This window comes from Mercenaria mercenaria, chromosome 10 (assembly GCF_021730395.1).
Source record: "Mercenaria mercenaria strain notata chromosome 10, MADL_Memer_1, whole genome shotgun sequence".
In the NCBI taxonomy this organism is placed as follows: domain Eukaryota; kingdom Metazoa; phylum Mollusca; class Bivalvia; order Venerida; family Veneridae; genus Mercenaria; species Mercenaria mercenaria.
The window spans coordinates 52,394,647-52,538,825 of NC_069370.1; the positions used below are offsets into that span (position 1 = coordinate 52,394,647).

At 36.3% G+C, this 144,179-nt stretch overlaps 3 protein-coding genes across 5 annotated transcripts; 1 reads left to right on the forward strand and 2 right to left on the reverse strand.

Moving 5' to 3' along the window:
• Positions 1 to 3,277: 3,277 nt before the first annotated feature.
• Positions 3,278 to 43,832, reverse strand: LOC123561562 (persulfide dioxygenase ETHE1, mitochondrial-like). Its single transcript, XM_045354026.2, has 7 exons — positions 43,536 to 43,832; positions 38,541 to 38,685; positions 27,863 to 28,048; positions 19,066 to 19,158; positions 18,449 to 18,538; positions 9,905 to 10,021; positions 3,278 to 6,698 (listed from the first exon to the last, which is right to left on the reverse strand). Exons 1-7 carry the CDS (start codon positions 43,767 to 43,769, stop codon positions 6,652 to 6,654), a joined length of 912 nt encoding a protein of 303 aa, XP_045209961.2. The 5' UTR covers positions 43,770 to 43,832; the 3' UTR covers positions 3,278 to 6,651.
• A 6,144-nt stretch (positions 43,833 to 49,976) lies between these two features.
• LOC123561563 (anaphase-promoting complex subunit 13-like) lies at positions 49,977 to 53,435 on the forward strand. Of its 3 annotated transcripts, none has more exons than XM_053553090.1 (2): positions 49,977 to 50,117; positions 52,830 to 53,435. In XM_053553090.1, the coding sequence occupies exon 2, from the start codon at positions 52,843 to 52,845 to the stop codon at positions 53,071 to 53,073; it is 231 nt and encodes a 76-aa protein (XP_053409065.1). In that variant the 5' UTR covers positions 49,977 to 50,117; positions 52,830 to 52,842; the 3' UTR covers positions 53,074 to 53,435. The 3 variants fall into 3 exon arrangements, with proteins under 3 accessions (XP_053409065.1, XP_053409066.1, XP_053409064.1); XM_053553091.1 differs by having other exon boundaries at positions 50,021 to 50,105; XM_053553089.1 differs by lacking the exon at positions 49,977 to 50,117 and adding an exon at positions 50,192 to 50,298.
• A 17,534-nt stretch (positions 53,436 to 70,969) lies between these two features.
• On the reverse strand, positions 70,970 to 106,446 carry LOC123560301 (uncharacterized). The gene is made up of 5 exons (XM_045352517.2): positions 106,214 to 106,446; positions 104,918 to 105,028; positions 100,654 to 100,747; positions 93,592 to 93,934; positions 70,970 to 72,157 (listed from the first exon to the last, which is right to left on the reverse strand). The coding sequence occupies exons 2-5, from the start codon at positions 105,004 to 105,006 to the stop codon at positions 72,054 to 72,056; spliced, it is 630 nt and encodes a 209-aa protein (XP_045208452.2). The 5' UTR covers positions 105,007 to 105,028; positions 106,214 to 106,446; the 3' UTR covers positions 70,970 to 72,053.
• Between the last annotated feature and the right edge of the window lie 37,733 nt (positions 106,447 to 144,179).

Genomic DNA, 144,179 nt, shown 5'->3' on the forward strand with positions numbered 1-144,179 from the left:
TTTGACTTAGAATAAATGTTAAAGTTTGCGTACCACCCCAGATATTTTCAAAGTCCATTGAGTTACTGCTTTCATATTTTGCATACTTGTTTACCATCATGACCCCAGTCTGTAAACAGGAGGAGGCAACTCTATCAAGCATTTTGACTGAATTATGGCCCCTTTTCGACTTAGAATATGCTTATTGTAATGTTATAGTTTTACTCATAGCTTATATTATACTATCAAGCACTGAGAATAGTCGAGCGTGCTGTCGACTGACAGCTCTTGTAATATTACTTGGCACAAATGTTCCTTAAAGGTCAAGGTCACAATTGGAGGTCACAGGTCAACAGGGTTTTTTTCCTGTCTGGTCCATAACTATGCCATCCATGAAGGGATTTTAATATTACTTGGCATAAATTATAATAAGACTATGTGAAATGCACAACTTTCAGACCCCTAGCTCAAAGTTCAAGGTCACACTTGGCAGTTAAATGTTAACATAGCATGAACAGGGTCTGTTTTGTGTCTGGTCCATAACTCCGCCATTCATTAAGGGTTTTAATATCACTTGGCACAAATATAAGCCATGATGTGTCTTGCGCAAATCCCGGACCCCTAGCTTAAAGGTCAAGATCACAATTGAAGGTCAAAAGTCAAGAGGGCCTTTTTCCTGTCGGGTCCAAAATCTGCCATCCATAAAGGGATTTTAATATTACTTGGCACAAATGTTCCCCATGATCAAATGACGTGTTACGCGCAAAACCCGGATCCCTAGCTCTAAGGCCAATTGGAGGTCAAAGGTTAATAGGTTTTTTTTCCTGTCCAGTTCAGAACTCTGTCATACATCAAGGGATTTTAATATAACTTGGCATAAATGTTCCCAATGATGAGATGACATGTCATGTGCAACACACAGAGCCCGAGCTTAAAAGACAAGGTTACACTTTGAGATCAAAGGTCAATGGGACTTCTCCTGTCCGGTCTATAACTTTATCATGCAAAACAGAATTTAAATATCAGTTTGCACAAACATTCCCCTGGATGAGACAATGTGTTGTGCGCTACACCCGAGCCCTTAGCTGGAAGGTCAAGGTCACACTTGGAAGTCAAAGGCCAAAAGGTCTTTTTTCCTGTCCAGTCTGCAACTCAACAATCCTTAAGGGGATTTTAATATTACTTGGCACAAATGTTCACCACCATGTGACGGAGTATCATGCGCAAGAACCTGATCCCTAGGTCTAAGGTCAAGGTCACACATAGAGGCCACAGGTCAAATACAAGAATGACTGTTCAGAGCAGCTCTTTTTCATGCACAGGATTTTGATGTAACTTGGCAAAAATGTGCACCACCATGAGGCACCCTCGTTAGCAATGCTCAGGTGAGTTATTGTGATCGCTCGATGTCCGATGTCTGTCTGTCGTATGTCAACATTTAGCTTGTGTATGCGTTAGAGGCTGTATTTTTCAACTGACCTTCATGGAATTTTGTCAGAATGATAACCTTGATAAAATCTAGGCCAAGTTCGAAAATGGGTCATCTGGGGTCAAAAACTAGGTCAAATCAAAGAAAAACCTTGTGTATGCGATAGAGGCTGTATTTTTCAATTGATCTTCATGAATTTTGGTCAGAATGATAATCTTGATGACATCTAGGCCAATTTCGAAAATAGGTCATCTGGGGTCAAAAACTAGGTCACTAGGTCAAATCAAAGAAAAACCTTGTGTATGTGATAGAGGCTGTATTTTTCAATTAATCTTCATGAATTTTGGTCAGAATGATTGCCTTGATGAAATCTAGGTCAAATTCCAATATGGGTCATCTGGGTTCAAAAACTAGGTCACTAAGTCAAATCAAAGAAAAACCTTGTGTGTGCAACAGGGGCTGTATTTTTCACCGGATCTTCATGAAACTTGATCAGAATGTTTTTCTGGATGAAATCTAGGTCAAGTTTGAATATGGGTCAACTAGGGTCAAAACTAGGTAACCCAGTCAAATTAAAGAAAAACCTTGTGTATGCAATAGGGGCTACATTTTACGCTGGATCTTCATGAAATTTAATCAGAATGATTGCCTTGATGAAATCTAGGTCAAGTTAGAATATTGGTCATCTGTGTCAAAAACTAGGTCACTAGGTCAAACCAAAGAACATTGTGTATGCAATAGAGACTGTATTTTTCAATTGATCTTCATGAAATTTGGTCAGAATGATAGCCTTGATGAAATTACGGTCATTTTTTGAATATGGGTCATCTGGGGTCGAAAACTAGGTCGCTAGGACAAATCAAAGAGAAGAACGTTTTGCATGTGATAGAGGCTGTATTTTTCAATTGAGGTTCATGAAATTTGGTCAGAATGATTGCCTTGATCAAATCTAGGTCAAGTTTGAATGTAGGTCATCTTGGTTAAAAAACTAGGTCACTATGTCAAATTGAAGAAAATACTTGTTTACACTTGAGACCATATTTTTGGTCCATTCTTAATGAAAATTGGTCAGAATATTTGTTTCCATGAAATCACTAGGTCAAATATGTTTACACTGTTATGGTGTGTTTCTCAGGTGAGCGACCTAGGACCATCTTGGCCCTCTTGTATTTAGAATTACGTCTCTTTGTTTTTACTATAAATACATTTTATATTGTAATTAATTTATTACTGGCCATAGGAAAAAAATCAAGACCAGTTTTCTGTGGTACAACATGCATGTTACATCCAATTTTTAGAAACATTTTGACCCGTCTCTACCTGGTAAAGTGTTACTATAAATAACCTATGACCCCTTTTTGATAATAGGCCAAAAAATGCAATATGAAAACAACTGTAGGTTTTTATATATATAAATTTTTATCCAAGTGTTTTGTTATAACATTTTGTATATAAAGTTGACTATTGTTATATATCATTGACAGATATGTCCATTATGTTTAATACTGGAGTAGAGAAAATTAGTTGCCTTCCAGTAGGGGACTTTGTATTGCATGGCAATACTTCATTCACTTGTTAAGTCTGTGATATGAGTGTGGCACTATTTAAACTGTATGTAATGTAAAGGCTGCCATTCCACCTAAGTTCCTTGAGGCTATACCATTACAGACTTGTTCTCTGCAAGAAACTGACACCTTCCATACATGAATCCAAGATTACGGACATTGGGCTTCAGACATACCATCTGTTATTACATCACAGTATACGCATCTCTGTAAAGTATGGCATGTAAAAGGGTAAGACCTTGGTTTTACTAAAGCTATGTCTGCAAAGTGGCTTGTAAAAGAATAAAGGATAAAAAAACAAAAATATGGGTAAGTGTACTTTAATAACACATTAATCAAAATATAGCATCATGAGGTGCAACAACAATGTAGAAAATGTTCATAAACTTTTGATCATTCATATATATGTAAAAAATGTAAAAAAAATAATTATATGTATAGCTCGGCTGTACCGTGACTACAGCGTCGAGGTGCAATACAAACCTGTAAAATTTAACCTGACCTCCCGGTCTTTCAATACTGGTACTAATGATAAACCCGAACAGAAAATGAGGTTTTTTACCTGTAACTTTTTTATTTCTGCAATTTGTAATCAATGGTCGGTATCAATATAAAGCCTAACATTTGCTGAAAACTTTACATAATTCAAATTTATATTTAGTTAGCAAACTCACACGAAGTGAGGCCCTGAAAGGGGTTTGTAAAATGGGGACTGTACGAAGGTTGACTGATGATAAATTCGACCACTTTGTCATTTACATACTTTTCTTCGTAGTATTGTATTGAAACTTTCCCCAAAAAGCTGCAACAGTCATTCCTGATCAAGTAATGAAAAGTGACCCCATGTCAGGCCATCATGTGGCGACAGTGAGCATGTGCAATAAAACACCCTCTTCCCCAGTAATTTTGGATAAATATTTTTTATACAGATAAATGTAAGTCATTTATTTATACAGAATATTTACCAATTTTGTTTTTATTTACACCAGTTGGTGTTGTAAGTGGAAACTATTAGATGGTGTGTTCAATTTTATAAATAACCGATTGCAATCGAATATTTCCAAGGTGGTCGACTTTATCATCTGTTCGGGTTTATCATCAGTACCAGTAGTGTAAACTCTATTCATCTAAAAGTAGCAGCTATTTGTAGCCGAGTAGAAAGCTACTCTGCTTAAATATACTTTGAAGGACATCATTTCATTGTATGATTTTGTTGCATTATTGGTAACTATAATAAAACCATTTCACTAAACAGAACAGAAAAAGTGGCTTTTATCTGTAATTAACAAAAATGTAATAGGATTTAGTGCTCCACTGAGAAGTTTGTTCAAGATGATCCTTTTTGGGCAAATATGGTACAGCTACTGGGGTCAAAGTTTTACACAAAACAGACTGTTATCAAAGAATAATATGTTTTATTTCCCTCTTGAGGTAAGCAACTTAGGCCCACTTACACTGATATATGAACAGATTTGTAACTTACAAAAAGCTTCCAGATACCAAGAGCAAAAGTGATGCTTTTAGGAACCATTTGGCATGCGTAAAAAAAGTTGTTTTTTAATTAAATTATACTTAACTTCAATAAAATAGCTTGTCTGATAACTTGGTATGTCAACTATCGACCAATCAACTGCTGAGTACAGAAAACATAAATATACGGCTTGACCTAATATGAACCAAACAACATTAAGATTTTTTCATATACTGACCACAAGCGAAAAATCAAGGTACTGATAGTACAGTACTGATGGAAGGTGATTTATGTTAGTACGTGTATGAAAAGAATTCATTCCAAATATGGCACAAGCGCTAACAGCACTTTAATAGTTAGAAACAATACATACAGGATTTACTTCAGCTAACCATAGCATCAATATGATACTGCGATTTTGTGATACAATGTATAAACAGTTACGCATTCAAACCCCCTGTAAAGTAAAAAGATGTTAAGTAAAGATATTAAGTTTCAACAGTATGTTTAGACATTAACGCCAGAAAATAAAACACCAAAATATATCTTAAATTACATGTATTGCATATTTGTCGACATGGAAGTATTACTCCTGTTACAAAGACTTAATTACATTGTTTTAAATACTAGTACATATTATTGCTTCTTTTGTCATGCGATCAAAATATCGTGTAATATGGCTTTTGAAATATTTAACAAATCCATTACTCAATCAAAGTCAAAATAGACCTTTGTAAATACAAGATACAAATACTTGCAATTCCGTGGAATGTAAATTTTAGAAACACATAATGTTTAACCATTAAAAACCAATTTGCAATTGCTCCACAGATTGGCAGTAAGTGAAACTGACAAATGTAGCTTTTAAGTGTTTCAGAAGGAAACATTTCAGCTCACATCCACAAATGATTTTGTTTCTTAGAAGATATTTTAATCACTACTAGTCCCAAGATGCAAATAAAATATTACATGTATTCAGTAGAAAATTGCTTATTCTTCCACCCAAATTATTTTTCCAAAATGTAACCACTAGAATGTACAGTATAAAACACCTTTTCACAATCACTAACAAAAACTTATCGGATATTTTGAAAATTTTAAAAAGTTTAGAATGAGATATATTATTAATGGTATTGCCTTATATTTGAAGAGAATCATAGAATAGGTAAATTAAAAGTTTGGTCACATTCTACAAGGTTATGTTCAAAATTGGAATGCCTTTAAATTGGATTCTGTTTTTGCTAAAACTATTGGCAATGAGAAAATGAATAAATGTGATGTTCTCTTTGCAGTAACTGGAAAATAATAAAAAAAGGAAAAACAAATTTGTAAGGCCATTTTCATTTTTGTTCAGTGTATGTTTTCACATTCTGTAAGACAAGACCTCTGTACAAGCATGTCCTTCCATACTGCTTTAAGCACAGTTTAAAAATTTCTATATACATTTTCAGTCCAACTGCATTCACTCGAACTTAAAACTGCTTTAAGCACAGGTTAAAATCTTCTATATACATTGTACAGTCCAACTGCATTCACTCAAACTCACACGACCTGCAGAGATTTGTTTGAACTATTGACATTTTGAGCTAACTGAGATTTCTATACTGGCATACATATTTAAGTCAAACTATTTAACGATACTTGATTCTATTATAAAATTTTAAGCTTATTCAAAATAACCATAAATATACCATCAATATAAAATCAATATTAAAATGCGTTAAGTCAGAAAGTACATTGAGTGAATATAACAAAATTTTAGGCAGTTAAACTTTCTATTGGCAATTACCTTTACTTTTGTGTAAAGTTTTCACTCAAGAAATGTGTGAACTATTTGTCATATTTTGTTGTTGGATCCAAAAGGTATCATCTACACTATAAGTAATCATCATAACTAGATGTACTGTTGGAGAGTTTGAGCCATCAGGATTCCAGTAATTCAAGGTAGAATAGTAACTTAAACAAAGCGATTTTGCCAGGACCTGAGTTTGAGTGAAGGGAGATATCAAATGATCCAAATGCGAGTGAATAAAATAGGACTATATATATTTACAGTAACAACTTCCATGTAAATATAGTTCACCACCTTCTGAGCATAATTATGTATAGTATAGCACATGTGTAAAAATTTTCATGTCTTTCTTGTGTATTGTTAAGGAAAGACTAATGTCACATTAAATTTATCACAGGAAGCCTGTACTCCCAACTCATGAAGGCTGGATTCCACACAGAAGATTGGCTGGCAATGCTTTATCTGAAAGAAAAAAAACCCACAAAGTTACAGCCCTTATCAAATATAATGAAAAGTCAGGGAAAAGCAAAGCCTTAATCATTGTGCTTATGTGTCTAAATCACTTTCCAAAGCTTCCACTGTGAAAGGCCTTTTGTGATATCTCATCACAACTATCTAAACTATTCAATCATGAAAGCAAATTTCATCTTTAAACTTATGCCTTCCCACAGACACTATTCAGAAGATTAAAAAAGTAAACTGTTAGCAGGGCTTTGGATTAATACTAGCCAACATGTATAGGTGGGACCCACCACTCTAAGGCAGAAGGGCTCGAAATATGAAGTCTGGCTCACCCTTAAAGTTTTGAAAAACTTTAAGTCAAACATACATTTGTACTATTATTTTGTACTATTATTTGGGTGTAACTGACATCCTAATTATCCTGTTACTAGATATACTGTAATACTGATTTTCATTTTTTTCCCATGCAAATTTCAGATAGATTTTGCAGTGATACAAATTTACACTGAATTAACAGTGAAAAGCTGCTTGGCTGAGTATCAATGGCTTGGACAATTCATGTGGTCCAAAGCTGTTTTTCCTACATTTTCTATATCAGAATTGTTCAAAACCCTGTTTTAATCAAGCAATATGTTATCACCTTGCAACCTTGAGCAAATGGTGTTTTACTGTGTATCATACTACAGTCTATATGCCTCCAATTCTAGATTGGAATTTTAATTATTCACTGGGTACAATTTCAGGGAATGACTTAACCACTGAATGCTTGAAAACTAGTCTCCAAGACAATTAATGAAAATTTGATTACAGTGAAACACAGCTCGCTCGAGGTCGCATGGGGATGAGCAAAATGCTCGAGTTATCTATGGTTTAGAGCGACCCGAACATTGACCAACATACGAAGAAAATAGAAGTTTGTTCGGGACCATTTCAGAGGAAACGGTAATGCGTAATAATGACACACACATGACATTTTCAAACAACGTATTACAAACGTTAACTATGATAGACGTTTCAATATGTAATTTGTAAATGGCACATGTGAAGAAACAACTAAGACTTTTTTCTGTATTTATCAACAAGTGCAGATAGAAATTAGATTCTCATTCAGCGTATACTAGTATATAATAGGACATGCAAAAAAACCCCACAATATTAAAATCTCATGAATAATTATCTTCTCAATCCCGCAGAAAACATGTAATAAGTAAGAACATACTTGCTTTAATCTAAACCAAACAGTAATCGATCAATTAAATTAAAACAAGGCAGTCTGAAAGACAGCTAAATCCCCCGCCACTGCTATGGATAGTGAAAGGGTACACCTTCGATTTTAGCTGTGACCTTGACCTTGAACTGACATGGCTGACTCATGAATTCTGCACAGCGTCTTGATGAGGTGATCATTTGACCAAAGTTTCATGAAAATCCTTCAAGGGGTTTAGGAGATACAGAGCTGAAACCTTTGACCTTCAGTTGTGACCTTGACCTTGAGTTGACATGGCTGACTCATGAGTTCTTGATGAGGTGATCATTTGACCCAAGTTTGATGAAAATCCTTCAAGGGGTTAAGGAGATGCAGAGTGGACACCAAATGGAAGGCTCAAACCTTCGACCCTTAGTTGTGACCTTGACCTTGAGCTGGCATGGTTGACTCATAATTTCTGCACATCGTTCTGATGAGGTAATCATTTGACCCAAGTTTTATAAAATTCCTTCAAGGGGTTTAGGAGATACAGAGCGGACATGAAATGGAAGGGTCAAACCTTTGACCTTCAGTTGTGACCTTGACCTTGAGCCGACATGGCTGACTCATAAGTTCTGCACATCGCCTTGATGAGGTGATCGTTTGACCCAAGTTTGATGAAAATCCTTTAAGGGGTTTAGGAGATATACAGCGGACACAAAATGGAAGGCTCAAACCTTTGACCCTTAGTTGTGACCTTGACCTTGAGCCGGCATGGCTGAGTCATGGGTTCTGCACATCGTCTTGATGAGGTGATCATTTGACCCAAGTTTTATAAAATTCCTTCAAGGGGTTTAAGAGATATAGAGCGGACACAAAATGGAAGGCTCAAACCTTTGACCTTGAGTTGTGACCTTGACCTTGAGCCGGCATGGCTGACTCATGAATTCTGCACATCGTCTTGATGAGGTGATCATTTGACAAAAGTTTTATAAAATTCCTTCCAGGGGTTTAGGAGATATAGAGCGGACACAAAATGGCAGGCTCAAACCTTTGACCTTGAGTTGTGACCTTGACCTTGAACAGACAAGGCTGACTCATGGGTTCTGCACATCGTCTTGATGAGGTGATCATTTGACCCAAGTTTCATGAAAATCCTTCAAGGGGTTTAGGAGATATGGACCGGACACGATTTTGTTACGGACGGAAGGACGGAAAGACGGACGGAAGGACGGACGAATGGACGCAGACCATTCCTATAATCCTTCCGCCACGGCTGGGGATTGATAAAAACAAGAGCACTGCAATGCAGAGCAATATACACAAAGCAAAGTCATATATGACCTTTGACCCTTAAGTGTGACCTTGACCTTGAAGCGAGTCACCCGAAACATGCGCTCTGCACATCGTTACAATTTGGTGAACATTTCTGCCAAGTTTCTTTGAAATCCTTCCAGCAGTTCAAGAGTTACAGAGCGGACATGAAACAAACTGATATGACTTTTGAACTCTAAGTGTGACCTTGACCTTGAAGCAAGTCATCCGGAACATGCGCTCTGCAAGTTGTCTTGGTGTGGTGAAGATTTGTGTCAAGTTTCTTTGAAATCCTTCAAGGGGTTCAAGAGTTACAGAGCGGACACAAAACAAACTGATATGACCTTTGACTCCTAAGTGTGACCTTGACCTTGAAGAGAGACATCCAAAACATGCGCTCTGCACATCGTCTCGGTGTGGTGAACATTTGTGTCAAGTTCCTTGAAATCCTTCAAGTGGTTCAAGAGTTACAGAGCGGACACAAAATTGCTAATGGACAGACGGACGGACAGACGGACACCAGCGTCATAACATAATACGTCCCTTCCGGCGTATAAAAAGAAAGAGATCGGCTGGGACCACATGAATTGCTCAAGCGAGCCCGGGTGCTTGAGTCATCAATGCTCGAGCAAGCGGTGTTTCACTGTATATCAAACAGTGGAATATATTCTTTTTATCCTCAGTTGAAAGGATAAGTCATACTTACCTATCTGTTTCGGATATGGCAAGTTGAGCTCTTGCATAATTTTCACAAAAGCTTCCTTACTCTTTGTAAGACGTGGGTTGAATTGTTTTTCTTCCCCTACTGTTGAAACGGTTTGTCCTGTTAACACAAATGTTATAATCATTATGATAACAGAAATTAACAAGAGGGCCATGATGGCCCTATATCGCTCACCTGTTATCATTGCACTTGAGGACAAGAAGGTCCTCAGAAAAAATATCTAAGCCCAAAGGACAGGAACAACAAAGGGAAGAAATTTAACCAAAAAGAAAAAAAAATCTTACAAGGTATAGATATCTTAAAATACACCTAAAAATTGGGGGTACCATCCATGTTGTACCACAGAAAACTGGTCTCGTGTTTTCCCTACGGCCAATAATAAAAAAGTTACTAAAAATAAGCTATTTATAGTAAAGTAAAAGGGAAGTAATTAAAAAAAATATTGTAAGTGGACAAAAGAAGGATCTGCCAAATAAATCTGTTGACATAAATGAAATTTCAGATTAGTATCTTCAGTAGTTATGGAGATATAACAATTTTAATTTGAAATAAAGGAAGGTAATTTGACATAAAATCAGTCCATAGTTATCTACCCTGATTGTCTCAGTCCAACTAATAACAATAATGAAATTTCAAATAAGTCCTGTAAGTACTTACTGATATAAATCCATTTTGATTCCAATCAGGGGAGGTAATCAGATATAAAATAACTCTGAAACTCACGATTGGATCTGATTTGTCATGGAATCCAAGATTTATTGTTGTTGAAGATATTTTGGAAGTTTGTATCAAATAAAACCATAAATGAAGTCTCCATATGGCTGCAAAAGCCAAAATAGCCAATTTTGGACCTTTAAGGGGCCATAACTCTGGAACCCATGATGGAATCTGGCCAGTTGAAGAAAGGAAGCAAGATCTTGTGGTGATACAAGTTGTGTGCAAGTTTGGTTAAAAACAAATCATAAATTATGCTGCTATTGTGCAGACAAGGTCAAAATAGCTAATTTTGGCCCTTTCAGGGGCCATAATTCTGGAACCCATTATGGGATCTGGCCGGTTCAAGAAAGGAACCGAGATCTTATGGTGACACAAGTTCTGTGCAAATTTGATTAAATTCAAATCATAAATGAAGCTGCTATTGTGCAGACAAGGTCAAAATAGCTAATTCTGGCCCTTTCAGGGGCCATCACTCTGGTACCCATAATGGAATCTCGCCAGTTCAAGAAAGGAACCGAGATCTTATGGTGATACAAGTTGTGTGCCAGTTTGGTTAAATTCAAATCATAAATGAAGCTGCTATTGTGCAGACAAGGTCAAAATAGCTAATTCTGGCCCTTTCAGGGGCCATAACTCTGGAACCCATAATGGGACCTGGCCATCTATATAATATAAGTCCACAATAAACTCTTTACCAGGTAGAGATAGGTCAAAATACACCTAAAAATTGGATGTAACATGCATGCTGTACCACAGAAAAGTGGTCTCCATTTTTCTCTACTGCCAGTAATAAAAAAGTTACAATAAAATCTATTTATAGTAACAACAAAGGGACGTAATTCTAAAAACAAGGGTGCCTCATGGTGGTGAACATTTGTTCCAAGTTACATCAAAATCCCTCCATGCATGAAGAAGAAATGTTCCGTAAAAAGTCATTCTTGAATTTGACCTTTGACCTCTAAATATGACCTTGACTTTAGATCTAGGGACCTGGTTCTTGCGCATGACATGTTGTCTCATCCAGGGGAATATTTGTGCCAACTGATATCTAAATCCTGCTTTGCATGACAAAGTTATAGACCGGACAGGAAAAAAATCCTCTTGACCTTTGATCTCAAAGTGTGACCTTGACCTTTAAGCTAGGGTACCGGGTGTTGCGCATGACACGTCGTCTCATCATGGGAAACATTTGTGCCAAGTAATATTAAAATCCCTTCATGGATGGCACAGTTATGGAAGGGACAGGAAAAAAACTCTGTTGACCTCTGACCCCCAATTGTGACCTTGACCTTTGAGCTAGGGGTCCGGGATTTGCGCATGACACGTCGTCTCATCATGGGGAACACTTGTGCTAAGTGATATTAAAATCCCTTAATGAATGTCAGAGTTATGGACCGGACACGAAACAGACCCTGTTCATGCTATGTTAACATTTGACTGCTTAGTGTGACCTTGACCTTTGAGCTAGGGGTCTGAAAGTTGTGCATGACACATCGTCTTATTATGAGGTACATTTCTGCCAAGTAATATTAAAATCCCTTCATAGATGGGAGAGTTATGGACCGGACAGGAAAAAAGCCTTGTTGACCTTTGACCTCCAATTGTGACCTTGACCTTTAAGCTAGGGGTCCGGGTTTTGCGCATGACACGTCGTCTCATCATGGGGAACATTTGTGCCAAGTAATATTAAAATCCCTTCATGGATGGGAGAGTTATGGACCGGACAGGAAAAAAGCCCTGTTGACCTTTGACCTCCAATTGTGACCTTGACCTTTGAGCTAGGGGTCCGGGATTTGCGCATGACACATCATCTCATCATGGGGAACATTTGTGCCAAGTAATACTAAAATCCCTTCAAGGATGGGAGAGTTGTGGACCGGACAGGAAAAAAGCCCTGTTGACCTTTGACCTCCAATTGTGACCTTGACCTTTGAGCTAGGGGTCCGGGTTTTGCGCATGACACGTCGTCTCATCATGGGGAACATTTGTGCCAAGTAATATGAAAATCCCTTCATGGATGACAGAGTTATGGACCGGACACGAAATTGCGGACGGACGGACGGACAGACGGACGGACGGAATGACGGAAAAGTGCATTCCTATAGTCCCCGAAACTGGTTTTCAGCCAGTAGGGGACTAATAAAATCATAAATGAAACCACTATCGTGCAGACGGACGGACGCACGGACGGACGGACGACGGACAACGGACGAAGGGTGATCACAAAAGCTCACCTTGTCACTATGTGACAGGTCTATGTGACAGGTAAGCTAAAAATAACAATCTTCATACTTAATCCCCATATCTCAGTACTTTGTTTTTGATTATTTAGATATAAAGAACCAAGTGTTTGGTTTTTAGGCTTATTAACAAAACCTTCATGCTTGGTGTCATGACTTTGGGATAAAAAGATGTTTATAAATTATGTGGACTGTATATATATAGACTCTATGTATATAGAATAGTAACAAACAAGAGCTGTCACTAATGGTGACAAATGCCCCCACAGCGCCTTGACCTTTGACCTGGTGACCTTGACCTTTGACCTTGTGACCCCAAAATCAATAGGGGTCGTGTACTCAGTAAGTACTATCAGCAAGTGAAGTTTGAACTTCCTGCGTGCAGTGGTTTGCGAGAAAGTGCCTTCATGCAAAAAGTTAACATTGGCCCCTGTGACCTTGACCTTTGACCTGGAGACCCCAAAGTCAGTAGGGGTTGTGTACTCAATAAGTACTATCAGCATGTGAAGTTTGAAGGTCCTTGGTGCAGTGGTTCGCAGGTAAAGTGCCTTCATGCAAAAAGTTAACATTGGCCCCTATGACCTTGACCTTTGACCTGGTGACCCCAATGTCAATAGTGGTCGTGTACTCAACAAGTACTATCAACATGTGAAGTTTGAAGGTCCTGTGTGCAGTGGTTCGCGAGTAAAGTGCCTTCATGCAAAAAGTTAACACTGGCCACTGTGGCCTTGACCTTTGACCTGGCCCCGTGTTCACAAAACATTTTTCGATCTCAGCTGAGTTTGAGATTGAAATTTTATAATTAGTTTTACTAAAACTTCAAGACTTAATTCCAATTGAAACTGCCCATCAATAATGAAAGGTCATTTGAAAATAGTTATTAACTTAAAATTTAGTTTTAAACAGGCTATTTAGATATAAATGACAAATAAAGTTTCATTATCAAACTCAGCTGAGACTGAAAATGTTTTGTGAACACGGGGCCTGGTGACCCCAATGTCAGTAGGGATTGTGAACTCAATAAGTACTATCAGCATGTGAAGCTTGAAGGTCCTGGGTGCAGTCGTTCGCGAGTAAAGTGCCTTCATGCAAAAGTTAACGTTGGCCTTCATGCAAAAAGTTTACATTGTGACGAACGAACGGACAGATAGTGGAAAACTAATATGCCCCCCTCCCTTCAGGGGCATAAAAAACAACGACACATAACTGCTAAGAATATTTTTCTGAACATTTTTTCCTAACATGCACCACGCACAAATAATGTTGGCACTTATCACTCATGTGAAGTTCCAATACATTTTGTGCAAGGGATCGGGGAAATTAGGAGCGCACAAGATTGCATATAGACTCTATGTATATAGCATAGTAACACTAACAAGAAACAAAGTCCCATAACTCTGCAGAATATTTATCTAAAAGAACATAACATGCACCGTGCACAACTAGGATTGGTACTGATCATTTGTGCAAAGTTTCATTTAATTGTGTGCAAGGATTCGGGAGATTGAGCATGCACAAGATTGCATATACAGACTCTATTTATATAGTACAGTAACAAAAAACAAAGTCCCATAACTCTACAGAATATTTATCTAAAAGAGTGTAACATGCACCATGCACAACTTGGATTGATATTGATCACCTGTGCGAAGTTTTCTTTGATTGTGTGCAAGGGTCAGGAGATTTGGCATGCACAAGATTGCATATGCAGACTGTATAGTACAGTAACAAAAAACGAAGTCCCATAATTCTACAGAATATTTATTTAAAAGAACGTAACATGCACCATGATCAGTTCTGTGAAGTTTCATTTAATTGTGTGCAAGGGTTCGGGAGATTAGGTGCGCATAAAGGGCCATAATTCTGATACAAGAGGGCCATGATGGCCCTATATCGCTCACCTGTTATCATTGCACTTAAAGACAAGTCTTCAAGGTCAAAAGATCATAATAAAAATCAATCAAAAGAATTATGAGAAAATATAGTTGAAATTTTCTTAAAGTAACTATAAAAACAAGATTTGAAAACTTTTTGTAGAGGTCCACCAGGCAATGCTTCATGTCAAATATCTAAGATCTAGGCCTTCTGGTTTATTTTTAGAATTTTTAAAAAAAAATTCTTATGTAAAATCAAGTGACCCCTAGGGCAGAGTCAATTTTGACCCCGGGGGACATGATTTGAACAAATTTTGTAGAGGTCCACTAGGCAATGCTACAAGTGAAATATCTAGGCTCTAGGCATTCTGGTTTATTTTTAGAAATTTTTTGAAGATTTTCCTATGTAAAATCATGTGACCCCTGGGGCTGGGTCAATTTTGATCCAGGGGGTCATGATATGAACAAATTTGTAGAGGTCCACTAGGTAATGCTACACGTGAAATATCTAAGCTCTAGGCCTTCTGGTTTATTTTTAGAAAATTTTTGAAGATTTTCCTATGTAAAATCAAGTGACCCCTAGGGTGGGGTCAATTTTGACCCCCAGGTCATAATTTGAACAATTTTAGTGGAGGTCCACTAGTCAATGCTACATGTCAAATATCTAAGCTCTAGGGCTACTGGTTTTTGAGAAGAAGATTTTTTAATATTTTCCTATGTAAAATCAAGTGACCCCTGGGGTGGGGTCAATTTTGACCCCGGGGGTCATGATTTGAACAAATTTTGTAGAAGTCCACTTGGCAATGCTACATATCAAATATCTAAGCTCTAGGGCTTCTGGTTTTTGAGAAGATTTTTTAAGATTTTCTTATGTAAAATCAAGTGAACCCTGGGGCGGGGTCAATTTTGACCCCGGGGTCATGATTTGAACAAAATTGGTAGAAGTCCACTAGGCAATGCTTCACACCAAATATCTAAGCTCTAGGGCTTCTGGTTTATGAGAAGAAGATTTTTAAAAATTTTCCTTTCGGTTGTCATGGCAACCAGAGTTCTGCATGGAATTCAATTCTTTGAATAATTTTGAAAGGAGGCTACCCAAGTATCATTCTTGTGAAGTTTGGTGTAATTCTGCCCAGTGGTTTTCAAGAAGAAGATTTTTTTTACAAATTGTTGACGGACGACGGACAACGCACGACGGACATCAAGTGGACACAATAGCTCACCTTGTTACTTCGTGACAGGTGAGCTAAAAATGCAGGTTAGAGTTATGGTTCTTGGTCTACTTACTCTCCTAATGATGATAAACAAATATGCAAAATTTGAAAGCTGTGGCTCTTTAGAGAAAAAGTGAACCTAACCAAAAACTTTAAACAAGAAAATCAAAATTTCTAAGTATAAACAAGAGGGCCATGATGGCCCTATATCGCTCACCTGTTATCATTGCACTTAAGGACAAGTCTTCAAGGTCAAAAGATCATAACAGAAATCAATCAAAAGAATTAGGAGAAAATATAGTTGAAATTTTCTTTAAGTAACTTTAAAAACAAGATTTGAAAACTTTTTGTAGAGGTCCACTAGGCAATGCTACATGTCAAATATCTAAGCTCTTCTGGTTTATTTTTAGAAAATTTTGAAGATTTTTCTATGCCCATGGGGCAGGGTCAATTTGACCCCAGGGGTCATGATTTGAATAAACTTTGTAAAAGTCTACTAGGCAATGCTACATGTCAAATATCTAAGATATAGGCCTTCTGGTTTATTTTTAGAATTTTTTTTAAAGATTTTCCTATGTAAAATCAAGTGACCCCTAGGGCGGAGTCAATTTTGACCCCGGGGGACAAGGTTTGAATAAATTTTGTAGAGGTCCACTAGGCAATGCTACATGTCAAATATCTAGTCTCTAGGCCTTCTAGTTTATTTTTAGAAAATTTTTGAAGATTTTCCTATGTAAAATCAAGTGACCCCTGGGGCGGGGTCAATTTTGACCCAGGGGATCATGATATGAACAAATTTTGTAGAGGTCCACTAGGTAATGCTACATGTGAAATATCTAAGCTCTAGGCCTTCTGGTTTAATTTTAGAAAACTTTTGAAGATTTTCCTATGTAAAGTCAAGTGACCCCTAGGGCGGGGTCAATTTTGACCCCCGGGTCATAATTTGAACAACTTTAGTAGAGATCCACTAGGCAATGCTACATGTCAAATATCTAAGCTCTAGGGCTTCTGGTTTTTCAGAAGAAGATTTTTTAAATATTTTCCTATGTAAAATCAAGTGACCCCTGGGGCGGGGTCAATTTTGACCCCGGGGGCCATGATTTGAACAAATTTTGTAGAGGTCCACTAGGCAATGCTACATGTGAAATATCGAAACTCTAGGCCTTCTGGTTTATTTTTAGAAATTTTTTGAAGATTTTCCTATGTAAAATCAAGTGACCCCTGGGGCGGGGTCAATTTTGACCCCGGGGTCATGATTTGAACAACTTTAGTAGAGGTCCACTAAGCAATGCTACATGTGAAATATCTAAGCTCTAGGGCTTCTGGTTTTTGAGAAGAAGATTTTTTAAGATTTTCGTATGTAAAATCAAGTGACCCCTGGGGCGGGGTCAATTTTGACCCCGGGGTCATGATTCGAACAAATTTGGTAGAGGTCCACTAGGCAATGCTTCACACCAAATATCTAAGCTCTAGGGCTTCTGGTTTTTGAGAAGAAGATTTTTGAAGTTTTTCCTTTCGGTTGCCATGGCAACCAGAGTTCTGCATGGAATTCAATTCTTTGAACAATTTTTGTAGAGCTTCACCCAAGGAACATTCCTGTGAAGTTTGGATGAAATTGGCTTAGTGGTTTATGAGGAGATGTTGTTTAAAGGAAAGTGTGGACGGACGGACGGACGGACGGACGACGGACGGACGGACGACGGACGGACGACGGACGGACGCCGGACGGTGAGCGATCACAATAGCTCACCCCGAGCACTTTGTGCTCAGGTGAGCTAAAAAGGGCAATAGTTCTAACAAAATGCATAGCAGAGTTATGGATCTTGGATTATTTAGTCAACTAATGATGATAAACAAGTGTGCAAAGTTTCAAAGCTGTAGCTCCTGAAGTGTTTGAGAAAAAGTGGACTTATACAAAAATTTTAACCTATGCGATGATCAAGTGATGACTGAGGACAGTTTGACCCAAACAAATTTTTTTAATCCATTCTCAAATGTAGTTACTCAGAACCAGTTAACATACAAAGCTAAACAAAACCTGGGATGTGAACGCAGACATACATGTGTGGGTGAGTGCAATAGCCCTACTTTTCTTTATATAGTCAAGCTACAAAGATTGCTATGCATGTCGAAGGCATGGCCCAGGCAAGACCTTATATAACCTTTGACTTCCAAATATGGCATTAGAGATCTCGTATCTGCGTCTGACAGTCCATCTCACTGAGGTAAACATTTATGCCAAATATAAAAAAATTTGCTCCATGCATGTCAAAGTTACTGTATTAATTACTATGCACAAAATGGGAATGGATGGATGCAAGCACTTACACACATATACTGAACAGCTAATCTGACAGTAATGTCGAGCTCAATACAAGTGTTTTTGAATGATCAAACAGACTTGCAGAGCTTCAAAACCAGCAAAACCATCTACCTGTCAAGTGTGAGGAAAAACTTATTTAAACATGCAGGGAATCTTACCTGTATAATCATGAGCTGGGTACATAAAAAAGTGAGAAGGTAAACTGAAAATCTTCTTGTGAACCGAGTCATACAGCCTTCCTGAGTCACCTGAAGTATACAAGTTTATGATATAAACAGAATAATTGAGCTGCATCATGAGAAATTCAACATAGTGCATTTACGACCAGCCTATTCATTCGTGCAGTCTGGTGAGGATCCATGCTGTTCACTAATGGTTACTCTAATTGCAATAGGCTTTGAAAATGAACAGCATGGATCCTGATAAGACTGTGCAGACGTGCAGGCTGGTCTGGATCCATGCTGGTCACAAACGCACTATGTATATTTTCACATGATGAGGCTCATAGTTCTTTGTTTCAGTGTAATATCCAAATATTTTTCACCAATTAAAACACCAGATGCAATATCTTCAAGTGTGGTATAACCAAGAGTGAAAATGTAGCACATCTGACATTTTCACAATGACATTTCATTCATTGAAAGATACATCAAAAAAAGTTATATTCCAACTTAGACTTAGTACCTTTGAACTGAAATAAAATTAATCTCTGTATAAGGTACATAATTTTTTATCAGTTAGGCTGAAAACAGAGAACTGTAAACAGTTATCTTACCTTGCTGAAAATCTGTTCTACCACATCCTCGAATCAGTACAGCATCACCAGTAAATACCATTCCTTTTTCATGCCAAACATACGACATGCATCCTATAAATGAAACATATATATCTTAGCTGTTTGAGATTTATTTATCCCATTATGTAAAGTCAGAAGAGAAGGACTGTCTCCAGAAATATCATCACAGGAAGCATTTGCCTCACCTAAGATTGGATTCAAAAACTCTGGATTTATCGTCTCCTGTTCTATCTACTAAGTTTATCAGGCTAGCTTCTATAAAGAAATTTTACACTGGATAAAAATTCTCCATATTTATTTTTAGCACAATATTTATATGTCAACAATCCAATCTGGATTTACCCCTTAACCTGCTAAACTAGATGATGCTTTTGATGAAAAGCGCATTTCTTCCCAAATGAATAGTCATATAGACTAGAAGTCAACAGTGGACAGCAGCGAAAGTCAAGGAGACACTGATGGTTGGCTGGAATAGGGCTCATCTACTTGGCATGTCCAATCATATCACTACGTTTCAACATTCTGGGCCTAGTGGTTCTCAAGTTATGAATTTGAAACAGTTCTCCATGTTCAGGCCCCTGTGACCTTGACCTTTGATGGAGTGACCAGAAAATCAGTAGGGGTCATCTACTCTGAATGTCCAATCATCCGACTAAGTTTCAACATTCTGGGTCAAGTGGTTCTCAAGTTATTGAATGGAAAGAGTTTTCTATGTTCAGCCCCTTCAGGCTGTCTAGCATACCCCGACAAAAAATTAGGGCTAATTTTAGGGCAATTTGTACAAAAAAATAGGGCTAAAATTAGGAATTTGGTACAATTTTAAGGAAATTTTAGGGCTAAATTTAGGAATTTTCAAATTAAAATACGGACTTTAAAGACCATGTAATGTGCTTACCTTTATGTGATTGACATAAAAGTAACTCAGAAATAGTGCTTTATTTACAGAAAAGACGTCTCCTAGCTTTCCACTGTTTTGAACTGTGCTAAATTGTTTTTTTCTGAATTAGAAGAAGTTTTAAACAACATTTAAAACATTTTCTCTTTTTGATCATTGCAAAAAAGTTAAAAAATTAGGAATCTTTGTGAAAAAATAGGGCCTTTTTAGGAATTTCCTTTGATTTTTTTAAAACAAGAGGACCATGATGGTCCTGAATCGCTCACCTCTTCCCACACGATCCAGTTTGAGAATGACGTCGTTTTTTCTATTATTTGACATAGTGACCTAGTTTTTGAGCTCATGTGACCCAGTTTTGAACTTGACCTAGATATTATCAAGATAAAAATTCTGACCAATTTTCATGAAGATCCATTGAAAAATATGGTCTCTAGAGAGGTCACCAGGTTTTTCTATTATTTGACCTATGGACCTAGTTTTCGAAGATACGTGACCCTGTTTTGAACTTTACCTAGATATCATCAAGGTGAACATTCTCACAAATTTTCATGAAGATCTCGTGAAAAATATGGCCTTTAGAGAGGTCACAAGGTTTTTCTATTTTTATATCTACTGGCCTAGTTTTTGATCGCACGTGACCCAGTTTTGAAACTGACCTAGATATCATCAAGGTGAACATTCAGATCAATTTTCATGAAGATCCATTGAAAAATATGGCCTCTAGAGAGGTCAAAAGATTTTAATAATTTTAGACCTACTGACCTAGTTTTTGACCGCAGTTGACCCAGTTTCAAACTTGACCAAGATATCATCAAGATGAACATTCAGATCAACTTTCATACAGATCCCATGAAAGGTATGGCCTCTAAAGAGGTCACAAGGTTTTTTTATTATCTGACCTACTGACCTAGTTTTTTAAGGCACGTGACCCAGTTTCAAACTTGACCTAGATATCATCAAGGTGAACACTCTGACCAATTTTCATGAAGATCCATTCAAGGGTATAGCCTCTAGAGAGGTCACAAGGTTTTTCTATTTCAAGACCTACTGACCTAGTTTTTGATCGCAGTTGACCCAGTTTCAAACTTGACCTATACATCATCAAGATTAACATTCAGACCAACTTTCATACAGATCCCATGAAAAATATGGCCTCTATAGAGGTCACGTTTTTTCATTATTTGACCTACTGACCTACTTTTTGAAGGCACGTGACCCACTTTCGAACTTGACCTACATATCATCAAGATGAACATTCTGACCAATTTTTATAGAGATCCATTCATAAGTATGGCCTCTAGAGAGGTCACAAGGTATTTCTATTTTTAGACCTACTGACCTAGTTTTTGACCGCACATGACCCTGTTTCAAACTTGACCTAGATATCATCAAGATGAACATTCAGACCAACTTTCATACAGATCCCATGAAAAATATGGCCTTTAGAGAGGTCACAAGGTTTTTCTATTATTTGACCTACTGACCTAGTTTTTGATGGCACGTGACCCACTTTCGAACTTGACCTAGATATCATCAAGATGAACATTCTGACCAATTTTCATACAGATCCCATGAAAAATATGGCCTCTAGAGAGGTCACAAGGTTTTTCTATTATTTGACCTACTGACCTAGTTTTTGATGGCACGTGACCCAGTTTCGAACTTGACCTAGATATCATCAAGATGAACATTCTGACCAATTTTCATGAAGATTTTGTGAAATATATGGCCTCTAGAGAGGTCACAAGATTTTTCTATTTTTAGACCTACTGACCTAGTTTTTGATGGCACGTGACCCACTTTCGAACTTGACCTAGATATCATCAAGATGAACATTCTGACCAACTTTCATAAAGATCCCACAAAAAATGTGACCTCTAGAGTGGTCACAAGCTAAAGTTTACGGACGGACGGACTAACGCACGGACGGACGGACGACGGACGACGGACGCTGCGTGATCACAAAAGCTCACCTTGTCACTATGTGACAGGTGAGCTAAAAATAGGAATTTTAGCCAAATTGAAAAAAAAATAGGAAAAAGTAGGAATTTTAGGGACGCTAGACAGCCTGCCCCTTGTGACCCCTTTGATGTAGTGACCCCATCTACTCTGTAAGTCCTATCACCCTATGAAGTCTGAAGGTTCTAGGTCAAATGGTTCACAAGTTATTGCCTTATATTGTACTTAAGTTATATCCAGAAAGCGAAGTATGAAAGGGGCATAATTCTGTCAAATATACAATTAGTGTTAAGGGGATTGTAACCACACATGCAGATGATGATTATAAAGAAACAATTATACCTTTAATTTCAAGTCATATAATCTTTTAAAGTACCAAAGATATGTCTAAAAACAAAGCTTTCAAAAAAATTTAACAAGAAAACAAGAGCTTGTATAACACGAAATATCCCCCTTGATGCATTCAGTAATTGCACATGGAACAGAAATTATTTGTTCACTGTGCACAAAAGTTCTACTTTTCAAGGTCAAAGTGAACTTGACCTTTGATCTATTGATCTCAAAATCAATAGGGGTCATCTTCTGGTCATGATAAACCTCACTATTAGGTTTCATGATCTTAGGCCCAAGCAATCTCAAGTTATCGTCCGGAAACAATTTATCGCTCTAGGTCACTGTGACCTTCACCTTTGACCTCAAAATCAGTAGGGGTCATCTGGTGGTCATGATCAACCTCCCTATTAAGTTTTGTGATCCAAGGTCTAAGTGTTCTCAAAGTATCGTCTGGAAACAGTTTTACTGTTCCGGATAACTGTGTCCTTGACCTTTGGCCTACTGACCTCAAAATCAACAGGGGTCATCTGCTGTTTATGACCAACCTCCCTATCAACATTCGTGATCCTTGGCACAAGCATTCTTGAGTTATCATCTGGAAACCATTAAAATGTTCCTAGTCACCTTGACATTTGACCTTCTGACCTAAAAATCAATAGGGGTAATGTGCTGATCAACTTTTATGATCCTAGGCCAAAGCGTTCTTGACTTATCATCCGGAAACTGTTTAACTGTTCTTGGTCACTGTGACCTTAACCTTTGTCTTACTGATCTCAAACTCAATAGGGGTCATCTGCTGGTTATGACCATCCATCCTATCAATTTTCATGATCCTAGGCCCAAGTGTTCTTGGGTTATCATCCAGAAACGGATTGGTGTACATACCAACCGCCTGACAGACCGACCAATATCTACAAAACAAGAGGACCATGATGGTCCTGAATCGCTCACCTGTTCCCACATGACCCAGTTTTGAGTATGACGTCGTTTTTTTCTATTATTTGACATACCAGGGGTCACACTGGGAATTTTTTTCTCTGAGCCACTGCTTTTTCCGAAGATAAAATTATGAGGACAACAACGGCGAAGCGCATAGCATTGACGTTCTTGTAGGACTATATTATATGTACCAAAGTACTCATACTACTCAAGAAATTAATGTAGTTATTATATATGTCTTAGTAACCCTAAAAATTAAAAAGCTATTTATAAAATCAATTTGTGTTTCTTTCTAAAATTATCATTTTTATAAACATTGCTATTTACATGTAATAAAAAATCTGAAAATCACATTTAAAATAAAGATGTCAAAAAAGAAAAAAAAATGTTTAAAAAAAAAAGTGTCTTATTTTGCACATTGCCTATAAGTGGGTGGGGTTCGATGCCTTCGCATGTTTTATTCTCGAAAAATACTTCAAAATAAGAGCTCCTTTTGCAACAGTTGTCATATTTTTCTTAAATGTAGACTTTTTATTGGCTTTTTATTAAGATTGCACTAAAAATCTTGTCAGAAATGACAGAAATATCCAAAAATCACGGTCGCGAAAACGGGTGACAAATTCGGAAAACGTAAGTTAGAATTAAATATTTGCTAAAATACCTATGTTTTATTGCTTTTCTATCATATTAGCTATTCAATACTTACAATTTCTGCATGTCAAAAGCATTTTTTTTTGTTTTTGCCCAAACTAACCCTCGGCAATCACAAAATGATGATTATAATTATCTAGTTTGTTATTCAATAATCTAATTATCGCAACTGCCTGATCAAATAAAAAAAATGCAAATTGGCTCCCTCCCTTTTAATAACAGATGTTGTGTCTACACAGATTATCGATTTTTCACACCTTTTGGTTCGTAAAACTGGCAATATTCGTAGTTTTGCAGACAGACATAGCTTCGGACCATTTTCGCCAATTAGAAAATTTCGGAGCCACATTTAATTTTTTGTCGCAAATGGCTTAAGTGGCGATCAACAGCGTGACCCCTGCATACAGACCTAGTTTTTGAGCTCATGTGACCCAGTTTTCAACCTGACCTAGATATCATAAAGATAAAAATTCTGACCAATTTTCATGAAGATCCATTGAAAAATATGGCCTCTAGAGAGGTCGCAAGGTTTTACTATTATTTGACATAGTGACCTAGTTTTCGAAGGTACGTGACCCTGTTTTGAACTTGACATAGATATCATCAAGGTGAACATTCTCACTAATTTTCATGAAGATCTCCTGAAAAATATGGCCTCTAGAGAGGTCAAAAGATTTTTCTAATTTTAGACCTACTGACCTAGCTTTTAACCGCAGTTGACCCAGTTTCAAAACTGACCTAGATGTCATCAAGATGAACATTCAGACCAATTTTCATACAGATCCCATGAAAAGTATGGCCTCTAGAGAGGTCACAAGGTTTTTTTTATTATTTGACCTACTGACCTAGTTTTTGATGGCATGTGACCCAGTTTCAAACTTAATCTAGATATCATCAAGGTGAACATTCTGACCAATTTTCATGAAGATCCATTCAAGGGTATGGCCTCTAGAAAGGTCACAAGGTTTTTCTATTTTAAGACCTACCGACCTAGTTTTTGATCGCAGTTGACCCAGTTTCAAACTTGACCTATATATCATCAAGAAAAACATTCAGACCAACTTTCATACAGAACCCATGAAAAATATGGCCTCTAGAGAGGTCACAAGGTTTTTTTTATTATTTGACCAACTGACCTACTTTTTGACGGCATGTGACCCACTTTTGAACTTGACCTAGATATCATCAAGATAAACATTCTGACCAATTTTTATGAAGATCCATTCACAAGTATGGCCTCTAGAGAGGTCACATGGTTTTTCTATTTTTAGACCTACTGACCTAGTTTTTGATGGCACTTGACCCAGTTTCGAACTTGACCTAGATATCATCAAGACGAACATTCTGACCAACTTTCATACAGATCCCAATAAAAATATGACCTTTAGAGAGCCTGAGGTCACAAGGTTTTTCTATTATTTGACCTTCTGACCTAGTTTTTGATGGCACGTGACCCAGTTTCGAACTTGACCTAGATATCATCAAGATGAACATTCTGACCAATTTTCATGAAGATCTTTGTAATATATGGCCTCTACAGAGGTCACAAGGTTTTTCTATTTTTAGACCTACTGACCTAGTTTTTGACCGCACGTGACCCAGTTTCGATCTTGACCTAGATATCATCAAGGTGAACATTCTGACCAATTTTCATAAAGACCCCATGAAAAATGTGACCTCTAGAGTGGTCAAAAGGTTTTTCTATTATTTGACCTACTGACCTAGTTTTTGAAGGCACGTGACCCAGTTTCGAACTTGACCTAGATATCATCAAGGTGAACATTCTGACCAATTTTCATGAAGATCTTGTGAAATATATGGCCTCTAGAGAGGTCACAAGGTTTTTCTCTTTTTAGACCTACTAACCTAGTTTTTGACCCGCGTGACCCAGTTTCGAACTTGACCTAGATATCATCAAGGTGAACACTTTGACCAATTTTCATAAAGACCCCATGAACAAGAGGACCATGATGGTCCTGAATCGCTCACCTCTTCCCACATGACCCAGTTTTGAGTATGACGTCGTTTTTTCTATTATTTGACATAGTGACCTAGTTTTTGAGCTCATGTGACCCAGTTTTGAACTTGACCTAGATATTATCAAGATAAAAATTCTGACCAATTTTCATGAAGATCCATTAAAAGATATGGTCTCTAGAGAGGTCACAAGGCTTTTCTATTATTTGACCTACTGACCTAGTTTTCGAAGGTACGCGTCCCTGTTTTGAACTTTATCTAGATTTCATCAAGGTGAAAATTCAGATCAATTTTCATGAAGATCCATTGAAAAATATGGCCTCTAGAGAGGTCAAAAGATTTTAATAATTTTAGACCTACTGACCTAGTTTTTGACCGCAGTTGACCCAGTTTCGAACTTGACTTAGATATCATCAAGATGAACATTCAGACCAACTTTCATACAGATCCCATGAAAAGTATGGCCTCTAGAGAGGTCACAAGGTTTTTTTATTATTTGACCAACTGACCTAGTTTTGTAAGGCACGTGACCCAGTTTCAAACTTGACCTAGATATCATCAAGGTGAACATTCTGGCCAATTTTTATGGAGATCCATTCATAAGTATGGCCTCTAGAGAGGTGACAAGGTTTTTCTATTTTTAAACCTACTGACCTAGTTTTTGACCGCACATGACCCTGTTTCGAACTTGATCTCGATATCATCAAGATAAACATTCAGACCAATTTTCATACAGATCACATGAAAAATATGGCCTTTAGTAAGGTCACAAGGTTTTTCTATTATTTGACCTACTGACCTAGTTTTTGGCGGCACGTGACCCACTTTTGAACTTGACCTAGAGATCATTAAGATGAACATTCAGACCAACTTTCATACAGATCCCATGAAAATTATGGCCTCTAGAGAGGTCACAAGGCTTTTCTATTATTTGACCTACTGACCTAGTTTTTGATGGCATGTGACCCAGTTTCGAACTTGACCTAGATATCATCAAGATGAACATTCTGATCAATTTTCATGAAGATCTTGTGAAATATATGGCCTCTAGAGAGGTCACAAGGTTTTTCTATTTTTACACCTACTGACCTAGTTTTTGAGGGCACGTGACCCAGTTTCGAACTTGACCTAGATATCATCAAGATGAACATTCTGACCAATTTTCATAAAGATCTTGTGAAATATATGGCCTCTAGAGAGGTCACAAGGTTTTTCTATTTTTAGACCTACTGACCTAGTTTTTGAAGGCACGATACCCAGTTTCGAACTTGACCTAGATATCGTCAAGATGAACATTCTGACCAACTTTCATAAAGATCCCATGAAAAATGTGACCTCTAGAGTGGTCACAAGCAAAAGTTTACGGACGGACGCACGCACGCACGGACGACGGACACCGCACGATCACAAAAGCTCACCTTGTCACTTTGTGACAAGTGAGCTAAAAATGTGACCTCTAGAGTGGTCACAAGCAAAAGTTTACGCACGGACGCACGCACTGACGCTGCGCGATCACAAAAGCTCACCTTGTCACTTTGTGACAGGAGAGCTAACAATATACCCCTCCTTCTTCAAAGGGGGGCATAAGAATTCCAAGTATAAGAACTTTGTGGCCTTGACCTTGGGTTAAATAATGGGCCCAGCAGCCCCTGCACATACTTTGTTTGTATGCTGGACAATGTTTATGTAAATTGTACGTAAAATCATAAGAAAGAATAGTCATAACCCCAGTAAGGCTTGAATAAACTACCTCAAGGCTGAGGGCCCACAAGTCATATTTCTTTGCAAATAAGGGATCATTCTGTCACTCACCTCCTATTTACTTATTTACCTCTAATTCATGATTGAGACTAAACTTTTTTCATGTGGCTCTTAAAAAGAGGTTAATTTCTTACAAACTGTTACTTTTCCACTAAAAGTGTCTCAGAATGGTGCTGAACCACCACGACCCCAGCAAATGAAGTAAAGTAATCTTTAAAAGTATATCAAACAGATTATAATGAGTTATTTCTAAACAGTTACCATCTGTATGTCCTGGTGTACTTCTGGCCTCCAGTTCAAAGTTTCCAAATTTTATTTTGTCACCCTCTTTCAGTTGAATATCAGCTTTTGCATTGCCATCTTTACTGATCACACTTTTACAATCTGGAAACTTCTCTTTCAATTTACCGGTTCCGGTTATGTGATCCGCATGCACGTGTGTATTCACTGAAATATGCATAACACATTGCCAATCACATAAATCTCATATGCATGTGCAACAATGTCAATATTACTGGGACTGCCTACATGTAATTGATTGTAAGCCAAAATACATGAAAAACACTCAGTCCTTTAGCATTTGAAAGAAAATAAAACTGACTGCTATTATACAGTGACAGACTATGTTATAAAAGTAAAAACTCCACAGGTCACTCAACACAACAATTGTAAGACATTCTTATAAAATATTTTGTCAAATAAGGCCAATTATAACTACTAATGCAAGATTCATATCATTATAATAAATCTTATAACAAATCTATTAAATCAAAACTGAGTTACGATAGAAAACAGTAACAAAACTATAAGAATGAAAATATGGGATAATATTTTCAAGTTGTGGTGTTTGTAAAGGTAGTTGTTTAGCAAGATAAAAATATCTGAGCCGCACCATGAGAAAACCAACATAGTGGCTTTGCGACCAGCATGGATCCAGACCAGCCTGCGCATCTGCACAGTCTGGTCAGGATCCATGCTGTTCACTTTCAAGGCCTGTTGCATTTATAGAAATCATTAGCGAACAGCATGGATCCTGACCAGACTGAGCGGATGCGCAGGCTGGTCTGGATCAATGCTGGTCGCAAAGCCACTATGTTGGTTTTCTCATGGCGTGGCTCATTTGTTTGATTGATGAGTATGCCATTTAGTATTTTTCTCAAAAAGCCCAACATTCCGTAACAAGAGGACCATGATGGTCCTGAATCGCTCACCTCTTCCCACATGACCCAGTTTTGAGTATGACGTCGGTTTTTCTATTATTTGATATAGTGACCTAGTTTTTGAGCTCATGTGACCCAGTTTTGAACTTGACCTAGATATTATCAAGATAAAAATTCTGACCAATTTCCATGAAGATCCATTGAAAAATATGGTCTCTAGGTTTTTCTATTATTTGACCTATTGACCTAGTTTTCGAAGGTACGTGACCCTGTTTTGAACTTTAACTAGATATCATCAAGGTGAACATTCTCACTAATTTTCATGAAGATCTCATGAAAAATATGGCCTCTAGAGAGGTCACAAGGTTTTTCTATTTTTATACCTACTGGCCTAGTTTTTGACCGCACATGACCCAGTTTCGAAACTGACCTAGATATCATCAAGGTGAACATTCAGATCAATTTTCATGAAGATCCATTGAAAAATATGGCCTCTAGAGAGGTCAAAAGATTTTAATAATTTTAGACCTACTGACCTAGTTTTTGACCACAGTTGACTCAGTTTCAAACTTGACCTAGATATCATCAAGATGAACATTCAGACCAACTTTCATACAGATCCCATGAAAAGTATGGTCTCTAGAGAGGTCACAAGGTTTTTTATTATTTGACCTACTGACCTAATTTTTTATGGCACGTGACCCAGTTTCAAACTTGACCTAGATATCACCAAGGTGAACATTCTGACCAATTTTTTATGGAGATCCATTCACAAGTATGGCTTCTAGAGAGGTCACAAGGTTTTTCTATTTTTAGACCTACTGACCTAGTTTTTGACCGCACATGACCCTGTTTCGAACTTGACCTAGATATCATCAAGATGAACATTCAGACCAATTTTCATACAGATCCAATGAAAAATATGGCCTTTAGAGAGGTCACAAGGTTTTTCTATTATTTGACCTACTGACCTAGTTTTTCAAGGCAGGTGACCCACTTTCGAACTTGACTTAGATATCATCAAGGTGAACGTTCTGACCAATTTTCATGAAGATGTCATGAAATATATGGCCTCTAGAGAGGTCACAAGGTTTTTCTATTTTTAGACCTACTGACCTAGTTTTTGATAGCACGTGACCCAGTTTCGAACTTGACCTAGATATCATCAAGATGAACATTCAGACCAATTTTCATACAGATCCAATGAAAAATATGGCCTTTAGAGAGGTCACAAGGTTTTTCTAATATTTGACCTACTGACCTAGTTTTTGATGGCACGTGACCGAGTTTCAAAACTGACCTAGATATCATCAAGGTGAACGTTCTGACCAATTTTTATGAAGATCTTGTGAAATATATGGCCTCTAGAGAGGTCACAAGGTTTTTCTATTTTTAGACCTACTGACCTAGTTTTTGAAGGCACGTGACCCAGTTTCGAACTTGACCTAGATATCATCAAGATGAACATTCTGACCAACTTTCATAAAGATCCCATGAAAAATGTGACCTCTAGAGTGGTCACAAGGTTTTTCTATTTTTAGACCTACTGACCTAGTTTTTGACCGCACGTGACCCAGTTTCGAACTTGACCTAGATATCATTAAGCTGAACATTCTGATTAACTTTCATGAAGATCCCATGAAAAATGTGACCTCTAGAGTGGTCACAAGGTTTTTCTATTTTTAGACCTACTGACCTAGTTTTTGACCGCACATGACCCAGTTTCGAACTTGACCTAGATATCATCAAGATGAACATTCTGACCAATTTTCATAAAGATCCCATGAAAAATGTGACCTCTAGAGTGGTCACAAGCAAAAGTTTACGGACGGACGGACGCACGGACTGACGGACGGACGGACGGACGACGGACAACGGACACCGCGCGATCACAAAAGCTCACCTTGTCACTTTGTGACAGGTGAGCTAAAAACATATACTTAAACTTCATTCCCTCAGTGTATACCCTCCATTCCATATCTTGGTTTTCCTTGTCAAAAACCTGACTTTATATTAAGATCCTACTTAATTCAACTTGAAATTTATGCTTACACCAGTTTTTAAACTGATAAAATTTTGTATCTGGTTCAAAGAAGAACCGGCTATCTGTCATGTCTGACCCATTTTCATCTATCTATTCATGTTTTATGTTAACATCCCAGGAATCTTCAAAATAACCTTCTTCATTGATGGTAATGTCATACCCATTACAGGAGGTCAGAGGCCAGTTAGGCTTACCAAGCACCGCTTCCCTCTAGGTACCAGACTGGCTGGCAGTAAGTTCTCATGTACATTTCACAGTATAATACAGCGCTGGTAGTAAAATGACCTTGGAAGTGCTGGTAAAATATGAATGTTTTATATGTAAGGTAAGCATGAAATAACCTGTGATCATAATAATTATAACAAATCCTTCAAAAACTTTGGCTTTTAACCCTTAATACCTTGCTTAAAATTTCTAGAATGGACTGGTCTATCATTCGATTTGGGCAGTACCATTTATCATCTGGAGGGGAGTTCAGAAATTCTACTGACACAATAGAGAACAGTGCAGACCAAGATGAGCCTGCAAAGGCAGAATCCCTTGCCACCAGCATGCTAAAAGTTAAATTCACTAATGTGACACATCTGACCTAACCTTGATCTTTTCTAAAAATAGATACACAGTATCTTTAAAAGTCTCCTTTTCAACCCAGACTACTTTAAAACATGCCGACATATAACTATTATCTCTGTGAAAAATAGTGTTACATGTATGACACATTTCCTATAATTTGAACTTAAAAAGGCATTTTCAGAAGATGTGGCAATTTTCTTTTGATATTTAGGACATAATAATGTTACATGTATGACGCATTTCCTATAATTTGAACTTTTAAGAGATATGGCAATTTTCCAATAAACATAGTATTACACACACTATTAGACAAAAACTGTGCTAATATATATTTGTAACAAAATATATAAAACTTACATACAAGTATATATTGTTAAAACTGAATAACTGGCAACTCATTATTTTGTTTGTTTTGGGTTTATATAATGCCATTTTCAACTGTATTTCAGTTTAATATGTAACGGTGGGCAATTTACCTAACCAGCGTTCCTGGATTCAGTACCAGTACAAACCTGTTCTCCACTAGTAACTGCCAACTTAATTGAAATAATGTGAAAAAGTCCACATGTGTATGAAAACTGCTGAAGAACAAAATATGGTCTCCAAACGGCACTGTTCAGAAAGGGAAAACGTCTGTGCTTTTTTCAACATTTATATTTTTGTTGGGTTTAACACTGTGTTTTGACATGCAATTGTCTCATAATTATAAACAATTAGTGGTTCTTTACAAGTAATTGAAAACTATCCTACATGAATTAAAGGCTGAAGACAAATTTTCTTCTAAAGATGCACTGTTCTCAGTTTATCATCATGGAGAAAAAAAATCACCATTCCCTAGCATTCAGCCTTCCGGTCTGGCAACCAGTCACTTATAATTTCAAGAAAATGGGAATTTTTCATTGACAAAGTTCAAAGTATAACCTCAAATTCCAGTATTAGGGTTTCAGACTGGCAACATGTTTATTGGGTCGTCATAAGCTCTACCTTTACATCACTGTGCCTCCCGTTCAATTTATCCAAATGATGAGTATAAAAAACTAAGATGCCCACAGGCAACATGTCGAGCCCGCCAGCTGTCAAAAGGACTAGGAGTTGCACATGACACCCTGTCTCACTGAGACAAACATTTATGCCAAATAAAAAATGACTGCAAAAGTTACAATTTAAGTTATTTATAGTTACAACAAAGGGAAGTAAATCTTAAAACAAGAGGGTCATGATGACCCTGGATCGCTCACCTGAGTAATATAAGCTACATGTTTCAAATGTCAAACTGATGATTTTTATAAATTTTTTAGAAGATTTTCCGATGTAAAATCAAGTAATCCCTGGGGCGAGGCCAATTTTACCCCGAGGTCAAGATTTGAAACTTTGTTTGTAGAAGTCTACTAGGCAATGTTACATATCAAATATCTAAGATCTAGGCCTTCTGGTTTATTTTTAGCAAATTTATGAAGATTTCCCTATGTACAATCAAGTAATCCCTGGGGCTTGGTCAATTTGACCCGGAGGGGGGGGGGGTCAAGATTTGAACAAGTTTTGTAAAGGTCCACTAAGCAATGCTACATGTCAAATATCTAAGCTCTAGGCCTTCTGGTTTATTTTTAGAAAATTTTGAAGATTTGGGGTCATGATTTGAACAAATTTTGTGTAAGTCTACTACCGGTAGGTCTAGATTTTTCCCTACGACCAGTAATAAAAAATTACAATATAAGCTTTTTATAGTCACAACAAAGGGAAGTAATTCTAGGTTCTTGCACATGACACTCCGTCTCATAATGGTGAAAAATTGTGCCAAGTTACATCAAAATCCTTCCATTCATGAAAAAGAAATGCTCTGAACAAAGTCATTCTTGTGTCTGACATTTGACCTCCAAGTGTGACCTTGACCTTAGACCTAGGGTCATGGTTCTTGCGCATGACACTCCGTCAGATGGTTGTGAACATTTGTGCCAAGTTACATCAAAATCCCTCCATACATGAAGAAGAAATGTTCTGGACAGTCATTATTGAATTTAACATTTGACCTCCAAGTGTGACCTTGACCTTTGAGATAGAAACCTGCGGTTTGCGCATGACACTCTGTCTCACTGAGGTTAACATTCATGCTAAATATAAACGAGATTGCTCCATGCATGTCAAAGTTATGGTCCGGACAAACAAATCGGGACAGACGCACGCATGCACGCACAGACACACGCACGCACATACACCAAACAGCCATTTAGACAACAGTTGTCTTCGCTTCCACAAGCGGGCTTGACAAAAACTCAAAGCTATGCTGATGATGACTGCTAGTAAATTCCTTCCCTTTCAAGTGTTTTCTTTTTTATATAGGTCACATGAATGGTGGCCACAACAATTTTCATGATTTATATGATACCCTTTTATAATTATCTTAAAGCAGCATGCCTCCAGATTTGGCTAAAAAATAATCTTTCCTCCAAATTGAAGTTTGGTCTTATTATGAACATGAGAATATGAATTTTTGTTTCTAAAATATTTTAGAAGTTCCAAATCAAGAACAAAAGATGACTGTGTCGGGAATCAAACCCCGGACCGCCGCGGCAATAAAAACATTTTCCCGCTGTCGTAACCAATAGCGCTATAGCTAAAGTAGTGAATAATGACTTCCAAATATAGATATTTATAATCAAGACAATTTACATGGAGTAAAAGAGTGACAAATGCTTTTCGATTTTCATCGTACAAAGTAGTAAAAACAGCAAATTCTCATGCATTTCAGTAATTAAGTTTTAAAGCCTTCTTAAGAAATATAGCATTTATTTCAAGATATCTAAAAAAAATATTTTTTGTTTGTTGTTGAACTATCTGGAGGCATGCTGCTTTAAAGTACACATCAACCCTGGATTAAATTATGCATATTACTGTTCCTCAGATCAGTAATAACAGTTCATTGACCATTCAGTCCTCTAAACCAGAGACAGCATTCAGCTGCTTTAATCTTAATAAATCATAAAAGCTCTAATTTTTCAACCCTTGTTTTGACGACTATCTCTTATAATAATATTTACTTGTTGACACAAGATCACTTGCTTCTCACCAATGTATCATTCGAAAATAATGTTGAAATTATATCAAGTGGTGTAAAGGTAACAAAAGTTTAAACACTTAAAGATGTTGAAGCCTGACCATGCTGATGAGCCTTAGGCTGAGGAATCGTCGTCCTGTGTCCCCTAGTGATCCCTACTCAGCTTGACTGTAAAAGCAGAAGTTTATGTAAGGGAAACATACGCGAGAAATCATTCTGATAGCACATGGCCAAAAGTTAAATGTTACAAATTTTAACTGCAATCATTTTTTAAAATTTTTAATAGCTCTTAACTATTTTTGCAGCACAATTATCAATATTTTGAGCACCTTACATGACGTCTTACCTGTATCATATTTATGAAAAACAAAAGCTGTTCATAGGACAGCCACGCTCGACTATTCGTATTGTTGTCCTAGAAGCAGGAATAATACCCTAAATGTTAAAATATCTGTAGAGTTTAAATCCAGTATCTGCATTTGTTTTGGAGATAGTAACTTGAATGCAAAACTTTAACTTGGACAAGTTTTCTAAGTTTTAAATGGGTCAAAATACATGTCAGAGTTATGCTATCACCTAGTTTTATAACCCTGCGAAGACACAAGTGAAGTTTGAATTCAGTATCTGCATTAGTTTTGGAGATGCATGCAAAATTTTAACCAGGATTTTCAAAATCGAAAATGTGGCATTATTTGCCCAAAATGTCAAGAGTTATGGGACTTGATCCTGTGATATTTGTTATTGACCTAGAAAAAGAAAAAACAAGAGGGTCAAGATGACCCTGAATTGCTCACCTGAGTATATTGAACCACATGTTTCAAATGGCAAACTGATGCTAAAATATTAGAAAGTAGATCAGTAGGTCACATTTATGGTCACTGAAAGACAGTTTAAAGATTGGTGTGCAAAACTGTACATGTCATCCAAATTTCAAGGCTGGATCTTAAACTAGAGTGGTCGCAAGCAAAAGTTTACACACGGACACACGGACGACGTAGACCTACTGACCTAGTTTTTGATTGCAATTGACCCAGTTTCGAACTTGACCTAGATATCGTCAAGATGAATATTCAGACCAACTTTCATACAGATCCCATGATAAATATCGCCTCTAGAGAGGTCACAAGGTTTTTCTATTATTTGACCTACTGACCTAGTTTTTCACAGCACATGACCCAGTTTAGAACCTGAACTAGATATTATAAAAGTGAACATTCTGACCATTTTCATGAAGATCCATTGAAAAGTATGGACTCTATAGAGGTCACAACGTTTTCCTAGTTTTAGACCTACGTGACCCAGTTTCAAGCCTGATATAGATATTATCAAGGTGAACATTATGACCAATTTTCATGAAGATCCATTGAAAAATATGGCCTCTAGGGAGGTCACAAGGTTTTTCTATTTTTAGACCTTCTGGCCTAGTTTTTGATCGCAGTTGACCCAGTTTCGAACCTGACCTAGATATCATTAAGATGAATATTCAGACCAACTTTCATGAAGATCCCATGATAAATATCGCCTCTAGAGAGGTCACAACGTTTTTCCATTATCTGACCTAATGACCTAGTTTTTGATGGCATGTGACCCAGTTTCAAACTTGAACTAGATATCATCAAGGTGAACATTCTGACCAATTTTCATGAAGATCCATTGAAAAGTATGGCCTCTAGAGAGGTCACAAGGTTTCTCTATTTTTAGACCTACTGACCTAGTTTTTGAGTGCATGTGACCCAGTTTTGAACTTGACCGAGATATCATCAAGGTAAACACTCTGACCAATTTTCATGAAGATCCATTGAAAAATATGACCTCTAGGGAGGACACAAGGATTTTCTATTTTTAGACCTACTGACCTAGTTTTGGATCGCACATGACCCAGTTTCGAACTTGACCTAGATATCATCAAGATGAACACTCTGACCAACTTTCATAAAGATCCCATGAAAAATGTGACCTCTAGAGTGGTCACAAGCGAAAGTTTACGCATGCACGCACGCACAGAAGGCGGACGACAGACGCTGCGCAATCACAAAAGCTCACCTTGTCACTTTGTGACAAGTGAGCTAAGAAGTTATATACCTTTACATGTAAATAATAGCTATATGTACTTGCACGCAAAACTTTAACCAGGATTTTCGAAGTCCAAATAGGGCATAATCTGGCCAAAAGGCATGTCCAGAGTTATTGGATGTGATGCTATCACTAATAGGTGGCATAGTTTGGCCAAAATACATGTCAGAGTTATAGGACTTGACCAAGTGAGGTTGATAATTGACCTAGAAAAAAACTAGAATGTGTCTGTAGAACACAGCGTGTGGCCCCCACTGGTACATTTGTCACAAATAAGGGGAAATCATTCAAATGTTTGCAGTCTTAATGGGGTATAGCCTCAAAAAAAAATTATGAAATGGATTCATTATTCTATACCATATACTTTTTGAGCTATGAGCATCACAAACAAAAAATCCACTATTTTGGCTATTTCAAGGGCCATAACTCTGTAATAAACGCTAAAATTCTCAAGAAGAATGCCAAGTGTGCAAGGTCACATTATGATAAAAACTCGAGCAAGGTTTCATGAATTAACATTAAATCCTTTTTGAGTGAGGCACATAATTAGGTGAAAATTTGCATTTTCTGACTATTTCAGGGGCCATAACTCTAGAAATAGGGGGCGGACCCAGATGAAAAATAGGAGGTGCGCAAGTTCATATCATGATTAAGACTCATGCAAGGTTTCATGAATATAATTATATTAAATACTTTTTGAGCTAGGCATGTCACAAGATGAAAATGTGTATTTTTGACTATTTCAGGGGCCACAACTCTAGATATAGGGGGCAGAGCCAGACGAAAATAGGGGGTGCGCAAGTTCATACCATGATAAAGACTCATGCAAGATTTCATCAATTTATATCAAATACTTCTTGAGCTAGGCGTGTCACGATGTGAAAATGTGCATTTTGGACTATTTCAGGGGCCATAACTCTAGAAATAGGGGGCAGACCCAAATGAAAAATAGAATGTGTGCAAGTTCATATCATGATTAAGACTCATGCAAGGTTTCATGAATCTATATCAAATTCTTTTTGAGCTAGGCGTGTCACAAGGTGAAAATGTGCATTTTTGACTATTTCAAGGGCCATAACTCTAAAATTAGGGGGCAGAGCCAGACGAAAAATAGAAGAGGTGCAAGTTCATATCATGATAAAGACTCAAGCAAGGTTTCATTAATTTATATCAAATACTTTTTGAGCTAGGCGTGTCACGAACTTCGGATGGACGGACGGACAAGAGCAAATCTATATGCCCCCACCACTCATGCGGGGGGGGGGGGGGGGGGCACAAAAAGATTCAAAGCTATATGCTCTTAAATGATAGCTATTATGTAATTGCATGCAAAACTTTAAACCAATGTGTGATGCCAATGCTGACGTCAGGATGAGTAGAATAGCTTGGAATAGCTTGGACTATTCTTCCGTAATAATTAATATATTGCTGAATTGTAAAACTGACGGCCAGGACCTTTTAGCTTTTAGCAATAGTTACTAATTGCTGAGATGCCTGCATGTGCAGCAGACCTAACTTTTTAAATAACCTACTTTTTACAGTGCATTGACTTTTTTTAGCAAAAATAATGAGCAATATTCAGACTGAATTTTTTTCTGATATCCTGACCAAGCCTTTTTGTAAGGTACTATAAATACCCAGGGGTCACAACAGCTAAAGTTTTGGTGTAAAAGTACCCTAAACAGATTTTTACCTAATATTAATTGTAAAAAAAAGCCTGATTTTAAGCGTTTGAGCTACTTATGAAAAATTGTAGCAAATGACTCAGAGTGACCCCTGATACAACTTAAAATTTCTGTAAGAACTGATCCAATGCCACTTTAAATATTTAAGTTACTTGCTACCTATTAGTTGTTGGGTTTTTTCCAGACAGCTAAACTGAGGTGTACTTGACATAGTATCAATACATTATACAATTCAGTTAAAAATAAAAATCAAGCATCATCATTTTAATTCAATCTTTAATAGTTAAAATATCAAGCACAAACATTCAAATTTCATCGGACTGTTTTGACATTGATCTCCAGTTAAACATACCTCCGTATACAAGTTTAAGTCCCAAGTCTGTCACAAGTTTGGCATCTCTGTCCACAGTCTCTATTACAGGGTCTATAAGTATAGCCTCCTTGGACTCCAGATCAGCTAGAAGGTAGGTGTATGTGAATGATTTGTATTCCAACAGCTGGAAAATAATGGAGTAAAATCAACATTTTGTTGGAAAATCTTGTCCATAAACAAGTCCTGTCTGTCAACTGGTTCATTGCATGTTTTTGAATGTATTTATGTATGTTTATCATCAGCCATTTATTGCTACTTTTTTAATGTCTCATAATTAGATTACTTCTGAGAATTTTTGGCAGTATGCAGAACTGGGAGGCTAGAAGCCACTATCTTCAGCAAAAGTGTGATGAGACGAAATCATAGGTTAAGTTAAAAATTATTTAAATTTAAGACTAAGAGTACAATCAGGAAAGAACTATCATGGCCTGTTATACACATGCACATACTGCACAAATGCCTGCTCATGTACATACTTGGGCAAATGCCTGCTCATGTACATACAGTATTACTGGGAAAATACCTGTTCATGCACAAACAAGGTAAATACCTGCTCATGAAGATACTGGACAAATACCTGCTCATGTACATACTGGGCAATGCCTGCTCATGTACATACTGGACAAATGCCTGCTTATGTACATACTGGGCAAATGCCTGTTTATGTACATACTACTGATACTAGGCAAGTGTCTGATCATGTACATACTGGGCAAATGCCTGCCCATGTAACTTCTGGGCAAATGCCTACTCAAGTAAATACTAGGTTAATGCCTGTTCATGTACATACTGGGCAAATACCTGCTCGTGCATAAGCTAGGAAAATACCTGCTCATGTACATACTGGGAAAATGCCTGCTTATGTATATACTGGACAAATGCTTGCTGATGTACATACTATACAAATGCCTGCTCATGTACATACTGGGCAAATGCCTGCTCATGTACATACTGGGCAAATACCTGCTCATGCACAAGCAAGGTAAATACCTGCTCATGTACATACTGGTCAAATGCCTGCTCATGTACATTCTGGACAATGCCTGCTCATGTGCATACTGGGCAAATGCCTGCTCATGTACATACTGGGCAAATACCTGCTCATGCACAAGCTAGGAAAATAACTGCTCACGTACATACTGGGCAAATACCTGCCCATGCACATACTGGACAAATACCTGCTCATGTACATTCTGGGCAAATGCCTGCTCATGTTCATACTGGGCAAATGCCTGCTCATGTACAAACTTGGCAAAAACCTGCTCATGTACATACTTGGCAAATGCCTGCTCATGTACATACTTGGGAAAATGCCTGCTCATGTACAGACTTGGCAAATACCTGCTCATGTACATACTGGGCAAATACCTGCTCATGCACAAGCTAGGTAAATACCTGCTCATGTACATACTGGGCAAATACCTGCTCATGTACATACTAGGCAAATGCCTGCTCATGTACATACTGGGCAAACACCTGCTCAAATACTTATCAAGCGAATGCCTGCTAAAGTACATACTTGGGAAATACCTGCTCATCCACAAGCTAGGCAATGCCTACTCATGTACATACTGATGAAATACTTGCTCATGTACATACTATGCAAACTCCAGCTAATGTACATGCTGGGCAAAAGCCTGCTCATGTAACTACTGGGCGAATGCCTGCTCATGTACATTCTTGGCAAATGCCTGTTCATGTACATCTGCTCAAGTCGTACTGGATACATGCCTGCTCAAGTACATACTCCAGGCAAATGCCTGCTCATGAACATACCAGACAGCCTGCTCAAGTACATACTGGGAAAATGTCTGCTCATGTACATACTTGACCAATGCCTGCTCATGCTTGGCAAATGCCTCCTCATGTACATAGTGTGCAAAAACATCCTCATGTACATACTTGGAAAATGTCTGCTTATGTACCTGCTAGGCAAATGCCTGCTCATGTACATACTGGGCAAATGCCTGCTCAAGTATGTACTGAACAAATGCCTGCTCATGCACATGCTGGACAAAAGCCTGCTCATGCACATGCTAGGCAAATGCCTGCTCATGTACATACTAGGCAAATGCCTGCTTAGATGTACATACTTGTCCAATGCCTGTTCATGAACACATTTGGCAAATGCCTGCTCAAGTACATACTAGGTAAATGCCTGCTCATGTACATACTGGGCAAATACCTGCTCATGTACATACTAATACTTGCTCATGTAACAAGGTCTAATTACTGGGCAAATGCCTGGTAAAGTATATACTGGGCAAATGCCTGCTCATGTACATTCTTGGCAAATGCCAACTCATGTATATACTGGGCAATTGCCTGCTCAAGTACATACTGGACAAATGTCTGTTCATGCACAGGGATAGGAACTGCCTAATCATGTTCATACTGGGGAAATGCTTGCTCATGTACATACTTTGCAAGCTCCTGCTCCCATATACACTAGACAAATGCTTGCTCATGTATATACTTGGAAAATGCCTGCTCATGTAACTACTGGGCAAATGCCTGTTAAAGTACATACTGGGCAAATGCCTGCTCATGTACATACTGGGCAAATGCCTGCTCAAGAACATACTGGACAAATGCATGCTCAAGTACATACTGGGCAGATGCCTGCTCATGTACATACTGGACAAATGCCTGTTCAAACTTACATAGTCTGGGCAAATACCTGCTCATGTACATACTTGGCAAATGTCTGCTCAGTTAACTACTGGGCAAATGCCTTCTAATGTACCAGAATTGAAAGAGTTATCTGCCCTTGAAAACTGCATTTTTGGGGACAGGGCAAGCCCAGCTCCAGAAATATTTGACTGGGGGTGCACAAGTCCAGAACGAAGATGTCACCGCGTATGCGCATCGCACCAGGTTTAAATACCGGTATGAAATAATAGCCTCTGATGCATTTATTGGTGGGGTTCTCAATCCCCTCCTTTTAGTGGGGGGGGGGGGGGGGAGGGTCAGTTGGCACTCCCCCTAGAAATGTTTGAAATATAGGGCATGAAATAGTTACTCCCCTCTTGGAGGGGTTAGGCTGTCCCTCTGGAAAATTTTGAAATATGCCTCTTTCTCGTAATTCCGAGCCTTCTCATTGATCCGAGCCTTTGGAAAATTTGCACTTGCAGCTATTTCCTGTTTCTAAATTTTATGCATGTTGTGGCATGTCTAGACTAGCTCCTAGACTATGATATATCTTTTTACATTTTTATGACTGAATGTAGTGAACTGAGCCAGTCTATATTCTATGTCCAATATCATATATGATAATTTCAACATCAGTCCTGTGTGAAAATCTCTGAAATAGACTGGCTTTTGTCTCTATGAAATTGAATTTGTCAAAAAAGGGAAAAATATAGAAATATAGTTATTATCAGTCTAGTGGCTAGTCTATGGCATGTCATATGAGAGTTAAAAAGAATAAAAAGAAAATAGTACGATTCACATTAAAATAGAAATATACTCAACAGAAAATTTTGGCACAAAATTTGCTTATCTAAAATCACTGGGGTAAATACTGGTACTGATGATAAACCCGAACAGAAAATGAGGTTTTTTACCTGTAACTTTTTTATTTCTGCAATTTGTAACCAATGGTCGGTATCAAAATAAAGCTTAACATTTGCTGAAAACTTTACATAATTCAAATTTATATTTAGTTAACAAACTCACACGAAGTGAGGCCCTGAAAGGGGTTTGTAAAATGGGGACTGTACGCAGGCTGACTGATGATAAATTCGACCCCTTTGTCATTTACAAAATTTTCTTTGTAGTATTATATTGAGACTTTCCCCAAAAAGCTGCAACAGTCATTCCTGATCAAGTAATGAAAAGTAACCCAATGTCAGGCCTTCATGTGGCGACAGTGAGCATGCGCAAAGAAAACACCCTCTCCCCCAGTTATTTTGGATAAATATTTTTTATACAGATAAATGTAAGTCATTTATTTATACAGAATATTTACCAATTTTGTTTTTATTTACACCAGTTGGTGCTGTAAGTGGAAACTATTAGATGGTGTGTTCAATTTTATAAATAACCGATCCAATTGAATATTTCCAAGGTGGTCGACTTTATCATCTGTCCGGGTTTATCATCAGTACCAGTATGCCTTTATCTCGTTATTCCGAGCCCCTAAGCCGGTTTTTCAGTGCTGGTCAGTAGAAGATTTAAGTTTCAAAAGAGTTTTTGCTATAGTTTGATATTCCAACATCTAAACTTATAAAATCCCCATGAAGAAAAATTCTAAGGATTTTTGTAAATGAATAATCTAGGCTTTCACATGATGACCCTAACCCTCTGAAACAACCAGATTCTTTCTCGTTAAAACCGAGACTTGCAATCATTAGTACTAGCTCTGAAAAATTAAGGCTTTTTTGAAAAAGTTCTTTGTTAAAATTAAGAACAGATATATTACTGTGTTAGCGGACAAAAAAGTTTTAAAATAAGTGCTTTCTGTTTTCTGTAAGAAGGTTATTTATTACCCCAATGATTTTAGATAAGCAAATTTTGTGCCAAAATTTTCTGTTGTGTATATTTCTATTTTAATGCAAGTAATTCTATTTTCTTTTTATTTTTGTTTAACTCTCATATGATTTGCTACAACATACATAAAATTTAGAAACAGGAAATAGCTGCAAGTGCAAATTTTCCAAAGGCTCGGATCAATGAGAAGGCTCGGAATTACGAGAAAGAGGCATATAACCTTCTTATAAAAAACTGAAACCGCTTGTAGTAAAACTTTTTTGTTTGTAAACACAATTATCGGTTGGCACTAGCCCCTCGGCCTGGCCCTGGAGCCGGGCCTGCAGGCTATCAAGTCAAAACGTCCCCTAGTATAAACACCCGTAGGCCTACTGCAATAGTCGAAGTACACACAGGAATAGAAACTGAAACTCAAAAACACATGCAGGATAAACCAGTGGACTCATTAGATCTATTATAAATTCGACATCACAATTTGCTTACCTGTCTGAAGATAAAATCACTCTTTTGTTCTAACGTTGACATCGTTCTAGCAGAAACTGTGGCAAACACCGGCTGCTGTCGAAGTTGAGCTCGTTCCCGAATCCGCACGCGCTGCAAATCCAAATGCAATTTCCTTTTGATTATATTTGAACAATTATAACATGGCGGTATATTTGTTACATGAAATGACCTCAAAAATATATATCGATTAAAGTTGGCAATTTTCGAAGTCATCGTGACTAGTAAGCGAATAATACACGACTTGTCGACTTATAAATGTAAACAATGTATATCGACATGCACTAATAATTCATCATTGACCCTGACCTACAGACGAGTTTATTTTCAAATAGGTAGATCTAGTCAACGATTTTTCAGGGGTGTAGCTGGGCGGAAATAAAAGTGATGACAATAATCCGCCTCAATAGCTCATTGGTAAATAATAGGACGCTTCAGGACAGCGTAATATCAGATCATAAAATAAGTCATAACCCCGATAAGCCAAATGAGTAAGGCTAATTGGTAGGGTAAACTTGTAAGTAAGTAAGCTTTATTTAAAGAGGATACAACAATACAACATATAAGCTCATAAGAGCTTTTTAACCGACTACATATAATACACTGTATATAAGCATCATCAAAGAGCTACAAAGCAAGACATATAATCAAGGCATAAATGCATTGTTAAGAATACATGAACTAAAAAACCAATGAATTAAAGCACAAGAACTAAGATGAAAGCATAGTAAACAAACAAAATTAAAAACACACATAATGATAAAACTAAGGAAAGCACATTCACAAAGCAAAGCAAACAGACAAGAACTAACTCAAGCATGGTATCAGGAAGGTCTAATACGTATCAGTTGTTCCAGATGGTATATAAGCAAATAAAAGCAGCACATAAGGATAAAAAAAAACTAAGGAAAAACATGTGCACAACAAATTAATTATTTAAAGCATATAATTGGAAAAACTAGGCATAGGATTGGCTAAAAAGAAGATTCATGCATTTCCAGATCTGCAGAGCTAACTATCCAGAGTTGCATGCAACACAATTGCAGTTTTTGCCAGTCAGAAAGAAATCATATTTTTAAACTGATTAAAATTGTTAGTTAGTCTGAATTCCTCTGGTAGTGAGTTCCACAGAACTGGAGCAGCATATCTAAAACTGTTCTTACCAAATCAACTAAGTTGTTTTAATATGTGGTACCTGTAAAATATTCGTATATCTAAAATTATAAGAATCATTCCTTTTACATATAAGATCATCCAAAACTGAAGGGGCTAAATGGTTTAAGATTTTGAAGGTTTCAGTGGCCATGATTCTGATTCTTCGAATGTGCAAAGATGGTAACTTGGCTTTATTGAGCAGATCTTGATATGAGCTTGTGTAATCCTCATATACAAAGCGCAAGGCTCTTTCCTGAATCTTTTCTATCTTAGTAGAGTTTCTTTTGGTGCAAAAATGCCATACTAACTGGCAGAAATTAAAATAAGACAAAATAAAAGAATAAAAAATGGTGAGCCTATTGAGTCTACATAAATTTCTACCTATTCTTTTCAGAATGTTAAGCTGCTGGCCTGCCTTTTTGCATATATTTTGTATATGGGTATTAAAACTCAGGTTAAAATCAATATCGACCCCTAATAGCTTAACCACATCATCACAGCTAAATACAAACAACTGGATTTTTACTATGTGTCTTTTTAACCAACAGACAGAGCCTGAAACTTGTCAGGGTTAACCTTCATACAGTTAGACGAGAACCAATTTATAAGTATACTGCTTTCATTTTGCAGGACCTGAATCAACTGCTCAAAGTTGGGGGTACTAAAAGAAAGTCAGCATAGTTGTACAATATACATTTATCAATAAAGTAAAAAATGTCGTTGATGAAGTTGATGAAGACATTAAATAGTAGGGGATAAAGCTCTGGGGCACACCCTTTTTTATCTGAGCCCACGTGCTGACGACCCCACCAACCTTGACCTGTTGCTTCCTGTTAGACAAGTATGAAGACAAAAGGTTAACCGAATGTTCTGAGAGGCCATAGGATTCCAGCTTACACAGCAGAATATCATGTGGGAGACAGGCGAAGGCCTTGGACTGGTCCATGATGACAGCAGCTACATACTGGTTGCTGTCCAAAGCCTCCCTCCAATCTCTAAAAGTCTCATGATTGTAGTCTGTACCAGGATATAATATAAGCACAGGTAAGTATCTGTTACTGGATACCTAGTTTGTCGCACAAGAGCTTTTTAGCTCGTGTTATAATTATGTTGATTATATGCGACGTTAAAAAAAACTTAGCTTTACCTGACATTGATAGAGGGGTCCGCGTTCATGACCGTCATTCATATTGACATGGAAACATGCAGTCATTGATCCCGCATATAAAAAAGTGAAAAGTGCAAACCCTCCAATTATCCCTCACATGTATCGCCTAAAAGCCAGTGATGAAACATATTCTGGCATGTCCTTCTTTGATAAGTTTGATATCCTTAGTCCTTACCAACATGGTTTCAGGTTAATGAACAGAGCTCTGTGAAACCCAGTTAGTAAGTTTCTCCCAAGAAGTCTCTAGATGCACTTTTCTGAACACTTAAGATATATTTTTTTATGAATCTGATTTGAGACTTGTCTGCAATATTGTCTTTGAACAACTTGTCGATGGTTGCACTATTTTTTGCACTTTTTTGAGTTAGTATTTATCTTACCCATATTTCAGCTCCATATAACAATATTGGTTTAACCATAGCGTCAAACAAGGGTAAACTTGTGTCGATATAAGGATTAGCCGGTATAGTTAATTTCGACATTTTAAAGGATGCCTTGATACTCTTTTTATATTGATCGTCTTTAGCCTTTGCGAACCCACCGTTGACCGAGAATATCAGGCCAAGATAGTTGTACCGCTGAACACATTAGATGTTGTTGCTATTGTAATTAAACTGTTCTTTGATAAATCAACATTGCTTATTAAATATCATAACCTTGATTTTATCAATGTTTACTTCTAGTGCCCACTCGTCGCAATAACGATGTAAAATGTCAATTTTCTGTTGCAGACCTTTTCTGGTAGAAGCAAGGAGGACGAGATCATCTGCGTACATCAAGCAGTTAATTATCTGACCGTTAATATTGATGCAAATAAATAATCTCTTACCCATAAACTTGAACGAGTCCAAAGGTCAGCAGCTAGGTATGTAATGAATGAATGATTACAACTACACATCTAGTGTACATAACTGAAATGTTGAAATCCCTTGAATGAAAAACTCTCCAGTATCGTAGGTTAAACTGTTCATTATACCTGTTTTACAAAATAAGGACCCAGACCGTCGCAACTGACCAAGGTTACCTGACCCCCATTAGAAATCTTAACTACTTGATTCCTTATTCCAGCACCCAATACTTTGCTAACTCTTATTTCCCTAGAACCATCCGTCTCTGGAACTCCCTCCCCACATCAGTCAAAGCTAGCCCCAGCCTCAGTATCTTTACAGAGAGGCTGGCGGTGGTCACTATGTAATTCTTCCATTCTGTCCTATTTTAACTGTAGCATACTGTCATTTTATCTTTTACTTATAATACTGTAACATATTAAATTTCTTTAACAACTGTTTCTCTGACAGTACCGACCAGCCATAATCGGAAATCGATTGTTGGTTGTACCGATGTAGATGTAGAAATACTGTTGAAAACGGCGTTAAATGATTTACCTTGATTTACCTTGATGTTGATAGCCGTCTTCTGAGTCATGACTCGTGTTGGCCCAATTTAAATCATACATTCACAATAAAAGTTTATATTACACATGTACGCACATATTAAGGCTGGTGAAATATTTTCATAGTCTACTGAAGGGTGAATTTATTATCTTTATTTTTCCAATCTGTGTTTAGTGCACTCTTAAAGGCATTCACGTTTTCTGCTACTACTGTCTGTTGGGACATATTGTTCCAATTATTTACGACTCTGTTGGAAAACCTATGTTGACTCACTAGACTGTTCACGTGATTTTTAGATAGTTTGTAACAGTAACCTCTTGTAGACGTAGATGTTGAAAACTTTATGTTAGGAATATAGGATTTGTCATATCCATGCATTATCTTAAAAAGTTGTATAATATCGGCTCGTTCACGTCGATAATACAATGTGGGCAGGCCTAATTTCTTAAGTCTCTCTTCATATGTAAAATCCTTCATTCCGCTCACAAGTTTTGTAGCACGCCTCTGGACATTTTCAATTGAAATAATGTCTTTTTTAAATTTTGAGGTCCACACTATACTTGCGTATTCAAGATGAGGTCTGACAAAACTCTTGTACAGAGGAAGAAAAATATCAGCTTCCAATGAAGTAAAGGTGTTACGGATCATCCCCAAAGACTGTTTGGCTTTTTTCACTTTTTGTGCGATGTGTTCATTAAAACTGAGATCGTCATCGAAGATTACTCCTAAATCCTTTTCTTTTTTGATATTTTCAATAGGGGTATTTCCAGAGCTATCAGGCATATAATACTGTGTGCCACTGTTGTTCTTCCCTAGATGCATACACTTGCATTTCCCGGCATTAATTTTTAGTTGCCATTTATCTGACCAAGTTGATAAAGCTGATAAATCCGACTGTATACTCTGTCTATCCATGTCAGTTGATATTTCACGATACAACTTAGTGCCGTCAGCAAATAATTTTACAATATTTTCAACAACCTCAGGCAAATCATTAATGTAAATCAGAAATAATGTTGGGCCTAAAACACTGCCCTGATGGATACCACTTTTAACTGCAGCCCAGTTAGAGTGCATATTACCGATGCGGACTTGCTGCTGACGATTGTTTTAAAAATTTTCAATCCACCTTAACACATTACCGCTAATGCTTTAAGCATACAGTTTATTTAGAAGCCTCTTATGTGGAACAGTATCGAATGCCTTCGCAAAATCCAAGTATATGCAATCCAGATCACCACCCTTTTCGAGGATATCTAACCATTCCTCAATTACTTCCAATAACTGAGTAACACAAGATCTGTTTGACCTAAACCCATGTTGTTGCTTTGTAAAAAGATCAAATGTTTCCGTATGTTTCATAACTGCATCGCGAACAAACGATTCTAAAACTTTACATAATATAACTGTTAAGCTTACAGGTCTGTAATTCGCACATACATGTTTATCCCCCTTCTTAAAAATTGGTGTTACCTGTGCCTTTTTCCATATATCTGGTAAAATCCCAGTCTCTAAAGAAATTGTAAAAAGCTTGGAAACTATGTCACTAATCTCAGCACTGCATTCCTTTAAAAACAACGGATGAATCTGATCCAAGCCTGGAGATTTATTGGTTTTTAAAGCAATCTTTCTTACACGCGATGCATCCATGTTAATACTAATTAATGGGCCAATGAACCCCCTATCTTCAAGTTCTGGAACATTATCCAAATCTTTATCGGTAAAAACACTCGAGAAAAACGAGTTCAAAAGTTCTGCCTTCTGTCGTTCAGAATTTGATAGTGACCCATCCTCAGTTCTCAAATCGCTTATACCACTATGAGTTTTTGACTGTGAACGCACGTAATTTACTATCAGATTTAATGTTCTTTGCAAGAAGGCGTTCAAAATTTAACTTAGATTGACGACAAATCTTTGTTGCTTGATTTCTTTTAGCAGCGCATTTTTGATAGTTTTGTTTTGTCTGACACATGCGATATTGCTTCCAAACCTTCTTTTTTGCCTGGATAGCGCTTAGTGCTTCCTTATCAACCCATGGTTTTTTCTTTGTTTTGTTGGAGGGATTTACTTTAGGAATGTTTGCATCGACGCAATCATTTAATACAGATGTGAAATTATCCCAGAAAGTGTTTATATCGTCTGACTCAATACTGTCCCAGTTAAAATTTGAGAGTTCCTGCCTCGCAGAGGCGTAATTTCCCTTATAGAAGTTAAATCCTGGTTCACTTTGGACCTTTCTTGATATATAGTATGCGAAGTTAAAACAGAGACACGCGTGGTCACTAGCACCTATCGGTGGAAGATACTCTAGATCGTTAGTCATATCACATTCATTAGTAAAAATCAAATCTAACCTCGACGGTGATTGGCCCTGCCTATGCCTAGTGTTCCCCATCACATGCTGATATAAAAAGTTATCCTTGAGTGTGAAGTGATGTGGTCAACAGAGTCATTAGACTGCAAAGCCTCCCAATCAATACTTCCATAATTGGAGTCACCAAAAAACCCAAAACAAACAAACAATACAATACAATACATATTTTATTTATTGTCGGTATGGCATAACAAATCAACATTAGCTATGAATAGCTATTGACCGACTTATAAACAACAAACAAACAAAAAATACATAAGTTAGATCTATTACTGATTTTTCAAATTTATTATTTCCCGCCCCCATTACTTTAGAATTCTTTTGTATTTACCACCCTACAACCAGGAAGAGTCCATTATTCTAAAAATAAACAATACCGCGCATGTCGGTCAAGGTCGTTTCATATCCATACAGCACGTTGGCCATTTTGTTGTTTATTTTAGCAGTGACAACGTGATACCGTAAGAGAAAAGGTCAAGTATAGAAAAATTCATGGTGAAATGATAAATCATTGCGTAAGCCTAAGGTGTATCAACTGACAACTTAATAATCGAGTCAACTGCGCCACTATCCATTTCGTCCCCTAGCCAACTCGTCCCCAATTTAATCATTTCGTCTCATCTCGAAGCAACAGATAACTTTTCAGATGTTTTGGTAATACCCCATCATTATGATTTGAAATTTTTATTGGTTAAACTGCATAGGTTATTCCAAAACGAATTGTCCCATGATTTTTAAATTAATTTGACTATTGTGCATTTTCAGGCAGGAGTATAGGAGAGATCGCCATGACGTCACGCGTTAACATCTGTTTATCTGGTGGTTGGCAAAACAAATGATTTTAACACCGTTTGCGTATTGAATCAGAATTTTTAATTTTTAATAACTTTTTTGCTCATTAATGGATTTTCAAAATTCAAAAAGATTTGAAATACTAACAATCTTCATATTTTTGTATCCAAATATCTTTTTTCAATGAATAACCGTTTTAAATGACATATAATTTTAAAAGCGGCGTAGTGATTTTCACAACCTTTAGAAAAACAGTGTAAGTTAAGCGTTCATAATTAATCCATTTTATTTCGAAATAACAATTAAAAGTAATCAATAAATTGCTTGTTTTATAACCTTTCCATTGATCAAAAAATTATTTATGTAATTTGTATTTTAAGAAAGTTTAGACCGTTAGAAAAACATCACTGTTTACAAAAAACATGGACGGTCGGCTTCTGCCCACCCGATCACTGTCTTATCAGTTCTAAAAATAGAATTTGTATACAAACACGATCTCTCCTATATCAACATTGTTGGTTTTGATTACTAGACAAGCTTACTGTCGCGGAGTGGCTGCTTTTTAATTTCTGACTTTTGCAGCTGTTACAGTTTGACCGTCACAATATAAAACAAACTGTATACATTGGATTAGTTCGACTATTTTGATTACAAGACGAAAATGATGTTTTTGAACACTTGTATGTGTATGAAAGACAAATCAATTGTGTTTTTGAAATAAAATTTACTGATAAAGTTTTATTGGGTGTTAAAAATCATGTCCTAGATTTTGACACATAATTCTTTTTATTTATTTTTTTTAGCAAAAGCACAGGAATAATAATCAAGGGAACACAAGTCTGTATAAAAGTCCCCCCTCGATCTTTATATAAAAAAGGGGTTCTTTTTTATATAGACTTGTGTTCCCTTGATTATTGATAGAGTTTCAGGTTCCTCAGGCGCAAGTAGCCACAGCTAATTGCATATTTTGTCCAATATCATAGGTATTTGATTTGTTTTATTATGACTTACTTATCTATTACAAAGGAAGTTTTCCCTAATTTCTTTAGAGAGTTTATGCAGCCATTCAGTAAAAAAAATGAAAATGAAATTTTAGCCTCGTTCAAATACATGGTACTTTCACATTGGAAAAAAGTGTATAATTTCCAGTCTCCATACTTTCCCGTCTTAAAAATCATACAGTATTTAGGATATCTTCTATGCAACACAGTAAGCTAGGTTTAATAAGTGATTTCAAGCATTTAAATTTTTTGGGGTCACATTTTTTGGAAATATTGAATCAGGAGTTTGCAAGAGTTATCTTTCCTGTGGTTGTTGCTAGTGGTAGCTCATTACTGGTAATTAATTGTGCTTTCGGCATGAAAGAAAAGATACTGTATCACTGTGTACTCTGAAACTGTTGAACTACTCATTATGTGTTGTACTGGTTTGGAACCAGTATCCAGACAGGACCAGTTTCCTGACACATGTAACAGATCTAAAGTCTTTAAAAATAGTTTATTTTGGCATTAGGACCTGCTTGCACAATTGTTTCATCTGGATAATTTGAATATTTGTTCTTGGTGTCTACAGTACTCCACTGTTTCACAAGTCTGTATAATGTTAGGTTTTATGATGATAACTCACCTGCGTTTACATGTGATAGCATTGCACATACGCAGTAGTTCTAACTTGTTGAGGTATCAAGTCACCAGTATTTACTAAAAGTAAAAATAGAAAACCTTTAAACAGCTTCTTTTCATTAACTGCTGAAAAAAAACTTGATGGATCTTCATCATACTTGGTCTGTAGTATAATTATAATGTCTTCTCCCAAATTTGTTCAGATGGGGGCAGTTGGTAATAGCTAAAAATAGAAGTACCTTGTACAATTGCTTCTCGTGAACCGCTTGGTGATGAAAAGTACTTAAATTTTGAGAACAAAATCAACTTAATGAATTTTAAATTTAGTAGCCAATTAATATTGAAGTCCGCTATAGAAAAAAATAGAAATTTTACATAAATAAATCGATTGGAGAAAAAAGTATCCTTGGTTAAAGGTACACATAGTTAGAACTATAAATTAAAATACTTTGTGTGTGAAGTGGTACACCCAGAGTTTTGTTTGGGATTTCACTCAGCTAGACCAGAGTTATGGCCCATGACTTTGTAAAAAATATGCATATAGGGGCTTAATTGTACATATCTATAAAAGTATTTGACATAGACTCACTAGAAATTTTGTCATAAATTTTATAGCTGTCACCCTTTGAAATTATAATTTGTTTCTAAATATTTCATGTAGAGCGTGAAAAGAGAGGTCACTATAAGGTTTATGTGTTTGTATTTACTTACTATGTTGTCTCATGTTACTGTGTTGTACAGTCTGTTTAATGGTTTTGTTTTACATTTCAGGTGCAACAAGAAAATGGACAGTGAAGTCACTAGAGACGGTCGTCTAATGGATCTCATTGATGAAAAATGGCGGGAAGACCAGCTTCCGGAAGAAGACATTGCTGTTCCGCAGATGGAATTACCAGAAATCGAACAGTTGGAGAACGGACCAACTACAGAGACTTTGAAAGAACAAGAACAGAAGTGGACAGATTTAGGTCTCTCGTCGCTACATGACCAGCCACCTCCTAGTAGCAGTTCATAAAATAAAAGTGGTCTTGCAAGTTATGACCTTGGTATAATTGAATATCCCAGTTAAAGATGATGGCAAAGAAAATTCAAATTATCAAGTGGTTTATGAATATTTAAGTGAAGTAAGGTGGATTTCGTCATCTGTTCATTCCTGGAATTGACTGCTGGTGTTTTAGAAATCTGCACAAGTGTGCTCAGATCAGTGTTTTTTGGGGGTTGACTTGTGGACTACTTACAGAGGAACTTTTCATGTATCTAGGAAATTAGCTCTTTATATTTAAGTTACATTTAGCTGGTTTTCAAAAGATACTTTTTGAATAAGTTGTATTTTTCCTGTATTATTGAAATTATATTTAGAAGGTTTTCAAAAGATGATTTTTGAATATGTTTATTTACCTGTATGAGTTTTAAGCTCACCTGAGCACACAATGCTATGGTGAGCTATTGTGATAATTCATCATACGTTGTCTGCCCATCCCTCCACACTTTACTTAAAGTATCAACTCCTCTAAAACTACTGGTCAGAATGGCACCAAACTTGGTCAGTAGCATCCCATCATGGTCCTCTAACAAATTTGTTCAAATCTTTTAGCTTGATCCCTTTTAGGGGCCGCCAGAGATAAACATGGTAAAACCTTTAAATGACTTCTTGTTCACCCCTTAATGTCTGTAGCATCACTGTAAGGTCCTTTCCCAAATTTGTTCAAAAGGAAGAGCTCGACCCCTTTTAGGAGCCACTAGAGCTAAAATTAGAAATACCTTTAAAGGACTTGTTTTCATAATTTGTCTTAGCATCATTAAAAGGTTCTTTCCAATCTTTATTCAAATAGGGGCACTTGCCTTTTTTTTTAATGGGCCGCCAGATCAAAAGATAGAAATACCTTTAAACAACATCTGATCATGAACAACCTGATGGATCTTCACAAAACTTGGTTTGTAGACTGCCTCCGTAGCCTATTGGTACAGCGTCGGCTTAGAGTGCAGGAGGTTGTGGGTTGGATTCCTGGCCGCATCATACCAAAGACGTAAAAAATGGTACTAGTAGGTTCCTTACTTGGCGCTCAGCATTAAGAGGATAGTACTAGGACTGGTCAGCCCGGTGTCAGTATAATGTGACTGTATGGGGTATCATGTCAAGTGTTTGCAGCATAATATTCTACTGAGGCTGCACTATAAAGTAAGGCATTGTGCTTGCTGCTACAAGTAGACACTGTTATTTATATGGCTGAAAATTTGTTGAAAAAGCAGTTAAATCCAAACACAAACACACACTTGGTCTGTAGAATCATTGTAGGATCCTCTTCCCAACATGTTCAAATGGGGGCACTAGTCTGTTTTTAGGGGCCACTAAGCAAATTATAGAAATACCTTTAAACAAATTCTTCTCATAAAGGCTCCCTGGCTGCAAGGTTATTTTTTATATAAATACTGCAAACATTTTATAAGAAAATTTTAAGTCTCTCAAGATTGCACATATCTGATTGCTGAACCATCCTGTTTGGAGCCAGGGGCAATAAAAATGTCATTGTAGAAACAACCTGCTGGAGTTACTTCCCTCTTAATGAATAAACTGATATATATGGAAAGTGTATTATATTGACAATAATTGTTATAGTCTCATGCTTGTAATATGCCGTGACTAAATAAATAAACTTGAAACTTAAATAAGAACAAACATGGGGATGGGAGCCAGTCTAGAATCCTTGGATGCAGATAACCAATATAGAGATACCTTCCTAAAACACCCTCAGCTTGCTCCAGCGGGCTGTGTGTTCCCCCCCGCCCCCCCCCCCCCCCCCCCCCCCCCCCCCCCCACAATTTTAAAGACCTAAGAAGCATGTAGTGTTTTAACTGTTTGTCTTCTGTCACACTTATTTATGTAATCAACTGTGGAACTTTTGACACCTGGAGCATATTATGGTCCACTTCCAAAGATGCACACTCTCTTGCCTGTATAGGCTCTGAATCTCAGGTGAGCGATCTAGAGCCATCATGACCCTCTTGATAGAAATAAACAGCAGTTATTTTACATCAAAACATGATTTTTAGACTGGACAAGTATACATCATATTGAAATTGTTCATGCTCTTTGGAACAGGACTAGTGTATATTACGCTTTCTTTAATTTTGTTAAAATGATCAAGAAATGGAGTTTGTTTGTCATGCCAGACATTTGCAATAATTGCTGTTTGATGTCTTACTATACTATGCATCATTCTAAAGGACTTGTAGGGTATTAACAGGATTTTGTTTGTTAATTAGCCCGACTATTCAAAGAATAGGTAGAGGTATTGGGCTCACCCACGCGTCTGCATCGACATCCCATTTTGGTTAAGTTTTTGTATATAAACTGGTATCTCAGTAACCACTGATGGGAATGGATTGAAACATCACACACTTATTTACAGTGATAAACTGACCTACATTGCACAGGTGCATTTCTCTATCTTGCAATATTACAAAATATGCCCCTTTTTGGACTTTGCAGTTTTTGATTAAGTTTTTGAATGTAAGCTGGTATCTCAGTATCCACTGATGGGAATGGATTGAAACTTTACCGGTACACACTTGTCCACTGTCATGAGCCGATATGCATTGTACAGGTTCCATAACCCTGTTTTGCAATTTTACAAAACTATGCCCCTTTATCGACTTCGTTAACACGTGTTAAAACATTTACAAAAACAAATTGTCAAAGAAGAATATATCTGTAAAAACATATTTCTCTTGTGATAAAATTTAAACAGTATAAGTTAATAATAACATCAAAATTCAGAAGATCTTACTATCACCCAAGGTGGATTGTATGCCAACCTGAGGTCATGGTCAGAACTGAGTCAAGTAGATTTTGTGGCTAATTCATATCTTTTAAAGCCCTGAAACATTGGGTGAATGTTCCAGCCATCTTGAACCCATGTGCCTATTGCACCTGATCAAGACCAAATGTTTGATCTATGAATTTTATGACCTGTTCATATCTTGAAAACCCTTTATGAATCTTTGGTTGAATTTTCATATTATTAAGGCAATGTACAAAAAGCCTTGTTTCAGTTGCATGACACCATTCTTTTGCAAACACATTCATTTTATGAAAATGGTAGGATGTCAGATCATCAAGGCAAGGTCTGAATGTTTTGTCATAACTGAAGGTCAGACATTATTACACCATTTAGTTTTAATAGTGTACTTTGTAATGCAGGTGCATCTGCAATTAAAAGTTATGTGTTTACAGTTTTTAATTCATTATTACATAATTATATATTATATAGTATGGCTGGAGACCTGGTTTGTGACATCACTTCTCAATACCAGAACTGTCCTGTTCTCTGCTAGTAAATCACAACTTCTCCAAATGAAGTACTCTACTTTGAAAGAAACTGACAACTTCTCCACATTTGTTCTCCGACAATTTCTCCATAAGGACTACTATCGTCTTCCCTGCAAGAAACTGACAAGTTCTCCATATGCAGTACAACCTTCTGATCTTAAAGTAGCTGACAACTTCTCCACACGGAGTACTGTCCTATTCTCTACAGGAAACAACTGACAACTTCCCCATGGGAAGAACTTAGTTCTGTGCAAGAAACTGACAACTTCACCACATGTAGAAGTATCATGTTCCCTACAGGAAACTGAAAAGATCTCCACATGAAGTACAGTCCTGTTCTCTGCAGGAAAGTGACAACTCCATATGAAGAACTATCCTGTTCTCTGCATGTTAATGACAGCTCCACATGAAGTACTGTCCTGTTTTCTGCATGAAAGTGACAACTCCATATGAAGAACTATCCTGTTTTCTGCATGTTAATGACAGCGTCTCCACATGAAGTACTGTCCTGTTTTCTGCATGAAAGTGACAACTCCATATTAAGTACTATCCTATTCTCTGCATATAAAAGTGACAACTCCATAAGAATTTTCCTGTTCTGCATGTTAATGACAGCTTTTCCACTAACCTGTTCTCTGCATGAAAGGGACAACTCCACATACAGAGCTATCCCGTTTTCTGCATGTTACATACTTGCATAGCAAATTGTTTGCCCATGCTGCCAAAGTTGAAATTATTGAAATACCTTAGAGCATTTTGAAAAACTGCTATTTCTTTCTTAAACACTATGAAAGCAAGAAAGTCATTGTATTAAAACCTGCTGTTAGTACTTCTTGTATGGTGTACCCAGTTCAGGTTGGTGCTTTTTAGTTTTCCATCACAAAATCATCTTCTGTTCAATGTTCTTTAAGGTTACCATTCCCTTTCTTCCGGATTTCATTTCATAGTGTTAAATGTTCCTTGACAATTGTAACTTATATGGATAACTTACTGCTAGGACCAAGCCCAAGCTCTGTCATGCAGATTGCTCAGTATGGAACCTGCTTAGAAAGCTTTCATAAGTCACTGTTGCTCTCTGTTCAGTACTAAGCAATTAAATACGATAAACTTTAATTAATGTATCACATATATTCCAAGTCTGGCGGGCCTGAAAATACAGTAACCTTGGTTGTTGCGGTGTATTGATTTTGTACAATAAACCCGACATCAAGGTGATCTAGCATGACGTCAGCGATATAACAAGATTCTATGTGCATATCAGCCTGATAAATGGATGACTACTGTATTTATTTTCAGTTATATTTTCTAGCCTTTTCAAAAAATGAGTTCGGCATTTTGCCGCTCCACGATATATTGGGGTAGTAGGCACCGCCCCTGCCACCCTAGCTCCTACACCCTTGGGCTTGGGTAAATGTTCTTTGACAGTTGTAACTTATATGGATAACTTACTGCTTGGAACTCTGTCAAGCAGATTGCTAGTATGGAAGCTGCCTAGAAAGCTTATAGAAGTCACTGTTGCTCTCCAGGGACATCTCTGCTGTTTCCCATATACAGATTGTTGATCTCTAACATTTATCCTAACTTGAATTAACGGTAACTATTAAAAATGATCCCAAGATTCTCTTAAATTTAAAGCCGATTACATTTCAATGGCTATTTTTGATTATGTCTCCCCCCACCCCACTGGGAGAGACATATTGTTTTTGCCGTCCATAAGTACGTCACACTTCATTTCCAGACAGTAACTGGAGAGCCATTTGACCTGGAACCTTCAAACTTGATAGGGTGATAGGGCTTATGGAGTAGACGGCTGCTATTGTTTTTGGGGTAACTCCATCAAAGGTCAAGATCACAGGGGCCTGAACATGGAAAACCATTTCCAATCAATAACTTGAGAACCACTTGACCCAGAATGTTGAAACTTCATAGGATAATTGGTCATGCAGAGTAGATGACCCCTATTGTTTTTGGGTAACTGTTAAAGGTCAAGGTCACAGGGGCTGGAACATGGAAAACAATTTCCGATCAATAACTTGAGAACCACTTGACCCAGAATGTTGAAACCTTATAGGATGATTGGACATGCAGAGAAGATGACCTCTTATGATTTTGTGGTCACTCTATTAAAGGTCAAGGTCACAGTGGACAGAACATGGAAATCCATTTTTGGTCAATAATTTGAGAACTATTTGACCTAAAACCTTCAAACTTCATAGGGCGATAGGACTTACAGAGTAGACAACCCCAAATGTTTTTGGGGTCACTCCAAAGGTCAAGGTCACAGGGGGCTGAACATAGAAAACTCTTTCAATAAGATGAGAACCGCTTGACCCAGAATGTTGAAATTTAATAAGGGTGATTGGACATACAGATTAGATGACCCCTATTGATTTTGGGGTCACTCTGTTAAAGGTCAAGGTCACAGGGACTTGAACATGGAAAGTCATTTCTGATCAATAACTTGAAAACCACTTGAGCCAGAATGTTGAAACTTCATAGGATGATTGGACATGCAGAGTCGATGACCCCTATTGTTTTTGGGGTCTCTCTGTTAAAGGTCAGGGTCACAGGGGCTTGGACATGAAAAACCATTTCTGATCAACTTGAGAACCACTTGACCCGGAATGTTGAAACTTCATAGGATGTATGGACATGCAGAGTAGATGACCCCTATTGATTTTTGGGTCTCTTTGATAAGGGTCAAGGTCACAGCAGATAGAACATGGAAATCCTTTCAGTTTATAGCTTGAGAACTATTTGTTCTAGAACCTTCAAACTTCATAGGGTGATAGGACTTACAGAGTAGATGACCCTGAATGTCTTTGAGTTCACTCAATCGAAGGTCAAGGCCACAGAGGGTTGAATGCAGAAAACTCTTTCTAATCAATAACTTAAGAACCACTTGACCCAGAATGTTGAAACTTATTAGGATGATTGGACATGCAGGGTAGATGATCACTACTGATTTTTGGGTCACTCGATTAAAGGTCAAGGTCACAGGCCTGAACATGGAAAACTGTTTCCAATTCATAACTTGTGAACCACCAGGCCCAAAATGTTGAAACTTAGTGGTATGATTCGACATGCCAAGTAGATGATCCCTATAGCAGCCAACCATCAGTGTCTCTTTGACTTTCACTCCTGTCCCCTATTGACTTCTTGCCTATACAACTATGCACTGGGGGAGACATGCGCTTTTTTACAAAAGCATCTTCTAGTTAAAATTTAATTTTGCAATGTTCTCCAGTGTAAGTTTTCAACTCTGAAATATTGTCAGAGTAAGTTTTCAGAGGGATCAAAATTTTATATTTCACCCGCATCCACAAAATTCTCTCTTTTTTTTTTTACTTGAACAGTTCCTAAAATCAGATTGCAAAGTGCCATAACCAGCTATATCATTTATGGGCTCAAGACTAACAACCCTTGAATTTTAAACAAGAGGCTTGAATTTTAAACAAGAGGGCCATGAAGGCCCTGTATCACTCACCTGACCTATTGACCTAAAGATCATCAAGATTAACATTCTGACTAAGTTTCATTAAGATATGGTCATAAATGTGGCCTCTACAGTGTTAAATTGCTTTCCCTTTGATTTGACCTGGTGACCTAGTTTTTGACCCCACATGACCCAGATTCGAACTTGACCTAACGATCATCAAGATTAACATTCTGACTAAGTTTCGTAGGATACATTATAAATGTGGCCTCTAGTGTCCACAAGCTTTTCCTTTGATTTGACCTAGTAACCTAGCTTTTGACCCCACCTGACCCAGATTTAAAGTTGACCTATAGATCATCAAGCTTAACATTCTGACCAAGTTTCATTAAGATATGATCATAAATGTTGCCTCTACAGTGTAAACTAGCTTTTCATATGATTTGACCTGGTGACCTAGTTTTTGACCCTACAGGACCCATATTCAAACTGGACCTAGAGGTTATCAAGATTAACATTCAGACAAAGTTTCATGAAGATACAGTCATAAATGTGGCCTCTACAGTGTTAACAAGCTTTTCCTTTGATCTGACCCGGTGACCTAGTTTTTGACCCCAGATGACCCAATATCAAACTCGTCCAAGACTATTGAGGGTAACATTCTGACCAAGTTTAATTAAGATTGGGCCAAAATTGTGACCTCTAGTGTTAACAAGCTTTTACTTTTATTTGACCCTGTGACCTAGTTTTTGATCCCAGATAACCCAATATCGAAATCGTCCTAGATTTTATTGAGGGTAACATTCTGACCATGTTTTATTAAGATTGGGCCAAATATGTGACCTCTAAAGTGTTAACAAGCTTTTCCTTTGATTTGACCTGGTGACCTAGTTTTTGATCCCACATGACCCAATATCAAATTCATCAAAGATTTTATTGAGAGCAACATTCTGACCAAGTTTCATTAAGATTGGGCCAAAATTGTGACCTCTAGAGTGTTAACAAGCTTTGCCTTTGATTTGACCTGGTGACCTAATTTTTGACCCCAGATGACCCAATATCAAACTCGTCCAAGATTTTATTGAGGGTAACATTCTGACCAAGTTTCATTAAGATTTGGCCAAAATTGTGACCTCTAGAGTGTTAACAGTCAAATTATTGATGCCGCCGTCGACGGACAACGGTGTTGAAAAACGTAGGTTTATACTCCGTTGATAAAATACACTTCAATTCCAATTTTCAATGTTAGTTTATTATGAGATTTTGTCTAGTGATGGAAGTAAAGTCATCAAAATTATAATACTCTCATTCCTCTGGTCTAAAGTAACTTATTTTATTATAATTGTAAAATATTATGTTTCTTGTTTCTATGATCTGTATTTTCAAAGTCCGAGCCAAAAGTAAAGAATCTCTCCCTAGTTCTGACCTAGGTTTATATACAAAAGTATGTACCCTCCCATATTTGGAGTGTATCATAGTAATGAAAGACAAAGATTACCCCTGATATTTATGAGGATAACCGTTGACTGATGGTACCATCCCAAATACGGAGCCACCTCTAACTCTAACAAACCAGACATGTTTACGATGGTACATGATGACAACATACCCTGATAAAATGATACACACTCCAGTCCCAAGCAATATATGAGGGTAACTGGTGAATGACAACTCAAGTAGCAGAGGCCAAAGTTTCTCATCAGTAGAATCAATTAATAAATCAGCTTTAATAAGACTGCTAAATTTACAACAACGGACACAGGGGGATCCCAAAAGCCCACTTTGTGCTCAGGTGAGCTAAAAACTCAAGAAACTGATGGTGTCTGTAACAACTGAAGTAAATTTTATTGAAATTCAATCAAATAGAATACATTAATGTGCATCTCTATAACTCAAGAATGCTTGGGCCTAGGATCATGAAAGATAATAGGGAGGCTGGTCATAACCAGCAGATGACCCCTATTGATTTTGAGATCAGTAGATCAAAGGTCAAGGTCACAGTGACCCAGAACAGTTAAACTGTTTCTGAATGATAATTTGAAAACGCTTGGGCCTAGGATCAAGAAACTTTAAAGGGGGGTTGATCATGACCATCATATGACCCTATTAATTTTGAGGTCAATAGATCAAAGGTCAAGATCACATGGACCCAGAACAGTAGAAGTTTTGTGTACAGTGACCAAATAATTTCTGTTCCTTGTGCAATAAAATTACTGAATGCATCAAGGGGGGCATTTCCAGTTCTACGAGCTCTTGTTAAGACATTAGTGTTTCCAGAGTTATGACTGTTGAATTAGACAAACTTGCAAAAATTGACAGTGTCTGCTTATTAGTCCCCTACTGGTTAAAAACCAGTTTTGGGGACTATAGGAATGCTCTTTTCCGTCATTCCGTCTTTCCGTCATTCCGTCATTCTGTCATTCCGTCATTCTGTCATTCCGTCATTCCGTCATTCCGTCCGTCCGCAATTTCGTGTCCGGTCCATAACTCTGTCATCCATGAAGGGATTTTAATATTACTTGGCACAAATGTTCCCCATGATGAGACGACGTGTCATGCGCAAAACCCAGACCCCTAGCTCAAAGGTCAAGGCCACAATAGGAGGTCAAAGGTCAACAGGGCTTTTTTCCTGTCCGGTCCACAACTCCCCCATCCTTGAAGGGATTTTAGTATTACTTGGCACAAATGTTCCCCATGATGAGATGATGTGTCGTGCGCAAATCCCGGACCCCTAGCTCAAAGGTCAAGGTCACAATTGGAGGTCAAAGGTCAACAGGGCTTTTTTCCTGTCCGGTCCATAACTCTCCCATCCATGAAGAGATTTTAATATTACTTGGCACAAATGTTCCCATGAGGAGACGACGTGTCATGCGCAAAACCTGGACCCCTAGCTTAAAGGTCAAGGTCACAATTGGAGGTCAAAGGTCAACAAGGTTTTTTTCCTGTCCGGTCCATAACTCTCCCATCTATGAAGGGATTTTAATATTACTTGGCACAAATGTACCTCATAATAAGACGATATGTCATGCACAACTTTCAGACCCTAGCTCAAAGGTCAAGGTCACACTTAGCAGTCAAATGTTAACATAGCATGAACAGGGTCTGTTTCGTGTCCGGTCCATAACTCTGACATTCATTAAGGGATTTTAATATTACTTAGCACAAGTGTTCCCCATGATGAGACGACGTGTCATGCGCAAATCCCGGACCCCTAGCTCAAAGGTCAAGGTCACAATTGGGGGTCAAATGTCAACAGAGTTTTTTTCCTGTCCCGTCCATAACTCTGCCATCCATGAAGGGATTTTAATATTACTTGGCACAAATGTTTCACATGATGAGACGACATGTCATGCGCAACACCCAGTACCCTAGCTTAAAGGTCAAGGTCACAATTTGAGATCAAAGGTCAAGAGGATTTTTTTCCTGTCCGGTCTATAACTTTGTCATGCAAAGCAGGATTTAGATATCAGTTGGCACAAATATTCCCCTGGATGAGACAACATGTCATGCGCAAGAACCAGGTCCCTAGGTCTAAGGTCAAGGTCATATTTAGAAGTCAAAGGTCAAATTCAAGAATGACTTTGTATGGAACATTTCTTCTTCATGCATGGAGGGATTTTGATGTAACTTGGACCAAATGTTCACCACCATGAGGCACCCTTGTTTTTAGAATTACATCCCTTTGTTGTTACTATAAATAGATTTTATTGTAACTTTTTTATTACTGGCAGTAGAGAAAAATCGAGACCACTTTTCTGTGGTACAGCATGCATGTTACATCCAATTTTTAGGTGTATTTTGACCTATCTCTACCTGGTAAAGAGTTTCTTGTGGACTTATATTATTAATTTTTTTTTTTTTTTTTTTTTTTTAAAGATTAATTTCCCTTTGTTGTTACTATAAATAACTTACATGATAACATTTTTATAATCAGCCAAAAAAATTCAATATGAAAACAACTGTGGGTTTTTATATATGCACATTTTAATCCAAGTGTGTTGTTATAATGTTATAACATATTGTATATGTAGTACAATATTGTTTATACATCATTGACAGATATCAGTTCATTATGTTATACTGCAGTAGAAAAAATTAGGTGCCTTCCAGTAGGGGACTTTGTATTGCATGGCAATACTTCATTCACTTGTTAACCTTTATCCTGCTGGCAACCAGTGATTCTGCCTTTGGGACCAGTGCAGATGTGCAGACCGGTCATTGTCAGATGTCTGCGCTGTTTGTTACTCAGTCAGTAAATATTCTGTGAACACCCCTTCCAAAAATAAAAGGTATTGCTCAAATTGAAAGTCAATACTCCTGTTAGAACAGGCATATACAATGTCTATTGTGGATTTGCATCTCTTCTTTACCAGTTTATCAATTGACCTTACGCCAGATAGCCTGTAGCCACGCCTACCAGTTTTCAGGGGGAACAATTCATGCTAGGCCCGACAAACAAAGGAATCAAATGGCGACGGCAGAAATATTTTGCCGGACATTCTAGTTGATTTCGGCGTACGCTACCTCAATTTACACGTATTTCTAAAGTGAAAAGACAAAACACAATCGTTAATAAGTGGATGTTCTGTAGCGAAACATAAATTCTACAAAAAACAACGATACGTTGTTGTTAAAAGCCGGGAACTGCACCCGAGTCTGAGAAAAACTAAACAAGGCAGGGGGCCGAGCGGAAAACACGTAAAAAAGACGGAAATCTCTGAAACCATTATAGCTGATTTTGTGGGGTTTTTTTTTAATTGTCCGTTTCTTTTTCATTATAGAAACGTCAAATTTCGATCTCCCGGAAATCATGTAGGGTATGACTATATTAAGCAGACTAGAACATTGATTTTCATTAATTAAGGTTGAAATCAGACTGTGGATTCTGAATCCTATTTCAAAATAATTAGATAAATTAAATAAGGTAATTTACATGTAAAAATTGTCACTTGTGTCATTCAAGAAACGTCGGATTTCGAAGTACCGGAACTCATTTAAGATGCTCATATCATTGTTCAACATTATTCAGATACATAGCATTTAATGTCTAATACTTAGACATGATGTGTTTTAAGTATACGTAAAGAAAGTTCTCTTATTAGAATTAAAACGTGTAAATGATAAATAAATAAGATATAGTCCAAGGCGATGATATAGTCCATACTCATATTTCAAGACATATACCAGCGCATCGCAGCTTAAAACAATGTTTGAGCCTACCAAATTTCTTTATAAAGTATACAGAATGAATGTATAATTTTTTGTTTAAGAACATATGTTCTTTATACGAAATATGCTATTTTTTCTGGAATTTCAGACGAACTTTACGCTGTCTATTAAAATGAAATTTAGAACGAAAGCACACACCGAGTGCTAAGTCAAAACTTTGAGCGCCTGGAAAATTGTTGATTAGACTCATTAAAATAATCTTATATTAATCATAGTTTTTTATCATGTTTATTATTTGTTGTATTATCACCCAGGTATGACTTAACATACACCAGTGAGAGATTGATGTAAACCTTAAAAAATGCATAAATCATGTTTCCGGTACATTAAGGCATAATATTTACACGTTACCATTCAAATAATATAGAACATCAAATACTTGTGTTTTATCAGTACATACCAGTTATTCTGGTAACTGATGGAATATTTTTACTATTGAATAAAGAATACTAGGCACTTTTGTTAAATAAGAAAGTTAATTTTCATAGAATTTTACACTGATTTAAATGAAATAATTAAAACGTTATAACACAATGAGTGCTAAGTCGATTGCTTTGCTTTTAAACACTCTTATAAGATTTTTAAGATCAACTATTCTTGAGGATGTCCACAGAGCCTGATACATCGTTGACAATATTCAAGGTCTGAGAGTGGATTTGGAAAAGGGAAGCGCTCAAGTATTACACTCTCTTCCCTGTGTCTGATGTAAAGGTGTCGTAACGTCACCTTTTTACCATTTTGGACGATTTTTCGGTGGTATTTATATTCTTTGACTGGCGAGTCCGGCACTAAGTTTGACGGACAAAATGGCGGCTAACAACAAGGCTTATCAGTTCTGTTATCTGATTGGTCAGTTGGAAACTGTCAATCAACACTGGCGTAAGGTCAATTACACACACAACAACTGGCTTCGGGGGACAAATGCACTTAAAATGGTACTTTGCTTGCATGTTACATTTAATGTGCATTTATAGAGACATTTGCAAATGTTTATTTGTATTCAAATATTATAGACAGCATTAACTCATTTCATCTGAACATTACTTGAATGGCAGAGAGGCTTGTTAAAATAATTTAGTTTACTACAAATTTTATTTTATGTGAGTCAAAAATGTGTTCATGAGAACAGAGAAATGATTTTACTGAACAACTTTGGATATATTCTGGCTCCATTTGCTATATCAACATAAAGAATCATATTAAGCTTCAATGTATAAATAGGCGCATTACATACTTTACTGTACGATTATATTTAATCAAATAGTAATCTCTTAACTTACCATTTTACCCATACCGGCAAATTACTCATCTGGCACCCACCTATGCCAGATGACTCTTGTGGTGTTAATGACAACTGTCTATTCATGCATTGATTATATTTTGTTTATGTAAAATATGAAAAAACAAGATAACCTTGTTAGTTTCTCTCCATTCATTAAAGTATATTTCTCGATTCAGAATACTTTATTTAATGGTAGACACAACATTACGCTACAAACAAAAAAAAACGTAAGTGGACATCACTTTCCCTTACAGACATTGATTTCCCGCACTTAATGTAGTATACACTGCTATTAGAAAAATTGCTTTTTTTTTTTTTGCTTTATTTATTCTATCATTTGTTAAATACAGTTTGCAAGAAAAATAATCAGTCACTGGTTATAAATACAGGTGGTAATATCCATCTCTCAGGTAACTGTTACTCAGCAAGGGCCTTTTTACTGCCAAAAACAGTTGCCCTCAAACCAGATATGACATCTTTATCTAAAAACACGGACGTATTGATAATCCTGATGTACTTTTGAAAAGGAAATGTTTTTTTGTAACAACAATTTCTTCATTAAATATCTTATTCCTGACAAAGATGTTTTGTTAAAAGCAAAGGAGTTTTTAAATCGTGATTCCAATACGGATTATTGCCATCAGGAGAAAATATTTTATATCCAACAGACTGAAATAATGACAAAAAACACAAAATTTCAATGCATTATTAAAGTTGCAAATTTTGTTTGGAACATGTTTTGCTGTGAGCTTGACACATATTTGTCAAAATGGCTGGTGCTTGTGCTTGCATTGGTTATTATGGGTCTTTGTGAATCCATACATCCGACTTTTATGCCAGCATTGGAAAAAGAAGGGGAATATTTTCTTGCACACTGGACTGGCGGTGATTTTACCCATGCCGGCAAAACCCATCTGGCACCCCCCATGCCAGATGACTCTCGTGCTGTTAATGACAACTAGGCAAGCCTCATTACCGCCCAATGCGCAGGTGCCCTTGGGACGGATATTTCTATCCGATTCTAAACACATGACAGATATTATTAGTCTTTCTCATCTTGATTTATCTCTCGGTTAATCTTTGTGTCCATCCATCAGTAGCCAAACAATAACTAGAGAATGCTTTGACCCTGTTGTGAAATTTCAATTATTGCATTACTGGATAATTTGAACCTTGCATTAATCATTTTAATTCCCAGTACAAAAGCTATCATTTAATGAGCATTTATTTATTTAGGGAGACAGTTGCAAATTTGTCTTCAAAAATGATCTAGAGACAGCAATAACTCATTTCATTTGAACATTAATTGAATGGCAGAGAGTCTTGTTGAAATAATTTAGTTTACTTCACTGGTATCATGGTGTCAAAAGATCTTGTCCCTTCCCTACACAGACAAAGTTACATGAATTATTTTATTCAGGTTCTTCAGAAAAGTAATATATGAGCCACACCATGAGAAAACCAACATGGTGGCTTTGCGACCAGCATGGATCCAGACTGGCCTGGGCATCCACGCAGTCTGGTCAGAATCCATGCTGTTTGCTAATGGTTTCTCTAACTGCAATAGGCTTTGAAAGCGAACAGCATGGATCCTGACCAGACTGCACAGATGCGCAGGCTGGTCTGGATCCATGCTGGTCGCAAAGCCACTATGTTGGTTTTCTCATGACGCAGCTCATATGATTTTTAATGGCAAAATATGGTTTTAGACATAATAGCTGATGAACCAATAAAGTTGGTTGGTACCATCAGGAGTGGGGGTTGGTTTGGGGGAGGGTATAACTCTCAAAGTGATTTTTGGGAATGTATACAACCATAGATTTGGAAAATGTGTCATTGCATTGAATTGGTGGTAGCTTTTTGTATCATTGCTCTATTTATATACCTACCGTTAAGTAAACGATTGTAAAAAAAATTGCAAAATAATGGTAAGACATTTCACTTAAAGTTCACAGCATTATTTCATTAGCCAAACTTAAGTGCTAAAATTGGATCATGTTTTGCCAGAATTGTATTCTTCACGACCTAATAAGCATGCTCTGGTAAAAGATATACCATTGGTTACAGTCAATCCCTGTCTCATTTGTGATAAGTCATATCATATTGAGAAAACTGTTTGCCTTTCTTTTCATTGTAGAAAAGTGATTTAAAAATGTTTGAAAGGTTTATAATTATATTGCAGTTTTCACCACTTTGCTGTTATCACAGTTTCTGACTCTAGAGGTGTAAAAATAGCAAAGAGTTCTATTCCTGATGCCTGTATTGATAACCAAAATATGAGTGTCAAGTTCATTGCCTATAAAACGGTTTTGAAAATTTTCTCCTTTCTTAAGAAGGAACAGTTCAAAGTTAAAGAAGAGTACAGAGGTCACTACTTTCTGCGGAAGTAATTTTCAGATGCTAATCCTACAGGAAATAGAGAAAGCAGTAGCCATCGTGAGGCTGGCATGATCTGTCACAACAAGGAAATGGTCATTAGGAAAATAAAATCCTAAGTATTTCATCTAGAAATAGGCAAATGCCCATTGAGAAAAGTATTTGTTATAAGAAACTAGAACTGTCACAGAAGTGACTCATACCCCCACCATACGGTCTTGTCACAGAAGAATGGCAACCATAAGAAATCTTAAAAATACTTTGGAGTACTTCATCCTGGGCTTCCACATATAAGTAATACTAGTATAATACTAGTATAGTAATACTAGTAAATATATTAAATCTCTAATATTAGAGATACACTAAAAGTGAATACAAAAAAGTGTCTTAACGACCCATGTTAGAACAGAAACATGTTTTTACTTTTTACATAGGACTTATAATCAAAAAGTTAGAAAAATACCTAAAATATTGAAAATCTAATTATAGGATTTCTAAAAACAGACTTATTCCTGGAATTTAAGGGGAAGAAACTCAGTACAAAAGTTAAAAAAAAGGTTACTTCCCTTTGGCTCTAAGCCAATCAGAATGAGATATAGTGAAAATACATCAAAATTAACCTTAAATTCTAGGTAAAAGGGGACACAATTCAAGAAAAATTAGTGTCAGAGTTATGCACCTTGTGTCACATGATGTGGGTGATGAGGTGGAACATCTATTTTAAGTCTGAATCAAATCCATTCAGTAGTAACTGAGATATAGTGAAAATACATAAAAATTAACCTTAAATTCTAAGTAAAAAGGGGCATTATTCATGAAAAATTGGTGTCAGAGTTATGCACCTTGTGTCACATGATGTGGGAGATGAGGTTTGAATCAAATCCATTTTGTAATAATTGAGATATAGTGAAAATACATCAAAATCAACCTTAAATTTAAAGTAAAAGGGGACATAATTCATAAAAAATTTATGTCAGAGTTAAGCACCTTATGTCACATCATCTGGGTGATGAGGTGGAACAACTATTTTAAGTTTTAATCAAATCCATTTAGTAATAACTGAGATATAGTGAAAATACAACAAAATTAACCTTAAATTCTAAGTAAAAGGGGACATAATTCATTAAAAAAAATGGTGTTAGAGTTATGCACCTTGTGTCACATGATGTGGGTGATGAGGTGGAACATCTATTTTAAGTTTGAATCAAATCTATTCAGTAGTAACTGAGATATAGTGAAAATACCTCAAAATCAACCTTAAATTCTAAGTAAAAAGGGGCATAATTCATTAAAAAAATGGTGTCAGAGTTATGCACCTTGTGTCACATGATGTGGGTGATGAGGTGGAACATCTGTTTTAAGTTTGAATCAAATCCATTTAGTAATAACTGAGATATAGTGAAAATACAACAAAATTAACCTTAAATTCTAAGTAAAAGGGGACATAATTCATGAAAACTTGGTGTCAAGAGTTATGCACCTTGTGTCACATGATGTGGGTGATAAGGTGGAACATGTATTTTAAGTTTGAATCAAATCCATTTGGTAATAACTGAGATAATGGATTTCGGGACGCGACGGGACGGGACGCAACGGAAAGCGACAAAACTGACTCCTATATACCCCCCTCAAACATGTTTGGTGGGGGTATAATAAACAATATCTGTTAAAAAGCATTCTATAAAGTGATTAATCAGATTTTGTTCTACATGTGAACATGTGAAAATTTACACTTATTTGAATTTATTTAGCGTTCAATACAAGAAATATTTTCACTGGTAGTGATTTCCTGTCCTCGTCGCCCAACCAAGATGTAGATAGGATATTTTAAAAAGAGTGCTCACCAAAAGGAAACTGACTGAATGGCGAACAGTGCAGGTCATGATCAGACTGCACTGATGTGCAGGCTGATCATGATTTGCACTGGTCGCAAAGGTAGAATCAATCATGTCCAGCATGATAAGAGTTAATTTGGTGAAATGTAATCTTAACAGACTAATCTCCAGTTATTGTATCTTTAGAATTTGAAATGCATGAATTTGTGTCCCCAAGACACAGACATTTGTGCCAAAACAATGAATTTTATGCCTGTAAAATTGAATGATTTTATAATAATATCTGTCATATGTTTACAAATCGGATAGAAACATCCATTTTGAGGGCCCATGTGCAGGTGGCCAAGTGACAGATATTTCTATCCAAATCCTAAACACATGACTGATATATATATTCTTGCATATCTTACATATGGTTTTTATTCTCACAGATTAATTATTTTTCTTGCATACCGTATTTTAAAAATAACAGAATAAATAAAACAAATAGAAATTCATTCTTTGTTGCACTCTTTCTTATAGTAGAGCGCAGGATATTAACATCCGTAAACAGAAATGACATACAATAACAAAGTTTCACTTTAGCTTTATTGTTTGTAGCGTAACGTTATGTTCTTACCATAAAATTGCATATTTTGAATCGAAAAATAAACTATAAGGAAGGGAGAGAAACTATCAAGGTACCTGATTTTTTTGTATTTTACATAAACAATATACAATCAATCCATGAATCGCTAGTTGTCATCAACGGGGCTGCCAGACTGGTTTTGATGGCATGGGTAAAATCACTGGAAACACCAGATCGGTGTGCAGGAACAGAATTTTAAATTGCAAATGTCCAATGTACAGTAAAACTATCTTTATTAGAACAATTCCGTACAAATGACAATTTTTTCGAACGAAGTTTCAGTATTAATACCAACAGTTAGCACTTTCACCACTGTCCTAAACTATGCTTCTGAATAGTTCTTGAAGCAGTTTACTAAATGAAGCATAGTAAAGCATTTTTACGCATGAAGTATTTACAAAAACCAGTTTTCTCAGTAAAGAAATGGAATACCGGTTATACTGTCTCTTATAATTCATCCATCATCAAATACTAGTATATGATTTGTCCATCATCAATGATATGATTTATGCCTTGTAAATGATATGGTTTATCAATCACCTATGATAGTATCTATGTCTTGTAAATGCTATGATTTATCCATCATCAATCATATGATTTATTCATCATCAATGCTATGATTTATTCATCATCAATGCTATGATTTATGCCTTGTAAATGATAATTATGATTTATCCACTGTCAATTATATGATTGATATGATGCTCCTCTGAGATGCAGGTAAAACTCACAATGTACATTTGCAGCAAATGGGTATTTTCCACTTTTAAAATGCCTCATAAATTCACAAAAACATTTAACATTATAGTTAGTTTCCTGTGACATATTTGCATGTAACACAGGAGGCGTCTAACACTGTACATTGGCAGCTGATTAGTCTCAGTCCCCTGTTTCCTCATGCACGAGATTATTCATCAATGAGCTGTGGTCAATGTTCCTGTCTGTCACATGTTGGACGTAATATGTTTGGCTGTAACTGGTGCCTAAAAACAAAACAAAAATAAACATGTCAATATCATTAATTATTGCAAAATACTATTTACTGAATTTTAATTAAAATTTAATGGAATATGATAGGTCTAGTTGAAATATAGCGCTGTATTGTTCATATGCATCAAAATATATAGGGTGATCTATTTTAAAATTATACTTATCTATCATGTTGTTATGATGTCCTGTTGGCAGGTGATAGGCTCAACAACATGACATCACAACAAATGAGGAGTAAATGATACAACAAAGTTGACAAGTTTTTGAATTTTATTTGTTGTTCTGTTTTGTCTAAATTGTCATGCGTTTCCTCACCATTGTGAGAGCAAAGCTCAGTGTGGCAGACAATAGCCTAAATAATTATCTTTTTTGTCATTTGATTTAATATTCTTTATTTGAAATTTTCAGCCAATAAATGACAGCCACATGACTTATCTCATATTTAAGATATATATGTACTAGATAAAACACCTCATTTTACTTAGGTTATAACATACAAAATTTGAAATGTATATACAGTTGAATATCGTTACCTCGATATCGGTTAGCTTGATACTCCAGTTAGCATGATGTGTTTTAGTCGGTCCCGATTTTTCCCTATATATTTTAATGTAATTATTTATCATTACCTCGATATGATTAGCTCGATATTTTGTTTAGCTCGATGAGATTTTTCAGTCCCGTTAACTTACCTGTAGTGTTTTTACACCTGGTTTCGTCGATATCACATCCCTTACAGAAGTAAGCCCGTGTGGCGTACATGCTGCGTATTTGCTGTGTATATGCCGCGAACACTGTAGTACGCCAGAGGAGTACATTTTACATACACCGCATGCCGCGTACATGCCGCATACTATTTCGACGAGTACACAGCATGTACGCAGAAGGTCACTAGTACACTTCAAGTACACAGCACAGACTCTGAAAATTTAAGGAGTACACTGCATGTACGCAGGAGGGACTTGTACAAGAAAATAGTACACTGCATGTACACCGCAGATACTTTGAAATTTGTGCAGTACACTTCATATACGCTGGAAAGACTTGTACAATTTCTTTTGGCATTTATACTTAGTTTTTTTTATAAGTTAAAGTCTGAAGTAAACTTCATATACGCGGGAGGGACTTGTTCATTTTCTTTTGGTGTTTATACTTTGAATTTTTTTAGGTAAAAGTCTGAAGTACACTTCATGCAGAAAGAATTTGTACATTTTTTTTTTTTTTTTTGGAAGCAAGAACTTGATTTCCGAGTAACTTTTATCTTAATAGCATAGAATAGTTCAGATTACCAGTATTCTGAACAATGAAAATTTGCCAAACTATTTGCAATGTTCATTTTTGAAGCTTACATCTTAGTGATTTCTGAGCTGCACAAGTTGCATGCAGTGTAAAAATATATTCTTTTTCATTTTGAATTAATCCTGGAGCTTTCTAACTTGGATAATTGAAAAGCCTTATTTGAACTTCGTTGCATTACATTTTGTAATACATGAAATAATTACCAAGATAATGCCTCAACAGCGCCCGAATGAGAAGAATTAACAGCTCTCACTTTTGTTTGAATACTCTTAAGCAAAACACCATTCTATCATGTTTTATAAAGGCTTTAATGCTCATTATGTTAACTCATTAAGGCCTCACCAAATTAAAAAGTTGTTCATCGGATTTGCCGCTCGTATATTTTCAGAACGTTTTTGGCTAATTGCGCTCTTCCAATTGGAAAAAATCAATCCAAAATTTTTTGGTGCGCTACTTTTTACGGACGTAAAAGTGTATAAATGCTTATATAATTCCAGTCCTAGATTGTTCTCAGATGGATTTTAATCAAAATAAATACATACTACGCACACATCGTCTATAATAAATCATAACACTTATATTTAGTTGCATGAAAGTTGTTTCCCCTTGATGCAGTTACGCCATTTTCTTCAAGTGTTTACCAAATTACATGCTACAAAAATTGATTTATTTCATTGAAAAGTGGATGAAGAAAAGCATACTAATTTATTTGATAACATCAATCTACATTATTTTAATAAGGGTAAATACTTATTGATGCATGTCACTTATCTTTTTTCTGTTTTTTTCTGCCCAAATGATCAGCATTTGCATACGAAAGTTGGTGGGGTAAGGAATTTACATTATCACAGCAGTTTCGCCACAAGAGTACACAGCATGTATGCAGCAGGAGTACACAGCATGTACGCCGCAGGACTCAGGCCAGGAGTACACAGCATGTACGCCACAGGAGTACACAGCATGTACGCCGCAGGAGTACACAGCATGTACACCGCAGGGGTAGTACACCGCAGGCTTATTTGCATGTGAAAAGTGTATGTGCCCCGTACATGCTGCGTACTATTTCCCGCATACTAAATTCCTCCAGCGTACATCATGTGTACTATGTAGTCCACAGCATGTACGCAGCAAGTAGCACGCGGCAGAGCTCATTTGCATGTCAAAAGTGTACTACAAACGTACTATCGGTGTATGTGCGGTGTATATCCTTCGTACTATTTAAAGCCCTTGATTTCAGTACACATCATGTACGCATCATATACGCTGTATGTACACAGCAAGAGTACGCAGCAGGCCTTTTTCTTCTGTAAGGGATCGTGTCAAAAATATCCATGTTATTTGTAAGGTGTGAAAAGCAACCTATTGTTGTCCGGCGATGTATTAATCATAATCAAGTTAGTTTGTGTGTTTGTTATTTAATCTTTAATCCAATTCAAATGTTAGAAAGTTTGCATTTAATTCCCAGTAATTAGTCTTATAAAACAGCGTGCAAGCGGACAACTTTTTTCCAATATAACAACTAATTTGGATGAAATATTTTTCTGTAACTGCCATTTAGGATTGAGTAACAATCGTTATCAAAGCACAGTCAAAATGACTACTCAACTAGGAACATTACAGCTGCATTCAGACTTGTTTTTGGAAGGAACAAAAAAGCTAATGTTTACACGTATATTTTGAAAAATTTAAAAGTTAAATGTATGTATGTACTATTTAATTAAGATGTTTATTTGTCAATAAAATTAAAATCGTGTTTAGGTTTTATATTATTTCTTTCCCCTTTCAAACCCTCTGAGAAAAAGCATTGGATACAGTGACAATATAGACGTCCGACACAAATATAAAGTAGTCCCAGATAGTCGATATAGTTACGTCGAACTTCGGATACGTCGATGCAATTTTTACAGTCCCTTGAATATCGAGGTAACGGTATTCGACTGTATTACCATTTTGTACATGTATATATTTGTTCTGTTTGTAAATATACTGCTCATCTCTTCATTTTTGTTGAAGAAATAAGGAATGTCATTCCTTTTTAATCTCTTTTCTTATGGAAGAGGGTTAGTGCCAGGTGTAAGTTATAACATTTTGAGTTATTTACTCCAAGTTTCAGACAATGTAACTTAAAATTTTAACTTGTTACTTGAAACTTTATGTTTAGTAACTCAAAATTTTGAGTTATGTGCATTCCATAGATGGAAATTTTGAGTCACTAACTACCGTAGCAAATGTAGATGTATTGGTCCTGGCTAAAATTGGGTGCCTTTATATAGCCCTGAGGTAGCCCTAGAGGGTCATAAAGGATGAAATGGCAGTGTTCGCTCTTAAAAAATATCACTATCTAAACCATGTTAAAGTCTGGAAGGCTTTGACCATAAGTTTGAGACAACAAGACGTACCCAACATAAACTTGTTGTTATGGGTCCTGGCTACCCTTGGGAACCAATATTAGATGACTACAATTTGAGGAGGTCATAGATGGCGACCTGGCAGTGTTTGAACTTAAAATATTTCCCTATTTTCATCATATCTGGAATGTTTTCAAACTGTTTTGAGCCGCTACTACTGAAACACATTGTATGTATATGTATATTCTGGATACAGTTTGAAATCTGGAGTAGCTTGAGATGCTAGATAAGTCATAGTAACATTGATGTATGGTAGTACATATGTTCAAATCCCTACATACTGGTACCATACGTGGATGTGTGTGTGTGTGTGTGTGTGTGTGTGTGTGTGTGTGTGTGTGTGTGTGTCCGGGCTTAATGTCTTTTTCAACAATTTTTCAGTCATATAAATGATGGTGTCTACTTGTAGCAGTGAGCACAATGCCCAACTTCAAGGTGCTGCCTCACTGGAATATCACGCCGTAGATATGTGACATGATACCCCACCCAGTCACATTATACTGACACCGGGCTGACCAGTCCTAGCACTACCCTCTTAATGCTGAGGGCCAAGCGAGGAAGCTACTTAGTACCATTTTTTATGTCTTTGGTATGACGCGGCCAGAGATTGAACCCACGACCTCCCGCACTCGAAGCGGACGCTTTACCACTAGGCTACCGAGGAGGTTCGTGGATGTGTAGGTAGATGCATCCGCTCTAATAGGAGTCAATTATAAAATGACTTCCAAGCTCAAGTGTTTTGGAGAAGTAGCTTATTGTCATTTCTGGCATTTGGCAGATGGACAGAGGTTTAAATTTTATGGATAACAAGGCAAGATACCATTGTGAAATTATTAGTTAAATATCTCGAAATTTCTAGGTATATAAGTTGAAATGTTGAAATTCTGAGTTAGTATCTAAAAAGTTTGAGTTAATGAATAACATGCACCTGTCACTAATGTTGTTCCTGTTGCAAATTATATTTGTGCCTACTCAAAGTTTGCAGTAGGTGTATTTTTTGATCATGTTAACAAAACGATAGCTGTCACAGGAGACAGCCCGCTTGACTGTTTCGGTGCTGGATAGTGAATTAAGGCACATCTGAGGAAGCTGGAGCTGTCACTGGAGTGTTTAATGGCTCCAATGCATATGACTATATTGGACAATAGTTTAAGTCAAATATATTTAGTAATGACAGAGATAGGATAAAAGTGAATCAAAACATGAACTAAGTATAAAAGGGACATAATTCATGGAATATTTCTGCAAGAGTATCGCACCATGTGTCATATCATGTGGCTAATTATGTGGAACAACAATTTTAGGTTTGAATAAAATTCATTCCGCAATCACTGAGACAGAGTAAAAGAGCATCATAACTTTAACCTGAAATTCTATTTAGAAAGGGGGCATAATTCATAAAAATATTGGTGCCTGTGGATTTTGTATCATATGATTTTGGTGATGTTGTGGAACAATGATATTAAGTTTGAATCTAATTAATTTATTAATAATGGAGATATGGTGAAAAAGCAAAAAAATCAGACTGAAATTCTAAGTAAAAGAGGATGAATCTCTTCGACTTTTGTAGTGTTTGAGATTGTTTTCAAAATTCCATTTTCTGTTTTGTAAACACCAGATGCATATAAAATTGCTGTTTTTGTAATACTTAATAATGGAGTTGCTCATACAAATTTCAGCAATAAAAGTGAAATGTACAAGTAAAATGTTTGTGTTGTTTTGTAAAACAGAACTTTGCAATGTTCAAGAGATTTCCGCTTAAAAGTACATTAATTTTGCTTATTATATGTTATAATTAAACATGCCTTTAAATTTCAAAAACTCCCTTCTTCTTTGGAATGATTCATATTCTTTATTTGGATCTTGAAGTAGAAAGAAGAAAAATGCATCAACCCTGTTGCAGAACAATTTCTTAATCAAGCAGAATCCAACATATTAAAATAGAATTTCAAATCAGAAATAAAATTGAATTAAATTTCATTTTCATAACTTAATACTTACAGAGAAAAAAGGCACTTTAAATTTTTGTTTGTTACATTCAGATGTAACAAAACCAGAACATATTAAACTTGTCTAAGAATCAACACTGAATAACATGAATGATAAAATCTTTTAATTGGCAATTTAATTATAGCTCCATCTTACTTATTTTTAGTTTAGTATAGAGTACAAATCAATAAAATTAATTATCTTTGCTTTAAAGAGGACAATAGCTCCGCAATTCTATATCACGAACATCTTGACTTTTTTGTGAGGACCATGTTTTAAGTCGGAGAAAAGCCTTAAACTGTCCACACACAGAATAGGATAAAATCAAATTATTATGTTTCATCTATATACATATTATATATGATAAGTTTTGCACAAATATATAGATGTTGCATTTTATATACAGTCTAACCTGTACTAACGGTCACCTCCGATCAGCGGTCACCTCCGTTCAGCGGCCATTTTATGACGCCCCCGACGGATTTTCCTCTATTTTGTCACTTTATTCAGCGGCCACCTGCCGTCCGCGGCCAGCGGCCACGGAAATTGCCTCCCGACCGCCGTATTTGACCCCTTTCAGCGGCCATTTTTCTTCCAAAACCAATTATTTTTAGGCAATAATCGCCGAAGATACCCGATTTTGAGAAGCACGTGGTTGTTAAGTTTCGCGTGACTTCACCACAAGAACGACAAAATGACATGGGCTTCTCAATTAAAACTGATAACCAAAGGTGTAATCCCCTTTTGTTATGATCAATATACATATGGAGAAACCCACTGGAAATCTTTTGTTCCTCATAGATCACTTCAAGGGTTTTAAATCTTCTTTTCTAGTGAATATGGATGTAATGTCTTAAATAAAAATGACAGCACCTTAAGTGAAAATAAGTAGCAAAATTAAGTAACCATGTCCCATGATAAAATCTGTTTACAGATCTTAGTAATTTCCAGTTCTAACTGAGAAAAGACTGATGCCAGGAAATTCAAGACTGATATTGATTTGTAGTGGTAGAGATAAGTAGTAATGGGAAATAGTTTTAAAGAGAGATGGGGGAACTTAATTAAGTCAGGCTTGTTTCTTTTGATATATTTTTGTCATTGATTGAAAGAGATGGGGTGTCTTTTGTGACGATTTTGTATCAATTTGTCAGGGAAGATATCTGGACATGATCTGTTGTATGAAATAAGAAAAAAATATGAACACTGAGAATTATCCTTTGACAAATAAGATATCAGAAATTTTTCTCCAACTTTATATTTCGGTTAGCACTAGCATTAGTTCTTAAAGGTGGTTAATCAAATTTTGGTTAAATAATGGATTTCTACAAAACTTTAGCAACTGATCGTTTACTGTTAAAGCACATCTTTAGCTAGGTCAGAATTTTGTGCACTTAAAATTTTGAGTATGTTTGCGAGGTTTCATATTCGCAAAACTGTAAAAATAGTATCATACTTGAATATGAATTATACTAATGGTAAATATTTACGTGATGATTAACCACGCGAGATGTAAGGCCTCGTGAATATAGCGAAAATTAAACCATCTCGAAATTTTCTGCTTTTACAGTACACGTTTTGTTTACTGAGTGCATACTGTAAATCACTTTACATTTGCATGATCTTTATTTCGCAAATTCCCACACCCTGAATTATTTCGCTGATTTATGAATTCGCGACAGGAGGGTCAGAAATTTTAATTTGTGAAGGTTCTTATTTTATATAAGCGAAATTCCAATTCCAGAAGTCGTGATTCCATTAATGCCCATTCTTCCGTACCGTACTGAATTTATGCTTGCCAAAGACTTTTTAAACGCATGGTCCATAAATGGTTATTTCGTATTAGTAATCGGTTATTTTATTCACATGAATTGCTTTTGTTCGACTAAAATTCATTGAAAAGAGTCTTAATCCTTTATCCAATTTACTGGCGATTATTCTTATTACATTTAATAGCTGATAAAATGTTCATACAGTAATTGAACGATAATTTGATATTTGTAAACAAACGCAGTCAACCTTATTATACACCAGTTTAGGTAAATCACGCATAGACGATATGAATTAGTATCTCAAGCTGAGACTCAATGAAAGAAGTATTTTATTAGCGCAATGGGTTAGACCGCTAGGTATGACACCCGAGGTCCAGAGTTCAATACTGGGTTGAAGTATACTTTTTTACCTTTTTTCAGCATAGATACAATACCGGTTTTTCAACTGGCTTTAAAAATAATACGGTAATACAGCATACACGGGTTCTTTGTGAACGTCCAATTTTTACCGATGGAATGTAAGTACATTACCCCCACATTATACACTAACATACCATTCCATAGCTCGAAATGCGAACATTGAAAAAAGCTTCTGATGAGCGATTTCAGTATTCTGAAACGGACACAGCCGACGATTCTGCAACAGATACAGCGGACGAGCCGGAAATGAAATGAATTTTATTGATTAAAATTTCACAGATATTAAAACAAGTTAAAACAAAATAGAAAAAAATAGAAAAAAGAAATAAACGTAATAAGAAAAAAAAGAAGAAAAAAAGAGAAGACAAACTGAGAATCAAACTGAAACTAGAAAATGCTTTTGTAAAAAAGCGCATGTCTCCCCCAATGCAAAGTCCTATAGGCAAGAAGTCAATAGGGGTTAGGAGCAAAAGTCAAAGAGACACTGATGGTTGGCTGCAATAGGGATCATCTACTTGGCATGTCCAATCATCCCGCTAAATTTCAACACTCCTGGCCTAGTGGTTCTCAAGTCACTGTTCAGGCTTCTGTGACCTTGACCTTTGATCAAGTGACCTCAAAATAAATAGGGGTCATCTACTCTGCAAGTGCAATCATCCTATTAAGTTTCAACATTGTAGGTCAAGTGGTTCTCAAGTTATTTCCAAAAAATGATTTTACATGAACAGGCCACTGTGGCCTTGACATTTAATAGACTGACCCAAAATCAATAGGGGTCATCTACTCTGCATGTTCAATCATCCTATGAAGTTTCAACATTCTGGGTCAAGTGGTTCTCAAGTTATTGATCGGAACTGGTTATCAATGTTCAGGCCCCTGTGACCTTGACCTTTAACGGAGTGACCCCAAAAACAATAGGGGTCATCTACTCTGCATGTTCAATCATCCTATGAAGTTTCAACATTCTGGGTCGAGAGGTTCTCAAGCTATTGATCGGAACTGGTTGTCAATGTTCAGGCCCCTGTGACCTTGACCTTTAACAGAGTGACCCCAAAATCATTAGGGGTCATTTACTCTGCATGAACAATCATCATATGAAGTTTCAACATTCTGGGTCAAGAGGTTCTCAAGTTATTGATCGGAAATGGTTTTCCATGTTCAGGCCCCTGTGGCCTTGACCTTTAACAGAGTGACCCTAAAATCATTAGGGGTCATCTACTCTGTATGACCAATCATCCTATGAAATTTCATCATTCTGGGTCAAGTGGTTCTCAAGTTACTGACCGGAAATGGTTTTCAATGTTCAGGCCCCTGTGACCTTGACCTTTCACAGAGTGACCCCAAAATCGTTAGGAGTCATCTACTCTGCATGACCAATCATCCTATTAAGTTTCAACATTCTGGGTCAAGTGGTTCTCAAGTTACTGACTGGAAATGGTTTTCAATGTTCAGGCCCCTGTTACCTTGACCTTTAATGGAGTGACCCTAAAATCGATAGGGGTCATCTACTCTGCATGACCAATCATCCTATGAAGTTTCAACATTCTCGGTCAAGTGGTTCTCAAGTTACTGACCGGAAATGGTTTTCCATGTTCAGGCCCCTGTGACCTTGAACTTTGACAGAGTGACCCCAAAATCGATAGGGGTCATCTACTCTGCATGACCAATCATCTTATGAAGTTTCAACATTCTGGGTCAAGTGGTTCTCTAGTTATTGATCGGAAATGGTTTTCCATGTTCAGGCCCCTGTGACCTTGACCTTTGACAGAGTGACCCCAAAATCAATAGGGGTCATCTACTCTTCATGACCAATTATCCTATGAAATTTCAACATTCTGGGTCAAGTGGTTCTCTAGTTATTGATCTGAAATGGTTTTCAATGTTCGGGCCCCTGTGACCTTCACCTTTGAGGCAGTGACCCCAAAAACAATAGGGGTCGTCTACTCCAGCAGCCCTACAACCCTATGAAGTTTGAAGGTTCTAGGTCAAACGGTTCTCCAGTTATTGCTCGGAAATGAAGTGTGACGTACGGACGGACGGATGGACGGAAGGACGGACGGACGGACAGGGCAAAAACAATATGTCTCCTGGGGGAGACATAATAAAACAAACATAAAACGGGCTACATAAAACTTTTCCTTAGAAAATAAACCTCTTGCGAGTTTCGAACTCGTGCTATGTTTCAAACTGCGTCTGAAAACCGACAGCTTAGCCACCTGAGTTATTTCGCCAGTCAAGTATAAATGTTGATTTCTATTTGATAAGTATCATACGAATTCCTATCTAATTTACCGTGACATCTGACCAACCTAAATTATCTGTCTTAGACTCACCTCACATTTCTGCGCCATTTTTATTATCGTTCGCCGACCGTAGTTTGTTAATCATTTCATAAATAATTGTAACATACAAGTATATTATACAATGGCGTGATAAACTGTCCTATTGTTATCTAAACAAAATGTAGTCGCTCACCTGTGTAACACACCATAACAGTGTAAACATGTTTTACCTAGTGATTTCATGGAGACAAAATATTCTGTCCAATTTTCATTAAGACTGGAGCAAAAAAAGTTGCCTCTTGAGTGTAAACAAGCATTTTCTTTGATTTGACCTAGTTACCTAGTTTTTTACCCCACATGACCCAGATTCGAACTTGTCCAAAATTTCATGAAAACAAACATTCTGACAAAGTTTCAGGAAGACTGGAGCAAAAAAGTGGCCTCTAGAGTGTATACAAGCTTTATGATTTGACCTAGTGACCTAGTTTCTGACCCCACGTGAGCCAGATTTGAAAGCATCTAAGATTGCATAATAACAAACATTCTGACCAAATTTTATGAAGATAGAATCTAAATGTGCCCCCTAGGGTGTAAACAAGCTTATTCTTTGATTTGACCTGGTGACCTAGTTTTTGACCCCACATGACACAGATAAAAATTCATACAATATTTCATGCAGACAAACGTTCTGACCAAGATTCATGCACATCAAATGAACAAGAGTGTTAACAAGCTTTTCCTTTGATTTGACCTGGTGACCTAGTTTTTGACCCCACATGACCCAGATAAAAATTTGTACCATATTTCATGCAGACAAACATTGTGACTAAGTTTCATGCACATCAAATGAACAAGAGTGTTAACAAGCGTTTCCTTTGATTTGACTGGGTGACCTTGTTTTTTACCCCATATGACCCAGTTTAAAATGTGGCCTAGGAATCATCAAGATAAACATTCTGACCAAGTTTCATGAAGACAGGATCATAAATGTGGCCTGAAGAATGTTAACAAGCTTTTCCGTTGATTTGACCTTATGACCTGGTTTCTGACCCCATATGACCCAGTTTCAAATTGGCTTAGATACTATACATTGCAAGATAACATCAATTTCTGTTACAAAGTTTCTGAGATAGGGTACATAACAGTGGCCATAGAAGCTATGTTAACAAGCTTTCTTTGATTTGACCTTATGACTTAGTTTCTGACCCCATATGACTCAGTTTCAAACATGGCTTAGATATCATCAAGATAAACATTCTGACCAAGTTTCATGAAGACAGGGTCATAAATGTGGCCGCTAGGTTGTTAACAAGCTTTTCCTTTGATTTGACCTGATGACCTAGTTTTTGACTTGACATGACCCAGTTTGGATCCAGGCCTAGAGATCATCATGATAATCATTCTGTGCAAGTTTGTTTCAAATCAAAGCATAAAAGAAACCTCTATATGGCAGAAAGGGCCAAAATAGAAAATTTTGCCGCTTTCAGGGGCAGTAACTCTAAAATTCATGATGGAATCTAGCCAGTTTTCGAAAGGAACTGAGATCTTACTGTGACTTAAGTTGTATGTAAGTGTGGTTAAAATCAAATATAAAATGTCACTTCTATCGTGTTCAAAAGGTAAAAATTACCAAATTTTGGCTCTTTCAGGGGTCAATCAGGGGCCGTAACTCCAGAACCTATGATTGGATCTGACAGATTCATCATGGAATCCAAGATTTATTGTTGGTGAAGACATTTTGCAAGTTTGTATCAAATCAAACCATAAATGAAGTCTATATGGCTGCAAAAGCCGAAATAGCAAATTTCGGCCCTTTAAGGGGCCATAACTCTGAAACCCATGATGGGATCTGGCCAATTTTCGAAAGGAACCGAGATATTATGCCAATACAAGTTATTTGCAAGTCTGATTGTAGTCGATTGCAAAAGGTTGTCTATCGTGTTCACAAGTCAAAAATAGCAAATTTTGGCCCTTTAAGGGGCCATAACTCTGCAACCCATGATGGGATCTGGCCAATTTTCAAAAGGAACCGAGATATTATACCAATACAAGTTGTGTGCAAGTTTTATTAAAGGTGATTGCAAAATGTGGTCTCTATCATGTTAACAAGCCAAAAATAGCAAATTTTGGCCCTTTAAGGGGCCATAACTCTGGAACCCATGATGGGATCTGGCCACTTTTCAAAAAGAACCGAGATATTATGCCAATACAAGTTGTGTGCAAGTTTTATTAAAGATGATCGCAAATGTGGTCTCTATCGTGTTCACAAGCCAAAAATGGCAATTTTGGCCCCATAACTCTGGAACCCATGACGGGATCTGGCCAGTTTTCAAAAGGAACCGAGATATTATGCCAATACAAGTTGTGTGCAAGTTTTATTAAAGATAATCACAAATGTGGTCTCTATCATGTTCACAAGCCAAAAATGGCAATTTTGGCCCTTTAAGGGGCCATAACTCTGGAACCAATGATGGGATCTGGCCAATTTTTTAAAGGAACCGAGATATTATGCCCATACAAGTTGTATGCAAGCTTGATAAAAATCAAATACAAAATGTGGTCTCTATCGTGTGACAGGTGAGCTAAAAAAAATCGGGTTTATCGAGAAGATAAAGGATTATATGGATCAGGCAACATGCACCCTGCTTGTTTGACTCATACAAAGTGCATCAAGGAGATGCTCTCCGTAACTTGTTAAAAAACAGAGTTATCATGTTATATACATCCCTAATCCAACCTTTATAGACCTTAGCGTTAATTCTGTCTTAAAGCAGTATATTCTACATGAAATGTACTTTCGAGGATTTTTATTATATTGAAATAAATAGAAGTTCATTCAATAAACATCATGTACAGGCGGCTAGTATTCATTGCTGAACTTGAATGTATTTCGGACATTTTTTCGGATATGTCTGTATGTTTTGGAAGGAAATTAACGTGGAATTTATGAATTCGCGATGCACCTGATTCGCGAAAAATAGCGAAAATTAAAACACGGTGAATAATACTGGATTTACAGTAATACATGGTTGATTTCCACTGGAGGTGTTTTTTCAGGTTGGAAACAGATTTGTGAGAAAAATGTCACTGTTTTCAAATTTGATTTTTCTGTCCTTCCATCCTGGTTGCCAACAGATAAAGTTATTTTATCATTAATTTTGTATAGATTAAAAAACATACTCAGCATGTAGAATAAGATGAATATAAGAACGTTTGTATTTTATTTGTTAAAGATTTGTACTGACAATTACATATTTTGCTGAAATTCATTAGAAAAGCAAGTTTGTAGAATTATCATTAGATTACACCTCCCTCTACTATCTTGGTAGATTAGAAATAAATGAATTTGACGGGTACATCCTGTTTTAACCCTTAGCCTGCTGGCGGCAAGTGATTCTGCCTTTGCGACCAGTGCAGACCAAGATCAGCCTGCACATCCGTGCAGTCTGATCATGGTCTGCACTGTTCGCTATTCAGTCAGTAAATTTTCAGTGAACACCCCTTCAAATGATAAATGGTACTGCCCAAATTGGAAGATGGACCAGTCCATTATAGAAATTTAGCATGGTAAGGGTTAATTCATAAGGCTCTTAATTTTATGTTAAAACAGTGTCCAAATAGAGAGTACACATACCCAGTAATTGAATAGCTGTACAAAATTTTTTGGCTACTTCCAATATTATGCATGAAATTATGAAGTCAATGTCACAAAGGGAGATAATAAAAACAGTGCATTTTACAGTACTTTCTTTTATGTTAATCAAATAGTCAAACCTATGACAAATACATTAGAAAACAATTATCAAACATTGGATTTAACAAGAAAATAATATATTTTATGTTCATAACATAACTTGTGGCAGCCACATTTTAATCAAAGGCATTATGACCCTTTAAAACTTGCCTTTTTAATTAACTCTTTGTAATGAGTATTTCTTTTCCTTAAATAAAACTGTAACAGAATACTGTAAAATGTCAAGGGATGTTGCTTGAATGTGATAGACCAAATTAAATGCTGATAACTTTTATTTTGTGGAGTATCATGTGACACCAATTATCTGAAAAATATTTTTTTCTTAGAAACTCAATCAATGTCAATTAACACTAAATGGCGCAAGAGTAGGATCTTAAATGTATAGTTCTTCTGACAAAGCACAAATAATCAAGAATTCCAGACTAGCCAATAGCTAGCATGAAATGGTTTAAAAAGATTCAGAATGCACTGGATGAGCATCTGTCACTGCGAAAAATATGTGCATATACGGGAGTATACAGTCCCGTATATGTCTAATATACGAATATCATATAAAAGGTATCTTTCCTGAAAGTATGATCAAAACCTACGCCTTAAACATACTTTTGAACCTTGACAATCCCTAACTTTGAATACTGACATAAACTGTTGAAATGTAGTTATGCTAAGTATGAACGAACGGATCCATGTGAGAAAAACATGAATGTCCAATTAAAGAATACGGGATTCCCATATATGGAATGTTCCATATACGGGAAAAATGTTTCCGTATACGCCCGTATATTAGGAGTATACGGAACCATTTTCTGCAGTGTGTATGGAAAGCCCTAGCTGTCTTAAAAGAGAAATGTCATTATATTATGTTGATATTAATGTTACTTTATATTGAGTGGTCCTATCTTTATATAAAGTTGACTGTTCTTTATATCCTTGGGACACCGGGCACATTTTCATGCAATCTTGCCAGACATAGGTATGTTTTTGACAACACAGAAAATGACGTCACTCAACCTTCAGCTATTCCCAGAAGTAAAGAAAACGAAAGTAGACAGGTTAAACTTGAAAACAAAAGTCGATTTGCATTGGTCAATAGTCAGGGATCACGCGTAGAGGTCACCCCGTCTAAATGTATGCGCGTGGACTTCTTTTTTTGAGTCAATTTTCAGCACTTTCTAATGATTTGAAAATACCTAGGCTTTAGCACGACATGTCAGCTTTTCATCTACGAAAACATATTTGAACTCAGAATAAACACAAAGCCCACAGGGGTCCATAACGGAGCAAGGGTATATGGAGATTTTTAGAACTTTGTCAATTCGCCCAAAAGGTCCTTTTTGATGTTGTCTGAAAGTGTCAGTATATGCCTCGGATGTAAGATATTTCCATATTTGAGAGCTGCAGACCTAGACATTTCAGAAATAATTTCAAAATGAATTTCATGTAATAAATGTTGATTCTACAGAAGCGTGAAAGGGCCATCAGACGCTTATACGTTTTATTAGCTCGACTATACGAAGTATAAGGAGAGCTATCCTGCTAGCCGGTGTCGGCGTCTGCGTCTTTCCGCGTCCCCACCTTGGTTAAAGTTTTGGTGCACTTTCTCTTTTTTCAACATATCTCTGTAATTACTTGATGGATTTGTTTCAAACTTGAAATACTTATTCCTCATCATCATCCACATCATCTGACATAAGGGCCATAACTCTGGCACCAATATTTCATGAATTATCCCCCCTTTTCACTTAGATTTTCAGGTTAAAGTTTTGATGCACTTCCACTCTATCTCTGTTATTACTGAATGGATTTGATTCAAACTTAAAATAGTTGTTCAACATCATCACCCACATCATATGACACAAGGTGCATAACTTTGGCACCATTTTTTCATGAATTATTCCCCATTTTTACTTAGAATTTCAGGTTAAAGTTTTGGTGCACTTTCACTCTACCTCTGTTATTACTGAATGGATTTGATTCAAACTTAAAATAGTTGTTCAGCATCATCACCTACATCATATGACACAAGATGCATAACTCTGGTACCATTTTTTCATGAATTATTCCCCTTTTTTACTTAGAATTTCAGGTTAAAGTTTTGGTGCACTTTCACTCTACCTCTGTTATTACTGAATGGATTTTATTCAAACTTAAAATAGTTGTTCAGCATCATCACCCACATCATATGACACAAGATGCATAACTCTGGCACAATTTTTCATGAATTATTCCCCTTTTTACTTAGAATTTCAGGTTAAAGTTTTATGCACTTTCACTCTATCTCTGTTATTACTGAATGGATCTGATTCAAACTTAAACAATTGTTCAACATCATTACCCTTATCATATGATGCAAGGTGCATAACTCTGGGACCAATTTTTCATGAATTATTTCCCCTTTTTACTTAGAATTTTAGGTTAAAGTTTTGATGCACTTTCACTCTGTCTCTGTTATTACTGAATGGATTTGATTCAAACTTAAAATAGTTGTTCAACATCATCACCCACACCATATGATGCAAGGTGCATAACTCTGGCACCAATTTTTTATTAATTATTTCCCCTTTTTACTTAGAATTTTAGGTTAAAGTTTTGATGCACTTTCACTCTGTCTCTGTTGTTACTGAATGGATTTGATTCAAACTTAAAATAGTTGTTCAACATCATCACCCACACTATATGACACAAGCTGCACAACTCTGGCACCAATATTTAATGAATTATGCCCCTTTTTGCTTAGGATATACTTATATAGTGTTTTGATACATTTTATCTTTACCTCTCTTATTACTTTAAGTTGATATTTTTGACATAGACTCAGGCTATTGTGCAATATCTTCATCCACAATTGGAGTCATTAAACACTCCAGTGACAGCTCTAGTTTCCTCAGATGTGCCCAGTTTCACTATCCAGCATTGAAATAGTCAAGCACGCTGTCTCCTGTGACAGCTCTTGTTATGTTAGAGGTGTGGAAAGGATATAGTGTTGCAATGTCCTTATTTGCAGTGGGTATGCCTTTATATCATGTGGTTATGGAATTATATAAAATCAATACTTCTTTATATCAAGAGGTTATATTAATCTGTAAAGTGCATACTTCTTTATAAATGACAAAACAGGGGAAAATTAAGCTCCAGTCAGGAAAACAGATTGAAAATTATGTTGTGACATCTATTATTAACAGCATGGAATATCAAGTACCTAACTACTCAACTTGCCTTTAATGGCATATGTTTTTAGTTTGTGTCATCTATTAACACTGTAAAAGGTCATTATTTACTAGAACGGCCACTTGGGAACACTTGGCCGAAATATTTCTTCAGAAATTATCTGCAATCTTTGGTCATCAGCAAAACGGGAAGGCCGCAAACTGTGAAGCACTTAAACCATGTCCTACTTTCTAAAAGATAGAGTTTCCAGTTCTTTTTCTGACAAAGACTTATATCCTGGTGCAGAGACCAGTTTCAAATATTAACCTGGCGTTTGATAAATCTCCAGATTGTACTTCGAAACTCAAACGTCATAATCTCAACCATTGATATTTTGCAATATCTGAAAAAGTTTTTAGATACATTTTGCAAGTGTATACTACATGTTTGTGTGTATGTTCCCAACTCCAAAATCAGATAAAAATGAGACCCCAACTTGTAGTGGTAGTGTATGACCTAAGCTTCCATGACAAATTCTGACATGCTATCATTTCATTATGAAAATGCTTCCTAAAGGTCAAGCATAGATATGTCAAGTGATTTCATCAAAAAAAAAAAAAAATGCAAAGAAAATAGCTCTACAGAGCAAAAAAAAAAACAGAACTATTTGAATCCGCCATTATGTGACTACCATTTCATTCACGCCATTTTCCATTTTAATGTCTGTAAGAAAAACACTGTAAGAAAAATGCTTTTTCCTTTAAGATAGTGCCAGTTTCATTTGAAATATACCAGCAACCTAAATGTATGAAAAATAAAAAAAAATACAAGGTTTTAGCTTGATACCAACACTTTTAAAGATTGTATGGCATTTCCTGTTACATTATGTAATCTGTTACATATGTGAACACGTCAATTTTTGCCACAAATGGCTGTCGCAACATAATTTTCAATCTGTTTTCCTGACTGGAGCTTAGTCTTAATTACTCTGTTTTGTCATTTTCTACTCTGATCTGCACACAAATTACACATTTAAATTGCTAAAATGTTCAGCCTTACATTATGACTGATATAAATTAGCAATAATATCATATAAATAAATCAAATAAAGTTCTTATAGCAAAGGAAAAATTGCATCACATTTTAAGATAATACCCAGATTATAATACTTGCATATGCCCAGAAAAATGCTTGTACATCCTTAAAAGTCTGGGAATACTGATAAGTCCAGGAATATTGAAAAGTCTGGAAATACTTAAAAATCTGGGAGTATTGAAAAGTCAGGGAATATTGAAATGTCTGGGAATATTGAAATGTCTGGAAATATTGAAAAGGGGAATATCAAGAAGTCTGAGAATACTTAAAAAGCTGGGAATATTGAAAAGTCTTGTAATATTGAAAAGTCATGGAATTCTTAACAAGAGCTGTTGGATCGACTATTCGAAGAATTGATTGAAGAATGGGGTCAAAATAATTCTACAGATATTTAGACAAAAGAAAAAAATACATTAGACAAACAATGTTCCTGTATTTGTGGATTTCGATAAGTCTTGCACTAAATGGCAATGTGTGAACCAATTTCAAAGTCCAAAAAGGGCCATTATTCAGCCAAAATAGTTGTCAGAGTTATGTACTCTTGCCTACAGATGGAAATCATGATGATAAACGAGTGTTCAAACTTTAAAAGCCATATGTTAAATAGTTTTTACAAAACATGGACTTGTATGAAATCAGAACCAATTTCCAAGTCCAAAAAGGGCAATAATTCAGTTATGTACTCTTTCCTACAGATAGAGACTATCTTACTGAACAAGTGATAAAAGTTTCAAAGTCATATGTCAAACACTTTACACAAAATATGAACTGGTACGAAAAACTTAACCAAGATTTCTAAGTCAAAAGGGGCCATAATTCAGCCAAAATCCTTGATGAAGTTATGTATTCTTGCCTATAACTGGACATGGTGATGGTAAACAGGTGTTGAAAGTTTCAAAGCTTTATCTTCAAAGACTTTGTCAAAATATGAACTGGTACGAAAAACTTAACCCAGATTTCTATGTCAAAAAGGGCCATAAATCAGCCAAAATCCTTGATGGAGTTATGTGCTCTTGCCTGTAACTGGACATGGTGATGGTAAACAAGTGTTGAAAGTTTCAGAGCTTTATCTAAAAAGACTTTGTCAAAATATGAACTGGTACGAAAAACTTAACCAAGATTTCTAAGTCAAAAGGGGCCATAATTCAGCCAAAATCCTTGACAGAGTTATGTACTCTTGCCTATAACTGGACATGGTGATGGTAAACAAGTGCTGAAAGTTTCAAAGCTTTATCTCAAAAGACTTTGTCAAAATATGGAATGGTACGAAAAACGTAACCATGATTTCTGGGAATACTGATACTTCTGTGAATACTAGCACATATGGTAATATTGGTAATCTGGGAATACTGATATATCTGATATATATACTTCAGAATCCTGGTAAATCAGGGAATACTCAAATTTAGGAACACTGAAAAGTCAGGGAATACCAGAAGTCTGGTAATACTAATACATCTATGAAATTGTGGAGTACTGAAAAGTCAGGGAATACCAAAAAGTCTGGGAATACTGATGTATACATCTATGAATACTAACATATATCGTAATACTGATAATCTGGGAATGCTGATATTTCTGGGAATGCTTATACTTCAGGGAATACTGACATGGTGAGGAATACATGAGGAATACTGATACATCAGTGAATACTGAGAAGTCAGAGAATACTGATAAGTTCTGGAATTCTAAGGCATCCAGTAATACTATTACATCTTAGATGTATACTGATATCTCTAGAATTATGATATGGCCTGAGGTACCTATGTGTCTCGGAATACTGATAAGTCTTTTAGTTCCTACATATCTGGAAATACTGGTCCACTTGGAATACTAATACATCTGGTAATATTATAATATCTCGAAATACTGATATATCTTAGAATACAGATACATCTGAGATACTGATGTATCTGGGAATACTGACTATCTTGGGATACCAAAGTATCTGGTAATCTGGGAAGACAGATATTATGTCTACAAATACTATAGTGATAAATCTTAGGATACTATATGTCTGGAATACTGATGTAAATTGGAGTACTGATACAATCTATGATTACTGATACACCTAGGAATACTAATATATCTGAGAATAATGATACACCTAGGAATACTGATACATCTGAGAATACTGATACATCTAGGATTACTAATATGTCTGGAATACCAACAGATCTAGGAATACTGATATGTCTGGGAATACTGATACAGCTAGGAATACTGATATGTCTGAGAATAATGATACAGCAAGGAAAACTAATGTAAAACTACAGATACATCTGGGAGTACTGCTATACCTTGCAATACTGTTACATCTACAAATACTGGTATGTCTGGGAATACTGATACATCTAGGAATACTGGTATGTCTGGGAATACTGATACATCTAGGAATACTTGTATGTCTGGGAATACTGATACATCTAGGAATACTGGTATGTCTGGGACTACTGATACATCTAGGAATACTGGTATGTCTGGGAATACTGATACATCTAGGAATACTGGTATGTCTGGGAATACTGATACACTAGGGATACTGGGATGCTGGGAATACTGATACATGTAGGATACATACATGTATGTCTGCTTTGCAATACTGATACATCTAGGAATACTGATACAACTAGTGTAAGGCTACTGATACATGTAGCAGTACTGCTATGTCTTGCAATACTGATACATCTAGGAGTACTGGTATGTCTGGGAATACTGATACAACTAGTGTAAGACTACCGATACATGTAGCTGTACTGCTACGTCTTGCAATACTGATACATCTAGGAATACTGATACAACTAGTGTAAGGCTACTGATACATGTAGCAGTACTGCTATGTCTTGCAATACTGATACATCTAGGAGTACTGGTATGTCTGGGAATACTGATACAACTAGTGTAAGACTACTGATACATGTAGCAGTACTGCTATGTCTTGCAATACTGATACATCTAGGAATACTGATACAACTAGTGTAAGACTACTGATACATGTAGCAGTACTGCTATGTCTTGCAATACTGATACATCTAGGAGTACTGGTATGTCTGGGAATACTGATACAACTAGTGTAAGACTACTGATACAATGTAGCAGTACTGCTATGTCTTGCAATACTGATACATCTAGGAGTACTGGTATGTCTGGGAATACGGATGCATCTGAGAATATTGATAAAAGTAGAATACTGATAAAGTCTAGAATACTCATATATCAATATTAAAACTTAACACTCAGCTTTTAAATATGCACTTTTCTAACCTTGTTCCAACCCACTTAGTAGAGGAACATCTTGGCTGTCTGAAACAGGTTCAAACTGTATTTTCTCCAGCTGTTTTGCCACAATAGTTGTGAGTACAGAATTTATAGCAACTTTATCTCCTAGTACAAAGCTTCCAGTTTCTACTTTTTGAATGAGTTCAGCAGTATCCTCGCTGTTGGACACAGAATCTTCATGTCTGTTTTCTAACAGTGATACAGTTGTTGGAAGGTATACTTCATTCTGTATATACATGATGTGAGGTTTCGTGGCCCGTATTTTTCCGAAATAGTGAGAACATTTCTGTATTAGGTCGTCCAGCATGTTACAGATCTCACACTGACTCTGAAATATATTTACATGCCCTGAAGTATTAAATTTTCATTTTGTGGTTTCTGTAGAAATGGGAAACAGGAGGTCATCGATTTTGGATGTTAAAGTATTAGAAAAATAATTTGTTCATTGTGATTTAATTTTGTTGATAAAAGTAGCCAAAAAGTAAACAAAAACAGTTCCAAAAAACAAGAGGCCCATGATGGCCCTATATTGCTCACCTGAGTTTAATTGCTTTCTTGAAAAAAAATATTTGCTAAAGCTAAACAAGTAACCCCATGGGGTGGGGTCAATCTGACCCCGGAGGTCATGATTTTAACAAATTTTGTAGAAGTCTACCTGGCAATGCTACATGTCAAATATCTAAGATCTAGGCCTTCTGGTTTATTTCTAGAAAATGTTTGAAGATTTTCCTATGTAAAATCAAGTGACCCCTGGGGCGGGGTCAATTTTGACCCCGGGGGTCATGATTTGAACAAAGTTTGTAAAAGTCTACTAGGCAATGCTACATGTCAAATATCTAAGATCTAGGCCTTCTGGTTTATTTCTAGAAAATGTTTGAAGATTTTCCTATGTAAAATCAAGTGACCCCTGGGGCGGGGTCAATTTTGAACCCAGGGGTCATGATTTGAACAAAGTTTGTAAAAGTCTACTAGCCAATGCTACTTGTGAAATATCTAAGCTCTATGCCTTCTGGTTTATTTTTAGAAAATTTTTGAAGATTTTCCTACATAAAACCAAGTGACCCCTGGGATGGGGTCAATTTTGACCCCGAGGGTCATGATTTGAACAAAGTTTGTAAAAGTCTACTAGGCAATGCTACATGTCAAATATCTAAGATCTAGGCCTTCTGGTTTATTTCTAGAAAATGTTTGAAGATTTTCCTTTGTAAAATCAAGTGACCCCTGGGGCGGGGTCAATTTTGACCCCGGGGGGTCATGATTTGATTTGTTTGTTTGTTTTGGGTTTAACGCCATTTTTCAACAGAATTTCAGTCATGTAATGGCGGGCAGTTAACTGAACCAGTGGTCCTGGTTCTGTACAAGTTACAAACTGTCTACCGCAAGTAACTGCCAACTTCCCCACATGAATTAATCAGAGGTGGAGGACTAATGATTTAGACACGAATCTGTTTATCAAATTAGTCACGAGACTATACGCCCCGCCCAGGCAATGCTACATGTCAAATATCTAAGCTCTATGCCTTCTGGTTTATTTTAAGAAAATTTTTGAAGATTTTCCTACATAAAACCAAGTGACCCCTGGGATGGGGTCAATTTTGACCCCGAGGGTCATGATTTGAACAAAGTTTGTAAAAGTCTACTAGGCAATGCTACATGTGAAATATCTAAGCTCTATGCCTTCTGGTTTATTTTTAGAAAATTTTTGAAGATTTTCCTACATAAAACCAAGTGACCCCTGGGGTGGGGTCAATTTTAACTCCGGGGGTCATGAATTTTGTAGATGTCCACTAGGCAATGCTACAGATGAAATATCTAAGCTCTAGGCCTTCTGGTTTATTTTGAAGATTTTTCTATGTAAAATCAAGTGACCCCTGGGGCGGGGTCAATTTGACCCCGGGGGTCATGATTTGAACAAATTTTGTAGAAGTCTACTAGGCAATGCTACATGTCAAATATCTAAGACCTAGGCTTTCTTGTTTATTTTTAGAAAATGTTTGAAGATTTTCCTATGTAAAATCAAGTGACCCCTGGGGTGGGGTCAATTTTGACTCCGGGGGTCATGATTTGAATAAATTTTGTAGAAGTCTACTAGGCAATGCTACATGTCAAATATCTAAGACCTAGGCCTTCTGGTTTATTTTTAGAAAATGTTTGAAGATTTTCCTATGTAAAATCAAGTGACCGCTGGGGCGGGGTCAATTTTGACCCCGGGGGTCATGATTTGAACAAATTTTGTAGAGGTCCACTAGGCAATGCTACATGTGAAATATCTAAGCTCTGGGCCTTCTGGTTTATTTTTAGAAAAATTTTGAAGATTTTCCTATGTATAATCAAGTGACCCCTGAGGCGAGGTCAGTTTTGACCCTGGGGTCACACTTTGAACAATTTGTAGTAGAGGTCCGCTAGGCAATGCTACAAGTCAAATATCTAAGCTCTAGGGCTTCTGGTTTTTGAGAAGAAGATTTTTTAAGATTTTCCTATGTAAAATCAAGTGACCCCTGGGACGGGGTCAATTTTGACCCCTGGGATTGGCTCCCAGAGTTCTGCATGGAATTCAGTTCTTTGAACAATTTTGAAAGGGGGCCACCCAAGGATCAATCCTGTGAAGTTTGGTGTAATTTTGCCCAGTGGTTTTCAAGAAATTGTTGACGGATGACGCACTACGCACGACAGACATCAAGCGGTCACAATAGCTCACCTTGTCACTTCGTGACAGGTGAGCTAAAAATAATGATTTCATACTTGTTTGCATCACCATTTCCCATGTCAACAATTTAAAAAAAAGAAAGTATTAAATCAATCTGCAAAGGACTTGCAGATATGAAATGATTTAAGTCTAAAACATACTTTCATTTTCTTTATAGTAATGTATCAATTACAACCAAAACAACAAATCACTTACTTACAAAACTATAGACTTGAGGATAAAACTGTACTAATTATTTCGGATAAAATGTTGTTAAAGAGCGATATTTGTGAACATGGCTATAGTTCTGATAATGATCGGTCAGTAAATAAAATGTAAATATTTACCTGGGGCCGTAAATTTCATAAAGCTACTAAGGAAAAAATAATCCTTAGTTACTGTGATTTGCCTTACTTTTCTGCATTTTCTTCTAAGCTGATAGGAAATATCTTAAGTGTACGTTATACATAAAGCACCTTAGTCTAAAAAACTCTGTAAGTCAATCATTTTTTCCTTAAGTTGATGCTTTTTCCCTTAGATACGACATAAAGACATTCCTTAAATGAATACTTTTTCCCTACTTTTTCCCTAAGGAGAAAATTTGACATTAGGCCTAGAACAAGTTCTTTGTTTCTGGTAACATGCTCGAAAAAATTAGGGTAGGTAGGTCGGAATTTTTTTTTTTTTTTGAATTTTTTTTTTTTATTAGGGAGACTTTTCAGAAATTATTTTTGTGTCAAAAAAGGAGTACAAACAAGGGGGTTATGGCTTTAGAGCATCAGTAAGTTGATATCATTTTTTCCTTAAGTTGATGCTTTTTCCCTTAGTTACAATATTAAGATATTCCTTAAATGAATACTTTTTCCCTACTTTTTCCCTAAGGAGAAAATTTGACATTAGGCCTAAAAAAAGTTCTTTGTTTCTGGTAACATGCTCGAAAAAATTAGGGTAGGTAGGTCGGAAATTTTTTTTTTATTAAGGGAGACATTTCAGAAATTATTTTTGTGTCAAAAAAGGAGTACAGACAAGGGGGTTATGGCTTTAGAGCATCAGTAAGTTGATTTCTAACATCAATGTGCATGTTTAAAGCATAAAAAGTGCAGTTCTGCAAGTTGAAAAAAATATTCTCCAAGGCCATAAAAACATTTAGGGTCGGGCCAAAAAATTAGGGTAGGTCGGGATACCTGAAACAAACAATTTTTTTTTACGCCTTAAGGATATTCTTGTCTAAGGAAAATCTTAAGGTGTTTTAAGAATAAGAATTCTAAGGAATTCCTTCCCTAAGGAGAATTTAGTTAAAGGAAAAAGTCCTATATAAGTGACCCCCCCCCCCCTCCCAAATACCAGACTTTTTAATCCCCAATATACAAGATCCTGTCTGGTCCAGTCTGATAAGGGTCCATAAAACCCCTGTAGACTTGACATGTAGCCTAATTATTGTCAGAGGATCATAAATTTTATTGCCTACAGGTAAATTGGTTATTTCCTGTGTTTTGCATTTTATTAATTGAAATGCTGTTGTTTTTTTAGTCTTTTTTCAGCATGTACACAAAATTATTTTAACTGATAAGATACTAATTTTGATTGCTCTGTCATGTTGAGTAATGTCCTGGCCAATTAAATTATAACTCTTATAGCAAAGCATTTCTCACTATAAAATAATTATTCAAAACTTAATAAGAGAAATTACAAGTTTGTTTATTCAATGATTATGATCTTTTTATCAAAAGTAACAAAATAAAAACGAAAAAACAAAAGAAAGATAATTGCTGGATTTTATTAGAAATTAAAGAAGCGTTCAGTTGCATTTTTAATAGATAAAGAAGGTATATAGACAGTAGGATGTTATATATTAAAAATGCTTAATTCCTCTTGTGTTGTCTAAATAATGTTAACTTTCTTTTATGTATAATAAAATACAGCAGTAAAGATATATCATTGTCCAAATACACAATAATTTATTACTTCTAAAAGCTATGTGCCTGAATGCATTTTTTATATTTTTGATAATAAAAAACAGCAATAATGAGATGTAATTGTTAAAAAACTTACTTTATTAAAAATATGATAAAACACTGTTGTATCTTATCACTTTGTTTATTTAGCCCTAATTCAATCAAGCTTTCTCGTTTAAAGATGAGAACTGATTTGCTATAAAGGTGAGAAATATCACCTGCAATTTATTTACTGCACAGTAGCTATACAGTAGCTTATTATGATAAACAGAAGCAAGTCTACCAATGGTCCTGACTTGTGTATTGGCCCTTATCACCAATACGCAGACCTTATCATCTCCATAGGCCACATACCAGGCATACCAGATTCAGTGTCTTTAAATCCTAAGGAGCTTTATCAATACAGGCCCTGATCAGTGACTGGGTCACTAATCTCAAATAACAAAACATATTTACCAGTATATTGATCAGAAGATGTGACACATTATCCTAAATGGCTAGTAGTTAATGGTATATTGATCAGAAGATGTGACACATTATCCTAAATGGCTAGTAGTTAATCATAAGATGCGTTATATTAACTTGAATAAGCTGATATAGCAAATTAACCAGATTAATTCATTATTGACAAATCAATGATGAAATCAATTGCTCTGATACCAATCTACAATAATTGATTGATACACCATCAGTCTATTAATTCATATTATCCAAATTGGTCTAATCATTACATTCTTTAAGTTTAGGCCATATCCATTGAAATCTGTAGGAATTGTTATGTTAGTATTGCCTAATATAAAATTTAAAAGGGCCTATAATGCCTAAATCAGGCTTGATACATGTAAGTGCTGAAAATATGCTCAAGTTCACTTCATTATGATACATTTCTGTAAGTTTGGGTCAAATCCCTTGAAAACTGTAGGAAAAGTTATCTGGACAAATATTTTTTGATGGAAGGGTAATGGATAGGGGGTGAACATGGCAGCATTATATATCTAACCAATATTTTTTTGCGGAACATAAAAATCATTTTACCATAAAACCTTGATAAAGTCTTGATAAATATTAAAAAAAGGACATTTTGGGACAATAAATCTGCAAAAAACTGGAGATGCTTTTGAGAAAAGCGCATGTCTCCCACAACTGCCCCTATGAAAAATGTTAGTTTCTCTAGATGTTTTAGATGAGTGGATCCAATTAGATGGTCTGGATGAGTGGATCCAATCAGTAATTCAAGGGCCATAAATCAAAAGTGCCTGGGCGGATTTGGCTAGTTATGGAACTTGGGTAAGGTCTTATGGCCAAACACATTTTATTCAAGTTTGGTGAAGATCGGATGAGAAATGTTCGACTTAGAGAGTGGACAAGAGTAAACAGACGGATTTTTTTGGTAATTCAAGGGCCGTAACTCTAAAATGCCTGGACCGATTTGGCTAGTTATCAAACTTGGCCGAGGTCTCATGGTCAAACACATTTTGTTCAAGTTTGGTGAAGATTGGATGAGAAATGTTTGATTAAGAGTGCAGGACATAAGTAAAAAGGCCATTTTTTGATAATTCAAGGGCCGTAACTCCAAAATGCCTGGACTGATTTGGCTAGTTATCGAACTTGGCCGAGGTCTCATGGTCAAACACATTTTGTTAAAGTTTGGTGAAGATTGGATGAGAAATATTCGAATTAGACTGCAGACAAGAGTAAAAAGACCAATTTTTGGTAATTCAAGGGCCATAACTCCAAGACGCCTGGACCGAATTGGCTAGTTATGGAACTTGGCCGAGGTCCTATGCTCAAACACATTTTGTTCAAGTTTGGTGAAAATCGGATGAGAAATGTTCGACTTAGAGTGCGGACAAGCTTTGTGACAGACACACAGACAGACACACACACACACACAGACTGGTGTTAATCAATATGTCTCCCACACCACTGTGTGGTGGGAGACATAATAATCAGAGCATGACATGCCAAAGACATGTATAGCTTGGGTGGGCTTTACACCAGTAACTCCTTTGAAGTTTCAAAGAAATCTAAAATGAAGCATGGACAGAATCTCTACATTATCAATAATAATCTTATATAATAAAAAAAGTTCCATAACTCATTGAAAAAAACTTTCCACCAGAGAAATTGTAATGTAAGCATAATTCAGCTTGCTATTGATAATTCTTATGATCCCACCAATAGCATGGGAGAAGTGACATTCAGACAATCTAAAACTGGGACTTGTCAACAATATGCCAATAAGGTTTTATGCCAACCACTCCTATGAAGTTTCATTAAAATCTTGATATATTTTTTTCTCAGAACAAGAGCTGACAAGCTAAATGCTGAGGGACAGATATACAATATGAAAGGAAAAAACAGTATGTGTCCCATCAAATAGGAAGACATGATATAAGACCTTACCACATAGCATGGACAGACAAGAATCACTAGCAACCATATTGCAATACTTGTGATTGTTCCACCAATGGCTACTTTACACTCTAAATCAGCTCCACTGAAATAAAAGGTAAAAAAGCATGACTGAAAAATAAATATTAAGGGGAAATGGGACAGTTGCCTATATGTATATAGGCAAAATTTTTCCTACAGGCAAAATTTTTTTTAAACTTTGTGTACTGACTGAGAATCAAGTTTAAAATGGAAATATATATTAAATATCATAGGTACCCAGGCTTGATCTTGAATTATCTGCCCTTGAAAATCAGAAAATACTAAAAAATCCAATTTTCAAGGGCAGATAATTCAAGATCAAGGCAAGAGAACTGTGTATTTCAAATTTTATTTCTGTTTCAGACTTCATTTGCAGTCAGTATAAAAAGTTTAAAAAAATTCTGTCCATACATATAGGCAAAGAACTATAAAATACACAGAATGGCAACTTGGGATAATCCCGCGCCATCTCGTGTTAGCGTGTTATCTTATTTCAAAGCGTTTGCCGACTTGATCAATCATGATCAAATCAACAGACGCTTACTCAAGAATAAAACTGGTGGTACGCCCGGCACGTAATAAACCAATTTGAGTCCTTTTTCAAACGAAAACTGTTGATGTCTCAGACTTTCAATCATAAATTCATTCCTTCCCCGTGTAGAATATACTAATAACATTAAAAATGCACCATTATCATGATAAACAAATGATCCGAAAGTAACCTTATTTCAAAGCGTTAGCTGACTTGATCAATCACGATCGACAGACGCTTACAACGAGATCTCATTCAGCTGTCACGGGATGTTGGCGAGATTTGCTCTATATGCCTTTCAAGTTGCCGATCTGTTTATTTTATAGCTCTTTGATATAGGCAATTCCCCTTAATGCATCTATTTTCTGAATAAAATACAGCCATTCATGTTACCTTTATATCATTTCAACTTATATTATTACTGCTTGCACAGCAGACAATATATTTTTCGTGTTATTCTTAATTCTGAATTAAATGGTCAACTAAACAACAAGGCACATGTTACAGAAAAGTTACTAATATACTAATATTTTAGAATATGACATGGTATGCCATGCTTGCCTGTGTGTATAATATTAAATCATATATGTATACTATTAGAACATGTTGGATATATGTAACACATGTAGTAATGTAACTCACAAATTAAGGACAGATAATTTTATTATGTTTGGTAAATATATCTTAATATCCCAAACATGAGATCATCATCTGATTGGCAGCTTGTTTAATTTTCTGCATGAAACAGTCATATTGTACAAAAAAAGTTCCAGATTTTGAAATTATATGGACATTATTGAATCATGGCACAATATTATTTCTTTCATTTTGCAGCCTTGTCTCCCATTTAAAATGTCACAAAAATAAAGGTCAGTGAAACTTCGTTAACTCGAACTCGGATAATTCATACATCACCCTTCTCTTGAATTCATCGTCAGGACCCAGAAAAATCCCTGTATATATGTATATATATATAAGGAATTTTGTTCAATAACTGGTCCAGGAACAAATTTTGCTGCTCCCGTTGAGTTTGAGTTAACGAAGTTCAACTGTACTAAGTTTGTTTTAACAAAGTGGGGGAATACCATCTGTAATTAAACAGAAGTGTTTATATCAATTTTTCTAGATAAATGTTAAATATGAGACATTAGCATTAAATGCTCTTCCCAGATATCACACCACAAAGACATTATTTTGTTTTCATTCTCATTTAAGAAGGCATGATTTCGTTTTTTTGGCAAAACTTCAATTTTCTATTTAAGAAGGCATGATTTCATATTTTGGCGAAACTTCAATTTTCTATTTAAGAAGGCATGATTTCGTTTTTTTGGCGAAACTTCAATTTTCTATTTAAGAAGGCATGATTTCGTATTTTGGCGAAACTTCAATTTTCTATTTAAGAAGGCATGATTTCGTTTTTTTGGCGAAACTTCAATTTTCTATTTAAGAAGGCATGATTTCGTTTTTTTGGCGAAACTTCAATTTTCTATTTAAGAAGGCATGATTTCGTTTTTTTGCCGAAACTTCAATTTTCTATTTAAGAAGGCATGATTTCGTTTTTTTGGCGAAACTTCAATTTTCTATTTAAGAAGGCATGATTTCGTTTTTTTGGCGAAACTTCAATTTTCTATTTAAGAAGGCATGATTTCGTATTTTGGCGAAACTTCAATTTTCTATTTAAGAAGGCATGATTTCGTTTTTTTGGCGAAACTTCAATTTTCTATTTAAGAAGGCATGATTTCGTATTTTGGCGAAACTTCAATTTTCTATTTAAGAAGGCATGATTTCATATTTTGGCGAAACTTCAATTTTCTATTTAAGAAGGCATGATTTTCGTATTTTGGCAAAACTTCAATTTTCTATTTAAGAAGGCATGATTTCGTTTTTTTGGCGAAACTTCAATTTTCTATTTAAGAAGGCATGATTTTCGTATTTTGGCGAAACTTCAATTTTCTATTTAAGAAGGCATGATTTCGTTTTTTTGGCGAAACTTCAATTTTCTATTTAAGAAGGCATGATTTTCGTATTTTGGCGAAACTTCAATTTTCTATTTAAGAAGGCATGATTTCGTTTTTTTGGCGAAACTTCAATTTTCTATTTAAGAAGGCATGATTTCATATTTTGGCGAAACTTCAATTTTCTATTTAAGAAGGCATGATTTCGTTTTTTTGGCGAAACTTCAATTTTCTATTTAAGAAGGCATGATTTCATTTTTTGGCGAAACTTCAATTTTCTATTTAAGAAGGCATGATTTTGTTTTTTGGCGAAACTTCAATTTTCTATTTAAGAAGGCATGATTTCGTTTTTTGGCGAAACTTCAATTTTCTATTTAAGAAGGCATGATTTCGTTTTTTGGCGAAACTTCAATTTTCTATTTAAGAAGGCATGATTTTGTTTTTTGGCGAAACTTCAATTTTCTATTTAAGAAGGCATGATTTCGTTTTTTTGGCGAAACTTCAATTTTCTATTTAAGAAGGCATGATTTCGTTTTTTGGCGAAACTTCAATTTTCTATTTAAGAAGGCATGATTTCGTTTTTTTGGCGAAACTTCAATTTTCTATTTAAGAAGGCTGATGATTTCGTTTTTTGGCGAAACTTCAATTTTCTATTTAAGAAGGCATGATTTCGTTTTTTTGGCGAAACTTCAATTTTCTATTTAAGAAGGCATGATTTCGTTTTTTTGGCGAAACTTCAATTTTCTATTTAAGAAGGCTGATGATTTCGTTTTTTGGCGAAACTTCAATTTTCTATTTAAGAAGGCATGATTTCGTTTTTTTGGCGAAACTTCAATTTTCTATTTAAGAAGGCATGATTTTGTTTTTGTTGAAAGTCTTCAATATCTTATTTGGTAATATTTTTTTCTGAAAGTTGCTGAAGTTCAAAACTCACTTCGATCAGTAGATTGTAAGAAAATGGAAAAATATGTTGTATCAGGATATTTCTTGTAGTGCATTTTTTAACACTGTCTATATCAAATTGTGTAACTATTTTTAACCCTTACCATGCTAAATTTCTTCAATGAAGTTGTCCATCTTTCAGTCTGGATAGTACCATTAACTGTTAAAAGGGGTGCTTACCAAAAACATACTGACTGAATGGCAAATGGTGCAGATCATGATCAGATCTGCACTGTTTGCCATTCAGTCAGTATCTTTTTGCTTAGCACCACTTTTAACAGTTAATGTTACTGTCCAAATTGAAAGATGGACAAGTTCATTATTGAAATTTAGCAGGGTAAGGGTTAGAATCTAAAAATACATCTCAAGTCAAAATTCATTCTTATGCATTGGAAGCAGCTTCTCTGTAAGTCACAGTTTTTGTACTTTACATAAATATGAAATATGAAAAAGCAGAAAGTTTACACCAAAATGCAATTTTTACAAAGTCAGTTTTAAAATATGTATGAAGGAGTGACTTATATATACTGAAAAGTGAGGCCCAAGATTTTTACCAGTGATTGCACCATTTGACAAACTCGTATAGAATATGACGGTACAATTTTCATTCCATCATCTTCTTGAAAGTTGGAAATTACCAGTGCCAAACCTCTATGGGATGAAAAAGAATGCTCTTTTTCTAAATTCTAAACAACATTTGTAAAAATCTAGGAACTGTCTGTAAATTTTTCTAGAAATAAGAGTTTTATTTTTTGCTATAATTGTATTTTTAATAAAATAGTTGTATGAAAGAGTGTTAGCTTACCCTACAGAACATTTCCAGATAATAACTGAACATCCTACTGACAACTCCAGGAACAATATGACCATGTATATAGCAATAGCCCAGCTCATTGTCACAGCAGAATTTCTAATCCTGAGTGTACAAGAGTATATACAAAATGTATTAAAAGTAACATTTAAAATTGTAAGATAAAATTATCCACTGTCTGTTTCTTTTTCTATAATTATATATCAGATTCCAGTCGTATGACACCAAAACAACATTGCAAATTATTACTATTTTTGAATCAAACCAGGTTATATATAACTTTAATAACACATATGTTAAAATACTTTTTTGTTATGTATGCTATTTAAAAATCACACCCTCATATTTTTCTAAAAAAAAAATGTCTTCAAGTCACAGTTGAAGAATTCTGTTTTTTTATTAAAAATCTTTCTCAATGTAAAACAACCTTACATTTCATTTCAAGCACATTCTTGAAAATTTAGCCTTTCTTACTTTAAATGATATTTCCAGAATAGTTCAATGCAAACACACCCTAAATAAAATCTCTAACAATATCCTGTCTTTTTCTAGATCATTTTTAAATTAACAAATATCCTACCCAGATCTTTTAAAGTGAGAAAGTCAGATTGCTTTTCATGAAAGGAAGGTTATATATTGGGAAATCAGAGCTATAATTGCCTGGGATTAAATGTCTTGTTGTGTCCAGAAATGGTTATATTGGTTGAACAGAAATCATTGTTGTCTGCGAAACTCTCTCTGGGATTTCATGCATTTTTTTTCTACAAGGAGCTAGTTTCCAAGATTTATTGACAAAAAAAAAATATCGTTAGTTTTATACAGTGTATCCTAGAAAACTCTCCCTGGGATTTCATGCATTTTTTTTCTACAAGGAGCTAGTTTCCAAGATTTATTGACAAAAAAAATATCCTTAGTTTTATACAGTGTATCCCAGATAAATACAATCCTCTGCAATTGGATATTGCTGGTTCAGTTTAAGATAAGTAGAAACTCTTCAAAATTATAAGCAATTACATCTCATTGTGCAGTTATATACCAGTACACTGGTATTGTCAGTTCTTCAGTCTGTGTTCTGACTCTATGTTTTGTTCAAAGAAGAAAACTCCAGAGGCTCTTCAAATTTTGTATAATTATGTCTCCTTTCTTCTTGAACAATAATAACGTAATCAGAGCCATGAAAGATAAGTCAGAATATAAAAAGAGGAATGATTAAAAAAATTAAATATGATTATCTATTAAGTAGCCAGAGTTAGCTAGCTTGTGCAGTTCTATGTGGAATGGTACTGTTACCTGGTATTTGTCCACTCCGGAATTGTTCGGCTACCCGCTATCTCTCCATGCTGGAATGGCACTGTTAACCAGTATCTGTCCAATCTGGAATGGTTCTGTCACCTGGTATCTGTCCACTCAGGAATGGTACTGTTACCTGGTATCTGTCCACTCAGGAATGGTACTGTTACCTGGTATCTGTCAACTCAGGAATGGTACTGTTACCTGGTATCTGTCCACTCAGGAATGGTACTGTTACCTGGTATCTGTTCACTCAGGAATGGTACTGTTACCTGGTATCTGTCCACTCAGGAATGGTACTGTTACCTGGTATCTGTCCACTCAGGAATGGTACTGTTACCTGGTATCTGTCCACTCAGGAATGGTACTGTTACCTGGTATCTGTCCACTCAGGAATGGTACTGTTGCCTGGTATCTGTCCACTCAGGAATGGTACTGTTACCTGGTATCTGTCCACTCAGGAATTGTACTGTTACCTGGTATCTGTCCACTCAGGAATGGTTCTGTCACTTGGTATCTGTCCACTCAGGAATGGTACTGTTACCTGGTATCTGTCCACTCAGGAATGGTACTGTTACCTGGTATCTGTCCACTCAGGAATGGTATTGTTACCTGGTATCTGTCCACTCAGGAATGGTACTGTTACCTGGTATCTGTCCACTCAGGAATGGTACTGTTACCTGGTATCTGTCAACTCAGGAATGGTACTGTTACCTGGTATCTGTCCACTCAGGAATGGTACTGTTACCTGGTATCTGTCCACTCAGGAATGGTACTGTTACCTGGTATCTGTCAACTCATGAATTGTACTGTTACCTGGTATCTGTCCACTCAGGAATGGTACTGTTACCTGGTATCTGTCCACTCAGGAATGGTACTGTTACCTGGTATCTGTCCACTTAGGAATCATACTATTACCTGGTATCTGTCCACTCAGGAATGGTTCTGTCACCTGGTATCTGTCCACTCAGGAATCATACTGTTACCTGGTATCTGTCCACTCAGGAATCGTACTGTTACCTGGTATCTCTCCAAATGAATCAGCAGTGGAATGATTTGAGACACAATGTCTTTTAACAAATCGTCACGGAGAACATAAGCCTCACCCAGGGCTCAAACTTGCAACCCCGCGATCTGTAGATCTGCGCTCTCCCTATTGAGCTAAGGTGGCAGGCATCTGTCCATTCTGGAATGGTACTATTACCTGGTATCTGTCCAATCTGGAATGGTACTGTTACCCAGTATCTATCCACTGTGGAATGCTACTGTTAACTGGTTATCTGTCCACTCTGGAATGGTACTGTTACTTGGTATCTGTCCAATCTGGAATGCTACTGTTAACTGGTATCTGTCCACTCTGGAATGCTACTGTTAACTGGCATCTGTCAACTCTGGAATGCTACTGTTAACTGGCATCTGTCCACACTGGAATGCTACTGTTAACTGGCATCTGTCCACTCTGGAAAGCTACTGTTAACTGGCATCTGTCCACTCTGGAATGTTACTGTTAACTGGCATCTGTCCACTCTGGAATGCTACTGTTAACTGGCATCTGTCCACTCTGGAATGCTACTGTTAACTGGCATCTGTCCACTCTGGATTGGTACTGTTACCTGGTATCTGTCCACTCTGGATTGGTACTGTTACCTGGTATCTATCCAATCTGGAATGGTACTGTTACCTGGTATCCCTCCATTTTTGAATTGTACTGTAGCACATCATCCGTCCACTCTGGAATGGTACTGTTACCTTTATTTCACCACTCTGGAATGGTACCGTATCTGTCCACTCTGGATTGGCACTATCAATAAGTATCTATCCACTGTGGAATGGTACTGTTACTAAGTATCTGTCCACTCTGGAATAGCACTGTTAACCAGTATCTATCCACTCTTTAATGGAACTGTTACCTGGTATCTGTCCACTATGGAATGGTACTGTTACCCAGTATCTATCCACTCTGGAGTGGCACTGTTAACCAGTATTTGTCCACTCTGGAATGGTACTGTTACCCAGTATCTATCCAATATGGAATGGTACTGAAACCCAGTATCTGTCCACTCTGGAATGGCAATGTTAACCAGTATCTTTTCACTCTGAATGGTACTGTTACCTGATATCTGTCCACTCTGGAATGGTACTGTTACTCGGTATCTGTCTAATCTGGAATGGAACTGCTACCCTGTATCTACCCATACTGGAATGGTTTTGTTACCCAGTACCTGTCCACTCTGGAATGGTGACTGTTACCCTGTATCTATCCAATCTAGAATGGTACTGCTACCCTGTACCTATCCACGTTGGAATGGTCACTGTTCCCCTGTATCTATCCAGTCTAGATGGTACAGCTACCCTGTACCTATCCACGCTGGAACAGTACTGCTACCCTTTATCTTTGGTTTGTATACAGCACTCTACCAATATGTAAAATAAGCTGTACAAACAGCCTGGCTGAGCTAACGACTAACCACCCTGCCTTTGCTAACATCTCTACAAACCTTTGTAAAATGGGAAGAATCTGTAGAAGAAGTGCAGAAAATATGTGGAACATGCTCATGTCTGTACTTTCTCCGGCATTTGTTAGAGTTTCTGTATGTTAGGTAGAATCTGTTGAAATGCAGAGAAAATGAAAACAAATAACTATTTAGTACATATTTTGATATTGTCTTCTAAGCACTACTGAGATTTTAACTTAGTCAAATCAAAAATATGAAAATTAATATATTACAGTCAAACCTGTTAAAGACCACCTCTGAACAGAGACCAACTGGCTTTAAAGACTACATGTTTAGTATCCCATTTTAACATTCACCGTGTATTTTAACCTGTGAACTAGAGTTGCTTTTGAGAAAAGTGCATGTCTGCCACAACTGCCTAATCATCTTAATAGCAAGTCAGTCTTTATATACTGTTTACTCACTACAAATATATACAATGTATTTGAAGAGTAAAAAGGCCGATTTTGGGTAATTCAAGGGCCATAATTCTGGAGTGCCTCAGGCGATTTGGCTAGTTATCGAGCTTGGCCAAGCACTTATTGGCAGACACATTTTATTGAAGTTTGGTGAAGATCGGATGAGAAATGTTCGACTTAGAGTGCGGACAAGCTTTGTGACAGACAGACAGACAGAGACACACACAGACTGGAGTAAATCAATATGTCTACCACACCACTGTGTGGTGGGAGACATAATAAAGACAACCTTCCAATAAAGACCACATTTTGGCTCTCCCGAGGGTGGTCTTTATATACAGGTTTGACTGTAGTTAGATAAATAGAAAGATTGAGAATAGGTTTCAACTTCATAAAAATGATTTTATTGATAATACCAGTCTTTTTGAAAAAAAATGAGCCATGCCATGAGAAAACCAACATAGTGACTTTGCGACCAGCATGGATCCAGACCAGTCTGCGCATCCGCGCAGTCTGGTCAGGATCCATGCTGTTCGCTTTCAAAGTCTATTGCAATTAGAGAAACTGTTAGCGAACAGCATGGATCCTGACCAGACTGCACGCATGCGCAGTCTGGTCTGGATCCATGCTGGTCGCAAAGCCACTATGTTGGTTTTCCCATGGTGCGGCTCAAATAGTAATGAACAGCAACATGCTGAAGGTAGAATTATGAAGACTTTTGTTAACAGTGCATTTCCTCATAATACTTGCAGAGATATTTTCAGAAAAAAATGTTGCCTATGCCGTTTTTCTGCAGCAATATGAGCAATGGGCATTATCAGAAAGACTCGGATATGTGGAGATCAAAGTAACATTCAGCTACTCTCAACCTCAGCATCTGTAATTTTGTAAAATATGCTATAGTTCTATTTTTGTTGCACAGAGTTCAGTCCAACTGTACTTAATAGCAACAAGAATTATTATAACTATGCAGACCCAGAAGGGGTCACTGATATTTTGCAGTTGCCTTCCCTCTTATCCATCCAATTATTTGGACTGGGATGGATTAAGGCTGATCACTACCAAATAGAATGTAAGCCTCCGCAGGTCTAGTCACAAGTAGTCCAAATATAAATAGTACTAATCTTTTTTCCTTTCCTAGTGCATTTTCTCGGCAGCAACGTGCTTACTTTTACCCTACCGCGTTTCAGTATGTATCACTTTGCATTCTAATGAAATCGGCATGTTCCTATCGCATGCTAGATAAAAATGGCGGCGTAAGAATTTAATGTCACGAAAAGAGAAATTGAAAGAAGCGAAAAGTAGTAAATTCAGCGGGTTGTATTTAACGAACTGTAGTTTTCTTATATAAAAGTTAACACCCCCTTTTCTTTTTGTTTTTCTAAAGTAGCGATCTAGTTCTTTATGGGAATATAAGTGTCTGAAAATCTGATATGCTAGAAAATGTCGAAACACCGTTATGAAGTGAGTGGATTTTATATGAAATAAAGAACAGCTGGATTTAGTGGTGTTCAGCCTATAAGGGGCAATACATGTTATTTTCTGAAACCCCTCGAAAATGAATGGAAATGCAATTAATCTATTCTTTATATGATGTAAAACGGTAACAAATGGCTGAAAACGCTTAAATTTCTTGTGTTTTTGGAATTTAGATCGAATTTTCGACCAGGTGGCACTATTTTGGTTCGTTTTAGGACCTAGTAAATGTCTTTTCTCGCATTTTAGCACTTCAGTTGTCTAAATAATATTGAAATTAGCATGTTTCTGAATGAAAATGACAAACATCGTAACGATTAAATGGATGTTAAATGTAAATTCCACGAATAAGGTAAAATTAATTGAAATATTGCTTGCACAGGGCTAAATTTTGCATATTTTTGGGGATGGGGGTGACCTGTAATGAATTATCATTTCTCTATATTTTCTCAATATTTTGCACCAAAACAAAGCAGAATCATTGTGAAATAGGTGTACCTTGAGAATGAACGCAAATTCATGGAAAAATCGAACAAAAATGTTCTCTTATAGGCTGATCACTACCAAATAGAATGTAAGCCTCCGCAGGTCTAGTCACAAGTAGTCCAAATATAAATAGTACTAATCTTTTTTCCTTTCCTAGTGCATTTTCTCGGCAGCAACGTGCTTACTTTTACCCTACCGCGTTTCAGTATGTATCACTTTGCATTCTAATGAAATCGGCATGTTCCTATCGCATGCTAGATAAAAATGGCGGCGTAAGAATTTAATGTCACGAAAAGAGAAATTGAAAGAAGCGAAAAGTAGTAAATTCAGCGGGTTGTATTTAACGAACTGTAGTTTTCTTATATAAAAGTTAACACCCCCTTTTCTTTTTGTTTTTCTAAAGTAGCGATCTAGTTCTTTATGGGAATATAAGTGTCTGAAAATCTGATATGCTAGAAAATGTCGAAACACCGTTATGAAGTGAGTGGATTTTATATGAAATAAAGAACAGCTGGATTTAGTGGTGTTCAGCCTTAAGTACATCCATGCACATAAGGGCGCTTTTGTTTGCAAAAATCCGGTTTGGGTTTTAGGTTTTGGTTTGGATAAAAAATAATGATAAACTTAAACTGGTTTCGGTTAAAATGAGTTCTTGAACAAACAGGCGGTTTGTATGAACAAAATGACGAATCTAGAAAAATAGTGATTAAATTTATTTTATGGACTAAGCACATTAATAAAATTACAAAAAAGGCAAATTCGACCTTGGCTCTACTCCGTAGAAATATTCGCCACTGTCCATCAGAATGCAGAAAAAGTGCCTACTTAGCTTTAATACGATCAACTCTCGAATATAGTGCTATCGTTTGGGACCCTTACTTAGAAGGCGATATTAATAAGTTAGAACGTATCCAGCGTCAGGCAGCGAGATTTATTACCGGCGACTACAGGTCTAGAGAAAAAGGATCGGTCACAAACATGTTGGAATCTCTCAAACTAACTCCACTTCAGGATCGTAGAAGAACCAGTCGACTTGTATTTCTCTACAAAGTGGCCGGGGGTCTGGTGCCAGCTATACACCCTTCGGATTACCTACAAACTGTAACTTGTAAAAGACAAATCAGAGCAAAATTATATAGTGATTTCCAAGTGTCAAACATTGTTGAAAACCAAGTAATAAACAATACCAGAGGTTTTAGTGTAAGCATTGTAAATCTGAGCAATTGAAAAACTCATTTTTTGTGAAAACTATAATTGAATGGAACCACCTGGACGATAGGCTGGTCCGCGCAGAGACAACAGAGGGCTTCAAGTCTGCCCTTCTTCACGATTAAGCGCCTCCCTCCAGTGTGCAAAGCTGTAACAGGCCCTACACTGTAAAACATACAGATACAGATTTATTCTAAATGGAGATAAATGACAGATTTTGTATCTAAGAGCCAAACATTTTAAATAACATGTACTACTATTACTACTCCTCACGTGCCGCCACAATTTAACATAGCAAGGCTAATTATGGCATAGACAGTTGAGTCACTTCCTTTGCACTCGAGAACATTAGACCAATTGAGTGAATACAAATGATAGTTTTTGTTAAGTTTAATGTCAGACTGACAGAATTATAGGTCATATATCAACTTTCAATGCATTATTTAAGGCATGGGCGGGCAGCTAGGTAAAGCCACTGTCCGTTTAAGTCAGCTGGATTACTTAACAAGAGATCACAGAGTGATCTTGGCGCCCACCAATGTGCCATTTTTGAGTGTTCCAAATTTCAAGACTTATTGACTAGCTCAAGGTCAAATTTCATTTCCTTACACAACACAAATCTATGCATGCGGTCCAAATTTGAAGCCTGTACCTTCAAAAATGTGAAAGTAGGTCACTAGGTCAATGTCAAGGTCAAAGTTTGTTTCGGTACACAAAACTATGCATGTGGTCCTAAATTTGAAGCCTGTAGCTACAGAAATGTGAAAGTAGGTCACTAGGTCAATCTTAAGGTCAAAGTTCATTTCGGTACACGAAACTATGCAAGTGGTCCAAATTTGAAGGCTGTAGCTTGAGAAATGTAAAAGTAGGTCACTAGGTCAAAATCCAGGTCAAATTTTACTTCGGAATACAAAAACTATGCATGTGGTCCAAATTTGAAGCCTGTACCTTCAAAAATGTGAAAGTAGGTCACTAGGTCAATGTAAAGGTCAAAGTTTGTTTCGGTATACAAAACTATGCATGTGGTCCAAATTTGAAGGCTGTAGCTTGAGAAATGTAAAAGTAGGTCACTAGGTCAAAATCAAGGTCAAATTTTATTTCGGTATACAAAACTATGCATGTGGTCCAAATTTGAAGCCTGAACCTTAAAAATGTGAAAGTAGGTCACTAGGTCAATGTAAAGGTCAAAGGTCATTTCAGTACACAAAACTATGCAAGTGGTCCAAATTTGAAGGCTGTAGCTTGAGAAATGTAAAAGTAGGTCACTAGGTCAAAATCAAGGTCAAATTTTATTTCAGAATACAAAACTATGCATGTGGTCCAAATTTGAAGCCTGTACCTTCAAAAATGTGAAAGTAGGTCACTAGGTCAATGTCAAGGTCAAAGTTTTTTTCGGTACACAAAACTATGCATGTAGTCCAAATTTGAAGGCTGTAGCTTGAGAATGTGAAAGTAGGTCACTAGGTCAAAATCAATGTCAAATTTCATTTTGAAACATGAAACTATGCATATGGTCCAAATTTGATGCCTGTACCTTCAAAAATGTGAAAGTAGGTCACTAGGTCAAAATAAAGGTCAAAGTTTTTTCCAGTGCACAAAATTATGCATGTGGTCAAATTTGAAGGCTGTAGCTACAGAAATGTGAAAGTAGGTCACTAGGTCAAAATCAAGGTCAACTCATGTCAAGGTTCATCTTGCCACTCAAAAATATACATGTGGTCCAAGTTTGAATGTTGTAGTTACTGACAAGAACATTTTAAAAGCTTTTCCCTATATAAGTCTATATGAACCATGTGACCCCCCGGGGCGGGGCCATATTTAACCCTAGGAGGATAATTTGAACAAACTTGGTAGAGAACCACTAGATGATGCTACATTACAAGTATCAAAGACCTAGGCTTTGTGGTTTGGACAAGAAGATTTTCAAAGTTTTTCCCTATATAAGTCTATGTAAACCATATGACCCCAGGGCGGGGCAATATTGACCCTAGGGGTATAATTTGAATAATCTTAGTTGAAGACCACTAGATGATGTCACATGCAAAATATCAAAGCCCTAGGCCTGTGGTTTTGGACAAGAGGTTATTCAAAGTTTTTCCCTATATAAGTCTATATAAACCATGTGACCCCCAGGGCGGGGCCATATTTGACCCCAGAGAAATAATTTGAATCATCTTGGTAGAGGACCACTAGATGATGCTTCATACCAAATATCAAAGCCCTAGGCTCTGTGGTTTTGGACAAGAAGGTTTTCAAAGTTTTCCCTATATAAATCTATATAAATTATAGAAATAAACAAAGGGCCATAACTCACTCATAAATTGTTGAACCAGTCTGATTTTCAGGGGGACACAACTAGGGTACCAATACATCATTCTGACAAAGTTTGGTCAAAATCCCCCCAGTAGTTTCTGAGGAGATGCGATAACGAGAAATTGTTAACGGACGGACGGACGGACGGACGGAATGACGGACGGACGGACCACGGACGCAGAGTGATTTTAATAGCCCACCATCTGATGATGGTGGGCTAAAAATCCACACATGAAAGAATTCTACACCCTGAGCAAGGTTCCGAGCACACTGCAGTGAAGGCCAAATAATTTAATATCAACTACCCTAACCATCCGGCCACAAAGACTAAGACTGAGATGTAATCATATAACTGTATCCACTATCCAGCAGACTTTTTTTTATTTCAATTTGATGAAAATTAGAGATTAAGTGTTTTGTAACAGGGATAACTCCTAAATTGAAATCATTGCTGTTTCCTTGTTTTAGACACACTCAGCAAAGTTTGACAGTTGTGATGTAGTTAATGTGCAAAAATAGATGACGTTATACTACTCAAGGTTCAAGCAAAGCACATATACTCTGACTCTGGTGCTGGACTGATTTAAGTAAGCAGTTGTGTTTTAGGCCAGTGAGTGTATCTTACCTCACAAAAACATGTTTAAATAAATATTAATTAAGATTCTTCAAAAATGGTTGACATATTTAACCTCTGACATTTTTTTCTGAAAGACGCATTGTATATTCAAAATCCGGATGGCATCCAATGACACCCTGACTTGATCAGATAATACTTAATACTTTGAACTTTTATGTCACTGTATTAGGTGGGGGAGAAACCATGGATATACATTATTAAACATAATTGATACTTATGTATATAGCTATATGTATTTCGGTGAATTGAAATTTCTCTACACTAAACGCAGCCACAGGAAAACACTACAGCAATTTCAAGGCAGAGACTGACGCACTCATGAAGGCCGTCTCAATGATTGAAAACTCGGCAGAAGAAAGTTCCTCAGTCGTCTTTCTTACAGATGCACTGTCTGTCATGGAAGCTCTTATCAACAATAAAGCTCCGCAGCTAGCCAGGAGAATGCAGCACCTGAGTATAACCTGCAAAGTAGCACTTCAGTGGATTCCATCCATTGTGGACTTGCAGGCAATGAAGAGGCAGACAAACTGGCTAAGTTAGGAGCTCAGTCAGAACAACCAACAGAACATGTGAGTCACAAGGGGAAAGTCACCATCACTAATGAGTAGAGGTCCACTAGACAATACTACACATCAAATATCTTAACTCTAGCCATTGTAGTTTCAGACAATTTTTTTTAAAGATTTTCCTATACAAGTCTATGTAAAAAACAAGTAGTCCCTGGGGCGGGGCCAATTTTGACCCTGGGGCCATAATTTGAACAAATTCTCTAGAAATTCGGTGAGGTGAGTTAAACAAGTTTGGTGAACATGCAAAAATAAATAAAAGCGTTATCGTGAACACAAGGCTAAAATCTGCAAGTTTAGTCATTTCAGGGGGGCATAACTCCAAGACCCATCGTGCAATATGGCTGATTTTCGAAAGTAACCGAGATCTAATAGAGATACAAGTTATGTGCAAGTTTGGTTCAAATCAAATGAGAAATGAAAGCGCTATCATGAACACAAGCTCAATTGTGCAGATTTTAGCCATTTCAGGGGGCATAACTCCTAGACCTATCTTGCAATATGGCTGGTTTTCGAAAGTAACCGAGATCTAATAGAGATACAAGTTATTTGCAACTACCCTATTTGGTTCAAATCAAATAAGAAATGAACGCGCTATCGTGAACACAAGCTCAATTGTGGACGGACGGACGACGGACAAAAGACCATACTAAAAGTTTCACCTTACTTTCAGTCAGGTGACCTAAAAATGAAAATTTAATTGGAAATTAAAATTTTATTGATATGAATAGTTGTATGCATGAAAATAAAAAAAATACTCATTTTGCTCTTAAAATTTAGTCAGACTAGGGAACTGCTTTGCATAATTATGTATTTATATACTAATGATGTTTATGTGCATATAAAGTTATGTCAATGTGCATAGGGCTTCTTGCTAGGACTTGAACCTAGAATTCTTACAAAAGTAAGTGTGTTTCTTTACACTACAAGAAGTGATCCCTTGCTTAGCAACAGAGACATTTATTTAAATACAAAATATTGCATTTGTATGTTATCCTTCAGAAACAGACACATTTACTATAAATTAAAACTTTATACTATAACAGTAATTGGATTTTGGACTGTTGGAGGTCGAATAATCTTAGAACGAAATGAATGGAATATTTCGACCATGGTAAGAGAAACTGATTATAACGATGTATACATGCCAATCAAAGAGAATGTTTTCAGAAGTAATTATTGACAAATGAATTCGGCTGAGCATAAAGATTACCACGGGTTTTCTCCAGAAATGAACAAATTCTTATTTTTTTTCCTTACTCGTTTCCATTTTGGTCCACACGGTCCGCCATTTTTTCTCGAACTGCAATAAATTTCGGATACAACAAACCGAACAAACCGCCTCCGTAGGCAGTTTGGTCGGTTTGACAAACCGGTTAGCGGTTTTTTAAAACAAATGACACAAACCTTTTCCAGATCAAAACCAGTTTTACAAAACAAATAGAAAGTTTGGCAAACCGGTTTGAAACCGAACTGAGTTTGTTACAAACAAAAGCGCCCTAAGTTGCCCAATTCTAGACAAGATCAAAGGGAGAGAACTGTTTCCACAATCCATTACTGCCATAAAGTAGTACCTATAAGTTACTGCCCTTACATTTCCCGCGTTTGTGTCATCAGTGGTCAGTGCAATAACATGGGAGTTTGTAAATGTAGAAGTTTTACAGCAGAATGCAGTAATTTTGTTAAAAGAATGTAATACTCTTACAGTGCATGGTATATACTGTGTATTTGATCCATATTTTCTAACTATATAAATGACATATACCATGAGGCTACTGTTAGATGCCATACCAAAATTAAGGCTACCATTAGATGGGGCCTGTGGTTTTAAGTACTATTTTTCACTCTTGTCAAAACTTTGTCTTTGAATTAGTGACTTTCTAAACAAGTCAGCTGGACGATTATTATCCAGAAGTCAGTTATATCATAAAAAAAAATACTCCCAGTTTTCATCACTTTCACTTTGCACATTGTCAAATATATTAGAAAGTAAGTACTTGAATCAATAATTGCCAATTAACTCCGACATTATTAACTGCATACAACAAAAATGACCCGAATCTGCATTCCCGCTACAAGTGATTAACTTATGATTACTAGTAACTTATGTAATTACTTGACATTCGAGTTTTAACTAGATATTTTTAGATACGTATCTCGGAATTTCCACAAAAAGTATCGCTATCTTAGGCATACATCAAAATATGGAATTGATTCTTGGAGTGGAGTCTGGACTGACCTTGGAGTCTAATTTTGGAGTGAGATTTTGGAGTCAAATTGATTAAGGTTTTTCATTTAGAGTTTGAAAAGTTCATAAGATGAAATACAATAATGATTAATGTATGTTGTTGTTGCAATCTATAATAAGAATGGTGATTGTTGGTATAAAAAATCAAATTTAATATAACATGAGACTGGTAGTTATACTTTTGATTATGGGAATGATGATAATTTGTTTTATATAATTATGTTTACAACAAAAACTATTGATTGTTGTTTGTGTCTTTAGGATGAAAATGTATATCACCAATTATGTTACCGTCTTCATTATCGTCATCATTGATATCCTGAAAACCAATTTATCACCCTTGCCAGACAAAATCATCCAACATTCTTAAAAAAAGATTGTCTAAATTTCAATCATCACAACAACAAACCCTTATCTTCTGACCATCAACAGTTTTTCATCTTGTTCATCAGCAAAGACATCAGTAAACCTAACAACGATAAAGATGATGTAATGACAGATGATGATGATGATGACAGTGTTGAAGATGACTGGTGATTGTGATTATGATGTTAATGATGATTATGTTGGTAATGATAGCAATGATTATATATGGTATTATAGTTGTTGGTGGTGATGATGATGATGGTGGTGGTGACGAAGATGATAATGTTTATGATGGAGGTGGTGGTGATGATGATCTTGATAATGGTGGTGCTGCTGGTGATGGTAGTGTTTGTAATGATGATGGCTGTTGTATGGTTGTGACGATGGTGATGATGATGATGATGAGGATAATGGTGTTTGTGACAAAAATGAAGATGACCTAACTTTGCCCTAACTAAATTACCTATCTATATATACTGCATCACTACACGTCTCTTTTCGAGTATTACATGCAGCTGCACGCCTGTACAAGAAATTTAAAAGTAGAATGGACAGGAGAATAAAAGTAATGCACGATATGTATTGCAAGCATGAAATACAGTTGATTGTGTTAAAAAACAAGAAGGATTTACAGGTAAAATGTTTAAAAACAGGTCTATCATGAGAAGCAGTTTAAAGGTTTTTTTCTGTTTTTGGTTGCGGGTTTATCCGGCAAACAAAGTTAAGTGTATTTCTGACAATCATGTAGCATCTTTATTTGATTCCAAATCACAACTAAAGGAATTTGTTCATGTGCTACAGAAAGTAGTCCCATTCATGAACAATGCGGATGAATTATCAATGATCAAGCATTTCTTATTCATCCTCTATCCATTCACACTGGCCATTTAGATTATATAAGATTTGTCAATGATTAGGTATTCCAGCCCATGGTTACATCACTGACTTCAAGCTGTTCATGTAAGGTCAGGCAGAGTTTATCTTAGATCAAGGCATATTAGTATTTGTTTCTTATACATGTATATTTATAGATTGGCATTTAAAATGAAAATAAACCTAGCAAAACCCGCAACCACCACACTGGCCATAGCTTTATCAGATCAAGTGGTTCCAACGTTGTTTGAGCGGTGAATTTTACGCCGATCAGATGGAGAAATATGGCCGATACTACAAATTTCCGGAATTGTAAGTATGAGTTAAAGGAATTTCTACCCGTTATTTAACGAATCAAATGAAAACGATGGGTGCACCTGGAGCGCAAATGTGTCTATATTTTAGCACATGTGTCTATTTAGCTGATATTTGTGCCGTTTATTTAAACACTTCTGTACAGTCCGGCGGGGGAAGGAGATTTTTGACAGTTTTTGACAATATCGCCTCAAATTTAGTGTTTTTCGGGAGCAATTAACTGTTAAAACACTTTTTATGTAAAGGGCTACCTCTTAAAACAAAGCGTGTATATTTTCATAGAATTATTCAGGGTTGTTTCTGAACAATTGGCCGAAAACCTAATACAACGCCGTTTCGAGTGGGTCGCTATGCAACGCAATCAAGTGGATACCGGTCTGTGTCTTTCTTGCAAAGTCTTATTCGTCTTAAAAACAGTCATTATTTTCAAAGCCTAACAATGAATAAATTAATTTGGAGAGTTTTATATCATCATAATAATCCCGCCATTTCTAATATATTGTACTTTTACATTTTTATGCTCACTTAACATTTCACATATTTTGCGGACATTGTCAAAAAACATCACACATTTTAAACAATAAAGCAAGATGAACATCGAACAATGTCATTAAGTAAATAATAGTATTAGTTCGTTAAAACAAGAACCAGTTCACAGATATTTTTCTCCTCCACGAATGGCACTGAACAGCATGCCAGCATCGGGTTGACTCTTTAAATCTGTATAGTTACAGTTGGTCACTTTTAATCCCTTAAAACCAATACATTGTGATTTCATCACTGATTTGTTGTGCATTTAAGCTGTTCATACAAAATAAATAAAGTTTGGTCCATGATAAAAGTATTGATCAGTTGTTTGTATATATTTTCATTCATATTCCTGGGAAACGTTCATTTATTTTCAGAGAGATAAATCACAGAGACCGTTACAATTGGCCAGGGAAAAAGCAAGGTTTTATTTGTCCTCCATAAAACAGAAACGATGTAATAAAACTCTATGGCCGCCGTTTAAAAATGAAAATACAAATGAAATACAGACACCAATGCAAAAAAAAAGTTTTGTTGGAGGCAGTTAAATAGTACACGTAACACGTCTCTCTTAGTATTGCTAGTCCGTTTATTTTCTTTCATTGGTGTCTGTATTTCATTTGTACATTTATACATTGATACCACACCCATTAAAATCCGTTCACTTTAGCTGTGTCTATCCCTCGCTAACATTGCCTACTCGTGTATACTAATACAAAAATGGTTGGAAGAAGGTCAGCGTACGCCGTTGAAATACGGTCCTATATTAAGAATCGTTGTACCTTGGCATAGGGTGTAAAGACATTTTTGATGATATATGTTCTGTTTATGGGCATAATGAAATATCTTTTCGACAGTTATCCGTTGGTTTAAGAAATTCAAATGTGGGTTAGTTTCAACAGAAGATGAACCCATGGCCGTCAGCCGTAAACAGCAACGTTTGCCAAGATGGTTGCTAAAGTGAAAGAAATAATTGCTATTGATGCAAGATACTACCGCTAGGCAAATAGCTAGTATGATTGGCATCTCATAAGAGCAGCTCATACAATTCTGAAACGTAATTTGAAAATGAGGAAGATTCCCCATCTGTTGACAGATGAGCAGAAAAAAGGCACGCGTGCAATGCGCAAACTTGTTGCTTAAATAGTTTCCAAATTACAATGCACGATCTTCGCAAATGTCGTCACTGGTGACGAGACATGAGTTCACTTTTCGAGCCCAAACGAAAGATTCAGAACAAAAAATATGGGCAACAAAGTCTGGCAAAAGACCATGCATTGCAAAGCGGACATGAGTGTCAAGAATGTAATGTATGCCATATTCTTCACAACTCTGGGTCCTGCCATTCAGGTTGCTGTTCCTAAAGGCAAATCCGTAAATTCGAAGTTTAACAAGACTAAAGTTTTTCGAAAACTGAAGAAATATTTCAAAATTCGAAGACCCGCAACTGGTTTGGCCAATGTCAGATTGCTACATGAAAATGCGTCATCGCACAAGGCGTCTATTGTACAAGACTTTCTAAAGCAGGAAAAGGTTGTTGTGCTCCCTTCATCACCCTCCTTATTCGCCTGACCTTGCCCCGTGTGGGTTTTTTTTTGTTTGTTCCTAAGGCTCAAGAATACCTTCTGGTCGAAACTTTGTGCAGCGCAAACACCTCGGTTCTGCAATATTCCAGTGTCTTCATAATAAAACCTAGAAAATACTACGAGAAAGGCTTCAATGATTGGATTAGAAGACTGAAATTTTGCAAATCTGTTGGAGGTGAATACTTCGAGGGACCAAATAAAATTTTCATTGAAATCTATCAAGGATACATTTTTTATGTGCTCAGATGCATTCATATTTGAACAATCCTCATAAAGAGACAACCCGCTTTTGGCATGCTGTTCAGTATACCATTCGTGGAGGAGAAAAAATGTCCTTGAACTGGTTCTTGTTTTATACAAACTATTACTATCATTTTCTTAATGATATTATTCGATGTTCACCCTTGCTTTATGTTTTGTGTTGATGTTTTTGACAATGTCCGCAAAAATATGTTAAATGTTAAGCGAGCATAAAAAATGTATTATATATATTTAGTACAAGATATTAGAAATGGCGGGATCATTATAATGATATAAAACTCACTAAATTTATTCATTGTTAGGCTTTAATGACTGTTTTTAAGACGGATAAGACTTCGCAAGTAAGACACAGAACGGTATCCACTTGATTGCGTTGCATAGCGACCCACTCGAAACGGCGTTGCATTAGGTTTTCGGCCAATTGTTCAGAAACAACCCTGAAAAATTCTATGAAAATACACACGCATTGTTTTAAGAGGTAGCCCTTTATATAAAAAGTGTTTAACAGTTAATTGTTCCCGATAAACACTATATTTGAGGCGATATTGTCAAAAACTGTCAAAAATCTCCTTCCCCCGCCGGACTGTACAGAAGTGTTTAAATAAACGGCACAAATATCAGCTAAATAGACACATGTGCTAAAACATAGACACATTTGCGCTCCAGGTGCACCCATCGGTTTCATTTGATTCGTTATTTAACGGGTAGAAATTCCTTTAAATCATACTTACAATTCCGGAAATTTGTAGTATCGGCCATATTTCTCCATCTGATCGTTGTAAAATTCACCGCTCAAACAACGTTGGAACCACTTGATCTGATAAAGCTATGGCCAGTGTGACCACTAGACATCTCAAGGTTTTGATTATCACTGGCAGTCCCCTAGAAAGGCCAGGTCAAACCATTTGAATTAATGAGAGAGGACCATTCAAGGATGCTACAAACCAAGTTTGGTGAAGATACATAAAATGGTTGATGAGATGAAATTGTTTAAAGGGTTTTCTATTTTTGGCTCTGTTGATCCCTAAAAGCGACAAAGCAGAACCATTTGAATAATCTGAGAGGTCCATGCCAGGAATGCCAGGATACTACTAACCAACATTGGTAAAGATCTATCCAGTGGTTCATGAGAAGATGTGTAAAGCTTTAAGTTTTTTTTTTGTATACCCTGAAGGGGCTAAGCAAGACCATTTGAACATATCTAAGACAGGTCCATTCTTAGGATGCTACAAAGTTTAGTGAAATTCAATCAAATGCTTCATGAGAAGAAATCATTCAAATTTTAATGTTTTTTTTTTTTAATTTTTAGTCCTGAGGCCGATAAAAAGCTGTAGATGCACCTTAAAGTTGCCTAAAGTAATCAGTTTAATAAACTTAAGAAAGGACCTGACGAGCATGCTAAAGACCAAGTTTGTTGATCCATCCAATGGTTCAGGAGAAATGGGTCTTTTAAAGGTGCATTTTTCTATTTTTAGCTCTGGTAGCCCCTAAAAGCACAACCATTTGAAGGAATTTGAGAAAGGTCCATGAAATGATAGAATGCTACATGTGAAGATCTATCATGGTCTATGAGAAAAAACCATGGTCTTTGCTCTTTTTAGCTCTAGCAGCCATAAAAGGGGCCAAGTAGAACAGTTTGAACAAATTTGAAAGATCATACAAGGTGCTACAAACCAAGTTTGGTGAAGATCTATAAATTGGTTCAAAAAAAGTTGTTTAAAGGTTTTTATATTTTGAGCCCCTAAAGCAGCAAAGTAAGAACATTTAAATGAATGTGACACATGTCCATAGAATGCAATAGAACAAACTTTTGGCCCTGGAGGCACCTGCAATGGACCATGCAGAACCATTTGAATAAAATTCAGACAGGACCTTACAACGATGCTACGGACTTAAAGTTTGCAGAAGATCCATCAAGTAAATTACAAGAAGTCGTTGAAAGGTTTTTTCTACTTGCAGGTCTGGATGCCCCTAAAAGCACATTTTGAACAAATCTGAAAGAGGTCCGTGCAGGAATGTTACATGGGAAGATCCATCAATTGGTTTATTAAGATGCTGTTTTAAGTTTTTTTTTTCTATTTTTAGCTCTGGCAGCCTCTAAGAGGGAACCATTTGAGGTCCATGCCAGAATGCTACAAACCAAGTATGCTGTAACTCTGACCAAGAGTTTCAGAGATATTTAAGTAAAACTATTGACTTGGAATGCAGGACATAAGACACAGGACCATCAACCTAGTATTAATAGAAATATGCAGAATAAGTTTGGACGTGACAGGCCAGTGACAATTAAGTTATCACACTGTCACGTCTCATGAAACATCCTAAAGTTTGGACTACTCTTGGGCCAGGGCAGACAAGATACAGATGTACACAAATGATTTCCCATTCATACACACATATCTGGCCTGTTTTTTTAGTTTTCCTATTTGTGACCGGTATTAGTGCCAGTATTAGACCTGCATTTCTCTTACCTAAGAGATACAATATAATTTTAAATGAAAACAATAACATTATATCAAACAAGAGGACCACGATGGTCCTGAATCGCTCACCTCTTCCCACATGACCCAGTTTTGAGTATGATATCGTTTTTTCTACTATTTGACATAGTGACCTAGTTTTTGAGCTCATGTGACCCAGTTTTGAACTTGACCTAGATATTATCAAGATAAAAATTCTTTCCAATTTTCATGAAGATCCATTGAAAAATATGGTCTTTAGAGAGGTCACAAGGTTTTTCTATTATTTGACCTATTGACCTAGTTTTCGAAGGTATGTGACCCTGTTTTCAAATTTATCTAGATATCATCAAGGTGAACATTCTCACTAATTTTCATGAAGATCTCATGAAAAATATGGCCTCTAGGGAGGTCACAAGGGTTTTCTATTTTTAGACCTACTGGCCTAGTTTTTGACCGCACGTGACCCAGTTTCGAAACTGACCTAGATATCATCAAGATGAACATTCAGATCAATTTTCATGAAGATACATTGAAAAATATGGCCTCTAGAGAGGTCAAAAGATTTTTCTAATTTTAGACCTACTGACCTAGTTTTTGACCGCAGTTGATCCAGTTTCAAACTTGACCTAGATATCATCAAGATGAACATTCAGACCAACTTTCATACAGATCCCATGAAAAGTATGGCCTCTAGAGAGGTCACAAGGTTTTTATATTATTTGACCTACTGACTTAGTTTTTTAAGGCACGTGACCCAGTTTCTAAAATGACCTAGATATCATCAAGGTGAACATTCTGACCAATTTTCATGAAGATCCATTCAAGGGTATGGCCTCTAGAGAGGTCACAAGGTTTTTCTATTTCAAGACCTACTGACCTAGTTTTTGATCGCAGTTGACCCAGTTTCAAACTTGACCTATATATCATCAAGATAAACATTCAGACCAACTTTCATACAGATCCCACGAAAAAATATGGCCTCTAGAGAGGTCACAACGTTTTTTCATTATTTGACCTACTGACCTACTTTTTGAAGGCACGTGATCCACTTTCGAACTTGACCTAGATATCATCAAGATGAACATTCTGACCAAATTTTATGGAGATCCATTCACAAGTCTGTCCTCTAGAGACCTAGTTTTTGACCGCACATGACCCTGTTTCGAACTTGACCTAGATATCATTAAGATGAACATTCTGACCAAATTTCATACAGATCCCATGAAAAATATGGCCTTTAGAGAGGTCACAAGGTTTTTCTATTATTTGACCTACTGACCTAGTTTTAGATGGCACGTAACCCACTTTCAAACTTGACCTAGATATCATCAAGATGAACATTCAGACCAAATTTCATGAAGATCTCATGAAAAATGTGGTCTCTAGAGAGGTCACAAGGTTTTTCTATTATTTGACCTACTGACCTAGTTTTTGATGGCACGTGACCCAATTTCGAACTTGACCTAGATATCATCAAGGTGAACATTCTGACCAATTTTCATGAAGATCTCATGAAATATATGGCCTCTAGAGAGGTCATAAGGTTTTTCTATTTTTAGACCTACTGACCTAGTTTTTGACGGCACGTGACCCAGTTTCGAACTTGACCTAGATATCATCAAGGTGAACATTCTGACAAATGTTCATGAAGATCTTGTGAAATATATGGTCTCTAGAGAGGTCACAAGGTTTTTCTATTTTTAGACCTACTGACCTAGTTTTTGATGGCACGTGACCCAGTTTCGAACCTGACCTAGATATCATCAAGATGAACATTCTGACCAACTTTCATAAAGATCCCACAAAAAATGTGACCTCTAGAGTGGTCACAAGCAAAAGTTTACGGACGCACGCACGGACGGACGGACGACGGACACTGCGCGATCACAAAAGCTCACCTTGTCACTTTGTGACAGGTGAGCTTAAAATGATGAAGTAGCAGAAATTTTCAATGATTTTTTTTTGTAAACGTGGCAAAATATATAGGCAAGGACTACACCTTTGATAAAAATAATCACCCTAGCTTGAATGAAACTGCTAAAAAAAATTCAAACAAGAAAATTTTGACTTTTTACCTACTGATCAAAATACTGTATCCAAAATAATTGATAAATTTAATATTAAAAAGGCAACTGGTGTAGATAAAATCTCTGTTAAGATATTAAAATTAGGCAAACCAGCTCTTGTACTTTACACATCTTTTGAATAATACAATAAACTCGGGCATTTTTCCAGACAAATTGAAGCAAGCTCAGGTTATGCCAGTTTTCAAAAGGAATGATCCATTACTAAAGTCTAACTATAGACCAGTTAGCATTTTGCCTGTGCCCACAAAATTTTTTGAAAAAGTTCTGTCAGTACAACTTAGCAATTATCTTGACTCTATTTTTGACTAATATCTATGTGCTTTCAGAAAAGGGTATGGTTGCCAAACGACTCTATTGAAACTTCTTGAGGATTGGAAAATGGCTCTTGACTCAAATGAATATGTTGCTGCCATTCTGATGGACCTGTCAAAAGCATTCGTTTGTCTGCCCCATAACATCCTCCTTAGTAAACTCAAAATATAATTATGGTCTAACTGATAAGTCTATAAACTTAATGTCTAGATAGGAAACAACAGATAAAAATTGGTAACATTGTAAGTACTTGGGTTGAAATAGACAAGGGAGTGCCTCAAGGTTCCATTCTTGGGCCTTTACTTTTTAATGTGTTTATAAATGATATTTTCTACTTTATAAACAATAGTACCCTCTATAATTATGCTGATGACAACACTCTCTCATTTGACACACCAAATTATGATGAGCTCCTCACAACTTTACAAACAGAAAGTGATACTTTAATTGACTGGTTTAGATTTAGATTTTAACTGTATGCAGGCTAACCCGGATAAATTTCTGGCAATTGCTGTAGGTAAAAAAACACATGATTAAGCTCCTGTTTTTAAAATCGGCAGTTCCACTATTGAATGTGAAGATATTGTGAAATTACTGGGTGTTGACATTGACTTTAGTTTAAACTTTGACTCTCATATAAATAATATTTGTAAAAAAGCTGCTCAACAAATATATATCTTAAAACGTATTGGTAAAAATTTAAGTAAGCTTAACAGACTAACAATATTCCATACCTTTGTGCTCTCAAACTTTAATTTTTGTCCATTGTCTTGGCATTTCTGTTCAGTCAGTAATACTAAAAAAATTGAAAAAATTCAAGAACGTGCTCTGAGATTTGTTTATGATGATTATGATCGCTCGTATGAAAACCTACTACTTAAGGCCGAGTTACCATCATTACACTTAAGAAGGACTAGAACAATAGCTACTGAAACTTTTAAAATTTTAAATAATTCGGCCACTACAGGTCTGTCAGATTTAGTAGTGAAAAGAGACTCAAAGTATAACTTCAGGTATTCCAACTTTCTTCAGGCCCTCAAGTTAAGCCAACAACATATGGTAAGAACTCTTTCCATTATGCAGCACCAGTTCTGTGGAACTCGCTACCAGAAAGCTTCAGGCAGCTAACAGATTTTAATCAGTTCAAAAACCAACTTCGGTTCTGGGACGGCAACATTTGTAAATGTGTTGCATGTAAATAATGCCTGTGGGTTCCGCAGACCAGCTTTTCCTAATTTGCTTCCTGAGTTGCTTTGATTTGCCTGTTTTCATGTTTCATTTTGCTTTTCCTTTTGTTTTTGCCTATTATTATGTATTGAGTTTGCCATGTTTTTTGTAGCTTATCAATATGCTAACGCCTCTGCTTACCTTGTTGGCTGATTGCTTAGTATGTGCTATATGTTTGCTTCTGTGCTTATTTTTGTATTACACACTGTCTGTATATGTGACATGCTTTCTTTCATGTTGTTTGTCATTTGCTACTGTGAAGAAGTTGCTGATCAGTTCTTTCCACACCCTGCTTAAACTGGTTCAGGGTGGGGACTTGCACAAGTTGTGCTGGAAGGGAATTCCAAAGCACTATGATGACTGGAAGAAAAGAGCCCTACTTATAGTAATTACAAGGAGTGAGGATCTGGGTACAGGAGTGGGGATACATATGTCTTGTTAGACGGGATGGGGGCTGACACAAGGAAGAAGTGGTACAGCAACCAGCCATTCACTATTTTGTAGAACATAAGGAGACGTGAATCAGATCTCCTATTTTCAAGGGTACGCCATCCCAGCTGATTTAGCATGTTTGTGGCACTGCTGTAAGGGGAGTAGTCATGATTAACCCATCGCGCTGCCCTCCGCTGAATCATTTCGATCTGGTGAATGTTATGTTGGGTATATGGGCTCCAGACGAAGCTAGCATATTCCAGCTGTGGCCTGACTAGAGCTTTATAAGCCAATGCCCGAACTTTTGGGTTTTGCATGGGATATTTCGCTTAATGAAGTTAAGTGTTCGGCTAGTTTTGGACGTGACTAAGCATACGGGGAAGATCGGAGATAGTAAGAGATGAAAGGAGCTAAGTCCCCAGCCTTTTCGTACTTAGAATTATTTTGTAAGAGTGGCAAAATTTGAAAAATATGAAATTTTATCATAGATCATAGAAGTAGATGAACATACGGGGAAGATCGGAGATAGTAAGAGATGAAAAGAGCTAAGTCCCAGGCCTTTTCGTACTTGGAATTATTTTGTAAGAATGTAATTTTGTAAGTGGCGAAATTTGAAAAATATGAAATTTTATCATAGATCATAGAAGAAGGCGAGGAAGATCGGAGATAGTAAGAGATGAAAGGAGGTAAGTCCCCGGCCTTTTCGTACTTAGAATTATTTTGTAAGAATGTAATTTTGTAAGTGGCGAAATTTGAAAAATATGACATTTTATCCCCAGATAGCAGACATGCGTTGGCCCAACGTTGGGCCAACGGCAGACTCTTCGTTGGCCCAACGAAGATTTCCGACGTTGGCCCAACGCCATTTTGCTAATTGGCGCAACGTTGGCCCAACGGTTGGTACACCGTTGGCCCAACGTCTGGTATCCTACACTCATCGTTGGCCCTCCATTGGGCCAACAACTGATATCCTACACTTATCGTTGGCCCTTCATTGGGCCAACAACTGATATCCTACACTCATCGTTGGCCCTCCATTGGGCCAACAGCATTTTTTCGTCTATCACGGTCCAACGTTGGGCCAACTCTGTTTCTTTGTTGGCCAAAGATGGATGCCAACGCTATCCCAACGATTACGAAATTGAAAAAAGACTAAAACTAGCATTGTTTAATACATGTTTTATTTTCAAATAGTTGTGATTTTGTTAACATTTAACAAAAAGAAATCTAACATTTATATAAAGTTTGTTTGCAATTTTCCTGAAGAAATATAACAAAATATTTCATCACTACAACATGTAAAATATTGATTCCAGTCTTTTATAAATCTAAATATTTTTCTTATTTCAGTCACTAATTAAATCCTACTAAAGTGAATTACTGTCTGTATATTAACTCATTATATATCCAAGTTCTGTTTGTTTGTTTGTTTTCTTTTCTCACTGAAGTTGCAGCTTTTTATATTTTTATTTTTTTCCTGTGCACCACAGTGCTAGGCACTCCATTATTACTCCCTTGAACAGCATCCTGTAAAAAACAAAAATCATAATGTTGATTAAACCATCTACGTCAAATTGATAACAATAACTAATGTATGAAATTAATTTTTTGTATTTAACCGAGAAAAATATGTTAGAATTAACAAGAAAATGAGTTATTTTATTTACAGAATTTAATACTCAACACAAGTGCCATCCGCCAGCTTTAGATATTAGTATTTAACATATGTTCAAGTCATATGGATATAACATGCATACAGGACATAAAAAGAAATTCTGTATAAGATTCCATAACTTTATCAAAAAATATTTTAAAAAAAACTTCTACTTACAGTTTATAGCTGGAAGACCGGGTTTTTGTTAAATCTAGACCTATCACATGTATAATAGTTTCCTTTACTTCACATGTCTATAAAGCTAGAAATCTGGCCTAGAGAGTAAAATTAACCACATTTTCTGGGATTTCTTACATAACTCGGGTTAACGAGAGTTCATGTTCTGGAATATTCAACAGATTTATTGTAAACATTTTATGATTGTATAAAATTAGATATTTGTTATAGAGTTAGTAAGGTTTTTTTTTTCAATACTTTTTTCGCAATTTTTTCAAGGTAGTAGATTTGAAATAGTTCAAAATATCATTACGGCTGCAGATAAGTTTTTAGTTTAATTAGCCCAAATTTAACTGATTACGAATTGGTGCTAAACAGTGTTTAATAATTAATTAAATATTGCATGTTACGGCTACACAACCTGTGTATACCTGTGGGGGCTTGTGATAAAACACTGTTACAGTGACCTGTTAAATATACAATTATTATATTATTACTTCAAATGGAACAACGTTGGCCCAACGTTGGGCCAACGATGTTTTCTCTGTATAAGTCTTTCCCTGAAAATCAATATCGGGCCAATGCAGAGATATATGTGACTGAAATTTGAAGTTGGTTCAACGTTGGCCCAACAGCTGTATTTACAATACTTATTAATCATTGTTGGGCCAACAGTGGCCCAACAACGATTATCATTTGACGGTTTTCCGTCGTTGGCCCAATGACTTCATGTTTACAGGGTCGTAGGCGAACATACGGGGAAGATCGGAAATTGTAATCTCGAGATGAAAGGAGCTAAGTCCCCGGCCTTTTCGTACTTAGAATTATTTTGTAAGAATGTAGTTTTGTAAGTGGCGAAATTTGAAAAATATGAAATTTTATCTTAGATCATAGATCTAGAAGTAGCTAAACTGTATTTCATGCTTGCAATACGCATCGTGTATAGATAAATTAGTTAGGGCAAAGTTAGGTCCCTTAGATTGAACGCTGCCATTTGTAACGAAACGCGCACCAACACTGGTAACGGTAATAATTTAAACTTATCACCTGTTTGACACAGTCAAATTTTATGTACCAGTAGGATTCGACCAGTTGTCCTCTAGGTAGCAACAACCACTGCTTTAGCACTTCCTTGTTTGTTAGTATCCTGGATACAATATTACAACAACAAAAAAAATTGATATGACCATGTAACATTCGATCCTGCATGGACCAAGCTGCTCTTTCAGATTTGTTTAAAATGTGCTTTTAGGGGCATCCAGACCTGCAAATAGAAAAAAAATCCTTTCAACGACTTCTTCTTGTAAACTACTTGATGGATCTTCTGCAAACTTTAAGTTCGTAGCATCCTTGTAACGTCCTGTCTGAATTTTATTCAAATGGTTCTTCTTGGTCCATTGCAGGTGCCTCCAGGGCCAAAAGTTTGTTCTATTGCATTCTATGGACATGTGTCACATTCATTTAAATGTTCTTGCTTTGCTGCTTTAGGGGCTAAAAATAGAAAAACCTTTAAACAACTTCTTTTGAACTGATTTATAGATCTTCACCAAACTTATTATGTAGCACCGTATATTTTTTATATCTTTCAAATTTGTTCAAATTGTTATACCCCCACCAAACATGTTTGAGGGGGGTATATAGGAGTCAGTTTTGTCGCGTCCCGTCGCGTCGCGTCCCGAAATCTATTATCTCAGTTATTACCAAATGGATTTGATTCAAACTTAAAATACATGTTCCACCTTATCACCCACATCATGTGACACAAGGTGCATAACTCTTGACACCCAAGTTTTCATGAATTATGTCCCCTTTTACTTAGAATTTAAGGTTAATTTTGTTGTATTTTCACTATATCTCAGTTATTACTAAATGGATTTGATTCAAACTTAAAATAGATGTTCCACCTCATCACCCACATCATGTGACATAAGGTGCATAACTCTGACACCATTTTTTTTATGAATTATGCCCCTTTTTACTTAGAATTTAAGGTTGATTTTGATGTATTTTCACTTTATCTCAGTTACTACTGAATGGATTTGATTCAAACTTAAAATAGATGTTCCACCTCATCACCCACATCATGTGCCCACATCATGTGACACAAAGTGCATAACTCTGACACCAAGTTTTCATGAATTATGTCCCCTTTTACTTAGAATTTAAGGTTAATTTTGTTGTATTTTCACTATATCTCAGTTATTACTAAATGGATTTGACTCAAACTTAAAATAGTTGTTCCACCTCATCACCCAGATGATGTGACATAAGGTGCTTAACTCTGACATAAATTTTTTATGAATTATGTCCCCTTTTACTTTAAATTTAAGGTTGATTTTGATGTATTTTCACTATATCTCAATTATTACAAAATGGATTTGATTCAAACTTAAAATAGATGTTCCACCTCATCACCCACATCATGAGACACAAGGTGCATAACTCTGACACCAATTTTTCATGAATTATGCCCCTTTTTACTTAGAATTTAAGGTTAATTTTGATGTATTTTCACTATATCTCAATTACTACTGAATGGATTTGATTCAGACTTAAGATAGATGTTCCATTCATCACTCACATCATGTGACACAAGGTGCATAACTCTGACACTATTTTTCTTGAATTGTGTCCCCTTTTACCTAGAATTTAAGGTTAATTTTGATGTATTTTCACTATATCACATTCTGATTGCTTTAGAGCCAAAGGGAAGTAACCTTTTTTTAACCTTTGTACTGAGTTTCTTCCCCTTAAATCCCAGGAATTAGTCTATTTTTAGAAATCCTATTTTTTGATTTTCAATATTTTAGGTATTTTTCTAACTTTTTTTATTATAAGTCATATGTAAAAAGTAAAAACATTTTTCTGTGGTAACATGGGTCGGTAAGACACTTTTTTGTATTCACTTTTAGTGTATCTCTAATATTAGAGATTTAATATATTTACTAGTATTACTATACTAGTATTATACTAGTATTACTTATATGTGGAAGCCCAGGATGAAGTACTTCAAAGTATTTTTAAGATTCCTTATGGTTGCCATTCTTCTGTGACAAGACCGTATGGTGGGGGTATGAGTCACTCCTGTGACAGTTCTAGTTCTACTTGGCCCCTTTTATGGCTTTTTAGAGCTAAAAAGAGCAAAGACCATGGTTTTTTCTCATAGACCATGATAAATCTTCACATGTAGCAAATTCCTTCAAATGGTTGTGCTTTTAGGGGCTACCAGAGCTAAAAATAGAAAAATACACCTTTAAAAGACTATTTCTCCTGAAGCATTGGATGGATCAACAAACTTGGTCTGTAGAATGCTTGTCAGGTCCTTTCGTAAGTTTATTAAAATGATTACCCTTGGCAACTTTAAGGTGCATCTAGAGCTTTTTAGCAGCCTCAGGACTAAAAATAAAAAAAAACATTTGAATGATTTCTTCTCATGTACCATTTGATTGAATTTCACTAAACTTTGTAGAAGAATGGACCTGTCTTAGATATGTTCAAATGGTCTTGCTTAGCCCTTTCTGGGTATGCAAAAAAACTTAAAGCCTTACACATCTTATGAACCACTGGATAGATCTTTACCAATGTTGGTTAGTAGTATCCTGGCATTCCTAGAATGGACCTCTCTCAGATTTATTCAAATGGTTCTGCTTTGTCCCTTTTAGGGATCACCAGAGCCAAAAATAGAAAACCCTTTAAACAGTTTCATCTCGTGAACCATTTTATGTATCTTTACCAAACTTGGTTTGTAACATCCTTGTATGGTCCTCTCTTAGATTAATTCATTGGTTTGACCTGCCCTTTTTAGGGGACTGCCAGTGATAAAAACAGAAAGAACCTTTAAACTGCTTCGCATTAACCACTTTTAATGCATTTTCACTAAACTTGGTGTGTAGCTTCCTTGTATGGCTCTCTCGGGTTTACTCAAATGATTGTGTTTTGCCCCTTTTAGGGATAATTAGAGCTAATAATACAAAAAAACTTACAATAACTGTATCTCTTGAACCATTTGATTGATCTTCACCAAATTTAGACTCTAGCAACATTGTAATAATGGTCCTCACAAGTTTGTTCAGATGTTCCACTTGGCCCCATTTAAGGGCCACTAAAGCTAAGACTTTTTGTTTGTGAACCACTTGATTGATCTTCCCAACCTGTTTCTGTAGGACCCTGACATTCCTGGCATATTGAATCACACACAAATTTTTATTCAAATGGTTCTGCCTGCCAGTAGAACTAAAAGCACAAAATAAGCTTTAAACAGCTTCTTCTCATGAACCATATGATGGATCTTCAGTAAACTTGGTTTGTAATATTTTTTGATAAACCAGTCTCCCATATTTGTTCATATGTTTCTTCTTGGCTCTTTTTAGAGGCTGCCAGAACTAAAAATAGAAAAACTTTCAAAGGATTTTTTCTTATGATCTACTGGATGAACCATTACTGGTCTGAAGAAACCTTGTGTGGTCCTCTGTATAGTTTGTTCAAATGTTTTTTTTCTTAACCTGTTTTAGGGGCCACTGGAGCTAAATACAGATCAAACCTTTAAACAACTTCTTCTCATGATAATAATTTTCACCAGACTTGTTTAGTAGCTTCCTTGCAATGACCTGTATTTGGTTCATATAATTCAGCTTAGCCTGAAAATGGGAAAACCGTTAAAACTGCTTTTTCTAATGAACCACTTGAAAGATGTTTGCAGCATCCTTTGACGGAATTTTCTCAGTTTCATTTAAATGTTTCTTCTTGACTGTAGGTAGAGGCTGCCAGAACTGAAACAACTTTGAACAACTTTTTATGAACTTAAAGGGGCTAAGTTTGATCTGTTGCACCCATGGGTGGACTTCTCTAAAGTTTGCTGTAATGGTTACACATTTTGGGGCCATTACACCTAAAAATAGAATAAAAGCTTTATATTATACAGAATTTATTTTAGGTCAATTGTGAAGGAAGTTCTACAACTTATATTAATCACTCTCGACAGCTCATTCCTGATGGAATCCATCGCCACGAGGGTATGAGAGAAGAGGCCAGTTTCCCTTTTAATGCTGAGCACCAAGCAAGGGAGGTACTGGTACCATATTTCATGTCTTTGGTATGACGCGGCCGGGAATGAACCCACGACCTCCCGCACTCGAAGCGGACGCTCTACCACTAGGCTATCAAGGCGGTTAATATTAATACTTTTGATGGACAACTTACTTAGATTGATGGTGACCAAACTTGGTTAGAAGCGAGGTCAAAAGAGACTTTAAGTCACATAGGCCAAGTTCAGCCTCTAGCTTGCAATAAATTTTGGGCACATGATGGTTATGTTTTTATAAGTGTATAAAAATCTTTGATAAATTGCAGTTCATAGTTACTCTTTTGTGTTGAAGTTCAGTTTCCAGTACAGTGAAATTATTGTTGATTTCTTACTGCAGAGAAAAGGAAAGATAACTGTGGTAAAATAAAACCAGCTAATGTTGTATTTGTCGACCTTAGAGTGTATAATTGTTGTTTGCATGAATGGGAGATAATTTGATATTACATGTTAACAAACCAGTTTTCCTTTGATTTCATGTCCTTGCAATTTTTAAACAAAATTTTATCTATTTTATCCTCATAACATGCACAACTTCATGATATCAGCATAATCGTGAAGTCATAGTGTTCACTAAAGGATTTTTGTAAGATTTCTATTTAAAGGTCCATTACTAAGGAAAGTGAACATCTTAATTCCTTTTAAAAAGCACAGAAACTATTTCATTTTATTGGAAAATGAAAGTTGGTATGTAGAAATTCGAAATAAATCGCAGTATATGTACAATTATTTTTCTATGAAGTATGAAGAAAGTTAAAAAGACCTGGGGGGCCATTCTGTCGATTCATTGAAATGTCAACATAATACACATACATTTCTTTGAGTTCCAAAGACCTTCTGTAAATTTTGACCTGCCAATCTTCATTATTTAGTGTCTTGCAGAAGTCTATGCACTGGCTATGAAAAAAATTGCCAACTCACTTTCCCTTAGTAATGGACCTTTAAATTACATTCGTATGTGAACGTGCATACACTTATTTGCTCTGGCAGTAATGATAAACATTTTTATCTTTGTTGAAAATATATTGTTGATTTTCTGATCATTTATAATCCATATTTATGATATTATTTCACAGTCAAGTGTAATTCTGTACCAGTGAATAATTATGATAATTGTATTTGATATAATAATAATAAATTAAATTTGAATTAAAAATATAATAATAAGTAAATATTTATTTATTTATTGATAATAATAATAAATTAATACTAAAATAATAATTGGTAATAAAAATAACAGATAAAATAAAAATAATAATAATAATATAAGGGTTGAATGTGAAAGAAGTCTAAGTGCATATAGATAAAGAAGCACTAATAGACTTCTTTCGCATTCACTGCTAGTAATGATAATAATAATAATAATTAAAATAAAATGAAATATATATATATATTTTTGTTGGGTTTAACGTCGCACAGACACAATTATACGTCATATGGTGACTTTCCAGCTGTGATGGTGGAGGAAGACCCCAGGTGCCCCTCAGCACATTATTTCATCACGAGCGGGCACCTGGGTAGAACCACCGACCTTCCGTAAGCCAGCTGGATGGCTTCCTCACATGAAGAATTCAACGCCCCGAGTGAGGCTCGAACCCACATCGGTGAGGGGCAAGTGATTTCAAAGTCAGCGACCTTAACCACGCGGCCACGGAGGCCAATTTCATTACTTTTTTGCAGTATTTCAGAGGATTCAGTACTTTAAAACTTCCTCTGGAATAGCCCTATAAAGTGATACAATCATAGTTTGATTTAGCTTTTATGTTGCGATTAAATTGGATTAAATTTGTTTTATGAAAAAACATGGTAATATATTTAGAGTATTTATTTATACTCATTTATTAGTCCTCTTCTGGTTAAAAATCATTTTCAGGGACTATAAGATTGCGCTTTTCCATCCATCCTTCTATCTATCCTTCAGAGCAAATGAAAGGACATTTGTTGGCTACAGAGGACAATTATTATAGGTAACCGAAATTTCGATTCATTCTGTACTTTTGATTGGGTACTTTCTGTCGATTGTTTGGTACTTTGTAACAGAAGAAATGCCCATTGAATAAATGTTACTTGTAAGAACATCCAGCCATTCGCAGTTTCGTTTCCTGTCCATAACTTTATCATTCATCAATGGATTTAATAATAATTGGCACAAATATTTTCCATAATGAAACAATATGCCATGCTCAACTTTCAGACCTCATCTTAAAAGTCAAGGTGTTACTTGGTGGTCAAAGGTTGACAAGGCATGATTACAGGGTCTGTTTCATGTTTGGTCAGAACTCTGCCATCCGTTAAGGGATTACAATATTATGTAGTACAAATGTTCCCTATAATCAGACAACCTGTTGTGTGCAACACCCAGATCACTTGCCCAAATTTCAAGGTCACACTTGGAGGTCAAAGGTGAATTTTTTTTCCTGTTCAGTCCATAAATCTTGTCATCTATGAAGGGATTTTAATATTACTTGACACAAAGGTTTCTCATTATGAGACAACATATTGTGAGCAAAACCCATGTCCTTGGCTTAAAGGTCAAGGTCCCAGCCAGAGATTGAAAGTCAATAGAGTTTTTTCCTGTCCGGACCATTATTCTGTCATTCATAAAAGGATTTCGATATAACTTAGCACAAATGTTCCCCGTAATGAGATGATTTGTCATGTTCAATGTCAAGAACCCGAGCTCGAAAGTCAGGGTCTCGCGTGAAGGTCAAAAGTCAACAGCGATCTTTTCCTTTCCAGTTTGTAAAATATTTTTACATAAGCTCGTGTGTCATTTTAACCTAATTAAAAAAATGCTGGTGTATTTCTTTAGCATTACTTCCCTTTTATATTTTGTGAAGATTTCTTACATTTTTTTCCTCATATTTTACGAAAAAATATTATTAAATTGAAATAAAATACCTTTTTATGTCTATAGACATTGTAAGCAATCAACAACTGTAGATGTTTAAATATGCAAATTTTAATCCAAATGTTGTGTGTTGTAACATATTGTATATAAAGCAATATATTGTATCTACATCATTGACGGATATCATTTCTGCAGTTAAGGTAATTAATTACCTTCCAATAGTGGACTTTGCATTGCATAGCGATACTTCACTCTGTTGTTTTAGCTAGGTTCTGAAGAGCTGGTTATTAGTTCTGATGCTGCTCCTGAACCCATCAAGTTGAGTGTATGGCACTTTAATTTGGTGCTGATACCATGTGATCTTGTGTGCTTGAGACTTCTTCAGGTTGAGTATATGTCATCTAAATGGATGCTGGTGCGATTTGATGTGATTTGGTGTGCTTCTGGCCCATTGAGTGTGTGTGGCACCTTAATTTGGTGCTGATACCATGTGATCTGGTGTGCTTGTGGCCCATTGAGACTGAGTGTATGGCACCTTAATTTGGTGCTGAAAGCGCTGATACCATGTGATCTGGTGTGCTTGTGGCCCATTGTCTGAGTGTATGGCTCCTTAATTTGGTGCTGAAAGCGCTGATACCATGTGATCTGGTGTGCTTCTGACCCATTGTCTGAGTGTATGGCACCTTAATTTGGTGCTGATACCATGTGATCTGGTGTGCTTCTGGCCCATTGAGTCTGAGTGTATGGCACATTAATCAGTGCTGAAAGCGCTGATACCATGTGATCTTGTGTGCTTGTGACCCCTGTTACAGTTTTTGTTCTGAACACAAAATAGGTCTATTTCTTGTTAAATCTTATTTTCAATGATTGCTTTCTTATGTATTTGCCAAATTGAAAGAAATTGAGTCCATTGTTTTTGATTACCTCCCATTGTGGCTCTTACTTCATAAGTTCATGTGCAATATTGAAAGCCATGTAACATCCAGATGGGCAGCTGCTTTACCTGTTTTTATAAAAAGAATAAAACTTTATGGAGCTTCTAGTATTCATAACAGGTCCCTCTATTGTGTTAGTTCAACTTTGAATATAATGAATATGACCATGAAAAAAAGAAATCCCTTGTACCATACATCACAATACATTAACATCTTAATTGCCTATTTTGATTAGTAAAAAACAGTTGACATAATTATAGCTGTGTGTTTTACAAGAGTTATGGTGCAGCTTTCTAAACTTTATACATATTTTTCATTATTTACACAGAGTGCAAGCCATGGCAACGTGACAGATATTAATGGAAAACATCTTGACATAATATGATATGATGAATCAAGTGGTGCATAATTGTCCCTCTCTCCAAAAACCTGGCTACATTAATTCGTAAGTAGATACTATTAACCCTTAGCCTGCTGGTGGTAAGTGTTTCTGCCTTTGTGACCGGTGCAGACCAAGATCAGCCTGCACATCCGTGCAGTCTCAGTCTGATCATGGTCTGCACTGTTCGCCATTCAGACAGTATCTTTTTGGTATGCACCCCTTTTAACAGATAATGGTAATGTCCATATTGAAATATGGACAAGTTTATTATAGAAATTTAGCAGGGTAAGTGTTAATCTGATCAGTCTGATCAGGGTCTGCAGTGTTTGCCATTCAGTCAGTATCCTTTTGGTAAGCACCTCTTTTTAACAGATAATGGTAATGCCCAAATTGAAAGATGGACAAGTTTATTATAGAAATTTAGCAGGGTAAGGGTTAAAAGTATGACAAATCGTAACAGAATGTAATGAGTATTGAAAATTGAAAGATGCTGTATGAATATGTAAATTGCATCTTGCAAAAATATTTTCACAAGCAACATGATAAAAGTTATAATTTTGCGATATGACATGTTAATTTCATTTTTGAATATCTTCTTACAAATGATATACTGATACTAAAAGTGATTCATGGATAGAACGTGCATAAAATTTATAGATTAAATAAAAGTTTTATGTTCACACTTTGGGGATAAAATGCAATTTTAAGAATGCGAGAAGCAGCGGTAAAAAGTGACTATTTTTGCCTCATGCAGGATAATGGAGAATATGCATTATTTGCAAATAATATATATTTTAGTTAAACTTTATGTGTATGTTGAAGAAAGTAAAGAATTATAAATTTGTTACCATGGATAAGAGAAACTTGAGGTCAGTGTTTATATTGAAAAAGTGGGGTTTTTTTTGTTTCAGAGAAAGAAAACGTGTATAAAAAATAACCAGTAACAAAAAATACTGGTGCAACCTTTATAAGTGCCTGTAGGTATCAGAGCATTGGAACTAAAGAACTTGGCTTTTCAGGTAAATAAATTTTGTATATTTAAACATAGAAAAAATTGCTTAAGTTTTTAGCTTGACTATTTGAAGAATAGTCTAGCTATTCTACTCGCCCTGGCATCGGCGTTGGCATCACATCTTGGTTAAAGTTTTGCATGCAAGTACATAAAAATTATGGCTATCATTTAAAGGCATATAGCTATGAAACTTATTTTTTTCTTTTTCTAGGTCGATTACCAACCTCACTGGGTCAAGTCCCATAACTGACATGTATTTTGCCAAATTATGCCCCCTTTTGGACTTAGAAAAAAATCCTGGTTAAAGTTTAACCTGCAAGTTACTATCTCCAAAACTAATGCAGATATTAAATTGAAACTTCACATGTGTCTTCGGGTCATAAAACTAGGTGATAGCATCAAGAGCCATAACTCTGACATGCATTTTGGCCAAATTATGTCCCCTTTTGGACTTAGAAAATTCTGGTTAAAGTTTTGCCTGCAAGTACATATGGCTATCATTTAAAGGCATATATACAGTCGACATCATACTTGCGACCACCTCTGTTAAGCGATTTTTAGCTCACCTGTCACAAAGTGACAAGGTGAGCTTTTGTGATCGCGCGGTGTCCGTCGTCCGTGCGTGCGTCCGTCCGTAAACTTTTGCTTGTGACCACTCTAGAGGTCACATTTTTCATGGGATCTTTATGAAAGTTGGTCAGAATGTTCATCTTGATGATATCTAGGTCAAGTTCGAAACTGGGTCACGTGCCATCAAAAACTAGGTCAGTAGGTCTAAAAATAGAAAAACCTTGTGACCTCTCTAGAGGCCATATATTTCACAAGATCTTCATGAAAGTTGGTAAGAATGTTTATCTTGATGATATCTAGGTCAGGTTCGAAACTGGGTCACGTGCCATTCAAAAACTAGGTCAGTAGGTCTAAAAATAGAAAAACCTTGTGACCTCTCTAGAGGCCATATATTTCAAAAGATCTTCATGAAAATTGGTCAGAATGTTCACCTTGATGATATCTAGGTCAAGTTCGAAACTGGGTCACGTGCCATCAAAAACTAGGTCAGTAGGTCTAAAAATAGAAAAACCTTGTGACCTCTGTAGAGGCCATATATTTCACAAGATCTTCATGAAAATTGGTCAGAACATTCACCTTGATGATATCTAGGTCAAGTTCGAAACTGGGTCACGTGTTGTCAAAAACTAGGTCAGTAGGTCAAATAATAGAAAAACCTTGTGACCTCTCTAAAGGCCATATTTTACATGGGATCTGTATGAAAGTTGGTCTGAATGTTCATCTTGATGATATCTGGGTCACGTGCGGTCAAAAACTAGGTCAGTAGGTCTAAAAATAGAAAAACCCTGTGACATCACTAGAGGCCATATATTTCATGAGATCTTCATGAAAATTGGTCAGAATGTTCATCTTGATAATATCTAGGTCAGGTTCGAAACTGGGTCACGTGCCTACAAAAACTAGGCCAGTAGGTCAAATAATAGAAAAACCTTGTGACCTCTCTAGAGGCCATATTTTTCATGGGATCTGTATGAAAGTTGGTCTGAATGTTCATCTTGATGATATCTAGGTCAAGTTCAAAAGTGGGTCACGTGCCGTGAAAAACTAGGTCAGTAGGTCAAATAATAGAAAAACCTTGTGACCTCTCTAAAGACCATATTTTTCATGGGATCTGTATGAAAATTGGTCTGAATGTTCATCTTGATGATATCTAGGTCAAGTTCAAAACAGGGTCATGTGCGGTCAAAAACTAGGTCAGTAGGTCTAAAAATAGAAAAACCTTGTGACCTCTCTAGAGGCCATGCTTGTGAATGGATCTCCATAAAAATTGGTCAGAATGTTCACCTTGGTGATATCTAGGTCAAGTTTGAAACTGGGTCATGTGCCATCAAAAACTAGGTCAGTAGGTCAAATAATAAAAAAACCTTGTGACCTCTCTAGAGGCCATACTTTTCATGGGATCTGTGTGAAAGTTGGTCTGAATGTTCATCTTGATGATATCTAGATTAAATTTGAAACTGGGTCAACTGCGGTCAAAAACTAGGTCAGTAGGTCTAAAATTATTAAAATCTTTTGACCTCTTTAGAGGCCATATTTTTCAATGGCTCTTCAAGAAAATTGATCTGAATGTTCACCTTGATGATATCTAGGTCAGTTTCGAAACTGGGTCACGTGCGGTCAAAAACTAGGCCAGTAGGTATAAAAATAGAAAAACCTTGTGACCTCTCTAGAGGCCATATTTTTCATGAGATCTTCATGAAAATTAGTGAGAATGTTCACCTTGATGATATCTAGGTCAAGTTCAAAAGAGGGTCACGTACCTTCGAAAATTAGGTCAATAGGTCAAATAATAGAAAAACCTTGTGACCTCTCTAGAGACCATATTTTTCAATGGATCTTCATGAAAATTGGTCAGAATTTTTATCTTGATAATATCTAGGTCAAGTTCAAAACTGGGTCACATGAGCTCAAAAACTAGGTCACTATGTCAAATAATAGAAAAAACGACGTCATACTCAAAACTGGGTCATGTGGGAAGAGGTGAGCGATTCAGGACCATCATGGTCCTCTTGTTGTATTAAACGACCAGTCAAAATCCCTCCCGAACGTTTTCAGTATATAAATTCATTCCATTAAACGACTTTTTTATTAAACGACTAGCGACCACATTAATGTAGTTCCGACAGGTAAAATATTCGACAAAAGTATCTATTAAGCGACCGGGTACCAAAATTCTACCAGGCATTTCTTCATCTGTGTAATTAGCGAGTACGTTTTGCACGTGACTGAATGCAATTAACCTTTGTATCAGTCAAACTGACAAACAATCTAGCCATAATTTTCACGGTTTGTGGACTTGGAAAGGTGTTCACGATGTTAAAACAGATCTTGAAACCATACATGTATGTTCATAATAAATACAGTTACATTAACAGTTAAAAATAATTTTCCTTTTCATCTGACTGAAATTCATTCAGAGACCATTCCATTAAGAGACCACTTCTTACCAGTCCCTTGGGTGGTCTCTTAATACAATGTTGACTGTAGCTTTGAAACTTACTTTTTCTTTTTCTAGGTCAATTACCAACCTCACTAGGTTAAGTCCCATAACTCTGACATGTATTTTGGCCAAATTATGCCCCCTTTTGGACTTAGAAAATCCTTGTTAAAGTTTAACATGCAAGTCACTATCTCCAAATCAAATGCAGATATTGAATTGAAGCTTTACTGTATTTTCAGGTAATAAAACTAGGTTATAGCATCAAGTCCCATAACTCTGACATGCTATTGGCCAAATTATGTCCCCTGTGAACTTAAAATTTCTGGTTAAAGTTTTGCATGCAAGTTACTACCTCCAAAACTAATGCAGATACTGGAATGAAATTCTATAGATATTCTAACATTTAGGGTAATATTCCTGCTTCTGGGACAACAGTTCGATTAGTCGAGCATTTTGCTGTCTTATGGACAGCTCTTGTTGTATGTCTGCTAGTATTGTGCTGTCATTAAGACTGCTCTTGTCTTCTTTTGGGGGCGTAGCCAGGCATACGCAAATACGCATGAGCGT

Excerpts from the sequence above, each read along its gene's own strand:
- LOC123561562 (XM_045354026.2), bottom strand. The coding sequence starts at position 43,769 with ATGACTTCGAAAATTGCCAACTTTAATCGATATATATTTTTGAGGTCA. Across the intron at positions 38,686-43,535 it reads GTGATTTTATCTTCAGACAG|CTGTTGGAATACAAATCATT; the intron begins GTAAGCAAATTG and ends ATTATTTTCCAG. Across the intron at positions 18,539-19,065 it reads TAGAACAGATTTTCAGCAAG|GTGACTCAGGAAGGCTGTAT; the intron begins GTAAGATAACTG and ends TGTATACTTCAG.
- LOC123560301 (XM_045352517.2), bottom strand. The coding sequence starts at position 105,006 with ATGAGCTGGGCTATTGCTATATACATGGTCATATTGTTCCTGGAGTTG. Across the intron at positions 100,748-104,917 it reads ATCTGGAAATGTTCTGTAGG|TGGAGCTGATTTAGAGTGTA; the intron begins GTAAGCTAACAC and ends CTTTTATTTCAG. Across the intron at positions 72,158-93,591 it reads ACTAAGTGGGTTGGAACAAG|GCACCAGTTACAGCCAAACA; the intron begins GTTAGAAAAGTG and ends TTTTGTTTTTAG.